This window comes from Populus nigra, chromosome 1, assembly GCF_951802175.1.
Source record: "Populus nigra chromosome 1, ddPopNigr1.1, whole genome shotgun sequence".
Lineage (NCBI taxonomy): Eukaryota > Viridiplantae > Streptophyta > Magnoliopsida > Malpighiales > Salicaceae > Populus > Populus nigra.
Window position 1 is genome coordinate 23,418,237 of NC_084852.1, and position 104,242 is coordinate 23,522,478.

Consider the following 104,242-nt stretch of genomic DNA (forward strand, 5'->3'; position numbering starts at 1 on the left):
AGTTAGACTTTCTTCATTTGCCTATGCTTCAGCCCCCCCCCCCCCCCCCCAAAAAAAAATAATAATAATAATAAATCTTGTGAGTTTTGTGCTTTACACTTCATTTGGATCAGGTGTGATTCTCTCTGTGATTTTGTTTAATGTATTAATGAAGGAAAAATGAGGTGCATTTTGTTTTGAACAGGTAAATGATACTGTGGGAACCTTAGCACTTGGACGTTATCATGATGCCGATACTGTTGCTGCTGTGATAATTGGAACAGGTACCAATGCCTGTTATTTAGAACGGGCAGATGCCATCATAAAGTGTCAAGGTCTGCTTACAACTTCTGGATACATGGTACCATTCTTTTGTCTCATTCAAGCATTTTCCTGCGATTAGCTTGAAAAATGATCCGTTATTAACCTTTCTCACTCGCATTATGCTGTTATCTTACTTAATTAGGTTGTTAACATGGAATGGGGGAATTTCTGGTCATCTCATTTGCCAAGAACTTCTTATGATATTGATTTGGATTCCGAAAGCCCTAACCCAAATGATCAGGTATACAGCAGTTGCTTAGGTTTTTGTTATTGATAACTATTAGGACCTGCTCACTGTTTTTTTTTGCAATTTGTTGCAGGGTTTTGAGAAAATGATATCAGGAATGTATCTCGGTGACATTGTTCGAAGAGTTATTCTCAGAATCTCGCTAGAGTCGGATATATTTGGACCTGTTTCCTCCAGATTATCAATCCCCTTTATTTTGCAGTAGGTTACAAATCTTTTGTGGACTAGGAGTTCCTTTAGCTGAACAAATGATTTAATCGTTGTATAAGTTTGTCCCTTGTCTTGATGTCGCATGCTTATTGTCATTTGAAGTTTCTAACCCGCTCATTTTCTTCTATTGCTTGTTAATCAGAACTCCTTTATTGGCTGCAATGCATGAGGATGACTCTCCTGAGCTGAAGAAAGTTGCTAAGATATTGAAAGAAACTTTGGAGGTAGATGGATCACATTTCCCCCCCATTCTTGTTGTATTAATTTAATGCTGCGATGGATTGACTAATTTGGTTCTTTTTTTCCCTCCAATGCATCTGTCAATTTCAGATTTCAGAGGTCTCTTTGAAAGTCCGAAAGCTTGTTGTAAGGATATGTGATGTCGTGACGTGTAGGGCTGCTCGATTGGCAGCTGCTGGCATTGTGGGAATCTTGAAGAAGATTGGACGGGATGGGAGCGGAGGCACTGGTGGAAGAAACAGGAGTGATGTTAAAATGAAAAGAACAGTTGTGGCGATTGAAGGGGGTTTATATACAAGTTATACAATGTTCAGAAAGTACTTGCATGAAGCACTGAATGAAATATTGGGAGATGTGGCCCAACATGTCATTCTCCAGGTTACAGAAGACGGATCAGGCATTGGCGGAGCTCTCCTTGCTGCCTCATATTCATCCTACAGTGTGGATGGCGTAAAGCTGCTATAAATATATATATTACTTATATATACATATAGCCCCCCCATTGTAAATGTAGAATTCTTTCAATATCTTTATATATATATATATATATATATATATATATATAAAGGGGTTTGTTGAGAAAGAAAAAAAAAGTCATCGTTAACGGTCCTCGTACCTCAATGTTCTTTGATTTTTTAACGTTTTTCTTCTCAAGTCGCCCGTGTATTGTTCATGGCGTTGTGAAAATTGTTCTTTGTTCATCACGAAATGAGAAAGTTGTCTTTACAGTGTTGAATTCTTAGTAATTTCGGGGCCAGCATCTCGAGGTTGTTTTTAAGATTTGGTGACCATTAGTCCCGCTGCTTTACTATCCAATATCGTTGACCAGAAACCCCGCCATTAACATTCCATCTGTCCTAGACATCTCCTGCGACTGTCACTATTTCCAGGCTTCACCACCATCACCGTTGACACATGGAACATAGACGTCAAAGTCCACAACTGCTGAGATTAGTGACGCACACTCCAAGTCTTTAGCAACCCTGTTCGTCCAGTTGTTATTCCCAGTTGACCTCGTATCCTCCACTATAAGTCTAAAAACAACAACGCCGCCTGCCCACTTGAACATCCACCAGATTTGTAGTCTCCTCCATAATGGTGACTCACGAGGCAAAAATATCTTATTATGGAGAAGTAAATGCAAGTATGTGGCCCTGTGTACTCGGCGCCTCTTCCTCCATAGTACGATGATGTAACACACGGCGATGTCATCATCGTGGGAAGATTTAGTGCCAAGATTCGAGAACCCCCCTCGTCAGCAAGGGTTGACAGGTTTCGTAACCATGATGTCATCCAATAAGATAATTTATTATTATTATTATTAATTTCTTTTGAATGGTCAGAAATGATTTTGCATCTCAACGAGGATCAACTAAACTGAGTTGCTGTGAAGGGACGCATGCTTGTACAGATATTGGACAGTCCTCCCACCTTGAGAAGTTTGGATGTGTGAGTGTGAGTGTGAGAAAGAAAGAGTTACATGAAGCTCTGTGTAGAACAGAATCATTGTACACATTTTTGTTAGATTGTGTTATGTCCCTTTTCATTTTTTTTTAAAAAAGTTGGAAGAAGTTAAATTAAGCTATGTTAATTCGTGTACTTTTGTGTGTATAAGTGAATAATATCTTGAAATAAATTAATATTTATTATAGCAATATATATCATACAATCCACTTTAATAAATCTGAACCAAGAGAACATCTCAAATTATTAACATATAAAATATAAAATATAAAACATAAAATATTATTTTATGTTATATTTATCTTAAAATCTTTATTAAAGTGAAAAGCCTAAGTGAACTACTTGATTATACTTAGTTTTTTTGGTTTGAATCTTTTTTTTTTTCAATCTAAAAATAACAAAAAAGATATTAGAAAGTCAAAGATTTGATTTATATTGGCCAAAATACTTTTAAAATATTTAAATTGTGACACATTGCATGAAATGTTTTATTTATTAAAAATACTAAGATAAAATAGCTTACTAAATTGATTCAGGCCATCTATGGTTACCGTGTGAAATCCACAACATGTGGTATCAGATTGTAATAAAACTATGTAACCCATAATAAAACAAAATAGAAAGCTCAATTATAATTAATTAAATATTAAAGGTCAAAAATGAAAAACAAATCTCAATTTAAAAAAAGACAAAAAGACTTACTCGAGTAAATCTATATCAGTAATTGGCGTAAAGTTGTGGTTTGGGAAAAATCTTTTTGGATTTAAGAAGAAAATTAGTTAAGGCAACATTTAGATCTTCAAAGAAGTAAAAAAAAATAATCCAAATTCAAGTTATTGAATCGATTAAGTTTAATAAGTTTGAAGTTTGGTTAGTATAATAATATAAAAAAGATAGCCTTAATTTAATAACATGAAAAATTAAACAAGCCGGCGAAGCCTCTTAAATTTCTTCCTTACCTAATGAGGCATCATGTGTACCACCATTTCTTTCCTCCCTTATTCTCTCTCTTTCTCTCTCCAACTAGATTTTCGCATCAAACTTTTAAAATTTAGGAACAACCCTTTAATTTGTTGGTTCTTTAAATTTGATCCCTTTTCTTTTTATTATGATTTTTTGAATCTTGAATAATATATAAAATTGGTGTGTCTTTTCAATTTCACCCCTCTTAAATTCTTATCTTTCAAATTTGATCCTCGTTTTTTTTATTGCTAATTTTTCATTTTGAGTCATTTTTTAAAATTAATTTTGTTTTTTGATTTTACCTACCTTAGTTTTTTTTTCCTATCAAATTTAATCCATGTTTCTTTTGATTATTAATTTCTTGGCCTTGACAAGTATTTATTTGGGATCATTTTTCAAATTGGTTTTGTTTTATGATTTCATCCTCCTTTGTTTTCTTCTTATCAAATTTAATTCTTGTTCTTTTGTTTGTCGATTTTTTTCCTTTAACAAGTTTTTAAAATTAAAAATTTTAAATTGTCTCATAATAAATTTCTTCACTAGGCCCAAATTCAAGGTTTCATGAGTTGCAAGCTTTTTAAGATTTGATCAGGTTAGCTTGGGTTTGTTTGTTTCTTACATATATTTTTTTAATTTCATTCCTATGATTTTTTTAATCTTTAAAAGCTGGTTCTTATTCTTTTAATTATTATTTATTTTATTTAGTATTTTTTTTTATTTTTTCATTAAATTGCATCTCCCTTAGGTTTTTTCTATTAAATTTTATCTACATTCTTTTTATTATTTTGCAGGTTTTTTTATTAATATATTTTTTACTGATCTCATCATTCAAAATTAAATTGGTTGATAATTATGCTTATTGATTGAATCCGGATCAAATATTTAACGGGATGCAACTTTTAGATATTAAACCAGGTTTAAAAGGTTTGCTGGTTTTACCCTGTTTTTTTTTTCCAAATTGAAATTTTTTAATTTTTTTTTGGTTTTATTTTATTCGGTTAGCCCTCAATAATTTTTTTCTATTTCACCCACTACCATTTTTAATCTATAAATAATCTATCATATTACAAATGATTTTAAATTTCACCCAATATGATTTTTTAATATGTCAAGTTTGGTCCTAATTCTTTTACTTGCAATTTGTTTTTGTTTGGGATAATTTTATTTTCAAATTTCATCATCCTTAGGTTTTTTCTTGTTAGATTTTATACCCTTTTTTTTGTTTCTTTTCTTTTACAAGTTTTTTTATTAATATTTTTTCAACAATTCCATCCTTCAAAATTAAATTGGATGACATTTAAGCTTCTTGATTGAATTTGGATAGATGATTTAACAAGTTGTAGGATTTTTAGATTAAACTAGGTTTAGGAGATTCGCTTGAGCTTGCTTGATTTTTTCCTCATTTTTTTAAGTCGATGTTTTGTGGGTTTTTTTTTTAAAGTTTACTTTTTTTTTTGGTGGTTTTCCTTCAATTAGATTAACATTGAGTTGTTTGATAATTCAAATAGATTCAGATGTATTTTTTTTTAATTTTTTTTTGTCAATTTATTTTTTAATGTTTTTTTCTTTCATATTATTTAAATAACCACTTGAACGAGTGGCTTGAGATTTGAATTGTTTTTTAGCCCATAACTTTTTTTACATTAAAAACAAAATTGTTTGGATTATAGCTACGCACAGGCAACATATCTAAGTAATAACTACAACAATAAAAAAGAGGCTGGGATAATAAAATCAAATCATTAAATAATTAATTCAATATAAATAATTGAAAGACTAAATTTATATCACCCGGCAACACGAAAACATACAACTAGCTATTTATTATTCAAGGGTTTCTCCTATACTCCTTCTATACATAGTTGAAGGCCAAGGCTGGCTTTCATGGCCCTTATTCCTGCGCCCCCGAGTATTAAATTGATAAGTCAATTTGGAATTTGATCACTTCGGATCTAATCTAAATAGAGTTTAAAAAGATTAAATGAAAATTAATCCAATTATGCTTGAATGATCCGACGAAAATCTAGTTTTTAATTAATCCTGTTAGCTCATCCATACCTCAAAGGCAGGCCTGGGTTTAATAATTCTTGTCCCCAAGTGAGGGCTTCAAATTCAAACCCGATCGAGTTTGGAAAACCAACGAAGCCCAGAATCTTCCATGAAGAAGCCTCGATTATTCAAGAGGAAGCCAGAAAGTTCCTCAATTAAAGCCATGGCGATTCTTCTTCTGCTTTCTATAAATTGCCAACCTCCCTGATGATCACCAATCAATCAAGAAAAATCAGCAATTCACAACGACAATTCTCAGCGTTCAACCAATCATATCAACAACATCACAATCCCCCTTTTAGATATATATAAAAAAAGAGAGAAGCTAGCCAAGCAAAGGAGAGCGTATATCATGGCAATGATTCCAAGCTTCTTCAACAACCGACGAGGCAGCAGCATCATCTTCGACCCATTCTCTTCTTTCGAGGCTTGGGATCCATTTAAGGACTTCCCTTTCCCCTCATCTTCCCTCATCCCTCGTGAAAACTCAGGTTTTGTTAGCACTCGCATTGACTGGAAAGAGACCCCAGAAGCCCATGTCTTTAAAGCTGATCTTCCGGGCCTAAAGAAGGAGGAAGTGAAAGTCGAGATCGAAGATGACAGGGTGCTTCAGATCAGTGGAGAGAGGAATATGGAGATGGAAGACAAGAATGATACCTGGCATCGTATTGAACGTAGTAATGGTAAGTTCTTGAGAAGGTTCAGGCTGCCTGAGAATGCCAAGATGGATCAAGTCAAGGCTTCTATGGAAAATGGGCTTCTTACTGTCACTGTGCCTAAGGAGGAAGTCAAGAAACGTGATGCCAAGGCTATTGAAATCTCCGGTTGAATGTGATGCCTGTTTTCTTTGGTTAGCATCTATCTACCTTTTCAGTCAGGAATTGTGTGTCTTCTCATGTTAATGATAGCTGAAAATCCTGGTGTCGTCCTTGTTTATATCCTATTTGCATACAAGTGTTTGTCTGTTTGATGCATGCTTGACAAGTTTTTAATGGTAAATAGTGTGTAATTTGGCTAATTACCATCTTCTGTATCCATCCTGCCTTGTTACTTCTAGCTTCCTTTCCTTTCCTTTTTTCTTAAAATTTCTTACATGGTTTTCTGGGCACAAAAGAAGACGAGGGATGCCATTAGTAGGTTAGATTACAAATCTTTTACGGATGACTGATTTATCATTAGAACCCAAGCCCTGCAGATTCTACATCCCTTGTCATCAAAGCTTGCAATTTGGCATGGTGTGTAAAAGCCTTTTGATTTTGATTGATGAGTCATGGTTTCTCAAATCAACCCCATCTAAGAAAAAACGTATAAAAGTTATAACTTGAGATATTGGGAACATGTTTTTCTCGGCACATAATTCTAAGTTCCCTAATTATTTTTTTTGCTGCAATCACAATCTATAACCATTTTTTCTTGGGCTATTAAGCCCGACAACCGTTAAATTGGATTTGGATGCGAAACTCAAAAGTGCCTCTATACTGAACCTTTCATATCTTAAGCCTAAATTAATAATTATATGTCTATTATGATTCGTATTAAATACGAGTAAACTATCCATATTTATATTAATTAGATGATACAAGCAGTAGAATAATACTATTTTACTATTATAAGATTACATCTTTACCTTTTTTATGTTGTATAAAGCATCCAAGAGGATTTTATATAGGCATTTGTTCTAGAAAAGTTGATAATAATCTCCTTTAAAAAAAGATTTGCCCAAGAAAAGCTTACGAGCTCATTGAATTCATATAAATGATGTAGGAGAATTTCTGGAAGTAATTCATCCCATAACATTCCCTGTAATCATCTTCTTTGTGGTCTTCAGAAAATCATTGCTAATTATCGTGTGCGGTATTTTACGACCGTAGCATCCTAATTCCTAAATATGGAAATATATTGTAATGGACTTGGTTGAGTTATGAAGAAAGGGCTGGGAATGATAAAACCCTGTAATAACACGCGCAATAATTGTGGGCCGAGGACCCTCTTCTACAACTCGACAGCAAAAGACTAAATTACAATTCTGACTTAATCAATCATGCCACTCTGATCCTAGACTAACGATTACACGAGGACCCGAATAATTTTCGGGCTACAGAGCGGCATGGTGGGTTTGGGCCTACTAACCATGAGAGACCTCGACTAAGTTCAAAGTCAAAGAAATCTTCTTAGTCCAGCATCGAAGAGGTCTGTTGTCTTCTAGTCTTGTCCGAGGTAATAGAGCTAGAAACCCTCGTCGAAGTACAGCTTAAACTCTTATACTGGAATAAACGAATAAATGGCAACTGAAAACAAGCCGAAGTCCAGTGCCAGTGTCACTACCAACAGCAAGAAGAGAAAGCAACGCTACCTCCCTCACAATGTATTCTTCTTTGTATTTCCTTTCTCTGTGTTTGTTGATCTGTATTAACATATGTTGTGTTTCTTTCTTTTGATTGTGCCTGTCACTGCAGAAGCCAGTGAAGAAGAAGGGTTCCTACCCATTACACCCAGGAGTTCAAGGCTTCTTTATCACTTGTGACGGGGGAAGGGAGCGCCAAGCCTCGCGTGAGGCCATTAACGTTATTGATTCTGTATGTTTCTATATCTTTTTTATCTTCTACGTTTCTTTCTTCTTCTTCTTTTTTTTTTACAAAATTCAACCAGGATAAATTGAAAATCGATTCGTGCGGTAACAAACACGGTGGGTGGCTATGGGAGAAAGATTTGGTTTTATGCTCCAAGGAGAATTCATTTGTGGCTGCCCCTTTAAACCAAGGTTTTGAGTTCTTATGCTAAGCAAGATTCGTTTATGGCGAGTCCTTAAGGACAGGGAGGGCTACTCTACAAACTTTGGACCGAAGAAAATATTTATAGCTTCTTAATAAATTCCTCATGCAAGAATTCTGCTAGTCATGGGTGCAATTTTTTTTCTTTTTTTTTTGCTGTTATCGTAATGACCGAGAAATGCATTCACTAGACTAATCAATTTAGAGTGTTTGTAGAAGTAGTGAATGCACCTTTCCCTTGATTTACAAGGTCAAATTGTGCCCTCTTCATTGAGCTGCTGGTATTTGCACTTTTTTCTTGCAGTTTTATGAAGAACTAGTTTTTGGGAAGGATACTAGTGTGAAGCTTGCAGAGTTGCCTAATAAACCTATAAATAAAAAGATTAAGTTCTCATATTCTGATGTTGAAGGAGACGATGACGAAGAAAAGGAGGAGGATGAGGAAGATGGGTTAGATGAGAACAAATCAGGTGCCCCCGAAGCCAATGATGCAAAGAATGAAAACCCAGCAGACGAAAAGTTAGGATCTCCTTGTCTAGAAAATGAGAACAGTGAATGTCAAAGAGAAGAAAAGACTAATCAAGAAGAGGGTTGTAAAAATAATAAAAAACAAGAAAGTGAGGCAGAGGAGCTACCAGCAAAGAAGAAATGCACAGAAACATGTGCCCCCAAGTCTGTTGGCCAAGAAAAAGTGGAGGAGAAATCCATTGATAAGCTTATTGAGGATGAACTCAAAGAACTTGGAGATAAGAACAAGGTGAGTAGCGTAGTTCCCCTCTTTCCATTTTTTTGTGTGAATTGACATTGGATGTTCCCTTAAGAAAGAAGTAATTTTTAAATGAGATGGTCTGAGAAATTGAATTTTTGGCTAGACTTCTCTAGATTTTGTATTTGTTTGGCTGAATTAATTTTTCCTTTTCTTTCCTGTGTTTGTCATTGGCTCTTCTCCCTCTCTTCCCCTATTTGCTTATAGATTATGCAAATTCCGACCAAGTACACCCAGCACCTGTAAGCATTTTAGATGTGCTGGTAGGTACTCAATAAGGTTTTCCGCTTGTACTGAAAGTACAATGATTTAGCTTGAAATGAAGATAAAGACATAATAGCAGTGCACTGTACCATCCAACAAAACTACCTCCCTCCCCTTCACCCTAGACAGGAAACACAAAATTATATTCTGATTCCACTTTCAGAAAGTATTCTGGGTGACACAATTGTAAGGTTTATCCCTCTTCTTTTCTTTTCTTTCTTTTATGTTATTTTTCCTCTTAAGCCTATCTTAGAGTGAACTGTGACTCTATGGACAAACATTATGGTAGAGAATGGTGCACATGGGTGCTCTTATGTTTGTAGTAGATAGTGTAGCTTTAATCCTTGTGATTCTTGGAGTGTTTTATCTCCTATATGCTACATTTCTTCTGTTTTGATAACTGTTCTCCTCCCTTGCTGAGTTGACTATATGTTGAATTCATTAATTCCTGCTGTCATGGTGAGCATGCTCACAAATGGTGGTCTCAATCATTTTTTTTGCTGCTATTTTTTACCATATCATCATATTCTTGCTCTGTTTTTGAATATTTGTCCTTTTTGAACAGAGACACTTTCTCAGCCTTGATTCTGGTTGTAATGGTGTTGTCTTTGTTCAAATGCGCAAGATAGATGGGGACCCTTGTCCCAAAGATATTGTGCAACATATGATGACATCTGCTGCATCAACAAGGAAACACATGTCCAGGTTCATGAATTGCTGACTTGTTATGTTAAATTTTATGAACACATAGCTTCTGGTAAGCGTTAGATAGTCTCCCTTTGTGTGCTGCGCTCTAGTTTTATGCACTGCTTATGGATTTCACTTGCAAAATGCATTGTTCAACCATGTGACATTGGTTCATAGAGTACCAAATTGGCTTTCTGAAGTTCTGCAAGAAGCCAAGAACATACGCAACATCTGAAAAGAAATGCCATATCATTTTAACATGCTAAAGTTATATACTGTTTGTTCATATACAGGTTCATTTTAAGAGTGTTACCAATTGAAGTTGCGTGCTATGCTTCAGAAGAGGAAATTTCAAGAGCAATCGCACCAGTTGTGGAGAAATATTTTCCCGTGGATACCCAGGACCCGCAGAAGGTACGTATATCTATCAATTCCGTTGATCCTTAGCTCAAAATGAACTGGCAATACTTCTCTGGTCTTCCGCAATTAAAGTCATAAAACAAATAGTAGATAAAGTGTTTGAGTAGCATATTGACAATTTAAGTTATTGCATCAACATGAATAAACTGCATCAGTTAATGCAGCAATGCTTTACAACTTGGGAATGCATCAGGCACGCTTTTGGAAAGAGTTGATTTTCAAATATTTTACCAATGTAGCATTAGTCTTGCTCCAACTTTATTTTATGGTTTGACTTTTAGTAGAGACTTGATTCAGAATTTAAATCAAGCCAAGATGTAGCATCATGTGAAGTTGGAACAGATATGAGCAAGTGATCCCAATCTGTTTTTGCATCCATGATCATAGTCATAATTCAGCATGGGTAAGGGATTGTGTGTAAAAGGAGGTTCAGAATTTATATTTATTCAAATATGACATTTATCACCAAAAGTACGTGGTCCTTTATGGTAGAATTCTATAAGGTGAGTTAAACGGGATAAAATTAAGCAGACAAGAAGTTCCTAACAGGTTTAAGGAAAAACAAATCTGGGTTGGTGAAGCATTTGGAAAAAATAGGGTTTTTGTATTTAGAGAAATTATTGTTTGTTTTGGAATTTGGAGTGGAACTGAAAGCAAAAGCACATAAAATTCAAGTTGTTTGGCCAATGTGAGTATTACAAAGAATGAGCTGGTCATACTTAAGGTGAGTACCTGGATAAAATTTTTGGCATACAATAAGTTCCTGATAAGATTTAGGATAGAATATGATGAAACGAATTTGGCTGGAGATAGGCACTTGGATTTGTTGTGTGGAGCTGATGAAGATGAATTACTTTGGGCTCCCTGTGGTGAGGAATCTGTTGTTTAGGGAGAAACTTGATATGTTTGTTCAGCCTTGACTTATTGAATAATTTGTCTTAAGCTGGTTCAGATTGAAAGCGAAAGAAAGAGCATGCCCAGGCTCTGCTTCTTAGTATGATACCCTGGTTTTGTCAACCTATACACAGGGAACATGCCTACTAGAGCTAGTACAGATAATCAAGTCTCAGAAGTGGATTTTGGCTTTCTTGAATATAAAGATTTCGCCCATAAGAGTCCAGTACCAGCTCCCAAGCCTAAGTTCTTTATCTTTAGCCACAAGTGCTTCCAAAGTTGTTAGCGTGTGTGGGATTCTAGTCATTTTTGGAAAATGGTTTGGAACCAAGATTTATAATAAAAAAACTTACATGGGACAGAATTTGGATTGTTAAAAAGAATTGGAAATTTTAGGGTTTTTATATTTAGAGAAACTAGAGTTTGTTTTGGAATTTGGAGAGAAATTGGAAGCAAAAGGCAAATAAAAATCAGCTGTTCTGCCTCTTTCAATACTAGCAAGGGGGAACAAGTCATTGAGGCTTTCTAGGAGTTTCAAATTTGAAAGAATAATTTCAACGGAGTCTCCCCATTAGAAGATTGCAAGCACACAACAAGATTTTATTCTAAAACTGCCACCATCTGTTGCATGCACAACAACATGAGACTTGCTTATATGGAGGTACAGTAAATGTGTAGCCTAGATATAGTATTTTTCTGATCCATATTGTTTTTTTACCTTCCTAAAGTTTTAGTGCTAAAACCTAAATAATAAACCAAGTCCTTCGAAAAACACTCATTTAACCGTTAGAACCTTTGATAGGACTTTTCAATGATCATCCTGCTAAATTTGCCAATAGCAAGAGCTGCTTTCTTCACCGAAATTGAATGAGTAGAAAGGATAAAAATCTTTTAGAAATACTGTGAAAAAGGAGATAGAAAAGAAAGCACAATTGAATTAAGGCCATGTTTGTTTCCCGGAATTCATTTTCCGGGAAATTACTTTCCAAACTTTCCTGTGTTTGTTTGCCATTAGAAAAGTTGGTCAACAGAAAACACTTTCCGGTCAACGGAAATACTTTTTGGTCAACGGAAAACACTTTTCAGTCAAAGAAAAATTTGGTTTGGTTTTTAGAAAAGTGTTTTTCCTTTTGGCTGTGTTTGTTTTTCGGCAAGTGGTTTCCGGGAAACCACTTTCCAAACTTTTCTGTGTTTGTTTGCTATTGGAAAAGTTGGTCAACGGAAAATACTTTCCAGTCAAAGGAAAATTTGGCTTGGTTTTCAGGAAAGTGTTTTCCTGAAAAATTTGGACGGAAAACACTTTCTGGAAGTTGTGAAAAATTTAGAAATGTCATTATTTGCTGATTATATCAAATTTGATCCTCAAACTTTTGATTGCTATATATAATTTGTTTTGAATATTTATTTTTCAATTTCATCTCTTAAAATTTAATTTTTATATTAATTTTGGTCCTTATTTTTATAATTGCTATTTGCTTTTTCCTTATCATTTTTTTATTGAAATTTTTTATCTATCAAATTTGGTCCTCATTCTTTTGATTTTTACTTATTTTATTTGAAATAATTTATGAAATGTTAATTATTATTATTTTAATTTCTTCACCTTTTATTTTTTTTAATTTTTTAGATTTGATCTCTATTATTTTGATTATTATTTATTTTATTTGAGATAATTTATGAAATTATATTTTTTTTTCAATTTCATTCACATTCAACTTTTTAATTTGTAAGATTTGTTCCTCATTATTTTAATAAATTTAAAAAATAAAACATTAATAAGTTATTTTCCAGCTTATTTTCCATAACATAACTAAACACTGGAAAGTGTTTTCCAATTTATTTTCCATTACACTACCAAACATCGGAAAATACTTTCCTGAAATTCACTTTACCCGGAATTCACTTTCCAAAAGGAAACTACTTTCCTGCAAACAAACGGGGCCTAAGAGGTAAAATTAAATCTGTATATATATTCATGAATTAGTGCCCCGCTTTGTCATTATTTCTTAGAATTTCAAATTAAGTACATTGATTCCATTTCACTTTTGTGTTAAGGAGCTAGCTCTAGCGGTACTTTTGAAGTGCATGGTGAACCTTAAATAAAATTTGATGGTTTCTGTGAAATTCCCAGGTCCTTCACATTTAGTTCAGGAGTTGCTGTTGAGGTAGCTCCGTCACATTTCAGAATTTGGATCCAAGGGCCACTGGGAATGGGACAATAGAGGGCATTGAATGCCATCACATTTAATTGAATAAAGATCCAAAATAATGTTTGTTTCTTCTATTAATCAAACATGAGACACTTCTACATTGCTAAAATCACCCCTGCAGTCATCCTAATTGTGATAGAATATAGGAAATCTTTGCAGATGAGAAATTGCGGAATTTAACTGAGTCAATAGGGATCCACTGCATGGCGCGGAAGGATCCATATAGCTGACCCAACTAGTTTGTTGATTGAGGCTTGGCTGTTGTTGTTGTAACAGGGACCAACCGAGTTGCATCACATGCAACAAGCTACAATTTGACCACTTGCTCATTCTGTGCAGTTTGCGGTAATGTATGAAGCCCGTGCAAACTCTGGTATTGACAGGATGAAAATTATAAATTCCGTTGCAAAATGTGTTCCTGGACCTCATAAAGTTGATCTTAGCAATCCTGACAAGACAATTGTAGTTGAAATTGTCAAGGTAAAAATCTGCTCTCTTCCCTGCTGTCTTGTCGTGTGCAGAGACTTATTCAAAACCATGTTTTACATTATTGGGGGCTGGAATCACATTTGTTCAGCCTTTTAAACTATGTATTCTTTATTGCAAAGCACGAGTTATTGGTTGTAAGATCAATGGTAACTGGAAAAGAAAAAAGTTGAGAGTTTTGCTGCCTAATCAGATGTTGCTCTATGGTGGTGTTAAATTGATTTTTGCCCCATTAACTTGGTTATTTTTTTTGTTATTTTTTCAGACTCTGTGCTTGATCGGGGTTATTGAAAAGTACAAGGAGTTGTCCAAGTACAACTTGAGGCAGCTCACATCTTCGAAGTAGCAGTAGCTTGTCACATCTCAAACTGAGAGCAAAGCAGCTTTAGAAATTTTGGTTCAACTGAACTCCATTTCATTCTTGAGCTGCCTCGTTATAAGAATTTTCATCGTTTTGTTCAGAATGTTCATCGTTCTGTTCTGACATTGTTACCAGAAGACAAAAAAATCTTTCTCGTGGTTTTCTTCCCTTCTTCCTTTTTGTTCTTTCCCCCTCATTTTTTCGCACTGCCTTGGTGCAAGACTAAGTTTTTTCCCCCAATTATCGCAGAGCGATAACCATTACTACCCCTACAAGTATACTCGATTTTCTTTCAGCTTGCAAAATAAATGGAAGAGGATGATAATCTGTTGATAATGGATAAATTATCAGCCGTACTTTTCTTAATTTGTTACTGTATAAGAATAATATAATTTTCAAGTGAACATTATAGGCGAAAATAGTCTTATTCTCTTATTTTAATAACACTAAGCGTACCGATGTGAGAACAATACCCAACAAAAACGGATCCATCACTTTTTGAGAACAAAATTCCCCTGTTCTTACTATCTCTCAAAATGCAAGGCAGAAGGAGTAGATGGCAAGAAAAATCTGATCCATCAATTCATTTTCCATTGAGTCAGTACAGTAAAAGCTATAGTTGTGGAAGAGGGAAATTCAAACCACATACTACTACTTTTGGACCCCTCTTCCATCTAAGCAGCAGCACTTGGAGGCTTGTACAACTTCTCGACCATTTTCCTATAGTCTGCAACAATTACAAGGTGCCCATTAAGTAATTAATTATTCAAACTCCAAGCAATGCACCATTTACGTAAATCATAACATCCAAAGTAACAACAACAAACCTTGTTGATTACTCCAAAGTTGTGCTGCTTGAGTGTTTAGAGGTGAACTGATGTTTGGTTCTACATCACACAAAAAGAGAAATGATCTTAGTATTAAAAAATTAAATCACCAACCGCCATAAACAGAAAATGGAAAAACAAGATTTACCTCCAAGCAGGCTTTGGATAGATAGCAATATTGTCCTCACATCATAGGCAGATGACCATTTATCCTAGGAACACACAACATAAAGCAAAGCATCAGAGTTGGATCAGCCAATTTGAATCTTAAAAATCACTTGTAATTAGTTAAATAAAAGCACATTTAGACAACAAAATTTTAACAACATTGAGATCACTAGAAGATTTAACTTTACCTGAAGAATGTCCAAGCAAATGTTGCCATAGATATCCACATTGGGATGGAAGCAGCTGGTTTCAAACTTGACTTTTGGAGGCTTGAAAGGATAGTCATTTGGGAATGAAAGGGATAGCTTGTATTCTGTTCCTTCAAAAACTGTATCTTTGCTGCCTTTGATTGTTCCTTTCCAGCAAAATATGTTGTCCCCTTCAGGGAAGGCAGATATCCCAGATTCTCCACTCATCTACAAAACAATATTAATCATTGATTTGTTGCTGAGAAAATAAGAGATACGACAACAAGACAGGTTTCAATATTCTTACCATCAATGCCATCAGTTCAGATTGCAACCTGGTTAAAAAAAGAAGCAGCAATTAGTCAAATTTAAATGAATAAATAAATAAACCCTAAAGATTCTCAAGCAAATTAAAAGACAACAAGTAACCAGATCCAATCGGGTTAAAAGCAACCAATTCTCAAGAATATATACATATATATTAAATTAAACCATGAAATACCGAAAGCAAATGAAAGAAAAAAGAGAGAGACCAGCTCAAGCTTATCAAACAACCAATTAGCTAATGAAAAGCAGACCCCCCAATTTAAGACAAACAATCAAACAGGGCTTAAGGAAACCCAATTAAGTCATTCAAAACTACGGTTAGATAAAGAATCAGTCACATGAAATCAATAGCTTAAATGACACGATCCAAATTCATTATAAACAAAAACATCATCTGATTTAATAACAAAGAAAAAAGTCACAAAATCACATTTACGAACGAGACAAGAAAACCCAAAAAATAAATCCAGTTATAACTCGTGATATATTACATGGTTTGACAAATGAAAAGAACAGATCAAATGCAAAAAGAAAAGAAAATTACCGTTTAAGCACGGATTGCGTATCGACAATCTTTGCTGCTGTGACAGTCTGTTTTGCTGGCGTAGTCCCCGCCGGAGCAGCCACCGGAGTATTCCCTTGATACCCATTAACAGTTGCCATTGTCTCTCTTCTTTCTTTCTTTGCTTAGAATTAAAAAGAAGGGTATCGAAAGCACCAACAGAAGAAAGAAAGATAACTCAAATCCAGAAACTGACTAGTGAAGTTTGGTTTGTTTTGAAAACAAAAGGAAGAGAGACTCAAGAGAGTGTCTCTTCTTCTTCTTTGTGTTTTTTAGAGAGAGAAAGAGAGCGTTTCAAGAGAGAGAGATGAGGGAGGCCATGCCATGGGTTTATAAGAATTTGAGAATGGCAATTACGATACCGTTTAGGAAAGTTTTGGGGTAGGGTTTGGTGTATTTTCGAACGTTAGAACGACGGTGGTTGACAATTGAATTGTCCGTTTTCTCCTCAATCTCCAACGGCTAGTTTCCCGGTTTGAAAAGTGCTACTGCGAATAAAGCACGCAAGGCTTGGTCAAATTTCTTTTTTCTTTTTCCTTTTTGAGCAATAATATAATGCCACGCGTCCTTTAATTTGTACAGAACAAGGCAACGAACGCACACGTGAATAAAAGAATTATTGAAAATAATTTCGTCCATTTTACCCTTTATTGTTACATTTGGTTAAAACGAATGCTCCTTCAAAACTTTATTTAAGAAAACACATTTTCACGAATTTTAAAAACTAATCAATAAAACTTGATGTAGGATCCATTAGAGAATCATGTGGTTCTTTATTATTATTATTATTAGTATTATTTTTAAAACAAATTAGATATAAAATTAAACACAAATTCTTTAAAAGAAAGCTAGTTTTCAACTATACTTTTTAGAAAATTAAACTGAAATTATTGGGTTTTTTTTTTATCTAAATTAATTGAAATTCAACATCTAAAATGATTTGTTCTTTAACCAATACCATTAATCTAAATATACCTACACATAGGTTTTTTTTTGTTATTTTTTTTTGAGAATTCATGTAATTATAAAAATATTTCAAATATGTAAATTTAAAAACCTTCTTCAACCAAATTATTTTTTTTCATATACTATCATGGTTGTTCTCTTAATGGGGAATGAATATATTGGGATCATTATCAAAAGCCTTGAAAAAAAACAATTCATTGTTGTAACAATCTAGTGCTTTACCAAATAGATAGAAATAGAGGTCCAATCATAGAGTATTATATTTCTCTATCAACAACAATGATAACAAGCTGAAGGCAAACTTGGACTTGATTAAGGAAGTTCAACTCAATGTAGGAATGAAGAACAAGGTATATTGACAAAAAAACTACTTAATACCACAATGCTAAGATAAAAAAAACAAAAAATTCAAGATAAGAGACATGGTATTAAGGGAGCTAGAGGCAATTGGTAACTTTGAAGGAAGAGGAAAATTGGTGCTAAACTAGGATGATCCATTTAAGGTTGTCAGAGTCATTAAGTATAAAACCTATCACTTACAGGATGAAAAGGAAAAAAAATACTTCTCCATGTGTGGCACTCAGACAATTTAAAAATGTATTTTTGTTGAATCATCTTGACATTGATGCAATCAAGTCAAATATTCAAAATTTCTACTGCTGTATGTGGTCTAGCACCATGTAATGAGGGGACCACCATATTAATTGGTAAGAGACAGCATGACTGCCTCTTTGAATTAAAAAAACACAAATGACTACTGTAGCAGTAGAAGTGAATTAAAAGAGCAAAAACAGAACAGAGAGCACGAGAGAAACAAAGGAAGAAGAGGCACCTGAACCGTCCATTTTCATTCTTTGATTTCTATCTCGTTAACCGTTAGATTAGGCTGAGATTTTGAAAACAGCTTCTAGACACGTTACTCTTCATTGTGAACGATTGGATTGAAGATTGGTGGTGTATAAGCTAACTGTTTTGTCAGAGAATAGGGTTGTCATTGTTGTGAGTTTTTCTTAAACACTTCTCTCTTTATCTTGTTGCATTTCAAGAGTAGATTGTTCTTGATGATATGTATGTTGTAGCCCATAATTAAATCTGAGGAAGAAAAATTGTGAACCCATTATTTATTGATAGTGAAAGTTTTTTAGGTGGACTACAGTCCCGTGGTTTTTCCCGCATTGGGTTTTCCACGTATAAAATCTTTACGTTGATTTATGTGTTTGATTGTATTATTTTGTTGATTGGATGATCCTATTTTTTATTGCACAAAGAGGGAAAAGATTGGGACTTGTGAATTGGCAAGATTGGCGTCCGGTTGTTCCTTGTTTTTCCCAATAAAATGGTATTAGAGCACTGGTTGTGTAGATTGAATTTCTTGTGCAGTTAAAATGGAAAAGAAAGATTCGGGCATGATAAAGCTCATTTCTTCCAATTATGTTTTATGGAAAACAATGATGGAGGATCATTTATATTGCAATGATTTGACTTTGTCACTTGAGTGTAAAGGAATAAAGCCTAATGAAATGGATGAGGTAAAATGAAATGAACTTAACAGAAAGGCGATTGCTAATGTTAGAAAATGAGTATCTTCTAAGTCTATTAATCATATTTCTCAAAAACATGACTGTTATACAATTTGAAAGATGTTGGAAGAAACCTTTGCTAAAGAGAGTGCACAAAACAAGGTTTTTATAATTAGAGATTTTGTGAATTTGAAGTACAAAGATGGTGAAGATGCTTCAGTGCACATAAATGAATTCCAAGGGTTCCTGAATCAACTGTCATTGATGAATCTTGAGTTAGCTGATAAGATGCAAACACTAATCTTATTGAGTTCATTGTCGGATAGTTGGGAGACTTTGATGGTGTCACTTAACAATTCCACTTCGAATAGAAAGATCATTTTGAAGAAAATGAAGGATATCATTCTCAATGAAGAGAAGAGGAGGAAATAGAAAAACACTTATGAGTCTCATGCACTTGTTATAGAAAGTCGAGGGAGAAGCCAAAGTAGGTTTTCTTACGGTAAGCAAGATAGAGAATCCGGTAATAGAAAAGGCAAATAGAAGCCAAGAGGGAGATCTCAGTCAAAGAAGGGAATTAAGTATTATTATTATGACAAGCCTGTGCATATTCAAAAAGATTGTAGAAAGTATAAAAGAGATAAAAGGGCAAAGACGAAGATAAGAATGAAGAAAATGGTACAACTACATTTATATTTAATGATGATGTTGCCATTGTTTTTTATGATGAATTTTTTAATCTTGCATGTCAGGATACCATTTGGGTTGCAAATTCAGCAGCTTTTTACCATGTTACGCCCCGACGTGATTTTTACACATCCTACACTGCTGGAGATTTTGGTCAAGTTAGGATGAGAAATCAAGGGATGGCTAGTGTTGTGGGTATTGGAGACATTTGGTTAGAAACCAATACTGGGTGTAAGTTTCTACTCAAAGAGGTTAGACATGTGCCTGATATTGATCTTTACAAGTACTCTTGATGAAGAAAGCTATTATAATTACTTTAAAGATGGTAAATGAAAGCTCTCTAAAAATTCTTTAACTGTTGCTAAAGGGAAGAAGATGGGTCTCTACATGTTACAAGCCAAGGTGATTAAAAGGAAGGTGAATGTAATTGAAGATTGCTCTACTGATTTAAGGCATAAGCGGCTTGGACATTTGAGTGAGAAAGGCCTTGACATCCTTGTCAAGAAGAACTACCTTTCATTAAAAGGTATGAACTTAAGCACATGTACTTATTATTTAGTTGGTAAACAACATAGAGTTGCATTTCAAAGATCACCTCCATATAGAAAATCACATGTTCTTGATTTAGTTCATACTGATGTTTGCTCTATGATTGATAAGTCTCTTGGAGGTGCATTGTACTTTCTTAGCATTATTGATGATCACTTCAGGAAAATTTAGGCCACTTGTTTAAAATCCAAAGATCAGGTGTTTGATGTCTTTAAAGATTTTCATGCTAGAGTTAAAAGAGAAACTGATAGAAAGATGAAATGTATTCGAGCTGAAAATGGTGGTGAATATAGGGGTCCTTTTGAGAAGTACTGCAAGGAACATGATATCAAGTTGGAGAAGACAGTTCTTAAGAATCCATAGCACAATGGAGTGGCTGAGAGAATGAACAGAATCATTGTTGAAAGAATTAAATGTATGCTCTCTCATGCAAAGCTGCCTAAGTCCTTTTAGGGTGAGACAATGAAGACTGCAATTGCCATGATCAACCTTTCTCCAGCAGTTCCTCTTAAATTTGATGTTCTAGATAGAGTTTGGAAAGGAAAGGATGTTTCTTATGCATACTTGAGAGTGTTTGGATGCAGAGTGTTTGTACATGTTTCCAGGGATAAAAGGTCTAAGCTTGACAACAAGACAAAACAATGTATTTTCTTAGGCTCTAAAAATGATGAGTTTGGTTAGGTTGCGGGATCCGAAGAAGAAGAAAATTATTAAAAGCAGAGATGTTATCTTCTTTGAAGATCAAACCATTGAAGATTTTGAGCAGAAGAAAAAAAACAGAGTCTACTATTTTTATTCCATCTAATTTGAATCCAAGACCTACTCTACAGTAATCTTTGATGCCTGTTAATCATGAGGGAGATTTGAAAAATGATGATAATGATGGTTTTCTTAGTGAGCCATTAGTTGGTGATCTTGAGTCAACCAATGGTGATATTGATGTTATTCCTGAACAAGTTTTCAAAAAGCTCTAGATGAGCCACAATTGAGGAGGTCAACTAGACTTCGCCAACCTTCCACCAAATATTCTCCTCATAAGTATGTATTGGTTGCTGATGGGGGAGAGCCAGAATGCTTTAATGAGGCTATGTCACATGAGAAGAAAAGTGAGTGGTTGAAAGCAATACAATAAGAGATGAAATCTTTGCATGAAAACCATACTTTTGAGTTAGTGAAGTTTCCTAAAGAAAAGAGAGCACTTAAGAATAAATGGGTGTTCATGTTGAAAATTGATGAACATTGCTTACAACCAAGGTACAAGGCAAGATTGGTTATGAAAGGTTTTGGTCAGAAGAAAGGTATTGATTTTGAAGAATTGTTTTCACTAGTGGTTAAGATGTCTTCAATCCGAGTTGTGTTTGGTTTAGCTACTATGAATCTTGAAGTTGAACAACTTGATGTGAAAACTGCATTTCTCTATGGTGATTTAGATGAGGAGATCTATATGGAGTAGCCTGAAGGGTTTGAAGCAAAAAAGCAAAGAGCAGTAGTTTGTAAGTTGAAAAAGGTTTATATGGGTTAAAACAAGCTCCAAAACAATGGTACAAAAAGTTTGATTCTTTCATGGTGGATCATTGTTATTATAAGACCACTTCTGATCATTGTGTATTTATGAAAAGGTTTTCGGATGGAAACTTTATTAATCTCTTATTGTATGTAGATGATATGCTGATTGTTGGCCATGATGCTAAGAAGATTCAGATTTTGAAAGAAGAGTTAAGCAAGTCTTTTGCAATGAAAGACTTAGGACCGACAAAACAGATTCTTAACATGAAGATCACATGTGACAGAAAGAAGGAGAAACTTTGGTTATTTTAGGAGAGATATGTTTAAAAGGTACTGGAGAGATTTAACATGAACAACTCCAAACCTGTTTGTTCTCCACTTGCAAGACATTTTAAACTAAGTTCTATACAATGTCCTTCAAGTGATAAGGAAGAAATGAGATGAAAAAGGTTCCTTATGCATCCGTAGTTGGTAGCTTGATGTATGTCATGGTTTGTACAAGGCCGAATATAGCTCATACAGTTAGTGTGGTTATTCAGTTCCTCTCCAATCCTAGTAAAGAACACTAGTCAGCAGTGAAATGGATACTCAAGTATTTTGAAGGTACTTCTAGTTTTAGCTTATGTTTTGGCAATAATAAACCTGTGTTAGATGGATACACAGATGCAGATGTGGTTGGTGATGTAGATTCTAAAAAGTCCACATCAAAATACTTGATGAAATTTACAAGGGGAGCAGTCTCATGGCAATCAAGGTTGCAAAAATGTGTTGCATTATCCACTACAGAGGCTGAATATATTGCTCTTATTAAAGGGGACAAAGAATTGTTATGGATGAAGAAGTTTTTACATGAACTTGACCTAGTTCAAGAGAACTTTATGTTGCACTGTGACAGTTAAAGTGCAATCCATCTTAGTAAACATCTTATTTTTCAGTCTCGATCAACGCACATTGAGGTTAGATATTCATGGATTCGAGATGCTATAGAGATGAAGTTATTTGTTGTTGAGAAGATTTATATTGATAATAATACGTCAGATATGATGACCAAACCTCTATCGAGAGAGAAGTTTGAGTTTTGTAGAAGGGAAGTAGGCTTGATAGAGCCTCATAAATTGAAGTTTACAAGTTGATTGCTGGTATGGTGAATTCCTCATATGGTGCGTGAGTGGAAGATTTGTTGTGTGTGGTCCCATACCATGTAATGAAGAGACCACTATATTAATTGGCAAGAGACAGCATGACTGCCTCTTTGAATTAAAAAAAACAAAAATGACTACTGTAGCGGCAGAAGTGAATTAAAAGAGCAAAAACATAACAGAAAGCACGAGAGAAACAAAGGAAGAAGAGGCAGTTGAACCGTATGTCTTCATTCTTTGATTTCCAGCTCGTTAACCGTTAGATTGAGCTAATATTTTGATAACAACTTCTAGACACGTTACTCTTCATTGTGAATGGTTGGATCGAAGATTGGTGGTGTATACGCTAATCGTTTTGTTAGAAAACAGGGCTGTCAGTGTTGTGAGTTTTTCTTAAACACTTCTCTCTTTAATCTTGTTGTATTCCAAGAGTAGATTGTTCTTGATGATATGCATGTTGTAGCCCTTAGTTAAATCTAAGGAAAAACACTTGTGAACCTTTTATTTGTTGATAGTGGAAGTTTTTTAGGTAGACTACGGTCCCGTGGTTTTTCTCACATCGGGTTTTCCACGTAAAAAATCTGTGTTGATTTATGTGTTTGATTGCATTATTTTATTGATTAGGTGATCCTATTTTTTATTGCACAAAAAAGGAAAAGGATTGGGACTTGTGAATTATGAATTGTGATTTAGCAAGATTGGTATTCAGTTGTTCCTTGTTTTTCCCAACACCTACATCTCTACTTAGCTTTGTGTATATAACTTGTATATCTCTAACAACTTTACATCTCCTGTATATCTCTAATAGGACTCCTATGTATATCTTCTGATATCTTTGGTTTCAAAAATAGAATTTTACCAATGAAGTTTTATTTCTCCAAGTTAATCTGTATATCTCCATATTATTTTCTTCAAGGTTCATTTCTTTTGGTCACTTTCTCCAAGATAATGTTTAGTTAATTCTCCATGTTAATCTTCATATCTCCATGTTATTTTCTCCTAGGTTTATTCTTCTGATTGCTTTCTCCAAGTTAATATTTGGTTATTTTCTCCTCGATAATATCCATATCTCCATGTTATTTTCTCAGAGGTTTATCTATCTTGATTATTTTCACCTGAAATTCCAAATTTTTCTCAGCCTAGATCAAACCAAGCTAAATAGTAGCTCGGTCAAACCAAGCTATACTTAATTCCTACCCAACTTAAAACATTTCTTCAAGTTGGATAATTTTTCTCCAATTTAAACCCATAATCAATTTCCCTTGAAATTATTAATCTCTAAATTACACTCAGTTATACTCCAAAAATAGATGGCCAAGTGATAAATTCTACTTTCTTTTATTCATTACCAAAACATACACACCACTATACTACATAGAAAATACAACATTACATAATAAAATACAACTCCAAACATATCAAACAAAATATAAGTAATGTTTGTGGTCTTTTATTCTTGTTTTAGTTCATTAGACAAATGACATTCAAAGGCTTCCTAGCTCTCCTAAGTTAAATCTCATTAAAAGAAAACACATTAACATGAAACAAGTGGGAGAAGCTGCATTAATGTTTTGAGAACTGTATTAGAAGTGAAGGTATTCCATCATGTCAACCAATCTATCTCCCACTACTGTTGTAAGTGTGAGACTATTGTTGTAAGCAGTTTTAAAGTCAGAAGGACTATCTCCTAGTGCTTGCAAATGTGAACATTCTCCTTGTAATCGAGTCACCTCACCTTATGTATAGACTAGTTCATTTTGCACACTAGCTAGTGCACTCTAAGCATCAGAAGATATCTTCCCAAGCTTCTTAATTTTATTCTTACAACTAGCCACTTCTCATTTAGACTTAATAATGACAACACGAAGAAATGTGAGCTCTGTAAAAGTATCTCTTTTGTGCGCAGGGAGTGATGGGTTGACTATCGTCCACGAAGACTCTACTCTGCATGAGCTTGTTTCTCCTTATAAGTTATAATTTCCTAATGATCTAGTATCAAAGATTTGATTATGTGCTTACGTTCTCCTTCCCATCTTCAGAGCGATCATGCCTGCATTTGAAAATCTTGAAGAAAAAAACTTTTATTAGTAATGGTAAAAATAATAATAAAGAGATCAAGTTGCTCCATACTCATATGGAAAGTTACGGACAGGTTGCTAGTCAATTGATGGGATAAATTACCTCCTCCAAATCATTGTACATCCAAGGAAAACTAAGATATTTTAGCAAAAATATCTAAATCTTGGCCATGACTATCTACTGTTAAAGGATTATCCCTAAATATAAAAGACATAAAATCTCTCATATCAATGTAGATTACCTTTCCAGGGGTTGAAACCCTACCAATAAAGGTTTCTCTGGATGGAGACCATAACCACTAGTAGTTAAATAGTTTACAAAGTTTCAATTGGATGGACAATGAAACCAAAGATGAGAAAAGGTGCTAAAAACAGTGCTACCATTCAAATTTTTATCGTCAGGAATGTTAATAGGACTTGTTGCAGTATGCACAGGACTTGGTGTGGCAAGGTTAGAGGTAACAACGTATGCAGAGCTTAGTAATGGACTTGGCATGGATGTCATTAATGTCATGGGAGAATTAGGTAGGAAAGGTTGTGAACTACGTCTTTTCTTACTCTTTTAGCACAGAGCATACCTGATCCCAACTGTATTCATATGAATATAGGCATCTGTCTCACCACCGAGCCCTACAGGCTACCACCCCAAACACAGAAAAGGACCTCTGCTTATTTTATTATATAACAATATCACTTCTTATAATCATTTAACCATGTCTTTAAACAGCAGTATCATATCTGTTCCCTCAATGAATATTCTCCTGCCCTTATGAACCTGTTTTTGATCTGACCAAGCGATATCAGTTGTAAGGGAGAAGGGGAGTTATGACCTGCACTTGACTTGAGTGTATTAAACCTGGAAACTCCTCACTTGACAGAGGGGAATAGCCTTTGGGTTACAGCCATTCATTCCCTAGGTTTTTATTTCGCAAAGACTCCTAAATTTTTTCGATTGGAGGGCCAATTCACATGACAAGTAATTGCTGCATGGTACCTGGGTCTTTGCATATTCAGTCTCTTCCTCGACCATTTTAAGAACTTGATTACTATGTTCCTGAAATTGTGTTGCAATTCCAACAGCGGCAACACGATCTTCAAGAATCATTGGAAGATCCGCGCTGCAGAGGAATTGTGTCGTTATTGAATGGGTAAGAATTAAACAAAGGACAAGGAACTCTCTCCACTGCTTAAATGGAGGCACGTACCTCAAATTAAATGGAGGCACGTACATGGTTATAGTCTTTCAACTTAATGACAAATTTCTCTTAATGATATCTTGCGACAAGTTCACCTCTTTTCCAGATTTCTCGAGCATTTGAAAGCAGTTCAGTGTAGATATCAGGTGCTAAAAAGTCATAACTGATAATATTCTAACGAAAGCTAAATGATTTGGAAAAATCAGATTAATAAATTTTTTATTATGAAATGCAATAATTTCACTTCTAATTTTTTATTTTATCTTTCATGAGATGTTTTTTTTTTTATTGTTTGCATCTATCTTCTGACAATTAAAATATATAATTATTATTTATTTGTTTGTTGTTTGATTGAGTCAGAAAAGAGTTGTTAAACCTAAGCTCATTAGATATATATAGATAACAGATTTAAGAATCTTGAAACTAGTATGATTATCAAATTCAAAATACTTAAAATATTTTCTATACTCTTAATATTTTTTTTATATTTTAAAAAAAATTATTATTAATCCATTACCGAACGTGCATCAATATCCTAGTGTACATCATCCTCCGACACTTTCTCCTAACTTGCTATCGGAACTTGTTAACACCCCTATAACCCCCAACTCAACACAATAACCACCACCTCACGCACAAAAAGAAGTAAAGCATTGTTTCGGTCACTTATCTACAGTAACACAAGTAATATATCCCTACAAGAACCAACCCATTTCAGTAAAACCACAACACAAACAAACAAACAAACAAACAAAATAATTTAAACCCAATTGACCCTTTTACAAGCAAAGGTAAATTTGGAGGTAAAAAGGAACAAAACTTTTTTTATCATCGATATTGAAGAGAGAGAGACCTGGCCAACAACGGCGGCTAAAGGGAAGTACTGTCTTCCATAGGAAGATGACTCCAGCTTCTCAGTGGTCGGAGTAGCAACAACAGCACCATTGCCAGACTCAAGAGTCACAGTAACGACAGTGAGAGTGTCTTTTCTTGGGGTTGGAAGCATAAGAAAATGAAGAGGTAGGAGAAAGCTGGGAGTGTAATTTGAGTCGAGAAAAAAGAGTGCAGAACAAGAAGATTGAAGATAAAGAGTGAAGAAGTAGATGTACGAGAGAATGTCATTGTTTAGTTTTCTTCAACTTGAAAGAACAAAAAGTTAAACGTCTTTCTTTTTGGTTTTGGTTGAGGTTTCTTAGCTGTTACATGATCTTTTGTAGATTGCTCTCTTCCCTTTGTTGATCATGTCCTGTAATCTTCTGCTCTCTGTCTCTCTATCTCTCTTGGCACTTATTGTGGTGTGTTATGGATGACTTTCATTCCTTTATTTACTTATTATTCTTTTATTTTCACAATAAAATGGCTCATCTGGGCTGGGTGGGTCAGGGCAGTTCATATAAAAATCAGAATGGCAGAATTGGGGTAGCTCCATCGCTTTTCACCGCTTGTTATATATTAGACTATTAGCATTTGATTTTCTTTTAATGTGCTAGTTACTGGAGTCTTTGTTATTGATGCATTTCAGTCACTGATTGCAATGCTTAGTTTGAGCATATGACTTCTCAGTTCTTTTGCTTCCATAGAGAAGAATGGCTGAGATGTTCCTTCAAGGTTTGTCTAACAAGTGGGAACTGCAATCGGTTAGGTAACTATAGATGTGGTCAGATAACATTAGCTCCAGGAAGGTTGAAAGGAACAAATTGCACACACAAACACAAAAAAAAGACCTGGTATGAGTACTAGCATCTTCTACTTTCTTCCAGCTTTGGGTGGGGACTGGGAAGGTTGAGAAGTTCACAACAACAGTGCCTTGGCCGTATTGCAACAAAACAATCACAAATGGCGAATGATATATCTGGGGCGGAACCAAGGGAATTACTTTGCAATTGTCGTTCTCGCAACCCCACAAGAGGAGGAAAAAGGCACGTGAACCACCGCACCACAATGCTGCATAACAAATGAAATTATCATACCAATTTTCTCCAACTGCACCTATGTGAGATACAGATAACTCAACACTCAACAAGACGAAATCCCAAGTGGCTGCTGAATATCTGAAATAAAAATTATTGCAACCTCCACGAAATTAACTGTTGCACTTTGTTGACAAGCAATCCACACACACACAACTATACATACACCTTGACATTCTACCATATTTACAACGTGTTCCATGCATGCCAAATTGTGCGCATATCCACATAAATACATGCAAGTTAGTGTTCCACTGTTCCATACAAATTGAATCCACTAGTTGATATGAATTGAAGGTGATCGAAACAAATATGCACACATGAATTCCATTTGACTATACTGATGTGATATTTACACAAGTTTCAATGGTTAACAACTACTTTTCAATAGAAAATCAATCTGACAAAAAAAGAAGAGGTTAAAAATCCAAATACTGAACTGCTACCACAACTCACTAGGTTATAGAACTCCCACAAAACCCGTTGCTAGCAATTCCAAGTCTCAAGCCCTCCTGATTAACCTAATCTTACTTGCTAGCTATGGGGACAGGAAAAAATCTTCATTAAAAAAGAAAAATGCCATCAGACCTGGTAAAAAGATGCTCCTACGCTTCCCAAGCACAAACTGATTGAATTCCATCCTGACATGGGGCAATCTTCATACAGATTGAATGCTGTTAGAGAAACTACCTCCTCGAATAAACTCCTTATTTTTAGTTTCAAAGAATCTTCTGGTTGTATTTTATAATCTTCTTCCATGAATTTCAACATTAGAAGATTTACAAGTAACTCTGAACCTGAAATAATTCTAGCCTCTACTGTTACTGTCTCACCAGTTAAATGATTGACTGTGGATCTAATCTACACTTGTTTCGCTGTCATCTTACAATTCAGTTGATGCCATGAATGATTGTGGTTGCATCTTGATGGAGTCTAAAAAGGATCCATCAATGGGTGATTCAGGGTGGGCGTTGTTAAGCTATCCTTTGCACCATCCGATCCTAATGAAGCCAACTCAGTTTCTATCAAATCCACTTCAACCTTGTAGGAAGAGAGCAGTGCCGCATCATGAGAAGTTACATTAGCATCATCTCCTGATTTAATCGTGTTCTATTTGACCATATGATTTTCATTAGATGATGTTATTAAATCTGGTTTCAAATTCTCATTAGAAGTTTGAAGTGCGTCAGAATTCTCCGTCACATTATCAAGTGCATGCCCATTTTCAGCTCCCAACTTAGACTCGGATGCAAAACTCTGATTCGAATCCAGACCAGTACCTAATTGCCCCTCCACATGAACAGACTCGTCAACAGGAAGTAAACCTGAATGATCCTCCTCTAGATGTAGGATACTATCCGTCCCTTCCTTGGGGAAATCAATCTCAACATCATTTTGTACCTCACCTATTTCAAACTCATGGCTTGTGGCTGCTGCATGCGGGCAGATGGGAGGAGTCTTCTCAAGGCACATATGGCACCTAAAACCAATAAGTTTATTTATGTTCTCCGCATCAAGTCCAAAAGCATCTCCATGAAACCATTCTGCATAACAAATGTTAGAATGAAAACATCACTATGAAAAATAAAAAAATAAAAACAAAAATAAAAAAGCAGAAGGAAACCTAATGTATCAGCATATATCATACTCTTCATTAGTTTTCAATAATTCAATTACCTAAATGGAAATGGGCATAAAGATAATAAACATAGTTACCTCCACACATCTCACAAGAAATATAATTCGAAATGGATGTAGATCCTGCTTCACAGCAAAGATGGCATTTGGGTTGATCATCAATAACACTATCTGATTGGGCAATATACCTTTTCTCCCTAAAATGTGCCACTCGTTCATCATCTGGCTTTCTAGACAACAGAAGACCATTAAGCCAGTAACTACAATAAGTATCTGTTCTCTTCCTATGCAATGAAGTACCCTTCTTCGGTTTCTTATTTGCCCCCTTTTTGGATTTGGCTGGTCTTCCTCTCTTGCATCCTAGAGCCTTCTTGTTCTGCAGTGCTTTCTGTTTAGCTTTCCTAGCCGAACGACGTAGTGGCACAACTGTAACCTTGTTGTTTCTTGATAGTATTGGTCGAGAACCCTTTAAGGCTTTTTTACTGTTCTTCAGTCGCACTGAATTTCTGTCTACAGTGGCCTTTTTTAATTTTCGCTCCTGAACTTTTGTGATCTTGCTATTTTTTCCTCTTTCATTGTCAATATTCACTGTTTTTGCATTTGTCTTCTTCACATTCTTTCCATAGTGGCACCGGTGGCATGTATATGTACATTTGGCCATGATGGCACCAGCAGACTTCCTCGCGTGCCTTTTGTGGAAAGATCCTGTAAATTGTATCATATTTGTAAGATACAAAATACAATGGAAAAGGAGTGAATGCCGATATCAGATTTTAATCATGTAATTATGGTGACAATAAGGAAGAACAGCTCACCCTTGCAAAGCTGACAGCACACAGCCTCCCTGTCAAGTGGTTAAACATCATAAAAAAGGAAATTAATATTTGCATGAAACAAATATTAAAAGGAACAAAAACAACCCACACACATCCACAAAGGAGTATAAAATTAGTTGCCATGCCATCAAATTTTAACAACGGACAACAAAAGAAAGAATTGAACATCTTAAGATTAAGTCACCTGATTAGAACATCTTTCTTACAATGCCCACACTGATGGTACTCCGATCTTTCTGCTCTTGCAAACAGATAAGAAAACCCTCTTTTCTTCAAGGGCTTATTCACTGCTGCACAAGCATCAGAGAGTTTCCCAGAACTTATCTTACTAGATCTGCGAGCAATTTTTTTCTCTTCAAAACTTTTCAAGAGATGCAAGGGGACATAAGATTCGTTTAGCCAATACTTCTTCCTTTCACTGGAGGATTCTTCAATCATAAACCCATTTTTTGAAACAACTTCAGGAATACATCTCCTCTTGCCAAAATCAAGAAGATACTTAGCACCTTCTTCTTCTACACACTTCCTGCGGATAATTACCTTCTTGAACAGCCTGAATGATTTTCTAAGTTCCTTGTCCAACATAGACAAAGGATGAGTGTTCTCAATTTCATCCCACCTAATATTCGAATCAAACTCTCTAACCTGGAAAGGTCATACAATTAAAATAAATAGATGGAACCAGTTAAAAGGAAGCTGAAAACAGACACTGTAATAAAAAAGCTGATTTTTGCAATTAAATGTCCTTGCCCCCACGTAGGTGAGATAAAGAGAACAACGCAGGAAAAAGAAAACCATGATCAAGAAAAGTGAAAGGAAATGAAAAATGAGCACCATACCTGCAAAGCAAGCTGTTCTGCAGTCGTTGATGACCCAACAGCAGCTTGCCAGGCAACATGTTTGCTTCTCTTTGCAAAATCTGAATTCTCAGGATATAATATGCCTGGTATCTTCATACAACCAGCTGCAGAATTTCAAACTTTGAACATATTCAGAATAATACTCAGTTGCCTAAAATGAAAAAACTACCACCCCCAAAAAATTGATAGAAGACATAGAAGAAGAAATTCAGACCTTGTCTAGCAGCCTTGGAAATCAAGGAGCAAGGTAAAACCTTCCAACTGAACAGCCGACGAGAAAGCCTACCACCCCTCCACCAAAACATACTCAATCCACTGGCAGAATTTGCACAGGGTTTTGACTCAAATTCTGTGGACCTAGCCCTTTTCCTGCCAATCCCATTCTTTGAAGATGCACGTGAAGAAGTAATCACAACATGAGAAGAAGATCCCATTGTGACACCAGAGTCCACGTATTTCACCCAGTCTGCTGAAAGTGCAAGACGCCGCACATTTGCCTCTAACTGCACAAAACCCATAACAAGATGAAGTTAAAGCAAATAGATCAAGGGATAACCATTGTAAATATTATTACAGCTTGCACCAACTTGGACCCTTCTGGACCAAGGAGACAAAGACTACCAACACAACTTGTAAGAAATCCTGGTTTCAAGACAACTGCCAAAAATCACTAGATAAATTCAATAAACAACTAAAAGAAATCAGGGTTTCAAGACAACATTGACTGTTCTAAATCAACTTATTGCACACAAGACCCCTAATAGGATGCTTCAGATTTGTTTGCAGCTGGGACTTCAGGTAATCCAACTGCACTAGATAAACAACTTATGCCAACAAAATTCATCAAAAATTATTGTAAAAACCCAGATGAACGTAAAATATAAGTTTGAATAACATTTTAAAATCAAGTGAGCATGGTTTAAAAGCTATCACACAAGATAGGCTCTAAATGTCAGTTTGAACCTTGAAATGAATCTGAGTTTGAATGAAAGAAATCTTGAAGAAATGAAAAGCAATAATAATTCTGCTCAGTGCTGACCAAGTTGAAAGAGGATCCTTACTTTTAGCAGTAAATGTTTAACAGACGCAATATCAGATGCCTTAAGAATGCTTTTACGCCAAAGCTTGGTATAATGCGGATTCAGCCATGGACCCAGTAGCAGCCCCTGAAGTCGATGTTCAATCAAGAGAATATGATATATTAAATCTATTAGATAGCCTTTCCTGATTCTTTTTGACTGAAGACCAATCGCCTCACTTTCAGAACCTTCCTGAATAGGACCCAAACTTGTATTAAACAAACAATCTGGCTCATCAGTGGTCGCTCTACAAGAGAAGCACCATCCACATTTTCCTTTCTGGACTTCAGCATTTAGACAGGGAATGCTTGACCAACGGAACTTGTTGGATTTCTTCAAAATGACCTTCATCTGAGCTAAAGCCATTTCCTCATCTGATTTTATGGAGTTTTCAGTGGTCTTCTCTGATGGTTTAGACAATAACACATCTGCAATTGAAGCAGATGTATGGCCAAAACAGTAATAGTTTATGTACTCAGTTCCAGGCTGCACCTGTAATGTGACCTCAGCTTTTGCATTTCCAGCAGATGAAGGACATCTGGTAGGAGGAGGACATGGATTCTTTTCTCGTTTAATATCCAAACTGTTGGAAGTCATAGAATTGTCTCCCATGAGAGGGGACTTTCCTGGAACATCGGATTCATTTGAGAAGCCAGAAAATCTGTTAGAGCAGTCAGGCCCTTCTTTCTGAAAATTCTGGTTCCCTGAACTAATTTGGATGGTTTCAGCTGATCCTTCAGAACTCATACATGTCAGGCTCGCAGACTTTGAAAACTCAACATCAAGATGACCACAGCATCCATTAACAAACTTTCCAAGGTTTTGTCCATCAGCAGCCTTGATTTTAGTTGCACATGTATCGAAAGATGCCGAGGGACATGGGGGTATGAACATGTCTAAGCTTGTTGTATGCTTTAGGGAACTCAAACTGCTACTTGCTCCATATAAATGCATGTCCCAGTGCTTGTGGATAGCCTCCAAAATGCCACCATAAATCATCTCTGAAGACTTTAGCACTTCGATAACAAGACTAAGATGGTCCCTTTGGTAGTAATTGAATGAGCATTCAGTGTCACACGAATCTGACCTGCAAGATCAACAATACATGAAAAAAATATGCAAGTACTAAAGCAAGCTCACAGGCAGATGGGTCATAAAAATAACTGCAGCTCAAATACTACGACCACAATCACAAGCTTGTATCCCTAGATAATGGAAGAAACCATATCAAGTAAATAGTTATAGCTATTGCTAATGACATGCTAGACAATAACATCAGCAAGTGAAAAGATGTCTTGTGGCTTCTACCACTTAACAGTCTCAGAAATTTGTTTCCTTGAGATATTGATGGTCTTAAATTTTAAAACCTATATAAGAAAATACCAACTAAGCAAAACTTCATAACATAATATTTCACTTGCTCTATATTATTTTTGTTAAATACTGTGGACTGTATTCTACATACCACACCCAGCTACTCGTAAACAATAATAATAGCAACATTAGGAAAAACTTACACCAACAAGTAACCACAGCTGCTAAAATATAGCCGGTTGTAAGGATCAACTCCCAATAGCTCTGCTCCTCGAAGCAACTTTCGAGGTTTCATCCAAGGTTTCTGCCAGTCAATCGCACACTCGGGACAATACCAGTCACCCTCAGGCAAATAGTTATTGGCAACACCCACACACTTTGCATGATATGCGGCAGGACAACCATCACAGCATATTAAATTTCCATCCATCTTACAAAGGCAGCACTCATCACTATTCCAGTCATTAGTGCCATCAGCAGCATCCTCCGTTAGGCATGAGTTACCTGAGACATCCATCGCAGTCTTCCTTTTCTTGTAACCCCCAAGATTCACATTTCGATCAAAGTCCATGTCAGGGTCAGTTCCAGAAGATCTCCTATTAAGCTCCGACCTGATGGTTTCCGCCTCAATCATGTCATCACAAAGACACTTTAATATCTCCACCTTCACAGATACAGGTTGTTTGTGGTAGTCACTTCTGAACAGCTTCAATCTACTAAGATCAAATCCAGGTTTCAACCCTGAACCATGGATCAAGAGGTACTCAACCATGAAAACAGGCCACGTAATCAAGTCCAACAAACCCCAATCAAGGCTCCTAAATTGATAGTCAATTAAAAATAGTAAATATCAATAAACCTAAGTTTCAAATGAAAAGAAAATCAACTTCAACAAAAATGAAAAGTAAGGAGCAAAAGGAATACCTCAGGCAATTAGAAGCAGATTCAGAACCTTCATTTGAAAGGTTCTCCAAATGCTTTCTTAGAGTTTGCAGAATTGAAACATGAATACAGTCAAATAGTGAACTTGGAGAGTTAACCTTCACTGCGGCCACAAATTCCTCCAACCCAAATGGACTTAAAAACAACAAAGTGCTAAATGATCTTAAACAGGCATAAACTGAGAATAGGTCAAGTACAGGAATGCCACTCAAATCTAAACTCTGCGAAGAAGGAGGTAGTTGCAACTTAGGAGGAAGAACCACAGGCTCTTCAGACCATTCATGATGTGATTTAACAAGTTTTTCCTCCATTAATGCACTAACCACAGGAGACATTGATATATCATTTGACATGTCGTTTTTAGTTGACCCTCTACGAGCACTTCTTCTCAAAACGGTTGTTTCTTGCGTAGAATTCCCATTACCCAAAGGTTTTTTCCTCTTTCTAGCACTACCACTGACCTCTTTACATGAACTTCCAACATCACCTAAGTTCCCATCAACTCCCATTGTAAAAACATCCCCACCTGCATTAGCATCTGAAAGAACTATTGTTTCTAGAGTAGAATTCAAATTATCTGCAAGCTTTCTCCTCCTCCCGCGCCTCCTACTACCACTCTCCACCAAACATTCATCCCTAACAGCATTAGTATCCAAGAGAACAGTCACATCTGGAATAGAATTCAAATTATCTGCAAACTTTCTTCTGCTCCTCCCCCTCCTCTGACTCACACTCTCCTCTTTATAACCATTTGTTAAATCAATCACCTCAGGACAATCCTCCTTGACATCCTTAACATCCATCACTCCAACAGAATCACAAGCCCTAAAATCTTCACCAGAAACCATATTCAACTCCTCAATCCTTCCACCCAACTCTACACACGAATCATTAATAACATGAACTTCTTCCAGCTTCCCATTAGGAATTGCACTTTCAATATGACTTTTCTCAACTTCCCCCATCCTTGGAATCTCAAAATTTGGAGCCTCTTCCACTTGCCCTTCAAAACCATCATCCATCCCATCCTTAATTTCCTCATCAATCCCTAAATTCAAATCAAACCCACATTCCCTCTTTTGGGTCTCCGCAGCTTGACACTCCAAATCAAACTCCTTAATATTCTCATCAACATCACCACTCACATCCAAATTCAAGTCGATGCACTCCCTCTTCTTCCCTTCAAAATCAACACTTAAATTATTATTATTACTATGATTATGATTATGAATATGAATATGGTTATTATTATTATTATTATTATTATTATTATTATTACCCTCCTCTCCCTCCTCGTTTAAATCAAAATTAAACCCAGCATTCAAATCAAAAACCCCCTCTATCAAATTCTCCACAATCCCACTTCCTTTTTCTAGGGTTTCATTCAAATCGACATTAATATCAACATTTTCCCTCAAATCCCCACTAAACCCATCATTCAGATCAACATTTCTATTCATATCCAAATTCCCATTAGCCGCAACAACCCTAGAATTACCTGACTCTCCTCCGCTCTCGGGCTTCTTAGGGTCAGCACGGCGACGCTTCTTGGGCTTCCGGCCCAAACGAGGCTTATGGTCAACAGGCCCGACAACAGCAGCGGCAGCAGCAGCAACGGCCGCTTCTTTATCCTCTCCTACCAAAGAAGCAACATCAGAGAAACCAAGCTTCTCGAAATCGCCGCCCTCGTACTTGACCTCGAAGAAACCAGACGACGGGTCGTAGGATTGGACTGTTCCTTTGAAAACACCAAACCCTTTAAATTTCTTCTTGACTGATTTACCAACAAATTCCATTCTTTTATTTTCTTGTTCCGTACTTCGATCTCTGTTTTGACAAAAACATTGAGAAACTCGAATTAAGAAAGAATGGGAAATGCTGGGTTTTCTCTCTCTCTTAAAAAAATAATCTTGGAGGATTTTTTTTTTTTTAAGAGAGTTACGAGAGAGAAAGAGGGAGGAGCTTTGCTTTGAGCTTCTCTCTCTAAAAGTGGTTTAAACGTTCATAGAGAGAGAGGGGGGGGGGGGGGGGAGGTGACTTTTCTCTTGCAGGAGAAACGGGTCAAAAGTGGGTAGTTTGGACTTTGAAAAGAATATGTATCTTCTTATTACTACTTTACTGGTACAGGTACTGTTAGGGTTTTTATTATTGTTAACGATGGATAATTGTAATCTAAGACAGCCAAAATGCAAGTTCCTCAGTGTTTGCTCACAAATATTGTAAATAACCGCCATGTCTGGAAAAAGATAAAATGATGTAGAGAATTCTCATAGATAAAGGTAACCATATCAGGAAATTAAAAAAAAAAAAAAAAGTCTAGTTGAATTACTGTAGTATGCGAGGAGAATTATTATAATGAATTTGCTTTCATTGCTATTAACAATTGTCTTGACACTAAGGATAAAATTATAAGCAAATGTTATTTGAGAATTGATCGAGGCAAAGTTGTTTTTTAAATTTATATAATATATAATAAAAATATTATTTTGGCCTTGAAATTTAAAATAAAAGGATTTTTTTGTTAAAGGTTTTTTTATTTTTTTTTAATTTGCATAGTAAAATAACACTTATATCTTTGAATACTCAGAAAAATAGCCTTGTAGGAAGGGGTTTATTTGTCTTTGTATAATTTTTGTACTGTAAACTTACATAGTTAATCTTTGACTTTTTGAATTTAAAGAATGACTTTTAAGGGTGTTTTTGTCTTTGCGTCACGATATTTTTTTTAAATAGTGGTATGCCCTTGGGCTATTTTTTGTAATTCATCTTATTAAAATATTAATAAATCAATAAAATATGTTGACGTGTGTCTTGCACGTGTTAGCACGTCAGAGTCCTCTACGTTATTCTGGAGGCAGGTATGGACAATTACGGTGGCAAAAAAACCTATCATCATCTCATCCGATGCGCAAGGATGTGGCGCAACTGCTGGAGTGGTGCGTTCACCAAGGCGGTAGCAATTCGGTGACAATGGGGTTTTTTCTCTTGCCCTTCGTTTCTCTCTCTTAGGCCTTGGTTTTCGTGCTGGACTTTTAAAATTTTAGTTTTGTTCTCCATTTTGTATTTGTTTTAGATTTATTCATCATTCTTTTGATTTCTATTTGCTTTGATTTTAATGTTTCTTAAAGTTTATTTTTTTCAATTTCATCCCTCTTCGCATTTAATTTAATTTGTTTTTATTTACAATCTGATTCTTATTCTTTTGATTGTTGTCTTTTCATCCTTTGCATTTATTTTATTTTTTTATAATCCTTTAGAATTTTAATTCATTTTTTTTTCAAATTCTGGTCCTTATTTTTTTCATTACTCTTTTTCTATCTTTTTTGTCATTTATTTTGTTTTCAATTTAGTCCCTAATTAGTTTCTTTCAATTATTTTTTGGTACAAGATTTGGTCCTCATTTTTTATTTTTTTTATATAATTGAGGATTTTGCTTTGTGATTATTTTTGCCTTTTACAGGGTCGTCTCATTCTCATGACTCGGTTCATTAGTTTCAATGATTTACCTTGTTTGAGTTTAGTATTTTTTTAGATCCTTTTTAAAATATCTTTTTTTATTTTTATCATTTGACATTGACTTATTGGGCTATGAGCTTTGTGATTTATTCAACTTTTCTTTTTATGGGATTATCCCCATTTCATATCTTGTGTCGCAGGTTAGTCGGGTTAACATGACTTGACTCAATTTTTTTTAGATTGAATTGATTTTTTATTCGATTTTATTCTTTGCCATTAAATTATTGACCCTTAAGTGTTTTTATTGTTTCCACTTTTCTTTGCACGAGGTTATCTCAGGTGCGGGATGGTCAAGCATCTCGGCATCCCCTCACGAATAAACAGCGCTTCTAGCTTGATGGTGGCCTGAGTGGCGCATGTAGCCTTTTGTTTTTTTTTTTTCATTCTCTCCTACTTTATTTTCACGTTGGCTTTAAAAAAATTGAATCAACCCCTATGGTTTGTTACACTTAATATTTCATCGTTATTCTCTTTTTTACAGTTTTAAAATTTAAGAAAAACAATTATGGAATTAGGGGGTTTTTTCAATTTCATTGTTATTTTCTTTACTAAATTAAGATTTTTTTTTAATTTCACCGTAATAGATATTTTCACCTATCAGATTTGGTTTCTGTTCTTTTTATTGCTATTTTTTTAGATGGTGTTTGCAAATTTTTTTTGGCAATTTCATCATTCTTTTTTTTTCTATCAAATCTAATCTTTTTTTTATTGTATTTTTTTACCTTGCAAGAATTTTTTAGATTGATTTTTTTTATTTCATCCTCTAACATTTAATTAGACTGGTGTTAAGCTTTTTATTTTAGTCCAGATCTAGAATTTAACGATTTAAAATTTTTAAAAATTAACTCTGATTTATGAAGTTAACACGGATACAGGTTTCCGTGTTTTTTTGCTTTTTTTCAAGCTTTTTTTCCTATCTTTTACCATTTTGTTATTGTTTTTATTCGCTTTCTATGAGATTTTTTTGGTCAATTTTAAAATAACATGGGTCGCCTTGCTTTTAGTTTTTTTTTTATCTTTGTTAAATTTAGATTTTCTAAATAAATTTTGTTTTTGAATTGAATTAATTGATTTCTTCATCCAACATTTAATTTTTTTAGGTGTTGAACTCTTAGGTTGAGTCCGGGTCAAGAATTTAATTGATTGCAAATTTGAGAGTTTAACCTAGGTTTACAAGGTTTGCATCGTTTTGATATTTTTTTCTCCAATGAAAAATATGGTTGGCCTTATTTTGGTTTTTTATTAAATTAAATTTATTGATTGCATCCTTGACATTTAATTTGAGGTAATACTTGAAGGAATTTTCTTTTCTGAAATTAGTATTCTTTGTTTATTTACCTTTTTTTTTCTATTGAGTTATCCTGGTATTGTGTCTTGAGTTATGGATTTAGCAGGTTCATCAGGTTTGGCTCAACCATTTTTTTCATTGCTTTTTAATATTTTTAGATCTCGAGTCAATGATCATAATCTTGGATTTTATTTTTTAAAAAAAAATATGCATCGTCTCAATATCTTTTCTGCGATAAAAATAAGATAGGTCTGCAATGTTGCAGCCACCTATTAAATAATGATTGTCTGCTTGGTTCTGTTCACAGTTTTTGACAACCTCACTTAGTTTTATTGGTACTTTATTTTTTAATATTTTTTTTCATTATTTTTTTATTTCATCCTTCTACATTTTTATTCTAGGGGATTGACGATCATTATTTTTTGAGCTCTCTTTCTATGGTGTCGAGTTATGGATTTTTTTTTCTATTATTTAAAATCCAATAATAGCGTTTGGACATCGTTTTTTTGCGTTGCAGAAAAAATTGGCTCGGCTATCTAATGGCTTCTATATATACGCACAAGCTCTATTTGATCCATTTTTCATTTAACATAGATTAGGTCATGTGGTTAATTTGATCGCATGTGATGAAGTTCGTTACCCCATGGACTTGAAGGTCAAGCTGAAGCTTGAAATAAGATTGTTAATCTCTTTATTCTAGCAATTTGATATATCCTTCCTTGGAGGAGTGGCTAGTAGATCATGTTTGTTACTTGTAAAAAATCTCTTTTTATGTATTTGGAGACTCTCCGATGATTAAATTAATGCTAGTTCAGGTAGAGATCAATCATAATTTTGAGAAATGGATTTTTAGGATAGATATGTCATTGTAAAAAGAAAAAGAAAAAATTGGACATGCTTGAAGGTTATCCTTTTCCTTTTTTATAGCCCCTAAGCTCCCTCCTTTCGTTCTAAGGAAAATGGTAGCGTATTCGCAAAAGATTTTCATCTTGTCAAGATAAAAAAAAAGTCTCTTACATGTCAAGATAAGATATCTATGTCTTGTTAGGATAAAAATATCTCTGACTCGTCAAGATAAAATATCTCTGACCCATGGTCCCATCGGGAAGCTTAAGATCATTTTGGAGTTAAAGGTAGAATAGGCTTAACGTTGGTAGGTCTGGTAGATTGTTTGACTCGTAGATGTTAGAAGATTATGGGTTTAACAACTCATCAAACTCATACACGTCTAGGATTAATGTTTGGTTGAGCCCATATGTATTTGGGTCATAACCCTCTCTTTGACCATAGTTCTGAAAGACAGTCCCATACAAGCAAAAAACAATAAATGTTAATCCATCAAAAGCTCCTCAAATCTTTGGGTATCATATGCAAAGACTTTGAAAAAACTCTATCAGCGGCAAATAAGACCCTTTTTATCTTCTCCATAATATTTTATATGCCTTTCATGATACTGTTAGGATCCTCAAGTCTGTGTCTTCTTTTTCATAGGGAGAATGTTTGCCTCGGGGAATGAAAAGACGGCTAGCTTTCAATGTAATATTTGGGTAGTCTTCTCGAGATATGTGGTGATATGAAAGGTTATTCATCCAACAGTGGAGATGAAGGAATTTTTTTTCTTTATAAACCTACTTGTTCTTGCTTTTACCTTTCTTTCAATTTTACTTCATGTGATTTATGAAAGAAATCATGTGATTTATGAAAGAAAAAATTTCTTTCACAAAAAAAACCCTAAGTCACCTTTTATTTAATATAAGAAAAACTCATATAGACATCCCCAAGACCTTTTTCTAAATCTTTCCTTTGAATCAGAACTAATGAAGCATAGAAACACTAGACCTATTTTAAAAATAGAAACGCTTCATCCTCCAATGAGGAGTTCAGATTTCAACCAAAACTTGAAAAAAGTAACATGGGACATGGTTCCTTCATATTAGGTCCCACAATAAGAGTGTGTGCCATATTGGTTGCCTTCTTTGGTGAGAAAGAAAAGACAAGATCCACTCATATGAGTCATCTTTTACCCATACTAGAGAATTTCTAAAGAGAGGGAAGTTGTCTTGAATTCCTAAGGACGACATCCCCAATAGTATATGTGTTGTGGATATGAAATTTGTGGCTCGTCACCAACTTGGCGAGAGTATATGGCCCAAATACCTTACCCTGATGAGCGCATCATCCAATTAACCTTAGACATCTCTTATGGTTATTTCAAAATCATTGCCCTCATCTGCATGTATGCGATGAGATACTCCTTTCCTCTCCAAATATTCATAAGGGACGTGTTTAGCTATTATTAACTGGGTCCAGGCCAACTGCATCTAAATGGGTGGACAATCATGTCCTCCTTCAAAAAATTCTGCAGAATGGTTGGGCTCGAGCCCATGGTAAATGTTTTAGAAGTTACTACCAAATGGTCATCAACACTAATGGTGGTAAAGATATATGGTGGTTCTTTACCTTTACTAACAGGAGCAATGACACTATGAAAAACATGTTGGCTAGGAAGCCAGCGCTTATTAAGATATGGAGGGGGAGATGACTGGTCATAAGATATATTAGGATAACCAATCATTGAGAAAGATTGTAGCCAATTTGAGGTTATTCCCATTATTGGAGTGTCCCTCCACAAATTAAATAGCAAACCTCATCTGAGCTTAGACAAAGAAAACAACCATACTAGGATGGATTCGACCAGCACTAACTATGAAGTTGAAAAAATAGCCAAAGGATATTACCAGGCCATTTTTGAAGGTATAAAACCATCCTGTCATTTTCCTTTTTTTTCACCTCGTTGTAAAATCTAACCTTCATTTGTCCATAAAAGGCTGATAGCTAAAAAAGAAGATGCATTATGGAAACTGTCACGGGGTAATTTTTCGCTTCGCGAAGAAACCCGTGCGGCAGCCTAGTCCCTCGCTAGACTCAGCCTTCCCTCGCCAATCCCACTCGTGTTTGCCTAGTAACTAAGTGTTTCCCTCACCCAAGTTAAAAGACAAGCGGAATACACAAGAAAATAGGATAATCAAAGTACATAACAAGCTTTATAGGAACTCTTTCCCAACCTTTATTGATCTCATAAACAAATGAAACTTTACACAAATCCGTATGTGTGCTATGCACAAAGATAGCACTAAGTTGTGCTCTCAGTGGGCAGTCCCTTGCAAAGTGCTTCCCCTCGCAAATAAAACAGCCCGAACTTGATTTCGAGACCTTTTCTTTGCCCTTGACTTCTGACTTCCCATTGCCATCAGCCTGTTTAGGTTCTCCTCCACCAAGTCCTTTCTTCTTCTTTTTCATTTCATACCTGTCCATCATTGAGTATGAATCAGAAGATGCTCTAGCATTCCCTTTGCTAGCGCCTGCTCCAAAATCTGCCAATCCATTGGCAGCCGAAATGGCCGAAGACAAGTCTGAAACTTTCTGCCTACGTAACTCCAACTGTGCCCACGGCTGAAGTCCTGACAGAAAATTGAACATTCTGTCCTCCTCGGACATATTATCAATATCCAGAATTAAAGAACTGAATTTCTTCATGTAATCCCTTACCGACCCATCTTACCGCAACTTTTTCAAGTCTTCCCTTGCAATCTAGGACGTGTTGTTGGGCAGAAATTACTCTTTCAACTCACGTTTCAGAATCTCCCATGTCTCCACTTTTGGCCTACCAGCATTAAGATCCTCCTTGGACCTTGTCACACTGCGATGTCCACTTGTTCACCCACCCGAATCTTTGCCACGCTGAAGTACTGCTCCATGTCCCATAAAAAGTTCTCCAACTCTTTGGAACTCCGCACTCCATCGAATGGTTTCGGCTCTAGAACCTTAGGCTTAGAAGAGCCTGCACCCCCTGATGCAGCTGCGACTGCTTGCTTCAAGACAGCCAATTCTGCGTCCACAGCTTGCAACTTTCGGCTCATCTCTGCCGCAAGTTCTACATACTGTTCAATAGCATTCTCCGCGATTTCCATAGCCAACTCAAGTCGATCTTGAACTGAACGATCTTTTTCCTCAGGAATTTCGCCCATCCAGCCCTCTAGACGAAGCAATCTTTCTCGAATAGTCTCCATACCCGCTGGCATAAAGCTTCAGATATCAACTTCGCAAACTATCCCAATGATAACTTCAACAAACCACTCCTTTGATCTGCTGTCCATGGAACAGTCTCGTCGTTCTGCCAAGAATGCAACCGCACTCTGATACCAATTGCTCTGATACCAATTGTCACGGGGTAATTTTTCGCTCCGCGAAGAAACCCGTACAGCAGCTAGTCCCTCGCTAGACTCAGCCTTCCCTCGCCAATCCCACTCATGTTTGCCTAGTAACTAAGTGTTTCCCTCACCCAAGTTAAAAGACAAGCGGAATACACAAGAAGATAGGATAATCAAAGTACACAACAAGCTTTATAGGAACTTTTTCCCAACCTTTATTGATCTCGTGAACAAAGGAAACTTTACACAAATCCGTATGTGTGCTATGCACAAAGATTGCGTGCTACACCAAGCTACTCTCTTTAATCTCGTACTCTACATGCATACATAACTAAGAGCTACAACCACTATTTATAAACAAGCATGTGAGCTGCAAGGCTCACCCATGATCTCCTATTTTTAAGGACATAGTGGGACACTTTCTCCCCCATGATCTCCATGATCTTAGTGGCCTATTTTCCAGCAAGTGATGGGGCATGATCCCACGATCTCAGCAACTTGGAGAGCTCAATTATGCTCCCACGTTCTGCCCCCATGATGCTGCCACTTCACCCATGTTCTGCCCCCATGAAGCTGCCACTTCACCCACGTTATGCCTGTCCACAAGGCAGTCCCAACTGCCTGTTTTGCTGCGTCAGCTGTTGAGTCATTTGTATGCCTTGGACAATCCTTTGTCCAAGTTTTAGATCGTGCCAAGTCGAGCCCCTGACTTGCACAAGCTGTTGTACGCTGCCGAATTCGCATCTGCGTGCAGGCTGTCAGTGTCTTCGCTGCCGAATTCCTCGACAGTCCCAGTTCTCGTCAGCCTATGCCCCTTGACGAGTTTTCCTGCCTGGCTTGGACATTCCATCGTCAAGCCATGTTCGTCAACAATCTGCTCTGCCGATTTTCCTTTGACAAACCTACAGCCGTATAAATCTGCGCTGCCGATTTCTCCCACTGTTGGCATGGCTGCCAACACCCTTAGGCCCTGTTTTGGTCAGCCTGTCGAAGCGTGTACCTCGTGCACATTTGACACTGTTACAGAAACCTTCTATAAAGAGTTTTCTTAGAGGGTCTTTGTCTTGTGCCACTAGTGGAGGAAGAGGTAAAACGAGGATGAAAGACTCCTCCACCTTTATCAGAGAACTTTCTGCTCTTAAGGGCCTTGCCTCCATAGAGACAATAATGAAAGTTATAGCCCCTATATAAGCTGGGGGTCATTATTACTTTAATTAACGACATAAAAGGAGATTTTAGATTTTCTTTCTTTAAATTTAAGGATTGAACATTCAATATTCTCAAATTGAAACTATTAGACTAGATGACTAACATATGTTAGGGAGTGACATTTTAATCCGAGCAATTAAATGGATATAGTACTAAGTTGTATACACACATGCAAGCATCTCTTTATGTATATATTTCATTTTCAGTTTTGATTGACAGGTACTATAATTGACAACACTTCAGTAGTATTTGGTATGCTGGACAATATTAATTAAACTGGATTGAATAGGACTGGATAAATAATTGTCTTGTCCTATATTTGGTGTGTTTTGAATTGAACTATACAATTTATCTTATTTTATGTTTAATAGATACTAGAAAAGCATCGGTTGACATGAGATTTAGACTAGTCTTGGTTTAAGAAAAAATAGAGGAATGATTAATCTAACTCAACCCGATCAAAAACTTAGGTCAACTTGCAACCCGATCAACCTGAGATAAAACATAAGTAAAAAAATCTATTATATATATATATATATATATATATATATATATATATATATATATATATATATTGGTCAAAATGAGGCTACTTTGATTTTTTTTTTAATTTGGGTTAATCTAGGCTGACCATCATGACCTATGACTTCGACTTTATCCTGGGTTGACCTTTTAGCTGAGATTTAAAATTATAATAATAATCATTTTTATTCTTATGTTGAATCGGGTTAATGGTCAACCCGAGTCTTGCCCTAGGTCGACCCCCAAATAAGGCTTTAGAATTATGATAATAATTATTTTTATCATTATGTTGACCCCAATCAATGGTCAACCAGGCACATGACCAAGGTCTGGCCCTAGGTAGACTCCCAAGTCGGGTTTTAAAACTATAATAATAACCATTTTTATCCTTATGTTGACTCGGGTTAATGGTCAACTTTACTCGTAATCTAGGTTTGGACCCGGGTTGATTTCCGAATTGAGTTTTAAAATTATGATAATAACCATTTTTATCTTAACGTTGACTCGGGTCAATGATCAACCCAACTCGTGACCCGAGACTGGCCTTAGGTCAACCCTTGAATAAAATTTTAAAACTATAATAATAATAATTTTTCTTTTTACATTGACTCGAGTCAATGGTCAACTCAACCCCTGAGTCGGGTTTTAAACTATAATAATAACCATTTTTATCGCTACATTAACTTGGGTCAATGATTAACCCGAGTCGTGACCCAAGTTTGGTCTCGGGTCGACCCCCGGATCGAGTTTTAAAACTATGATAATGATCTTTTTTATCCTTACATAGACCCAGTTCATTGATCAACTCGACCCGGGCCTAGTGTCGGGTCGACCTCAAATCAGATTTTAAAACTATGATAATAACCGTTTTTATTCTTATGTTGACCTAAGTTAATGATCAACCCAACCCATAACTCAAGTTTTGCCCCGAGGCAGGCTCCTAGTTGGGTTTTAAAATTATGAAAATAACTATTTTTATTCTTATATTGACCCGGATCAACTAGTTTAACTTTTACATAGAGAATTTGACAAACTTGTCCTACCTTTTATAATGGAAAAAAATTTCTATATTATATCAACCTTGAACAGGACAAAAATTGGTGGACTAAACAACTTCACAAAAAAATTATCATATATAATCTATCATTATCCAGCATAAAAATACTACCATCATGTGCATCTTTCTTCCCCACCTTCCTTTCCCTTTCCCTAGCATACAATGTTTTGCTGAGGCACCGCCTTCACATTTGGTCTCGACTCTCAAGTGCTTTCTTTGAATCAAACGCACAACGACATTTTCGACCCGAATTCGATCAAACGTTAGGTGATTTACCACTGTCTAAGTGTAATAGAATATAATCATTATTGGCCAACATTCAGCTTGAACGAAAGCAAGGCTGAGAAGCCAATTTTATTGTCCTCCGCATACAGCATGCGCGCAGCTCTCCCTGTTACTCGAAAGGATTTTGTAGTATTTTCCCCTTGCAACTATGCGACCTGATACTGTACATCTCAAGACAAGAAAGCGTAAAATCGTGATTGATTGTTTCACATTATTTGAAAACCTTTCATGCTTTCATTCAGTTGTAATGCACTAAAAAAAATAATGTGGATAAAAAGGCTCATCATGCTTTCTGATACTACCGCAGACCTGACACTCCACCCTTGACAACATGACAGAGGACACGTTAGTTAGGTAAAAGGTAGGTTCCAAGAATTTGTCGTCGCGGCAACTCATGATAAAATGACCCCTAATGAATATATAACGAGGAGACATGTGAAATCAAACACCGAAACTGGCCTCAATCACGAAACCAGGCTGACAGCAATAAATTACAAGCAGTTAAACGACGAAAAGGCAGACAAGACGGCATCAGCTGAAAGTGAGCATTTCACTACAGTTTCAACAGGGTAAATACAGTAGAATGGATAACTGACCACAACGAGAAGCGAGATGTTTGTTACCGGCGGAGATCGATTATCATAAGCATTAGAGTGCGAAAGGCCTTGGAGCAACCAACAATTGATAGATAGCATTCGCCGTACAATAAGTTCATTGCAACCTGAGGGAGAGCTGTGCCAAAAACACAATGAGGAAACAAGCAACATGAACGATAAGACGAGGTACGGATATAGGATGCAATTTCAGAACGATAAAATTTTGCAATTCGAATCAATTTTTGCTTATTAAAAGCATGAAAAGACTCATTTGAATTCATGCAATGCACTCCGTGTTTACCTCAATAAAATAATTATTAAACTCTTAAAGTTGCATATCAATTATGATATAGAATAACTCGGCTTAATAATAATATGCAAGTTTATTAATAGTATAGTATCACGCCTTAAATAACAAATATATTATTTATTTTTAGAATATCAATCCCATATCTTTTACAAAAGAAAAAACTCTCATCAACTAAAGATTCTTATCCTTCATCTCTCATCATTTAAATTCGTTTCTAAACTTTAATCAAATTCATCACATTTATAATATCTTGATTTTTTCTTTGCAATGTTTGAGATAATTCATTTGTGATTCCTAGTATATTTTTCATCAAATACAAATTGAAAAAAAAAAAATTATATCAAGTCAAAGTGCATAAACTTCGTTCATTTGCTCTAAATTTACATCTTTTTCAACAATAACTTTAAGCACATCAATAACAAAGGCAAATAATACAATTAGATTTACCAAAAATCCATAATATGAGTCTCAACATGTATCACCGGCTCTTTGAAGTATATTTCTTGATGTAAACCTTGACCATTTGAAATGTCACCATTATAAAATGCTTCAACTATTTTGCAATGTTGCTTCTCATGAAAAAGATTTTTTTTCTTGAATGAGACTCCCACAACATTTGTCAAACTAGAAACCACATTGAATAACAAAGCAATATGAGCATGGTTTTTTTGTCACACCAATAAGTATTAGTTGCAATTGATAGGCAAAACAATGAATATAATATGTAAATGGATCCTCCTTCATTGTCAAAGTTTTCAAGCCATTAAATTCACCTTGCATGTTACTAGCTCCATCATAACCTTTCTTTTCCACGCAAATGTGATATATTAAGCCCATGTAAGGTAAAAAAATGCCTCAATTGCCTCCTTAAGTGATAGAGCGATTGTGTTTTTAACATGCACAATATCAAGAAAGCATTCAATAAAACATCCCTTCGCATCTACATAGCATAGAATAACAATCATTTTCTTTTTAACTGATACATCACGAAGCTTATCAATTAAAATAATGAAGAACTCACGACCAAAATCATTCAAGATGATATTAGTGGTTTCTATTGCAACATGTACAATATCTTTTTGAATGCCATGAGCTATATTTTTTAGATTTTCATGAGATTTTTTTAAAACAACATCTTTGATTCCTTGATTATGAGCCATAAGAAACCATAGAAGTTCAAGAAAGTTTCTTTGATTCTTTGAATCCTTAGATTCAGGACAAGCATGAAAAGCTAGTCTTTAACACAAAAGAAAATGAATATAATCAACAGTTATAATCAATCGAATTTGAAAATCTTTTTAAGTTTGATTTGAAATTCTGACATAAGCAACTTTAATGTGTTGCTTTTGATTAATTAAATCTTGGCATTTCCTCTAATCTTGGTTGTGAGCATTATTAGGACCTCCAAAATGAATCTCAAATCTTTTTTTACCTTTCCAATTCTAAATCTGATGCCAACAATATAATCTCCACTTGCTTGATTTCTCATAGTGGCCTATAAAAATAACAACATAAACAAAATGTCAAATCATTATCTTTGTTATACTCTAACCGATAACCATGCTCTTTGCACCAAATTGGATCAAATCATGATATATATTCCTATCTTTCTTTCAGGAAAATTTATAATCATGAGGTTGACAGAGATCTTTTTTACAAACTTGCTCTTCAAGCTTTGTCTCTATAATTAAAGATGATATTTAAAAAATTTCATAACCTAAAATAAAAAAAAATCATCTAAATTGAGTTTCGTATAACTTGTTTTTGATGAATTGCCTCCACTATTGTATCCTCGACAATTTTTTTTAATAACAAACTTATTCATGATTAGACAAATAATCTAATTAGAAAAAAATAAAAAATACACATCAATACAAAAAGTAATTTAAACTATTAGATAATATTCATTTCCTAAAATATTTTTGATAAATCTCCATGTAAAAAAACAAATAGATTCACATAATATTCTTTTCCATTCAATAAAGGAAGAGAATTTGAAAAGTAATCGAAATATGTAAAGAGTAAATTCCAATTTTGAATTTTAAATAAAATAAATAAGAGATTATTAGAATATAAATTGAATTGACTCTTGATATTTTTATCCAATTTAAAATTCTACATCATTACCCAACAAGATACCAAATGAGAGGAAGAAAGGATGATCATATTAATGAATTATACGCCATTATTCAATTTTGAATTCTACATCAAATAAATAACGTAACTAGGGAAGAGAAATAAGAGATGAATTTGACATTAATTTAAGAAAGAAAATAAATAAATAGATTCACATAATTTTCATTTTCTTTGTTGCTCAATATCCATTAAATAAACCATCCATTGAGGAACAAAAGCACATCCAGCAAGTGCTCTTCTACAATCAAGCGATCGAATTGGCTGCATATCCTGTTATCCAAATAAACAGGGAAATGCAGCTTAAATTGTTTTTACAAGAACAAGCAAAACTAAATGTAGCACAAAATAGACTACAATATTCTGGTTTCAATACTTGCAGTCCCACTGTCAATTGTTATGTGATAATGGGAAAACCTCTGCTTGCATAACTCACACGAAATACAGGCAGGTTAACAACGAAACTCATACAGTCTCCTTCCTCTTTTATCTCCCATGTCCAAGACAGATTTGATGGAAAAGGTCAGGTGCAAAGTAAGGTACTGATGTAAAGCAGGGGTCAGATGCTAAAGGGAAACATTCAATTCCCGTCTGAAGGTCATCTTTATAATGCTTAAAAAAATCACAACAGTTATATATGCATCCCAGAAGAGAGTGTTTCTGTTGGTTGAGAGGAGGGGGGGGGGGGGTGATTACCAGCTCCAGAACCAAAGCAAAACCGTACAGGATATATAGAGATCAAAGAATGAAAATGTTGATATATCAAATACAAGCATCCACAATATGAATCATATGGTACCTCCGTTTTACTGGCAGGAAATATATTAAGCCTGCGTATCCTTTGAGGATACTTTAACTCTGCATCGTGCTTGTGCTTCTGTTTACCATAAAGTACCCCGGAAACTTCTGGAAGCGGCTCGGGTTGCTCTGGAGTGTTAATGGGACCAAACTAATAAGTCTTCCCAGCAAACAGCTGAGCTTCAAAGTTCAAACAAGAGATGAGGTCTGGGTACTGGAAAGTGTAATGTGGCAGGAGTTATAACCATGAAAAAAAATAAAGGAGCGTATAGACACCTTATGAATGCAGAATAAAAAATATTGCATTTAATGAAAGAAAATAACCACATAATATAATCACAAATTTTCACAATACATTAAGAAGACATCATAAATGAAATAGTCTTTCAATGTTATCAAGCTTTCAGTGAAGGCCATCAGTTAGGAATTACTCCAATTCATTAACTGGTGTGAGAGCACGAACCTGACAGTCATCCATTTTGAATAAAATTTTCTGTCTGCAATGAAATTTGTTATGAATAAAAATTCTCATAAATAAGCAAATTTCATAACAATAGGTTAAAACCAATTTCAACTGCATTGATCTTAATTGAAATTCTCTCAGGAGTTATTAAGCACCCTTTTTTCATATACAATGGCATAGAAAACGAGTAGAATTTAACCTCAACCACCCTCCCCTGGGTCCAGTAAAAAAGAACAAGATGGATAAAAAGGGTTCATTATTTTCTAGCTGAAGGCAAACACTGATATGATTTTATTAGACTAGAAAGATCTATTTGTAATTTTTTCTTCCAGGGAAGCCATATTTTCCTTCCTATCTCATCATTTATACAGTTAAATATTCACCACCATCATGATCTGAAGAACAGTTATCTGAGGACAATAATAGCATTAACACAATAAACAGAAAATATAGTTGCTGATATCAAAAATGACAAATGCAAGAAAAGTTTGAGACACGAAATAAACCCAAAGAATACTGATAGCTTACCACTGTCAACTTTCCATCCATTGCCACATAGTACTTGAATCCGACCCCATAAATCTTCCAAGAAATCCTGAAGAAAACATAAACAATCAGTGTTGAGATAGGAAAGAAACAAGCACAATTCAAAGAATTAGAAAGAATATTGCATTGAATACATTGAAGAACATAAAGATCGATTCCTGCTTTCAAAAAAAAAATATCTGTAGAAAGGAGCCAATTTTTTCCATAAATGCATCTGTTATTTCTAAATGGTTAAGATGCACCTGTTTTTACTTTTGCAAATATGTGATAACAACATAAGAGAATACTAATAATAGAGAAACAATACCTTCTCGACAACATCACTCCCAGATTCATCATCATCTTCAAAAAAAGACAAACCGGTGTCAGAATTATGCTTTTTGATGCTCAAATATGCTTCTATACCAATCATGACACTCTCAATCTCTTCAGGAACTTGCTGCATGTAGATGTGGTGTTAGCAATTGGGAGAGAGAGGGAAGTATCACATGTGATATTGAGTACCCTTAACCAAAGACTGGATGAGTATATACAAAATAGGGTAGGGAAATAAGTAAAATTACAACAGAGCACAGAGACATTCTGCAAACTAGTGCTGATATGCAGTGACACCAGAAAAAAAAATAACTCCCTCTTCATAATATTTTGTGATAGTATCAGGCAACTGAAACTCTTATTTGAAGAAAGAACTGCACATGATGGACATTGAACAATTAGTAAATGCATGCCAACAAACTTGCACAAACCCTAAAGAACATATAAGCATTTAGATCTGATCAGGTTACCAGGAGCACAACAAAATGAACTGGTATAATAACAGCCTGTTCAGGCCAGGTATGCTCACCTGAAAATTATCTTGAGTTGTCTCCACCATTTTCTTCACGAAGTCCTCATTCTCAGAGTTCAGTAAGCCAACCTGTGAGAGAGAGAGAGAGAGAGAGAACAGAATAAGCAGGTGGATTCACTGTATTTGCAATAAAGCTTCTCCTTATTAAGCATGTAAATCACAAGGGCACCCAATTCGACAAGGTACAAATCCAGACAGAATCAAAAGGAAATATGCAGAACAGAAAACAACGAGATCTATATTCTCTACAAGTAACATTGCATGTTGTGGATGTTCTTGACATTTATTGGGGCTTAGTGACCAAAGAGTCACCTGGCATAGAAAACTCAGAAGACAATGAGTTTTATGCTAAACATGATCACAATACACCAAAATATCATATAGAAATATTGAAATGAGATAAAAATAATATAAAAAATCAATTATGATAAAGCGATATTTCTTTCCCTTTACAATGAATTTGTGCATTCACGAGTTCAACCACTGAACTAGAAATCAATTATGAATTTGTGCATTCACGAGTTCAACCACTGATCTCGTGCATCAATTTATCCAAGAGAACATGTGGGGTAATCATGTTAATGCGATTCTTGGGAGTTGAGATTCATTAACCCAACAAAAATTTACAATTTAACTCAACAAAAACCTTATATTAGAAAGTCAAAAATTATATACAATTGATCATTTATATTCTATGTTTATAACAAGACGTGAATGAAAAATATAAATCACAATAAAGTTGATTAATTATTTAAAAAGTTCGTAAATTCAATTAAAAATTTAGTATAAGAATCACTATACCACACAAAGATAAACAAAGCACACAATATGCAGCAATTTTAAAGAAAATTTCATAAAATAAAAAATAAATTTAACAATCGGTTTACATAGTAGAAAGCTAACTCTAAATTGACTTAACAGACTTAAACTTGATAAATAGACCTTAACATATTAAAAGCTCAAAATTACTAAAATAATAAAATAAAACATAACTTGAATAAACCCTTAAAGGACAGGCCTTAAAATAAACTAAAATATATATAAATAATAACCCAACTAATTAAAACAAGATTAAATTTGAATTACATAATTTATTAGCAAAATAAGTTAGAAAATTTATCATATATCATTGAAAAGATATATATATTCATTTTTTAATATAACTAAAATCACATTAAAATTTATTTTATAGTTATTTCGTCTAGAGTAAAGTTGAATTCGGATGAGAATTATCGAATCAATAAGTTAGATATTAAGGTGGATATCAAATGCATGTTAGCAAGAAGGAACATGAACTGCATGTACAATGCCCACGGTATCCCATAAACCACAGTGAAGAAAGAGGGGTATTTTTGAAAAAAACATTTTTTTATTTAGAGTTACTATAGCAAATCATAAAGTTTTTTGTTTTTTTCTCATTTGTTATTATTATCATTTGAATTGTATTTAGAATTGAAATCAATATCCTCACAGAATTAATTTCCAAACAGATGAATGATTTAACATTTAGAATTGAACTTGCATTACTCATTGTCAGAGATCAGACGATGAACTTTTCAACTTGTGCTAATTCTTCTTCCGAGCTTTGGAAACAGAAATCAAAGTTCCTATACCATTCAGAGTATGGTCTGCTATATTTGTCGTCTGTGACCAAAATGTATTCTTGTGTTATATTAATTGATGTTCTTGATTGAGTCTTTCTTTGCTTGAAAATGATCATCCACAGCTATCTTTTTTTTTCTCCCTCTTTTACTTCGATCTGTTCATATGATGTCATTATTTACCCCGCAGCGGAGTGCGGGTAACTGACAAGCATCAACTAAAACCAAAACTAAGTATATATTCTCTCCAGACAATCTTAAGAATCTAAAGGTGTTCGAAATCATTTAATTAAATGTTAATTTCAATATTATAACTCAAAAAAAATAAGAAAGAAAGACAAACGCCCTTAATCATCTAATCTATCCTTAACATTTCTGGAACCAACTGTTAAAACTGAATAAATTTGTCGGTAAAGGTTTTATTGAAACCAAATGAAGCGCAGGGTAAACTCTACAGTTCGTCGGCAGGAGTTTCAATTATTCTGTGTCTATAGCTCAACGTAAAAGAAGTTCTTTAACGTGGTGGAGCCAGCAACATGGCATTTAACGAGGGCGTGAGAGCTACCTCCGTACTAAGCCTTTAAATGCAGTTCTGGATGATGATGATGATGATGATAAATAAAGAGCCCTAAAACAACAGTAGCAGAAGAGAAGAGAAAGGATGACATTGATGACGATGAGTTCTGCGAGAGCAGCATTTTGTGGTTCATATAACTTTCTCATGGCGGGTCCCAAAGAAGAACAGGGGGCATGTTATGGGCACATGCTTACCGGGCCTGTGGTGAGTGGTGACCTAGTTGCTTGCAAATGCACATGGAATACGGATACCTATGACCCCACAGTGGCAACTGTGACTGGCCCATCTGTCTACCGTAAAGTTCATATATATCCTCTGCCCGCAATTTTTTTTTTCTTCTTTTTTCCGAAGTTCGGTTGGTTGTACATTGATTTTATTTTTATTTTTTGGCATATTCTTGGATGAAATTCTCGGATAGTAAGATTAAATTTCTTTCCAATGAAGGTCTGTGTGACTGCTGTGTAAATTGCGAGGGCGGCAAGTGATGAAGATAAGCTTCACGGTGGCAGCAAGATAAAGGTCAGAGAAAAATAGAAGCCCAACCACAATCCAACGTATCGCTCAGTGAACGAGAAGGGCTGCGTTTCTTTTTTTATGAAGGGTACATCTGTCATTTGCTAATAAAGGAAAGAAAACCATAGCAATGCTATCTTGTGATTCTCTCCTCTTCTGTTCCCACACAAAAAAAATCCTGAACGAGTTTATATATCCACTGAGCAATAAATTCAGCCAGCCGACAGGCCCGGCAGGCAATTGCCTATAAATGCCATTGCTTTCCACCATAGCTCGACACCATCCCATCCCATCCCAACTCACTTGTTATACTGTTCATTTATCCCCGCCAAGAAAATGGGCAAATCAAGCATTGCCATTTTTTTATGCTCTCTGCTGGTGCTTGTTCTGCTAGGACAAAACCAGGTAAGGATCCACAACGCTGTCTCTTTTGTCTTTCAAGAAATTCTTGCTTCAATTTGCGTTAATGCTAATGATCATATTGAACTGGATTGTCCAGGCTCTTAAAACACCAATCTCAGCTTCACAGCCACAACGACAGGGTGCAATGGTGAGACTATATGTAGCACTTAAAAAGTGCCCTTCTTCAATCCATGAAGTGCATGATATTGTATTATTTCAAAGCTAACTCCTTTCTGGGTATTGCAGTATGGGGCCACTCAAGGCAGTCTTCGTCCTCAGGGTGAGCTGCCTTTTCTCTTCGTTGCTTTCCAATTTTCTTGAGTTTAACCCATGCGAGCTAGGTAGCTGGCAAAACTGCCGCTGATTCACGAATTGTTGTGGACAGAATGTGCACCAAGGTGCACCACCAGGTGCTCAGCCACAGCATACAAGAAGCCATGCTTGTTCTTCTGCCAAAAGTGCTGTGCAAAGTGCTTGTGTGTGCCTCCCGGCACGTATGGGAACAAACAGTCTTGCCCTTGCTACAACAACTGGAAGACCAAGAGAGGAGGGCCCAAATGCCCTTGAAAATTCATGTTTCGACTGGACCGTCCCCTTCCAGCTGCAGCTTACTCAATTTATTAGTAATCGCTATATATGTAACCAGTCAGCAAGTCATTTCCCTTCTTACCATATATATACCCTATTAACTTGCACCTCTTATTATATGTCATTAGAATTAAAAATGTAGCCTGGTTGGAAATTCTATGAGGCTGACATCGTTATATATATTTTTGTCCTTTTTTTTTAATCTATAGTAATTTATTGGGGTTTTTTTTTTTAAGATAACGAAATTAATTTCGTAAGAAAAAAAAATTATAGATTGCATGTTCCTTGTGTTTGCAAGCTTGTTACACCAGAAGTGGAAAGGTTAGTTTATTATTATATATTTAGGGTAAATAAATCATTCAGCTCTTAAATAATTAGTGAGTTCTTCGATATATCAACTACGTCTTAATTTGTATAATATCAAGATTTTCATGATTTTCCTTAATAAAAAGAATTTCGTCTAAATTCACAAAATTATATTTTCCACTTTCAGATCACCTTCCAGTTACATGAAGATAGAATTAGAGAAAATTCAAAATTGATTATAATATTTTAAGAAATAAAAAAAATACTATAAAATTATATTCTTCTATACTATATTAATCTCCCAAATTTCATTTTCCTTGAAAATTAATCTCTCTCTCGTGCTGAAAACTGACAATCTTGAAAATCAATTTCATTTCATTTGAGAAATTGAGTTGCCATTTTCTACAATAATTATTGCGTCCAAATAGAAAATACAGAACATAAAGCTTCTTTAAGCAGTTGTTCCCCCTTTTAACCTTACATCTTCGTCAATTTTACACTAAAAAAATTGGGAAATCACGGTACGGAAATCACTAATATTAGAATGTCGTTAACAAAATCACTAATAGTGTAAAAATGTTGCTAATCAGCCTTAATTAATACCATAATTTCTGATAGGTTCACACCAGAAGCAAGTCTTTGCAAGTTGATTGACTGTGAACATGAGCTTTGCAGGAGAGAGGGTTGCTTGTATTTGTTTTTAACAGAGAAGGGATGAGGGTGACATTGGTTTAGAAAATCAAAAGCCAAAGTCGCACCAACTCTCCAGTTTCCGGTGAAAGGCAAATGGGTTCAACTTCCAGTGCTTCAACAAGAACACTGGAATTTAATTGATGTTACGGTTTAGCATCATAATATCAAATAACATCAAATAATTATTGTAGTTCAAAAATATAATATAAATTACATATTGGTTTTTCAAACCGTGACATTATTCAAATGTTACGGTTTTTGTGATATCTAAAAATATGTTATTCAACCAGAATTTTTTTGATGCTATGTTAATTCATTATACATACACACACACACACACACTAATTGCCTAATTTATCCACGATTTTTCCAGAATGAGTAATGAAAGCAAAGATATATAAAAAAAAATAAACACCCTCAGGGATTTGGACAACTTTCTCTTTTAATATAGTTTGATGATGGGGAATTCGAATTCGCACAACGTAATGGTGAAATAAGTGGCTTCCTGTCTATTAACTTCACATGTTTTTATCAGTTTATGGGCTTCCCAGGAAAAAAAAAAAGCTGCTAGTCCTCTGTTACTGATAATGATGAAACCAATCTATTAGAGTTTAAAATTTATTTGGTTTGATTTCTTAGTTGGATTCTCAGGGCATTTCTTTAGGGTCAATCTCAAGGATCTCAGCTTTCAGGGGCAATTAAAATAGAACTTCCCAAATATACATAAACAGATGATTAGGGTTCTAAATGAAACTGCCCTTTGAGTTGCAATCCCCAGCAACGTTAACTTTAGTCCGAAGTATGTGTGGTAGCGAAATCAATTAGACTTATATATATATATATATATATATATATATATATCAAGTAAAAATGTAAAAGAGAGAGAATGAGAGGGAAGGTAGAAAAGACAATAGATTCCTGCTTTCAGGAAAGCCCCAATTAAATAATGCATTTTTCCTCAGGATTCCTATGAAAGGTACGAACCCCTCGCGCCTAAAAAACTTCCACCCCTCCCCCTCCAAGGTTAAATTTTAACCTCCTTAACCCCCCTACCAAAAGCATCCTGGGACTTAAATAGCAACTGACCTAAAACGTCCTAGCTGTAAGTTCTCAATCAGCTTTCAACTTTGATCACCTGACGTGACACCATGTGCATGCGTTAGTGAAGGAGGAGTCCGACTTTCCAATTTGCAAAGATGATTGGTTGCCACATGAGGCCAATTTCGAGAGCATGGGGTTCACTCAGCATCTCCTGCAAAAAAATCAGACATCAATTAAAATTATCACAACTGACAGCCAAACTAGGGTCTGGAATGCATCGCCAAGGGCCACCAAGTCAGATGGAGAAGGAAATGGTGCAAAATATTATCTATCTAGAGGAATCTGAGATTCCTATAAGTTCAGTAACGCATTGCAATCTTTTACTATGCCCCAGTCCTTGCCTCCAAAAGTTTTCAGCATTCTTTTTACTTGTAATCATTTCAAAATGGAACAGGTACTGTTGCCTATACCTATTGTTAGTCACTCTTTAGAGAATGTCTTGGCTAACAATCAGAATCAAGTAAAAGATTTGTGAATAGCAATTGAAGAAGAATCCCCAGTAGAAGAAGGTGCAGCTATTACAGACTCGGTTCTTAAAGAATAAGCTGTGGTTGAGCTAGTGGGATAGTATTCATCTTCCTCTATCAATGTCCATTTCTTTTTCATTTACATCTGGGATGAGAAGCCACTTCCTCAACAGTTAGCTTCTACCACTCACTCCTCTTTTTAGCTCTGCTACTTGAAGAACTAAATGGCAAAATGCAAGAAAAAAATGATAAAGGAAAGCACAAATAATAATGGCAACCTTACAGTCAAGCTGATCGAGAGAAAGACAAACAAGGTTATACAGACCCAGAAATGTTGGGTATTTCCTCTTTTTTTTGTACTTTTTACTAAGAAATCAACAAAACATCAAGATTACCTCTATTAGAATGTTCTTTTAGCTGAGCAAGGGCTACTGCAATCTTAGCACCAACAAGTGCATTATTCTTCACAAGAGCAATGTCTGAGCTTGAGTTAAGATCAACTTCACATTATCACAACAACAGTGAAATTATGAAAATGAGCAGAGCAAGATTATTTATATGTCAAGTTCGTGGCCGCAAAATAAAACTTCCAAAATTTGAATATCAGGTGTTAAGAACAAGAGAAAGGATACTAGATGCCAGTGAGGCTCCTCCAGTGAGTTCGTTCACTTTTGCAAGCAAGAATGGAGTTTCAGCATTGCCAGTTATATTCTTGTCCCTATGGATCCAATTCCATTAATGTAAAACTTAAAGCAAAATAGATAATAAATAGCAAAAAAAGTTGAAAACAAAATGGAGCCAAGAAGTTTCCAACCTAGCTTCTCTAAGGGCAATTTGTATAGAAGACTCGATTAAGCCTCCAGAAGCTGAGTGTTCCTTGGGGATTGGAACTGCAATTAGAATTCCAGATCCAAGCTTAAGTTTCAAGTTTGCATCTGCATTTAACAAAGAAAGGAAGCACAGTTACTCATGATTATTCTCATTCTTACATGGGTTGAGGGTGGAATAAAGGTAAATTGATCAAACTTTTTCACTTGCCTATTAGCCGAGCACAGTCATCTGGGGTGTCAACACGACAATGTACCTGTATTATTTGTCATAAATCAACAAGAAAAATTCATTAGATCATATGCGATTGCATGTTAAAAAGAAAACTTGCAGACACAATGTATTAATGCAGTGTAAAAGCAACATTTTTTATGGCCACAGGCTTTTTCACGAATGCAGTATTATTTTCAGATGCATGTGTCTTTTGTGTTTCTCTTGTATAAAGCCCATCACAAGATTTATCAATCTTTTTTGGGTTCATCTTGTGTATACCCCATGTCCTAGGTTCTGATCCTTGAAAATCTTGATAAAATTGGACTTAAGCAGACCAAAGTAGCCTAAAATATGGTAGACTAGACCCTGCTATTGTAACTGGTAGGTGCAGTGAGCACAACCAATATGGTTGATTTGGTCCACCTACACCAGTCTAGTACCCGTGTAAGCACACTTGAACCATTATTTGTATCTCAGATTGAAAGAAACAGTACAAATTCAAGGGACCATAACATGGTGGGGATTTTTTCCTCAGACAGATAATATTAGGGAAAGTCATCAGGTGGTGCAATCCTAGAAAGTGGGCATACATTGTAGCCAAACCTAACAGATTTAACGATACTTGCGTTTTGCAAATTGCAGCTTCAAAAGAAGTATCAATTCATGAGAATGGGTGTACCTTGCAGCCACTTCTCTCTGTGAAAAATGCCGGAAACTCATTGGTCTTATAAGCAGCAACACAAACGCCCTGAGTCTCCTGTATTTTTAAAACTGATATGAGCATCTGAAATTGAATTGCTTCCAAAGTTACATGGGGTGAAAAAGGTGGTGTACCAAATATTCTAGGGTTCTGGGAATATCTAATATAGATTTTACTCCAGCAGAGATTACTGCAACTGGAGTCCTGCCAAGCTCTGTAAGATCAGAAGATATATCCATTGCTGCCAAGAAAACATGAGAAAAATGTATGTCAATTCCAGCAATCAAATAAGGTTTCATGAAAATCACCCCTGTTCTTCCAGACCAGAAAGAAGTTCGCCTGTATGGTCAGCAATGGATTAGTAGTGGATGTGTGTTCTAAACATCCCATGATCACAATGAACAAGTCATGAGCATTGGGTGCTCCCACTACACGACACTGCTACTAATGCTAGGCCAACCACATCACCAAGATATAGATGGAAGCTGAATTATGGAACTTACTTTGTTCACCATGTCTATGTACTCCCCCAATTCCCCCAGTTACGAAAACATGGATACCAACCTGTATGGGTTAACAAGTAAAACCCACATTAGGAACACATTTGAACCATACAACAAAGCTGTTTATTTGCAGCAAAAAGTATAAGAATTTGAAACAGAGAGATCACCATGGAAGCAAAAAACATGGTTGCGGAAACAGTAGTAGCACCATTCCCTCTGTTAGCCACCTAAAAAAAGTAAAAACAAGCATGTAAAGTTAGCTGCAACACTGAACAAGCAATCAAATATTACAGCGCTGGTTTAAGGATTCCATATGTCAAACATGTAAGGAGTAACAGAGCAATGAGCACAGGAATTACCCAGGTTCCAAAATAATATTACTCCTACATGTGCTTAAAATCTCCATAGGCAGTTGCTCCGAGATACATCTTTTTAGCTAACAAACTTATTACTTAACTAATTCTTAGCAATCAAAATTTACTGTATAAAAATCAATGAGAAATTAATTTACACAACTGGTTGACTTCTTTGTCATGAGATCTACCTTGATCAACAAACAAGGTGCAACCAAAAGTTGCTTGCAGCATTATTGACCTAGCACATTGATACCAGATCAAAACATTCCCTCAAGTGCACAATAACAAAAAGGAGAGAAACTACTCAAAGCTACATTGCAGTTCTTTTATAAACTCGTATTACAAGAGAAAAAATGCATTCACAAAAGTGAGTCATATTCAAAGCTACTCACAACATGTGCAATGTCTCTCCGAGCAGTCTTTTGTGCTTTAGTTCCAAGAGTAGCAACTCTCTCTAGCTCTCCCATACTCAAACCTAAAAACATAATGAGCTTAGAAACAAGAGAAAATCACATTAAAACATGAGTAATTATCTTATGGGCAAAGCAACTTCATATCTTCCACAATTGCAGCAGAAAGGCCAGTGGAGAGAAGAGCAAAAGGCATATCCAACCCCCTTCAATCCCATCCCCAACCAATGCAAGCATAGCTAGGAGTCTAATACTGCTAGAAAGAGTTCATTATATGTCCTTGTAAGTTAAACTAAATGAAGTGAATAAGCATGACGTGCAGTATTTAAAACATAGAGCAAGAAAGCATCAACATAACCACCAATTATCCTTTTCTTATTAATCCAGAAATTGAGAGTTCTTATTGATTCTGTGACAACAGTCTATTCATTTAAAGTCCAACCCTCTAAACTTGCAAAGCCATTCTCTTATTTTACAGAATTGGTTAATATGCGCAGGCTCTAATTCCTAAAAGGTCTTAAATTTATTTAACATTTATCTTTAACAACTGGTCTGTAAGGATGTCTTCCTCAGGATCTAGCTAACATAATTGGCATGACAAATACGCAGAAAAAATTCCACTGGATTAATATAATTCCTAAATTATCTTCAGTCAATTTAATGATTTTACGTATTTGCTGTATTGAATGAACATGTGGCAAGTTTGCCAAAGTATTAAAAAATATCAGGAGAGATCTCTCCATCAACCAATTCATATGCTGCGATCCATTTTACTTTTACCAAATCAAGATCACTGCAGCACAGTGATGAAGGGAGCCTTCTCGTTACCATGCACAGAAAATGAAAATAGAGAATTTAGCATGAAAATACCTATGCAGGGTACACCATCCAAAATGGCAACGGTGGCAGGAACTGCTCCATTCTCCCTCACAATTGCCTCCACCTCCTTCGCTGTTTTCAAGTTTTTAGGATAAGGCATACCTGTCCATAACTTAAAACCATCAGAAGCCATAGCATGCAATAGCAATACCCAGAACGTATTTTACAAAATATATGCGAAAAATTGAAAGAACGCTGAGCACTTCTATATCTCATCTCACGCAATACTACTGCACTGTAAAACCATGGACTTGATACAGGAAAACGGGAAATCAAATGAAAATAAATTGCACACCCAGAATTAGAAAAAAGGTTTAAAATTTAACAAAAATAATAAGTTGAGGAATATGAAAAGGGATACCATGAGAAATAATGGTGGATTCTAAAGCAACAACAGGATGCCCAGATGAAAGAGCTTCAGCAACCTCTGGAGATAGCTTCAGCAACCCCTCTTGAATCTAATAATAATACCATTAAGTATATAAAACCAACTGATAAAAATAAAAAAGATGGTGAATATCTTGCCTTGGAGTTTGATTGTGGAGGGTGAAGGTGCCTATGTAAATTCGATAATCTTGACAGAGCTGATGACGAAGACTCCATTTTTTTATTTTTATTTTTTGTCCAAGAAAGTGAGCAGAAGGAAAGAAGAGGAGTTTGGTGTTGGTTGCGTCTACTGAAGGTCGGTCAAGAAAATCCAAATGGCCAGATAGATAGGTCCTCTTTGTGTTTGTTTTTTTCTTCTTTGGTCCTTTTTACCTCTCCATGTCCATGAATAAATAATTTTAATGTTTAGCTTTGTCTACTTTCAATTTTTTTTTCTTTTTGAAATATTTTTATTCTTCCTTTTTCTTTAATCTTATTTTATTTTTTAAATATTTCTATTCTATAAATTATAAAGGGAGTTTTTCTTTTTAATCGGAATCAAAGGAAGTGTTTTTTAATTTATTCTATCAAACATTTTTTTTTATTATATTCTATCAAGCAATATAAAACAGTTACTAACTAGATTAGAGCTCATGCTATGGTGGAGTCTGTATTATTTTTAAGTTAAATATTTAGATGTTGTTGGTATATTTTATTTAATTTAATAACTCGAATTATAGTTCTAACCAATTAAATAAGCTAACTATATTTTAATTATACGAGAAAGAAACAAAAAGACAATAATAGCAAATAAAAAAACATATATGTAAAAAATAACAAATCAATAAAAACAAAAATAAATAAAAAAAATAGCATGCTATCAACTTGGATTGAATAATAAAATTAAAAACAATAAAATTTTTATAAAAAAGTTAAAGGAAAAAAGTAAAAAAACATCATAAGAATAAGGATCAAATTAAAAACATTAATATATGATCATAAAAAATTGAACATGTAGATTTTTTTCAACTCTTTTTTTACATAAAAATCATAAATGTAATTTGAAGAATGTATGCACGAATACAATTAATAAATCACAAATCATTGTGTAAATAAATAAATAAAATAATAATTAATGATAAATAAAAACATAATTAGAAAAATTAAGAGACCAATATAAATCAAGATATTTAATATCATAATACAAGTCATTTATCTAGTTGTGCTTAATGAATTTATTTATAAAAATAAATTTATAATAAAGATTGACACACACATAAAATTTATTGAATAAAATAAAAGGAAAAAAAAACATTATGCAAGGTTGCATATATTAAAAAAATTATAAAAAATATTTAATTTATATAAAATATATATAAAAAAATTACAAATAAATCATAATAACCTATAAAAAAATTAACCTCATCCAATATAATTAAAAAATAATTGTTATTCAACAAAGGCTAAAAAACCCAAAAATATCATAGAGAAGAGATATTAATTAAAAAATTATTTAAAAAAACACATATAAAAAGCCATTAATATAAAAAATAATAAAAATTTTGAAAATAAAACAGCAATAAGGTTATGCGTTACTAGGCATAGTAGGTCAAGCGTAGTATGTGGTCTAATTAAGAAAAGACTCATGCGGCTTTTATTTTTTTTAGTTTAATGGGACCGACAACATGTTATCTAACATCCTAGAATCTGACCACTTGTATGCCTAGAAAAACAAGGTTTTTTTTACTCGAAAACACATTTTTAGTCCATTTTTTTACTTAAAACACCTAAGAAATATCTTAAAAACCTCGTTAAACTAATTCATTATCTCCAAAAATAGAAAAAAAAAACATCCTGAAACATGAAATCAACTCGAAACCAAAATCTTCCCAGACTCAGATATATTATGTTTTAAGTGTTTTGAATTAAAAAAAAACTTAATATCAACCCCCTTATCATCTGAAATATTTTGATACAAAAATCGACTGTTTTGGTAGTTAAATTTTTTCTCAATGACAACTTTTTTTCTCTAAGCCGGAATTCAACGATCTCTTCTCTCTCCTCCATTCAAAATAGAAAAATAAAATTTGGTGCCAAAATGTATTTCTTAAAAAATATAGGGATTGATTAACAAAATAGCTTAAAAATAGAGAATTAAAATGAACTTTTTAAATAAATTATAAATTTACCATCTATTTTACCTGTTTTTATCACTTGAGTTGTATGTTTTTCAATTCAACACTCTTCCTCATAAAATATGCAACATAAAATATACAATTTGGTTTTAATTCGAGTTTAAAATAGCTTAATTAATTGTAAAAAAACAAATTGAGATAAAATTGAGATTTTTTTACGTGGTTGTTGTAATTCTTTAGGCTTACTCTCTTCTTCTGTTTTTTCTTCTCACAATTGCTAAATTTTAGATATAAAAAGTTTCTTCTTCTTTTTTCTCATTAAAATCTAAAGAACATTAAGAAGAAAATTGAATAAATATTTTGAAGGACTCAATTTATTGTTATCCAGACACCTCCAAGTGGCCTTTTGAGGTTTACAAGGAGCTTTTGTATTTCGGCCATTCAATAGTTTTTATAGTGAAGAAAAAGAAAAAGCTTTTTTTATTGACATTTTAAACAACACAGAACACCGGAGGACATTCTTGTAAATGAAGCCTCTGCTGGAAACACAGCCATCACAAAATCCAACCGTTTTCAGTTTTCCTGCGAGCTCTGCCACTTCTTTCTTCATGGCTTCCAACCTCTCCTTCACCGCCATCACTGACTTTCCACTTACACTTGGAAAATTCCCAAACCACCCTCAAAGAATCCATCCCTTTCCTCTTCTACCTCTCAATACCTCTTCCGAGTATGGCTCTTTTAAGTGCTTTGCTAGCTCTAGAAGAAGGGTGACGTCACCATTAGTTGCTCATGCGGTGAAAGAAGAAGTGATTGATCAGTCACCAAATTCAGAGGCTACCCTTGGCTCTGAAACCACCCCTCCTTCTTCCTCCAAGCTTGTTCTCGTCGTTGGTGGCTCTGGTGGCGTTGGTACGCACTTATAATACCCTGCAACTGATAATGATGCGTTCACGTGCAGACAATTTGTGGTCTAATGGTACTGTTATTTATGAATTAACAATTTGTGGTATTGTCTTTAGATCGTGGGGTGTGAGTAAACCTAGCTGTTATAGTACACTAAAAATGATGTTCTAAATTCTCAATAATGAAGATATTTGTTGTTGATTAATTACACGTTCATGTGAATTTTAATCATATTTCATGTCATTTTTTTCTTCTCTAAAGCTTGGAAAGCATATGATTAATGATAGAAAGCTAAAAACCTGCAAAAACAGTTTTTTTTTTTAGATTTAGAGACTTTCAGATAATAAAATTAATCGTATCTTTAGATACTGGGGTGTGAGTAAACCTAGTTGCTATAGTACACTAATAATGATGTTCTAAAATCTCAATAATAAAGATATTTGATATTGATTAATCACATGTTAATGTCAATTTTAATCACATTTTCATTTCAATTTTTTCTTTACTAAAGCTTGGGAAGCAGATGATGATTGGTGATAGAAAGATCAAAAACCTGCAAAACAGTTCCTTTTTTAGATTTAAAAACTCTTAAATAATAAAATTAATGAATTTTTAGTAAGAAATTACAATAAATGAGAGAATAAGCTTTAAATTTTTTTTTTAAAAAAATTGACTTATGTTACAAATTTTGAAGCAAGATTTTGCATTTCTGTATGTTGATTTCCTCCCGCAAGTGAGAGGAAACTTTTGGTGACACAAAAGGAAATCTGGAACCTGACCTACTCCCATTTTCCTCCACCTCCTCCTTTCCCCTCCTCATTTTATCTCCCAAACTAAAAATTAAACTTCCTTTATTTTATATCCTATACTTTCCTTCCACTTGCGTCGATAAAAAAATCATGTTTTCCATGAAGGGTATCTGTTGTCTGCAGGACACTATTTTAACATGCAAGTTTTAGCACAGGTATTGATTTTGTGAGGGATTTTGTTGTGCATTTTTCGGAGGAATTTAACCTACTAGTTAATTGGTGCTATTGCAAATGCATGGTTGTGGCCAAGCCTTCGAACATTATATGATGAAATAAACGGGTAAAACATGCGTGACATTTGGAACTTATGAAGGTACATTGCGGGGCGTAAGTAACTATAAAGCTGGGGGAGGGGGAATGGCAGGATTTCAAGTCCCCTTTCTACTTTAAGAACAGGGAACAACATAACTGTTACGCATTTCCCTATCTTTTACCATGGCAGGATCATCTTAGTTCCTGTTAAACTCCGAATTATCAATAATGCAGTTCTTGTGACCGATTCTTTGTTTACATTTTACTGTTAGATAGTTTATTAAGTTAGTGTTTGGTTACTGTTTCAGAACAGAATAGACAGAGATAATGAGACATGTTTCATGTACTTCATGTTTTGAAAATATATAAATTTACTAAAAAATTATCCGAGAGACATATTATGTTTCTGTCTCTTCTGTGTTTGTTTTTTAATGACCCACAGTAACTAAATGCTACCTAAAGTTTTCTCTACTACATTAAATATTAGCATTTTGCTCCCTTTTCAGGGCAGCTTGTAGTGGCAGCATTGCTACACCGGAATATTAAATCACGTTTGTTACTGCGAGATCCGGAGAAAGCAGTAGCACTGTTTGGCAAGCAAGATGAGGAGAAAATGCAGGTGCCTATTTTATTTGCTGATTGATCCTTCTTTCCTGATCATTATCACCTTATACCATTTTCGTTAGCATTCTGGTGCATACAAATTCCTCGCTTCAAACTTGTTTTCTTTCCTCAGGATGTAAAACTTGATCATAAAGAGCTGTTAAAACTTTCTAGGTATATAAAGGAGACACTCGGAACCCAGAGGATCTAGATCCATCTTTGTTTGAGGTTTGTGTTCATCTGCCTATATATTTTTTCTCATATTTCTGGAGGATGCCAAAAATACTTGGCTAGTTTACAATCTAGTTATTAAAGTTTTGTAAATTTATATTGCAGGGAGTCACACATGTGATCTGCTGCACTGGGACAACAGCTTTTCCTTCAAGGCGATGGGATGGAGATAATACACCAGAAAGAACAGGTCAGAAGTTTACCAGCTGCATATTATGTTGAAAGTGTTTAACTTTCTTATCTCTTCAACTCATGAAAATACATACACAAACACACTCCACCTGACAGAAGTTTATGCCTACATTGACTGTGTTGTTTTTTTCTGAAGATTGGGAGGGTGTCAGGAATCTTGTTTCTGCATTGCCCTCAACACTTAAAAGAATTGTTCTTGTTTCATCAGTTGGCGTAACCAAATTCAACGAACTACCATGGAGGTGAGAATGAGTTGTATTTGCAGCGGGCCTATAGCTTGACTGTGTTTGAAATCAGTAAATCAAAGAGTTGATTACATTAATCAACAAATGAAGTAGTAACGTCCTTTCTGATTATCCATCTAGAAATACTTAGTTGTAGCAGGAACAGTTTAACAATCTTTTCAAGGTATTTGGCTAATTGAAGCTTACTCCATATAAAGTCAAACCTATCTGGGTGGTTGGGTTGGCACACGTTCATTAGAGTGAGAGATTTTGCACTTTAATTTGGCTTCCAGACTTTTACTTGACTAAACGCAGCCCTTTGTTTCTAACCTTGCAATGTCTTGGGTGCCTGTATAGGCTAGCATATTTGAATAAATGTAAGGATTCATCTATTCTTTAGTCTCTGGAAATATTTGAAATCCTGCTTAAAGTGGATATCAATCCCTGAGCTTCTTTTTTCTAACAGAACAAATGAAACATCTGCTACCATGTTTTGTCTTGGATTAGATTCATTTGTTTCATATGGTCTCCTTGCAGCATTATGAATCTTTTTGGCGTTCTCAAGTATAAGAAAATGGGGGAAGATTTTGTTCTCAAATCTGGTCTTCCATTTACTATAATCAGGTTTGGAAATACTTTACCCCCGCTTGATGTTGGAAACTTCGATATTTATTTTAGGAACTGCAGAAGAGTTTTAATTTTCAGCGCACGCCTGTATGTTCTTACATGTATGTTTTCAGACCTGGTAGATTAACAGATGGGCCTTACACATCATATGATCTAAATACCTTGCTCAAAGCTACTGCTGGGAAAAGGCGTGCAGTTGTCATTGGTCAAGGTACACATTCTTGTTGTATTTTTAAGATGGTGATTCTATAATCCATTGGTCATTGATGCACATGTTTTACTTTCTGGTGAATAAGGTACTATCAGGAGGGGGATTGTGGTGTTCAGTGTTATTGCTATCTTGAGATTTTCCTTTCATTTTTCATTTGGGATCTGAAGTGTGCAGCTTGGAATTTAATACTACATCTTTTTGCGACAACGACTCTATCATGAACCTAAATTCCTTAGGGTCAACTGAACATAATAAAATAATTTTTTATACGAGTTTAATGCATGATAATGATACTGGCTGATATGCATCAAAACTATCTTGTTGGGTTATTTCTCTAGTGTTTTTTCTTGACCATTGCCCAATGATAAAATCCATTCTTTTCTCATCATACCATTTTGGTACTTTTTGAAAAAGGCTGGTGCCTTGGTTTTCTCAAGCTTCATCATTATTAGATAATAACAGAATCCTTTTCTAATAAGGAATCCTTTTGTAATAAGATCTTTAGGGATACAATTATGTCAATCTTTCCATTGTTGTAAGTGGCAACACTTCTTATGTTTTGTATGCCTTGTTTGCATCCAACAGTTCTGATACCCCCTCTCTTTCACATGATTCTTCTTTTTATTGAATTTTTATCTGGGTTTGCAGGAGATAAGCTTGTTGGAGAAGTTAGCAGAATTGTGGTGGCTGAAGCTTGCATTCAGGCATTGGACATAGAATTTACCGAAGATGAAATTTATGAAATCAACTCAGTTGAGGTATGTTTGTAATGAAAATTACTCCTTCACTTCTATGGAACAATAGAGTAATAGGTTGAAAAAAGTTTCAGTCCAAATTGTTTTCCCTTTTAGGTTCCCATAGAACCTGCTGTCGATTTATGATGTTGATAAGATGCATACCGGGTTGTTTTATTGCTACACGTTATGGCTTCAAGGACCTATTTTTTTATATTTTTTCTCCTACCATTTGGCAAGTGATGTGACCTTACCCCTGTGTGGTGAATGTATGAAGGTACATTCACCACCTTTGACAACTAAATCACTTAGTCTGTGATATCATTCAATCACTAAATTTTGACAAGGTATAATTTGTTTTCGCTCCATTTGTGTGTATTCCTGCAGTCCTTTCCAAATCATCCGTGTTGCCATATTGTTGTCTGGTTATCTTTAGAACCATCTCTTGTGGACATATGATTTGTGGAATTGCTTCATTATTGAACCGAAGTTATTACTTGTGCAGGGAGAAGGTCCTGGATGTGATCCGCAAAAGTGGAAAGAGCTATTCAAAAATCCTCAATCACAATGATGTCCTTCGATGAGAAATGTGGAGAGAAGTATACAAACTATATACACTGTCCAGTTGAATCTGATGACTTTCAGAGCTTGTATAGTATTCTTCTTTGTTTTAACAATTAAAGACAGGCATATGCACAATCCTGTGAACACAGAAGATTGCATCACTACTTTGTTGTTAATGTAAATGAAAAGCTAAAAGGGGGGGGGGTCATTTTTTTTTTCAACTGGGGAAATATCTATGGTTTCGTTATGCAAGAGTCATGGTCTCAGAAAGAGGAATCTCTATGGATACAAGAGACAAGTTCGAGAGGTCTCTTCTTTTCTTCCTTTCTCTGGTGTGGTTCTTTTTGAGTGTTGGATTTCGATTCAAAAGTAATGGAAACAACCGTTCCTTGGATATTAGTCATAGGAATATTCAATTTTAAAAATAACTTGATTCCACCAAAAAAATAAACAGAGAGAGGAAATGCTTGGCAAAAAAAGTACTGCCAGGATTTAATGTATATTTATCCATAGAAATGCCTAACCAAAGAGAAACATTATCTACAGAAATGTAATGTAAAGGAAAATTAAACAATGAACTTGAAAAGGAGAAGTTTTCCCCGAATCTGGAGATTTGTTCTAATTTCGTTGTCCCTTCTCTCCATCCAGTCCATCATCATTAGTGCCATCCCCTACTATTTTCTTCCAGAACCAATGGTTCTGGAAGAGAAGATATATCTCTTCTATTGGAACTTGCTTTGTTTCTGGAAGGAGAAAGAAGATGAAGCTGCCCATGAAAGCGACCAAGCCAGCAAATATCAAAAAAATCCCATAACGAATATGGCAGAGAGACACGAGAAAGCATTGTGCTATCAAAGCTGTGAAGATCATGTTGACACAGACAACAATGCTTTGGCCAGCTGACCTTGTCTCCAGTGGAAAGAGCTCGCTTGGAACTAACCACCCTAGAGGACCCCAAGACCTTCCATAAGCAAAGCAAAACAAGCAAATGATAATGACTAGGAATACGCTGATTGCTTTCGGGAGAGTTACTCCTTGTCCAAACTTCAGGGCCAAAGTTATAGCCAAAGCCACCTGCAGATCAAACAATTGAGTTAGTATTCAAGCCGTACAGAAATGCTAAAGAATTGATTGAGGCTTGGCTTGTTCGGTTACTCTAATTACCATGTAGCAGAACATTTCAATACTAGCTTCAATAAAGAAAGTTCTTCTGCCAAATTTGTCTACTAATGCCATTGACGTGAGGGCGCCGACAACAAGTGCACCACTAGTAATGACAGATGAATAAAGAGAAGTTCCTGACCCAAAACCCAAGCTTTGGAAGAAGACAGGAGCATAGAAGAGTATAGAATTCATTCCAGTGAGCTGCTGAAACATTGGGATTCCCAGAGCGCCTATTATCAATTGTGGGCGATTCTTCCGTGTAAGAAGATTCCTGAAAGGGTGCTTTATGGCTTTTGCTTCGTTACTTGCATCAATAAGATCAGCAAACTCAGCATCGACGTTAGTTGTACCTCTAACTTTCTCCAAAACTTTTCTGCCTTCTTCTAATTTTCCTTGTTCTACAAGGCTGTTGGGGGTCTCAGGAAGGAAAAGAGCACCTACACCCATTAAAATTGCAGGGATTATAGCTGAACCAAGAGATAGCCTCCAACCCCATGGATGGATTTTTTCAGTTCCGTAATTTACAAGGTTTGCCACAAGGATCCCCAAGCAGGTTGTTAATTGAAACAGCTGATTATATCTGCCACGGGTTTTTGCAGGAGCCATTTCTGACAGATACAAGGGAACTGCCTGTACCAATAGAACAAAAATGCCGTAAGAAAATTAAGAGGCATGCTATATTACTTTTTTGGCTTAGGGAGCATTAAGCATACCTGGTTGCTGAATCCAATGCCTACCCCAAGAAGCAATCGTCCTATTATCAGCATTGCAATATTCATTGCAAATGCATTCATAATAGCTCCAAAAAAGAAGCTTAATGCTCCACAAATTATGCTTGCTTTCCGGCCTTTACTTCTGGTCAAATGGGATGCTGCAAATGTGAAAATAAGGGCCCCAAAGTACAATGAAGATGTAAATAGTGTAAGTATCTGGTTGTCATATTTGCAGTAATCGGTCTCATGGAGATGCTGCTGCTTCCTTCTATACACTTGTGGAAAGAATTTCTTTAAGAAATCATCCATGGAAGTCACTCCACCTGAAACAACCATTTTCATGTTAAGCTATCGTCTTCTTTTGCAACGAGTGTAAAGTGGGATTTGCTTGAACATGAACCGATGTGCAATGCAAACATTCTATATCAGCATATTAAATCTACTTTGAACTGTGAACGGTTTGTTAAAAGTTACCTACAAAAGAAACCTGTTCTTAGTTTTTTTTATACAACAAAACAGAGTGAAGCTGGGGTCCTACCTATATTCTGATCTGTAGATATTAATTTCTATGATCTTGAGAGAGGATATCGTGCAAATATTCTAATCAAAATGAAAAATACATGTACTAATAACATCAATAAAGTTTCTGTTTCATCAGTCTGCATGCACAATTTCGTTTAACCAGAAAAGTCTCAACACCATACATGTAAATGTATGTATAATCTGCCATAACAGTTTTCTCCGGAAAACATTTTGCCTATTTCAATTCCCTTGCAATTATCAGATTGAAAAGAGAAGCAAAGAAAAGAAAGATCAAATGATGGGGCTCATTTTTGGTGCTCTTCACAAAAGTCGCAAGTGATTGGCACTGGTAAGCGATGTAGAGTGTGCCGTGCCTATAAGCCAACTTGTCTCCAAATTGTTTAACTTTTTGGTTCTCCATTGCTCTTACTAATTACTATACAGATGATGATAAATCCATAAGCCAAGACCACTACCAATTTCGTTATATTCTATAGTGAAGTTGCTCATGTTTTAATAAGAGAAAGGCATCTAATTAACTAATGTTTGGACAGAAACTTGATGACCTGACAAGTGAAGACAGATATTTTGTACCCACGATCCATATACATAAAAGAGAAGGCTAAAGCTTTAAAGACTGATCAAGAAACACAAGAAGTGAAAGAGATACTAACCGGATACACCAAGATCATACCCAAAAAGGGATCCTCCCATTGCTGCAACAAGGCAAGAAAAGATAAAATAACCAGTGGTTTTATACTCGTAGAGATGAGCCCTCTTTAGGGTTGCTCCATCAGCAAACGCCCCTCCTGCCATCGCGTTCTCTCTACTGTTCTCCCTCTCCCTCTCTTCAAAAGTTTGCTATCAGAACATGAGAGGACACTAACTGGAATTGGAAGGAGAGTAGAGTTATAAAGAGAAAATCTGTTGTCTGTTTTTGAAAGTCAACCGCTGAGGTGCTTGCATTAATATTCAATATTCTATAAATAATCAAATTCAAATATGTCTAATAAGCTTTGTTTAATTCTTAAAAAAAAAATCTTTGGTTTTTTACGTCAATGGAAAAAGGACAAAAACTTTCATGAACTGTTGATAACTTAGATTATTATTTTATTATTATTGATATGCACATCTAACAACGTATATATACATATACCAAGAGGGGATGTATTTTTTAATATAATTCTGTTGCTGAGATTGTAAAGTTTTCCCAGACGATTGCAAAAGATTAAAGATGAGAGGAGTGGAATAGAACTTTAAACCATGGGAACTCCCTAGGCATGGACAAGGAGGGATTGCCAATTTGTTCCTTAGATGACGGGATTTTCTTTTTCTGGGGCAAGGGATTCATAGCTTTTTCTTTTCTTTTCTTTGACTAGGATTACTGGTTCTTGAAGTCATCACATCAATCTTATCCATGTTATTCTAGTGGTTTATAATTGAGTTTTCTCACCTGTCATGTCGGAGTTTGTAGCAGATTTAAATTATACAGCATCCACTTGCAAATATATTTTGCTAAGTTGTTGTTTATTACAATATAGAGTCCATTTTTCTTCACAGATGCCAACTTTGTCTAGCTGCATTTTCCATGTCCGTATTCGCTATTTGATGGCGATAATGACAGGCAGGGTGGGCAGTAGTTGTGGTGGCCAGGGAACAGTGGAGCAGGCCAGATAAAACAATTCCGAGTATGAGTCCATCACTCCTTAACAAAAGCTTATCGTGGATTGAAAAATGCGGCAGATGTAGATGCGGACTCTATTTATTTGTACAGTATAACGATGTTTTTGTCTTCCTCGTGGAAAAAAAAACCAACTTGAAACCAGTTATTATCAAATTGGTTGGGAGTGAGTATATTTATTTCTGTTTTAAAATTATACAGAATAGACTGAAATACTTATAAAAGCAAAAAATTCAATACCGGATTTTTTTAGGGCAATTTGGTATTTTCAAAATGAATTTTTTTGTTATGTGTAAAACAATGAGTAATTTTATATTTGACTAAATATAAAACATAATAAAAAATATTATGAAATAACTAAAATATCATTGAAAGTTAATAAATTAAAACTTGCCTTTAATGGTTTTTTTATCTTTTCACAAATATTTTTATATTATTATCAAGTCAGTTCATGGATAATTTGGTATTTAGAAAAATAAAAAAAAATGACGCAAGAGGCTCATGGAAGGTGGCCACACTATTTTATTATTTATATTAATTTTGATTTTTATTCTTTAATTTTTAGGATCTTTCTACTATTTTTTTTTCTTTTCAATTTTACCTTTTAGTCAAATATAAATTTTATTTTGTATTTCGGTTTTGATTCTTGTTTTTTTAATTATAGTTTTTATAATCCTTCTGTGTATATAATTAAATTTTTTTTTTTAATATTTGATTGATTGAGAATTGGACTTTATAATTATTTCAATTATAGTGTTTCGAGTCTAATAATTCAAATTACAAGTTTGAAAATCTAACAAGGTTTTTTAAAAAAAACAAAGAGCCTTATAATAATACTTTTTATTTTTTATCGGATTATTCCAATCTTGAAAAATGAGTCATGGGTTGACAGGATATCCGCGGTTGGCTCAACCCTAATTACCAAGATTACAGGTTTATCATGCCAACTCTAATTGACTATAATTAGTTTTTTATGTCCCTTTTTTTTATCTAGTTTTATTTTTTTGTATTTAACAAGTTGTGGATTATTTATATTCTTTTGAAAAAAATATTTTTCCTCATGTTATTTTTATTTAATTAAAATAAAACTAACTTATTTCATCCATCCATGAGTCTATAATATGATGAAAGTCATATATTTTTATCTTTACTTAATCAGGTATTTAAACATTATTTTTTATATAAAAAGTAATCCCACCCCACGGGAAATTGCGTGAGTGCTGAGGCTAGTCTTTATCCAAAAAAAAACTAGTGACGAGGAAAGGATTCAAAGATGTCAGCCAAGTCAAACTTCTGGATATTTTAACCATGCAGTTCGTTGAAATGCAAGCTTTCAGCTGTAATCTTGGCCTTCTTAGTTCAAATTTTCAACACAGGATCATGTTGACTGGACTGGAGCTTATCTAGTGAATATGAAAATAAGATAATTTAGACTATTCCTAAAGAGGCCCCCTGCTAGTCAGCTTACAACTTGGAGGGGGCCATTATTTTCGCAGCAGCAAAGTTGAAGGGCGATGTTATTTCGACCGTCGGCAAAGCAGGAAACCTGCCATGGCCCCGATCTAACAGTCTCAAATTGAAGTGCGAAACTTTCCAGGACAATAACAGCTAGTAATCAAGCCTTGATCTAAGGAGAGGCAGCAAGAAATAAGCCCTCTGAAAGCAGGACATCAAGCAATGTTTAAACAATGGTGCTGGCTGAGAATGGTTCTTAATTGGAACTAACATTATGTAAAGCGATTGGACAGACTGAAAGGAAGAGTGGCGGCGGGGACCTGAGATATTGTTTATGTGCTTTCATAGATAATAGAAGGCCGTTGAAACTGTTGAGAGATTGAATTTTAAAATACATTTTAGTTTAATTCATATGAATTTTTAGTTATGATTTATTAATTAGATTTTTTTTATTGAATTTAATTTAATTATTGTGCAGTATTTTATTTAGTTGGTCATAAACTCAATCGATTGTTCTAGTTAATGGTTTAGAATTTATATCCTATTTTTTAAAATTTTAAAGGATTTTTAATGAATTAAATAAAAATTACAAAAGATACATATTTTTCCAATCCCTATTCTTCTCTTTTTTATAACTTTTTTCTTTACTTTTAATTCTTAACTTCTTTCTCTAAAAGTTTTTTTTCCTGCCTTAATTTTTTGGATTCATTATTCCGTATCAAGAGGATTTCTGAAATCAGACAAAAAGACAAGAACATCCAGTAATATATCCACTTAACTGAGATCGGTGGAATCCAGATTAGGAATCAAATACCTTCCTAAGCATGAACAGAAAAATCTGCACAGCAGTTGGTTTATGTTGTGGTTGGATAATCATCTTTACCAGCAGTCCTCCAGGTCCAACGCATCAATGATTGTATGTTTATCATGAAAGGGTTCTAAATATAATGAAAGGTGTGTTCTTCCCTTCTTCTCTCAATTCTAACAATTTCTTTTATGCCTGTTTACCACCTGACATGGCTTGGCTGAGCAACAGCTGCAACAGGAGATGAACATAGATACTAAAATATTCCTACCAAGGTCTAACAGCCAGAGTTTGGATCTGGTGAAGAGATCAAGGCCAATCCTGACGCTGTTTGAACCAAAGTTATTAAATATAACCTGCTGACTCTGCTCAAAACCCGAGTCATGAATTGAACGGTTAAATTTATGTTAATCTAAAATAATATCGCTTCAATATCTAAAAACCATAAAATGATATAGTTTTGAAAAACTTTTTTATTTTCAAGAGTAAAAGTGGATTTTAACTGGTTCATTAGAGTTATATGTTGACTAATTAGATCGATAAGATCAAATCAGGTTTGATTTTTAAAAACCCGATCCAATCAATGCAACGTTGACATATCATTGAATTAATTTGTCAATCCAAGCTAATTTTATTAACAATGATCTGAACCCTGAAATGCAAACCTACTTTCTCAAGAATTTACATGGAGAGTTTTCACACACAATAAATTTGAAAATAATTTCAAGGATAAAAGGTGTTTTTTTCTAAAATTTAAAATTTAAAATTCAATAAACAAAAATAATTGTATGATTTTATATGGATAGTTTTAATATAGTTCTTAAAATGTTTGAACATATAGTTACTAAAACTAATATGATTTTTAGATTGGGCATTACACATTCGACCATGTAATCATTTTGGAAACCATATGATTAATTGATATGATTTTATAAGGACCCTGACAAGATCTGGAAGCATTCCAACTAATGTTATATTTATTGCAATTTTGTGAATTTTTAATGTTCAAATAAAAAATAATTCCTAATTTTTAAATATTTAAAAATTATTTTTGAAAATATATTTAGATTTTTTAATTAAAAATATCAAAAGAACTTGTTAGATAAAATGAAGACTCCAAAAGAGGAAACCAAAAAAAGATAGAGTAAAGAATGTATTATTGAATTTTGTAGTACAAGTCTCAATGCAGCAATATTTTTTAGTTTTATTTTTCAATATCTTTAATATTAAAGTGATTAGAAATTAAGTTTTGTTATTTATTTCGGTTTGTTTTCTGCAAAGTTATTATATTCTCATTATTTGGGTTACAGGTTTTGCAAATTATTCCAAGTAGGCTCAGATTGTTTTATTGTGTTTTGTTTTTAAATTAATTTTTTTTCAATTGATTTATTTTTTATAGGGTTATCTCAGTCACATGCTTGACATGTTAATTTGGGTTGACTCGGATCATTTTTTGGTTTACTTTCTATGAGATTATCTCAGTCTCATGACTTGGTTCATGAGTTTGGTAGGTTAACTTGAATTGAATTCGGTCATTTTTTATGTTTGTTTTTAAAGTGAATATTTTTTTTTCAATTTCATCATTTAACATTTAATCGATTAAAAATTAAACTTTATAATTTATTTCAATTTACTTTATATAGAATTATTATAGTCTCATAATCTATATTGTGAATTTATAAGATTAACCCGAGTTAACTTGAGTCAATCCAATAAATTATTATCTTAATATTTAGTTTAAAACATATTGTCTTGAATGATTTTTTTAATTAAATTATATATTTTTTAATTTTTTATGTTGCTTTTTATTTTTATTTTTTTAAAATCATTAAAGTAACTGTATTAAATTTTCATACTATTTAGTTTTTTATTAAAAAAATATTAATTTAACCAAAATGTTTTTTTTTACATTACCGGCCAACGAACTAGTCATGCCTATTTAATTCTGAACCTGGTAGATAGATTTGAAAAATATGGCCACACATAAGAGAATGGAACCATCGATTTCAATGCCTGAAAAATGTGCAGGAAGAAAGGTAGTAAAGTACTTGAACGGACATGTCATGTAAGAATAAAAGAAACAGGCAGATATCAAGTACTTTTTTTTTTTTTTAGAAAACGGTGAGGTAATGTTGAGAGTTTCAGTGAAAGCTTCACTTCAATGGACTTGTGTTCTTCTTTACTAAGCTCTCGCTTATCTTCTTCACTAATAAAACCTCAGTTACTAACCAGCAGCTTAATCACAAACAGCATCATCCCTAATTGCACAAGCAAGAAGTGTAAATCTCGTCATGTCTTGAAAGCCTCTGCAGGTCCCTTTTCTTACCAGAAGTTCATTCATTTCGCCATCGACGAAACCAAACGGCGAACCCTTTTGGTCCCTTCTCCTCTCCAGGTATTATTTTATTTCTCGCTTCCCTTTTTTCTTGTATTGTTTGTGGGAAGCAGAAATGGGTTGGTTTTGTTTGAATCGAGCTCTTCTCTTCAGTTTGTATTGAGATTCTTTATTGAGTTTTGTTTTTAGAAGGTTGGAAATGAAGTTGGGCTTTGGTGTTTGAATTATAAAGGAGTTTACGGTGGCTTTTTTGGTCTGTAACCTGGGAAATTGAGGGGATAATACCATAGAAATATTTCTGTGATTTGTCATACTTCGGCCATTGATTATTAAAATTTTAGAAGTCTGGCTTAATCTCTCATATATTTTATCGGCCATTGATTACAGAGAAACTGCATTTTCGTTGTTGTTTCATTTGTTTGGTTTCCAAGGGCTTAGACGCTTTTCTCCTTTTCCTTTTAAACTTAATTTCTTTCATGTTTTACGCATCTTCCAATTTTGTTTAAGAAATGCGAGTAAAGAGTTGAGCAAGGGATGAGATGCCTTTCTTTAGCTGCTTGTAACAGAGTGGGTGCTTAGTATCTAAGCCAAAAGATTCCGTTTTGATTTGCTTGCATGTTTTGGCTCTAGTAATTGTACTCAACGTTGGTCATTGCACAAATATGGACCTTGATGGTCATACAGTTGAAGATAGTTTCTCATTCCCTCCCCAATTTACTAACATGGATTACACAGCATTAGGACACTAGTATCAGACACAATGACCTCTAGAGTCTACAATTCTCAGTTCTTTCAGCACTCTGTTTCAGATGGCTGTGCCTTCTGGTTTCTGCAGAAGGAAAAACTTGTGGTTAGTCAGTTTATTGATTTCTCGCTACGTAATCAGCCAAATTCAAAGAAATTCTTTTACTGATTGCTGCACACTGAATTTCAATAAATAAACAAACAAAACTCTTTGGCAGCTGAAAACAATCGATTATTTTAGTTGTATATTATGATTACATATATCACAAGAAGAACTTTTTTGAGACCAGGAGAAATATAGTTCCATGACTGCAATGGATGGAACAACAGAACTTCAATTGCTTTCATTCCAAGCCCCCAAGATGAGACTCCTACGTAGTTTGAGCATTGAAAATGAAGCAATCCAGGTATGATTCTGTAGCGAGCTCGTTTCTTTTTATGTGTTCTTGCACCCTCGGGTGTTTGAGGGGGGAAAAATCATGAGTGCGTAATGTTAATTTGAGTTTTTTCTTATGATAATTACATTTTACAGCTAAGTTACTCATTTTCGTTATCGGGCTTTGTGTGCGTTCATTTACCTGCCAGCGTAAAATGTATCTCTTGTACTTGGCCTTAATTATCACTGGCATATGTGTTATAATTATAACATAACCTTCTAAAGGAAATAATTAAACTTCTTCAGAATTCCATTCATACTTATTTAGGTTTTTTCATCACAAGGCTCATGGCAGCGCTTGTGCTACATGCTCATGTTAAATTATTTTTCTCATTCCCTCCATTTTAGTTTCTCCCAACTTTCCCTATGACTTATGATCTCGTCAAAAAGGAATTTGTGCTTCCAGGTTTGCAAACACAGTTACAGGCACATTTTCTAGCACCACAAAAATTCTTTGGCTGCATGGAGACATTGAGCATTTTTTTTTTATCTGTAATAACTAACCTCTGAAAATTTGTTCAGATTTTGGATTTTGCTGTTTTTTCCAGACCTGAATTTGATGTACCCATATTTTGTGCCAACTTTTTCACCACTGCTACCATGAACATCATTGTGTTGTAAGCTCTCTTGTCTTCCTTTCTCTGTGTTCTTTTCTAATCCTGTTTTAATATTCTATATATATATATATATATATATATATATATATATGGAAGCTTTTTCTGCTTCTGTTTGGGTTTTTAGTTTCTTGTTCAGCTTCGTATTTTCATTCTATTGCTCAGAGTTTCTCTTGATAATTTATTTATGCAAATCTGATGTGGAGCAAGGAAAAGAAATGAAGCTCATCATTTTGAGATTCAGTTCTCTCTACTGTTTCACTGGCACCATAGGATGTTCCCACTTTCTGTTTTGATTTGCATGCATGCCTTTTTTTGCTGCTTGTTTCAGCTATCAACCACCATCCCCCCCACCATCCCAGCTCGTTTTGTGGCATCCAACATAAAATCTTATTTCTTTAAGCTGGAACTTATTACCAAAGCACTAAGGTTTCCGGAACTGCTACCATTGTAGGGACCTCAACCCCTTGCACAATGTCATTGACCAAAGACACTACAAGGAAAAGTACTTTAAGAGATTAATTCCTTTAGGTCTCAGGTATAGCGAGGTAACTTAAATGCTTTCTCATGGAACATCAAATAGACATGACTTGTTTGTTTCTTGATCCATTCTAAAATCAATGGTATAGTGACTGAACACAGATTTCATGCAGCTTTTTCCTTGGGGAGGAAAGCTCACAAGCGAGTCCTTGAAGTTTTTCTCACCGATCGTGATATGGACCAAGTTTCCTCCGAGTCAGGATAGATATGAATGTTTATATTCTGCTTTCAAAGAGTACTACAAGGTTGCTTAGTGGTTTTAGCTGCTTGTTCATGTTACATTTAAGCTAATATGCTAATGGTGAGATATAAACTGGAGTTGGAATGAGAATCGGCATGGATTTGGTAGTTCATATTTGAAATAAAATGTAAAACTCCAATTTGAGCTGGTCAATTATTATTATCCTGTTCTCTTTTAGGCATGGCTTGAATTGATTGCCCAAGCACCAGAGGAGATAGATGCATCTTATATTAAATGCAATCGTGAAGCGCAGCATAAGTATCTAACATGGAGAGCAGAAAAGGTGATTATTTGATGTCTTTTCCCCCTCTTGATCTCCTCTTACCTTATTTCATGTGAACCATCATATCTGTCAGTCTCTCATGATCGGCTATTGGACTTCTAAAAGCTCAGATGCTTGAAGTGATCATAGCATGTCTTCATTTCTCTACTTTTCTTCCTTTGAAATGTTTCAAGTATGTTGTGTAACTATAATTTGAGTGCCAATCAACTGGGCAGTAATAAGTTTTTGAAGCCCTTGAATTGAACTTCAGAGATTAGAAATGATCATTTGATGCTAGAAAATAAAAGGGTAGAAATTGAGCCAAATTGCCTTTTAGATTAACTATATAAGAAATTTGGTTCCTTGAGGTGAAAGAAAGAAAGAAAAATACTTGTTTTCTATGTTATAGCCTCGTGATTCATTTGGAATAAAATGAATAAAAAATGAATAGATGCTCTCAACTGCAAAAAGTTGTTTGAACAAGTAGCATCTTGAACAGGGAGTTTAGATTTCAGGAAGGATAAACTTCTGGTTACCCAGTTTTCGAAAATAAAAGGGCTGAAAAGAATCAACTTGGTAGCTAGAATTGCTATCATTAGGGTCCTATCCAAACTCATACTTTGTCTTGGACTCTCACCTGACAAGGCATATTGGTGCCTTCAGGTGGATATCTATAGTGAAATTCTTTAATTACAGTATCATTTATGCAGTGCAATTGCATAATTACAATGTTTGAGCAGATAAATATTTGGCACCTTTCCAAACTTCTCTCATTTCTGGCCCAGCATATTTGGCTAATGTAAATTCTGGAAGCAGGATCCCGGCCATGGAATTCTTAAAAGGTTGATTGGAGAAAGGCATGCACAGGTATCACTCTCAACTTACTGGATCTGTTATCCATTATTTGCAACTAATTGCTGACGCAGTTCTTAATTCACATCTGCTCTATAGGACTTGGTTAGAGACTTCCTCTTCAATGGACTTGATGAACTAGGAAGTAAAGGGTTTTTGGATTACTTTCCAGAATATCGCTGTGAAGATGGGTCTGTAAATGAGAAGCGCAGCATCCTTGGAAAGTCTTTTGAAAATCGTCCTTGGGATGCAAGAGGAGAATTCATTGGTGATGATATTAAAATTTAGGTTACTATACCGTCTTCCCGATGAGTTCTCTGGTTTTTCTCATCCTGTGTCTTTATGATTCACCTTTTCTCTAAATTTAGGGAATTTTGCTTGTCTGTAATCTCCCCAAGAAGAATAGAGACATCCCCTTGCATCATATACTGAATTTGTGTAGTGAATTTACCAAGTTTGATACTGTATTTGTGTATTTACCAAGTTTACATTTTGTCAGGAATATATATCATTAGGAACACCCCTATATCACATTTTGTACTCAATTTACTGCATTTGTGTATTTAATTACGAAGTTTGCCTTTTGTCAGAAATAGATCACAGGGCAATTTGCCTGCTGATATGTGTTTCGGGGTGCATTGAGAAATAAGGAATCTGGAGCGTAGAAAACATTTGAAGATACATGGATTATTCTACCTTTTCTGCGTTCATGTTTTCCCTATTTGATCATTTATAACAAGCTAAAATATGCCCTGTTGTTGCCTCCTGTCCTCCGATCATCCTCATGACCACGCCGGCATGTTCAGAACGCTCACTTTTAAGTCAAACAAGGGCATAACCGCATAAGACTTGTGCATGAAGATGATAACAGATCTTCTAGCACGAGGGCTTTTTCACTGTCCTTTAAATTTTCAGAAATCATTATGAAACTAGTTGAAACAAGTTCAAATTTTTGGGCCCAAAGTTCTTTGATTTCGACGAGTATAGTTGTAGGAACATTCGACTGATGGAAGCCATTCGTTAAGAAAGCCAGACCACTTTCCAAGAACAATCAAACTACACCTAACTAGGAGACACTGACTCGGAGGACTTGCTCATAGGTCATTGCCGACCCAAGAAACATTAATAGATTATACTTTTCCGTACAGGAGCTTTTTTACTGCAAAGTGTCGATAACATGCTTGAGAATTGACCGTGAATAAAACAGAGCCGCCATTGTCACAATTCTTTTGGGCAGTCGCTTGCTCGATACATATAAGGTCTCGAGCAATCCGGAGGTAGATGGCGTCCATAACTTTCAGTCACTGCTTCTCAGTCTTGGCAGATTGCATTTGACCATGTTCACAGGCCAGGAAAGATGCCTTAGTCCCCCATTAGTGATTAAACCAACATATATTGGGCGAAGAAGTCGTGCATAGATCGCAGGCAAATTTTAAGTGTCCAATGCAATATTCTCAACAACATTTCTGCTATAACGGTGAATTACGTAATTTTTGTACTTAATGACGTAAAACCAACTTTTTTTTTCACAGCTTCATGACCTAAAACCCTTTTTTTTCACATTTTTTGGTGCCCAAAGAAAAAAGATAAATCCAGTTATTGCTACAAGACGGCCTCTGTAGTCTGTACCAGCAGGGGGGGGGGGGATCTGGGAATTGAATCAAATGCATTGATCCTTTAAGAACAAGTATCCACAAAGTTTTGTTGAAGCATCGACTTGCATATATTAAACACTCCACGCAGCTTACCATCCTCCTGACAGACATAGGTTATTGTCATGGGAATTCATTTCATTTAGTTGTTGGCAATCACACGTTTACTTGTCCCCGCCTCCAAACATGCCCATCATGTCTTTTGCTGATCCCATTTGCTTCATTAAGTTTTGCAAGCCACCCATGCCACCAATCTGCTTCAGCATCTGTGGAGGGAGGACTTTGCTCATGTGCTGTGCATTCATGTTTCTAGACAGGGAACTCATCTCACCCTTCTTAGGAATCTTAAGCCCCTTCATTTTGCTCCAGACTTTAGCAAGTCGCTTGTACTCTTCCAACATTTCCATTACATCTCTAATTGGACGGCCAGCACCCCGTGCTATCCTCATCATACGTGAGTCATTCATGAGCTTTGGATTTGAACTATCCAACTCTGCATCACAAATAGATATCAGCAAAAGTACCAAATAACTTCATTCAAGAAAGTATGTTTTGTATATCCATGAGGCAATGCAATGCTCTAAATGTAAATTTGTCAAGTAGCACTCACTCACCTTCATTAGTCATTGAATCCATCATGGTCATGTATCGCTTAATCTTAGCCTGGCTTTCCTTTTCATGACCTTTTGGCATTAATTCAGCACTAAACCCAGGAAGCATTGAAAATACCTACAGAAGGTGACCCGATAGTATTAAAGTGAAAGTCACAACCCAAAATAGGGAAGGGGGAGAAAGGTGATGGGACAATAAATAAATAAAAAATTCAGTCAAGATGGAAACAGTGAAATCAATACTCTTGAGATTTCATTACCTAAGTCGAGGCCATAGTCTACTACTTCCTTTGCCAAATTCATAACATTTCAGTAAATAGAAAATTCACAAAAAATCTATAAATGTTAATCGGTGACAGATTGTAAGCTATCTTAGTCTACCATACTTTCTCAGTTATCTTTTCCGTGTCTGCCATACTTCCTCACTCATCTTCTCCTTTCTCTCTCATAGGCATTATTGTCCTCCCTCATAATTTCTGTCATTTTTCATCTTGTTCACTTTCCAAGGTATTCTTGACAAAAGGTATTCTTGTAGGTATTCTTGTTAAACAAGATGTTAAAATATGCTGACAACAAATTAATTGGACCTGTATCTAAGCTAGGCAAAATATTTGAAATGACCATATGAATCGCTATGATGTTAAAATATGTGTTAGATTCTGGTACAACTCGTATCATCTTGAGAACCATCTGTTATGAAATACGAGGGTGTTGATGTGCATCATGGTGACCAGAGACAAACGAAGGGAAAAGCTCGCTTATTAATGGTGGGTTCATCTTATTGACTTCTGATAGATCTCTTTTCAGTCTACTCCAATTCTCATATTCTAAATGCAGGAGATTGTAACGCAAAAAAGTCAAAAATGATAAAAGTATCTGATCACAATCCATATTTTACAGTTGCATTAACCTTTTATTAAAAGTGCCTTCCAATTTTTATTTAAGTTAAATTGACAAAGGTGGGACTCAAACTTGAGACCTCACCCTACCTGCTTGTGCAGGAATACCACTAAGCTACAAGCTCACAGGTTAACCTTTTATTTTATTTCATTTATTCTTATAAGTAATTAGTGATCCACAAAATTTGAATTTTCCGGTGCAATGAATTAGGTGACCAGGTAACCCTTAGGACCATCCTAGGCAAGGAAATATTCATGTCACTTTCGCTTTTCATTTGAAATTTAAGAGCCAATTAACAGCCAATACTATTGACTATGAGTTTCTCTAACAGCACCAGTTCCTTCAAAATTAAATGAATTAAGCATCCATAATTATTCCTGTTGAAATTGTTGTGTGAGGTAAAATCCTAACAAGCTCTGATAAGCAATCACGAGTATCCAACTTACAAATTCCTTAGATTAATACATATATAAATTCAGAAGGTATTTGCAGATTCACTCAGGAGCGACTTCAAGGTTTAATTTGACATAGGAAAAATGATCCATATTCCCAGGAAACTTATCATCTCTCTTCCTCATTTGAATGGTAAGCAGATGAAATTAGGGAGGTTAAACAGTTTTTCCACCTAAGCCTATCACTAAATAAACAAATTATATGCCTTGTACTTCCATTCTGTATCAACTGCCAATGCCATCAATTCCTCATCAAGAGGAAAGAAAAAAAACTCATGTTTTACTAAAGCTTTGCATGATAATTAGCAACTATCTGCATGCTGAAACAACAAAAAGCTAAGAAGAAGAAGATAGAAAATCCATGTTTAGGAATTAATAAAAGATCACGGAAACTCTCTCCAAAGATGTTGATTTTCTCTAAACATATGCAGTGCCAATAGGTATGCAACTGTCTATAAACTAGCACACTTATTATCAGTCACAAGGAAGTTCTGATCAAAATTATTATTTTTTTCCCTACCATACACACACATTTGAGATGAATACTTGAAGTAGAACACTCTCTAACAGAGATTCAATAAACAAAATAGTGAGTAGAGAACCTGGCCAATGGGACCCATTTTTAGTAGATTCTGGAATTGCTCATACATAATCCTTAAGGTAAAGTTCCCTTCTGACAGCTTTTGTAGAAGCTCGGGCTGCTGATCCATGGGAACAACCTCATGAATTTTGTCCATGAATCCAGACCAGTCACCCATGCCTAATTGGAAGATCATAATAATGTGAACACTACGGGCGTCAAAAACAATCATACAAATTTCAGAGGTAAGTAGAACATCAAAGCAAAGGTGTCAAACTGAAAGAAGTGGATACCTAAAAGGCGACTAACAAAAGGTTTAACATCAAAGACTTCGAACTCATCCATATGCTCTCCAGTACCAATAAAAATGACAGGACTCTTAGTTGCGGCAACTCTGCACATGGTTTGTAAACCAGAAATCAATATAAATGCCTTAAGCAAGAGGAAGTTTTGGTACACTAGAACAACTGCCAGATTACTCACGCACTAAGCGCACCACCACCCTTTGCATGACCATCCATTTTAGTAATAATCACAGCTCCAACTGCAACCATTTGCTTAAAAGCTTGAGCTTGATCAAATGCAGCTTGACCAATACTGCTATCCATAACAAATATAATAAGATCCGGTTTCTGGAAGGCAGGGAATGAAACGGGATCAAATTTCAGTGCAATAACAATCAATAACATGCAAAACAACTAATAAGAGAATAACAGACAGTTGCTTCTGAAACTTGACGCATTTCTTCAAAAAGTGCAGCTTCCTGTTTATGCCGTCCACTTGTATCAACAATTATAAGATCACAATTTTCCTTCTTAAATGTTTCTACACCTTCCTCAGCTATTTTTACAGGATCCGATTCCGTATAGCTGTATCAACAACAAGAAGTCAATGATTGATCGCATTACAGAAAACCCATTTTTTTATTCTCCTCCATTTAAAAATCACTTACCTTCCATAAAATGGAATTTTAGCTTTAGTTGCATTCTGCTTTAACTGATCAAATGCACCAGCTCTAAACGTATCAGCGCAAACGAGGGCAGGTTTCCATCCTTTTTTCTGATGATAATAAGCGTATTTTGTACATGTAGTCGTTTTTCCAGACCCTAAACAATTAAATTCCATTAGATGTTTTCTCTAAATAAATATCATAAATCCAAGAGCACAGAAATTGAAATGAAAGTTTTATTATTATCTAAAATAAATTACCTTGTAAACCTACAAACATAACAACACTAGTTTTCCCCTTCTTTGGGGTAAATGAGGGCTTCCCTGGGTCCAAAATCTTGCAGAGCTCATTAAATATCGCCTAAAAATATTGAACTCGTTAAATTTAAAGTAAAATAAAATTGTGTTTATTTTTTGAAAAATAATAAAATAAAAGATAATTACTTGTTGGATGATTCTGCGCTTGTTGTGACCGGCAGCGAGATCGTCGAGATTGACGATTTTCTTGATATTAGTTTGCATGTCACGAACAAGCTTGAATTGGACATCGGATTGAAGAAGCGCGCGAGTGATCTCGTTCAAGCAGTCGTTTAATGCTTTCTCGTCGATGATTGTTGCATTGCTCATTTGCTGGATTGCTCGGGATATGCTCCCTCCTAACTGCGCCAACACCATTTTTGCTTTCTTTTTTCAGTTCCACAGGTTCAATTTTTTTTATTGGAGGAGACGGATGGGATGATTTTGGAGATTAGGGTTTCTCTTTGGTGAATTTCAGAGAAAGCAAGAGGGATGGATGGAAAGAGTGAATTTGTTTGGGTTTTTTTTTCTGTCTTAATGAAAAGACGAGGTTGTACAGTAATATATTAATGAATTGATTTGAAGAAAAAACAAAATGAAAAATACGGTATCACCGTGAAGTCGTGAACAGTGAACACTTCAACTTACTTTTCATTTTCTTATTTTTTTAAATTATTTTAATTTGTTAATATTAAAAATAAATTTTAAAAAATAAAAAAATATATTATTTTAATATATTTTCAAATAAAAAATATTTTAAAAAATAATTTATATCACACTCTCAAATATCCTAGATCTAATTCGAGCAATACAATAACTCATAACCCACTTAAAATTTTAAAAAAATTGATATTATTTTAAATTTATTTGAATTAATCTATTTACAGTGTATTTGTTTTTTATTTAAAAATTATTTTTATGATTTTTTATTATATTAATGTAAAAAATAATTTTTTAAAAATAAAAATTTTATATGATTTAATATATTTTTAAATAAAAATATATATTAAAAAATAATTACTACTATAATCTATAATCTAGAATATAGCTTGATATTTTGTAGCTGACAAGGTCTTGAGGAGTAATGCATAGACTCAGTTTTTATAGCAATATAAAGTTTTGTTCCACGGTGTAAATTATGTTTTTTAAAATTTTAAAATAAGTTTTGTTAAAAAATTATTTTTTATATATATTTTTAAATTATTTTGATGTATTAATTTTAAAAAATAAAAAAATATTATTTTAATATATTTATAAATTAAAAATATATTAAACCATAATCGATATTACAAACCCAAACAAATTATCTTCATCTGACTTTCCTATAGGAAGATCGACGAAGTGTTTATTGAATCGGACGGTGACTGGCATTTGGGATTGAAAAATGAGTGCGCTCGCGTCAAGACTCCTCGGGGATTTGCTCAAAAATCAGTGTTTGTATCCATGCTAGAAATTTTCTATCAAAAAGTTTGTATTATCAGTATACGGGCATTTGAGTGCCTCTCTTCGGTGGTTTTCTTGTATTTTGTAATAAAAGAAGGAAATATATTTTGTGCGTAAATGATTTAAAAATTGTTAGGGAATGTAATGAAAATTGTATTTTAAAAAAATTAATTTTTTTATTAAAATTTAATATAATTTATATATTTTGGATCATTTTAATGTGCTGATGTTAAAAATAATTTTTAAAATATAAAAAAAAATCATTAATATGCATTTCGACACAAAAAATTATTTAAAAAGTAATCTATTTTTTATCTAATCATAAGAATCTCCTATATTTCTCTACATTTTTAATTGTTTCCATGATATTCTTTTGTGAGACCCATTTCCCTAATATATTTCTGTTTCTATGATATTCTTTTGTGAGACCCATTTCCCTAATATATTTCTCTTCAAGTTGTTATATCCATGTTAATATGATTAGATTTTTCATTCTACATAATTCAATCTAATTTTTTCACAAAAACAAAAAAAGTAAATCCAGATTCTTAGAAATTTCAATTGTTGAGTAATTTTTTACAAGTGTTTTTATTAAGGATGATTATTTTCGGTTCGATTCAGGTTTTATAAAAAAAAATCAAATAGAATTTTTTTAAAAAAAACCCTAAACCAGTTTTGCTTGGTTTTTTCAGTTTGGCTTGGTTTTTTTATTTGGCTCAGTTTTGGCTTATTTTTTGGTTTGGGTTCGGTTCGGTTCGATTCTTTCGGTTTCAAGCTTATAAAACTGAAACCAAACCGAATCGGTCGGTTTTTAAAAAATTTTAATTGGTTTAATTGATTTTTTTTATAATTTAATTTTTTTAATTATTTTTTTCTGATTTTCTTAATTTAATCATTTTTTTCAGTATTTTTACTCGTTCCTACCCCTAGTTTTCATCGACAAAAAGTGTTACCGTGCTCGAACCATGGAGTGATAATGTAATTTGCCCAAATAATAACAAAAGCTGGCTTGTTAAAATGAAAAAAAGGTACAAAAACTCATGTAAGCTCAGTTTTGTCCACTTTATTGCAAGCCAGACAAATCGGCACCTCTAATTTAAAAAGGTGAGAAAATAATTATTTTTACAAAATTGATAATTTTAAATACAAAAAAGCTGGATTTTTTTTGTATAGTTTTATAGATGTGTACCGATTTCTCAATAAAATCTTTTATCTCATTTGTCAAAAAAATCCATACAAGAATTCATAGCAATCTATTTCGAAACCTTTTTTTTTTCATCTTCTTTTCATGCATTTTTTTAATATTATTTTCATTTCATGTTATTAATTTTACCAAACTTGGTCAAATACGACCTACATGGGATTACAAATTGGATACTTGTTAGCTTTCAAAATTAAAAGCACTATTGATAAACATTTGAAAACATAAACACTTGAATAGAAAGGATGGAGGTACGTATATCTAAATAGAAAAAAAAAACTAGATAATTGGCCTGTGAGTTCGGTCAAATTTTTTTTAAATATGAAAATTATATTAAAGTATTACTACTATTTTTTTAGTTGAAAAAAAATTAGATCATGTGAGGTTGACATGATGTAACCTAATTGATTTTATAAATTCAAAAGCAACCCAAATAACTTGTAAAAACATAGTTTGACTCCAAAAAAAATTAAATATGATATCTTTTTTTTAAAATTAAAATAACAATATATTGGATTGACTTTGATCAACCCGGGTTAACATGTTAAATTCATGACCCGGGTTATGAGACTATAAAAAAAAACCATAGAAAACAAGTCAAAATAAATTATAAAACCTAATTTCAAATCAGCCAAATATTAAAGAATAAAATTAAAAAAAAAAATCTAAAAAATTGGTCTGAGTTAGCATATCAAACTTATAACTCATGTTATAAGACCAGGATAACCCCGTAGAAAGAAAATCAAAACAAATTATGAATTTCAATTCTCAATCAGCTCGGTGTTGGAGGACGAGGCTGAAAAAATCAATTAAAAAAAATATATAAAAAAAACCTCAGTCAATCTGCTAGATCCATGACCCGGGTCATGAAACTGAGATAATCTCATAAAAAAATAATTTGATTTAACTCGAAATAACTTGCCAAATATGTGACTTTAATTATGACACTGAGATAACCTTATAAAGCGTAAATCAAAATAAATTATGAAGTTCAATTCCCGATTGATCTTGTCGGACCAATGTTGAACTATGAAATTTGTAGAAATTTTAATTAAAAAATGACATGAAAAATTAGCCAAGTTAATATGGGTTAACTTGTTAAGCATTATTCTTGGATCATGAGATCGGGATAAACTTATAAAAATCAAATTGAAATAAATCATGAAGCCTATTTCTCAATCAAACATAATATTAAATGATGAAAATAGGAAAAAATTAATTAAAAAAATTGAGTCAACTGGATTAACCTGTCAAACCTACAACTCAAGTTATGAGATAGGAACAACCCAATGAAAAGCAAATCAAATGTTAAAGGACATAAAACCAAGATAACCTCCTAGAAAAAAAATGTTTAATTTTACTAGGGTTAAAATACCAAAGCTTGCGACCCTGATTACAAACCAAGATATCCCTAGAAAAAACAAATAAAAACATATTATAAAACTTAATTCACAATCGACTTAATATTAAATGATAAAATTGGAGGAAAAAACAATTAAAAAAACACAAAAAAAAAACTAAGTCAACTATGGTTAGCTCATTAAGCACTATTTTATGGGCCATGAAACTAAAATAACCTAATAAAAAACAAATAAAATAAATCATGAAACCTAATTTCCAACTAACTCAATATTAAATGATGAAATTGAAAAAAAAAGTTAAATAAAAAGAAAGAACCTAGCCAAACCATTATAAGTGTCATAAGAGTGGGATAACCAAATAAAATACAAATCTAATATTAAAAGATAAAATTTTAATAAATAATAATTAAAAAAATCAAAGAAGAAAAAAAAGGTGGATGTTTTATTAAAGCCATAACAAAACACATGGAGGAAGTACTTTCCCTAAATGTTTTCGTGTATTATTAATAACTAGATAGCTAGTCCGCCTTATACTGCGGGTCGGACCAAATTTTTTCCAAAGTTAAAATAGGATATTCAAGCGACGATAATCCGAGACAACCCAAGTTAAATCTACTAAAACGCGGCCCGAGATATGAGATCGAAACAACCTATATAGAGGAAAGCAGAAAGAAATTGTAAAACTCAAAGCCTAATAATCTAATGTCAAAGATGAAAACAAAAGAAAAAAAACAAAAAAAACATAACATTGGGTAAGAAAACTTGAGTAAACTCCGGTTAACATGACAAACCCAATACTCACGAAATGGGATCAGGACAAAAAAAAACAAGAATTTCAAAACAAGGACCTAATACAAAGACCAAAGTTCAATAAAAAAACATATAAAAAAACCCAAGCTAACCCGGGTTAAATTTACTAACCCGCCCTCAAAACAACAAAACGAAACGAAAAGTGAAATAATGACAAAGCTCAATGGTAAATAATATAATGCAAAATGATGAAATTGAAAAAAATATCCTAGAAAAATCAAGGAAAATTTTTTTGATTCGATCTGGGTTAACTCGACTAACTCGCCACTCGCGACATGGGATCGAGATAAAAAAAAATTACATTTTCAACAAAAGGACCTAACAAAAAAAACCAAAGTCAAATAAAAAGACATTGAGAAAAAAATACAAGCTAACCCCTGGGTTAACCTAACCAACCCGCTCTCAGAATAACCAAACATAAAAAAAAGTGGAAAAATGACAAAGCTTAATGACAAATAATTTAATGCAAAATGATGAAATTGAAAAAAAATCCTAGAAAAATCAAGGAATTTTTTTATTCAACCTGGGTTAATTCAACTAACTCACCACTCGTGACATGAGATCATAATTAAAAAAATTAGACTTACAAAAGAAGAACCTAGCAAAAAAAAAAACTAAAGTCAAATAAAAAAATATTAAGAAAGAAAATGCAAGTTAATCCCCGAGTTAACCTAATCAACCCGCCATCTGAATAACCAAACATAAAGAAAAGTGAAAAAATGATAAATCTTAAGAACAAATAACTTAATGCAAAATGATGGAATAGAAAAAAAAATCTTAAAAAAATTAAGGAAATTTTTTTTTATTAAACTTGGATTAATTCGACTAACCTACCACTTACGACATGGGATTGAGATAAAAAGAAATTAGACTTCCAAAAAAAAAACCTAGCAAAAAAAAAACCAAAATCAAATAAAAAAACATCGAGAAAGAAAATGCAAGCTAACCCCTGGGTTAACCTAACTAACTCACCCTCGGAATAACCAAACATAAAGAAAAGTGAAAAAAATAACAAAACTCAAGGATAAATAATTTATTGCAAAATGATAAAATTGAAAAAAAATGTCATAAAAAAACTAAGAAAAAAAATCAAAGTTAAATAAAAAACATTGAGAAATAAAATGTAAATTAACTCGGGCTAACTTGACCAACTCACGTTCGAGATAACAAAAAACAAAGCAAAAAATCACATAGCTCAGGGGTCAATAATTTAATGCTAGATGATGAAATTGTTTAAAAAATAAATTTCATAAAAAAAACATCAAGGAGAGAGAATCTGAATCAACCATGGTTAACTTAACTAATCTATAAACGGGATATCAAATCGAGATAACTCAACAAAAAGAAAAATTAAACAAAGAATGAAGGTAAGAGCCTAATAACCAAAAGTCAAATGATGAATTTGAAAAGAAAATCAATCTTCAATAAAGGACCTTAAAAAAAGCGAACTTATATCGGACCTGATCACGAGGCTAGGATTGCCCTGTTGGAAGGCGATCATTAAAAAATAACAAAGTAAAATATCCACCCCAAAAACAATTTAAAACCTAAACAATTGAGACCATATATGGTATAAAAATGAAATGAAAGGAAATAATTAGGGGTTAAATTAAAAAACAAAATAAACTAAAAAAAGATTAAAAAATAATTGAAAAAATAAGAACCAAAATTGAATAAAAAACCTATGAAATTCAATGATATGGGACAAAATCAAGAATAAGATAAGAATATAACAATCAAAAGAATAAGGACCAAAATTGAAATAAAAAAAATACAATAAAATGGTAGGGGATAAAATTGCTAAAACATAATAATCAAGCAAATATATAAAACACATAAATAAAGCAATCAAAAGCAGAGAGACCAAATTAGATTAAAAAAAACTCAGATGGAATAAAATGTCAAGGGACAAAATTGAAAAAAAAAAACTAAACTTCAAAAATCATCAAAAGCAAAATAAATATTAATCAAAAGAAAGATGGCCAAAATCGATAAAATTATAAACCAGAGGACACTATTGCTTTCTGGAAAGGTAGCATAAATTTTAAAAGTATGAGACAGAAAAGAGAGAGGAGAGAAAAACTTCATTGCAGCTCAGCCGAACCTCCTCTGTGAGCACACGTTATGGTGCTAAAAAGAGGATGACTCCTCACTCTCAACACCGCCAGGGATGAAGGATTTTGATAATCAGACAGCCCCGCACGCACTGGCTGAATGACATAGGGGTTGTCACGTGCTAAAGCCTGAGCAACTTTTTTTAATAATATTTATTACTAAAAATTACCGAACAACCCCTAACCTTATTTTTTTTCGAATTCTAAGGGTAATTTCACCATTTAATTTTTTAAAATAATTAAAAAGACCAAGAAGCCCCTTTGTGCATGTTCACTTTTATTTTCTCCTAAACATATGACCGTAACTTAATGTGCATTTTTTTCAAAGACCAAAGAGAAATTTTTTTCTTTTAATAAAAAAGGTGTCCCAACCAATTTATCCCTAGTTAATTTTACAATGACCAATGTATCATCTGAAAAAAATAATTCTACCTTCAATTGCAAGTTTCATCGATTTTTTTTTGTTAAAGGTAAAAACATAATTTCGTTATTCCAGTAAACGATGAGATGTATCTATGGCTACAGTATTTTACTAATGCCTTTTAGTTTTTTTTTTGTAATAATAAAACCATACACCGTCAATTAAAATAAGATGAAATATTGTTACACACTTGACACTCATGTTATCATGTGTTTTAATTTAACAACCATCTCATCATGCACTTGGTGAAACACAATACAAACATTAAACTGGAGAAAAAAAATAAAAGCTTACACACTCTAACAGGAAAAAAATAAAATAAAATACATTTAAATAGAATAAAATAAAAAAATTTTACATGCCAAATGTATAATAATCTCAAAATAAAATTCCAATGGATAAAAAAAAAGTTTTGTTGTCTAACAAATAAAAATTGTGAGGCTAATGCATAAAGTTTATTTTTGTTTTGCAAAAACTATTTTTTTGAAAAATAAGTTATTTTTGTGTTTATAAAATTAAAAAAAAACATTTCACTTAAGCAAATTTGATGTTCCATTAGTGGTTTTTGGATGATTATAATAAAATGAGAAATTGTTGTGACATTCATGATAAAGGTGATGGTGATGGCGATGGTTATGGTGGTAGCTTTAATGATGGTTATGGCGGTGTTATTTATAATAGTGATTATTGTTGCAGCGTGCGCGGCATCGAACGACGACTCTGCCTCCTGAGAGTGTTGAAAAGGAGATTTGAGTATAATCATAAAATTATGATTATGAGTTTAGAAATCGCCACGTAGTAGTATAATTGCTAAAAAACCTACGGTATGCGAGACTCTGGATAAGAGACTAATTGTGAATGGAAAAGATGCATCACCTTCAGTGCACTCTATCTAAGGTAAGCTGCATTATTCTTTGATTATTTTTCTAGACCGTGTTTTTATCCGTTGGTCTTTTTCTAAGGTTCGAGGTAGATTTTTATTCGTAAAGAAGTGTCTACCTTATTGAGTTAAATCTTGATCTTTCTAATGTCCAGATTTTAGCATCATGTTTCTTGCCTAAACATAACTAATTCTTAATGTTTCAAACAAAATAATTGCTATGAGTTTTTTGTATATTGGTCATACCCTAATGGATAATCATAAACTGATTATGATATCAATTTTGCATTTTTAAAATAATATAAGAATGACTTTGTCTCTCTTTAGAAAATATACATGAAAAAACTTTTAGGATTTGGCCATATGCATGAAAATAAAAATATTTTTCATGTGTTTTTTGACATACATTTTGATTTTTAAAAATTTTTTTTTGAAGAAAATAAGTTATTTTTAATACCAGGTTTGTATCTTACAGTGTAAGTTTATAGCCCGATATTATGTAAAATTGTTATAAAAACATGTAGGGAACCTACAAATATTTTTAAAATGCCCTTTGAAAATTTTGTAGTTTTTTTATAAATATTTTAATAATATTTTATTATTAAATATATTGGGCTAGACTTGGCTCACCATTCGGGTTGGGCTAGAATGGGTCCAGCCCGACTCAGTCGAGTTGGGCCAACTAGTAACCCAACATCCTTTCTATCTCTTTTTATAGGGCTGAACTCAGCCCAGCCATTTAGGCGGGGTTAGGACGGGTCCAGCCCAACTTAGTCGGGATGGGCTGACTGTTGGCCCAACATATCTTTCCTTTTTTTTTGTTTTTTTAGGTAGGCTAATACAGGTTCACCCGGCTCACATGGTCGTTGGCCTAACCTAGCAACCTTGTGAATTAATTATGCTGCATGCAGTATGAATTATCGTTGTGCATGTAACAACCGTGATTGTTGTGGGGAAGATGGAAGAGGAGAGAAGAAGACTACCTAGTGTGAAGGGTGTGGCTGTCATCACTAGTCTAGCGTGATGATGGTGGAGGCATTGGTGGCTCACAGTAAGGCTGGAGTTGCTACCGATGAAGAGGGCTAGTTTTTCTTGTTGGAAGAAGAAACTTGTGGCAAAGATAGAGAAGCTCACTATGGCTGCTTTTTTTGCCAATGAGAAGATAAATTGGTGGAGGAGGTTAGGTTGTTATTGTTCATGGTAGTGCTGAGGTGGTAATGATTAATAAAGTGACAAAGAGAGAGAAGGAAGAGATTGGCGAAGAGAAGAAGAAGAAGAAACTTGGGAAAAAACTTATTTTTTTCAAAGTGTGGCCTTTTATTTCTTGATCATCAATGCATGGAATATATCCTTATTTATAGGAGGTAGACGAGGGACATTTTATCTTTATTAGGGACAAATTTTGACCCTTGATTTAGTCCAGTAAGATCTCAACCGTTGGTTCAAAGTGGCTATCATGAATTGTCAAATTTTGACAGTTAAAAATTGTCTAAGTTGGCTTCTTTAGGGTAGCGTCGCATCGACTGTGCTGTTAATCAGCCAAAAAGAATCACATCGGGTGTAGTTAAATGTCATGCCATTATGGTGATTTATGTTTTGTCAAATTTGGTGAAGAGAAAAAACATTAAATGCACCTAAAAAGGAGCCACCTAAGCAACATTTTCGAACAAAATGAAAAGGATGATGAACAATAAGTAGACAATATGTCGTCTAGTCCCTTTTGTTTTCAAAACAACATTGTATTTGGCTTTAATGTTTTGGTCCTCTAGCTTTTGAATCCTTTCAATTGTACCTCTGATTGCCCTGAAACTTTTAATTTGATGCATTTTTATCCTTGCTGAACTTCAACACCAGCCCCGAACTTTAACATACTAAATTAGAATTTACTAGATTATTGGCTCGCATTGAACTTCATGTCATGTCAGGTTTTTTAACTGTTTAAGCATTGCGAAAATGTTTTATAATAATAAAAATAAAAAAAATCAAAATATGTTGCATGTTGGACGTTATTTTTTTAAAATATTAATACAACAACATAGTGGATGATATTTGTTTTTAGATACTAAGATAATATATTTGATCAACCCAAGTTAACATGTCATATATTTGACCTCGGTTATGATATTGTGATAACTTTATAAAAAACAAATCAAAATATAATTATAAAGGTTAATTCCTAATCAACCTAATGTTAAATGATGAAATAAAAAAAGGATATTAAATTATAAAAAGGTCAAAAAAGCCTACATGAGACATGGAATTAAGATAATCATATGGAAAGCAAATAAAGAAAATATTACGAAGCCCAATTTCCAACCAACCAATGTTGAAGGATAAAATAAAAAAAATAAAAAAACTCAAGTCAACACGGGCTAGCATGTTAAACCCGAAATCTGGGTCTTAAGACCAAGATAACTTTATAAAAAACATATATAAAAAGTTATGATGCTCCATTTTTAACATATGTAGCGTTGAAAGTTTAAATCAAGGAAAAAAAAATAAATCTACGAGATTGCGATAACTCCACGTAAAGAAAATTTCAAAAAACTACAAAGCCTAATTCCCAAACAATCTAATATTGAAGAATAAGATTAAAAAAAACATATAAAATAATAATTGAGTTGTTAGAGGGTAAAATTAAAAAAAAAATCAATAAAAAAATGATCCAAAAAAATAATTCTAGTCAACCTGGTTTTATATGCCAACCTCGCGACTTAGGTTATGAGATCAAGATAAATCCATGTAACATAAATAAAAAAAAAATTGTGAACCTACTAAAAAAAAATTTTAATTTAAAAAATAAACAGGGTTTATCTGTTAAACTTGCGATCATGGTCATGATATCATGATAACCCCATTAAACAAAAAACTATAAAACTAATTTTCCAACCAATCTAATATTGAATGATAAAATTTAAAAAAATCAATTAGAAATAGTGACAAATAAAAAATATTTATGTCAACCCAAGTTAACATGTGAAATATCACTTCCAATAGATTTAATATTAAAAGTTGAAATCAATAAAAAAAAAACTCATGAGATTAGTACATGACCCAACATAAATTAAAAAAAAAAGGTTATAAAGCACAATTCCCAAAACAACCTAATATTAGATAATAAAATTAAAAAAAATTAAGTTGATGAGGGATGAAATTAAAAAAATACAAAACACTATTTCAATAAATAATATTTTATAGTTGTGGCCATCATGATTTAACCACGTCTTTTAGTGTTTTGTTAGTTGATGAAGGGAAGATTGGAAAATATTTTCTATTAACTAATCTTGTAATGATTGTTTTAGACTAGAAATGAGATGAATATTTTATTAGAAAATGTTTTCCTCATAAGAAACATGTTTTGAATTGAAGTAGTGGTAGTGTGTTGGCCAATGAAATAATGATTTTTCCAAGGAGCATGAATCATGTTTCTTTGTTTTATTTTTTTCCTTACAAAGGTAGCACCCCCTCGAATAAGTGGTTTTGGATTTATGATAACTTGGATGGTGTCATGGAAGATTTTTCTCGGCCTTTTAATAAGTTAGGTGTAAACTTGTTTGTCTATTTTATTAAAACAAATTAATCAAAACTTATGGTAGGAATAACAATTTAATAACCCTTCCCAATTCTATTAATTTTTATGATAATACTTACAATATTTATTCACAAGACCTTTTATCTTAAAAACAAGAAAAATCATTTCTTTATTTCCACCTTTTTTTTAATTCAATTTCATTAAAAAATCTATACATAACAAAGATGCTAGGATGAAATCAAGGAATCTATGATTTCAATAGAGTAAAATTATTTTTTCATCTCTGGGTTTTCAAAGCGTTGACTTGATTTAGAAGAAAAAAATCACACGAGACTTGTGATTGGTACCCATATCTTAAAAATTATGCATTTTATTACAAAATGTATGTTTTAAACCATTAAACTTTCAATTATTCCCAAGTTAAATAAGTTGGAATTCCTTTGGAGGGTTGCGACTTGCAAGTTGCTTTTGACACTCATGCAAAAGATGAAACATGTATAATCTCTTTCTCAACATTTTGGAAAGTTCCATCTCTATATCAAATTAGAATGAACATTGATGGCAGTTTTATTGTTTTTTCAGAGAAAGCTAAAGTAGGTGGCTTACTTGAGGACCATAATGGCAAATGACTATTTGGATCATATGATTATTGTCCATGCTTGATATGAACCAAGTTAAGTTTAAATTTTGTCTTAAAATGCCTATTAACTAGTTTTACAAGATCGAGTATATTTCTCAAACCGTACATCAGATCGGTTTGAAATTTTACAAGGAGATTTTAAACACATGGAACTATATTACGGTGAAGGAAATTCTAGCAATCAAAACAAATTTCTTGGTTGAATTCCTACACTAAAAAGTTTTGGACAAAATACCACTCGAGAGAGCTTAGAGATTTCGACTACATGTAAAAATTATAGCATGAAGACTTTGTTTTAATTATCCTATTTTATTTATTTGACGTTGAACAATTATTTTTAATTTTGGTTTTTTTTCTTGTTAAACATTGTTTAGAAGTTTATTTTATTATTAGATTTTTGTTAGTTGATTTTTAATTTGGGTCTTTTGGCTTACAATCCAAAAAGGATCCACTAATGGTTATCTAGAGGAGCTTATATAATGTTTTTAGAACTTTAAATTTTAGCAGCATGGTGATAATAAACATGAGTTTCTTTATTTTTATTGTTTAGGGGGTAAAATATTGTTTTTTTTATAAGGACAAAGATCATACATTTGATTTATCAAAGATTAACTAACTTTGTGATGTCATTATCATACTTCATGTTCTTAGGTACAAGGTCTTCTATGGATCCAAGTTTATTTCAATACCTTTGATTCTTTTGTACAATATTATTTATGGGTTAATGTTCTATAAAACCTGATTTTTGGCTTCCTGAGTTGTATTTTAATTTTGTTAGGGGTTGCTTGACCATGTGATTAAAAGGTCATCATCAATGGTATCAAAGTTAGGCTCTGAAATCAGGTTATATTCCTTTATTTTCCTTTTTTTTTCCAATTCTTCATAGAATTTGAGTTTTTTTTTTTTTCGTTGTTGGTTTTCATAGCATTTAGTACTAAGGTTTGTGTTAATTAGGATTTCTTGATAAAAAAATACCTATTGTTCATAAATTTTTTGTTGTTGCATCGGGATTGAACAAATACTAAAGTCAGTTTGGTTCAAACAAGTTTAGGTAGTTTTAAATTTTTCCTACTTGTTTCTAGTTTTGTTCGTATTATTTTTTTAAGCATAATTTTTGTGTTAATTTTGATTTCCCATGTTGTTAATTTATTTTATTGTGTCTTCGTCTTGTCATAAAATATCTTACAAATCATTATAAATCTTAAGTGAAACATGAGAGGAGTGTAAACCTAATTTCTTCTCAACTAACCAATTTTTTAGATTGATTCATAGTTTGGGCTCATTGGCTTGCAACCCAAAAGGGATCCATTAGGTTTGTTTAGAGAAGATTATATAATATTTTAAAGCTATAAGTTTTAGTATCGTGGTGATAATAAACATGAGTTTTTTCCTTTTGATCCTTTACTTGTAGGGACAAGGATTACATTACACCTGTCGAAGATTAAGTGGCTTCATGATGTCATTCATATATTTTGATTTTTCAGGTACATGGTTATCTTTGAGTGCAAGTTTATTTCAATATCTCTAATATGGGACCTAGGTTTTAGAATTATGATGCTTGAAACTAATTATTTAGAAGTGTCCATGAGTTGTATGTTAATAGCTTGTTCATGACAATGCTACCTTACATGAAGGAAATAAAAGTGTTGACTTTTTAGGAAGTGTTTGGTTACTATCCCATGACAGGAGAGACAAACACAAAAGAGACAAAGCAAAAAAAGAGACGGGGACATGATTGTGTTAAGTAGTGGTGTATAAGAATAAGTGATTGTCTTTGTATTATGCTTGGTTATGGTGGGTGAAATGAAATAAAATAAAATATGAAAAAATCTAGTTTACCTTTAGTATGTATTGTTGTCAAGCTCACATATTAAAAGAAAATTAGATTTTTTTTTACTTTAGTTTATATTGAGTGTTGAAATTAATAATATTATACTAACCCTAGATGCAAAGCCAAGACAAGCATGACGGGGTCAACCCGGGCCTTGAACTGATTTGAGTTTATGAAAAAATAGAGGAATGATTGACTCAGCCTGATTCGATTAAAAACTCGGGTCAAAAACCAATTAACTTTTTTTAAAAAAATAAATTTGGCTCAAAACAAGATTGTTTTTATTTTTTTTAAAAAAATTAAGTCAATTTGTTTGACCTTCTCAATTTGTAACCTGAATCTTGTTTCAGTTGACTCTTAAGTTGAGTTTTTAAATTATGATAATAATCATTTTTATTCATTCATTGACTCAGGTCAATTAATGTTGACCCTCCTAACACGTGACATAGGCTTGACCCTAGTTAACTTCTGAGTTGAGTTTTAAAACTACGATAATAATAATTTTTATCCTTACATTGATTTGAGTTGACCCTCATGATCTATGACCTAAGTCTTACTCAGGTTGATCCTTGAATCAAATTTAAAAATTATAATAATAACTATTTTTATTCTTATGTTGACACAGGCTTTGCCTTAGGTCATCCCCTAAGTCGAGTTTTAAAATTATGATAATAACTATTTTTATTCTTAAATGGAGCTGGGCTAACAATCAACTTTACACGTAACCTGGGCCTTGTCCTAAGTCAATCCTCGAATTGAATTTTAAAACTATAATAATAACTATTTTTATTATAACGCTGCTTTTCCCTGGATTGGCCCTCGAGTTGGGTTTTAAAATTATTATAATAACCATTTTTACCATTACATGTCTATGTTAGATAATTTTAAAATTGAGAGTTTTTTATAAAGATATTTTAGGAATAAAGAATAATGAATATTATATTTGGAAATATATCCACTCTGAACCTTTTATTTTGGAAGTATAGAAACTCACTAAAAAATTATCTTAAGGACAAATTTATTTTTATGTCTTTATCATTGTTTTTTTAACCAAACATATTTTTATTTCCATTGTGTTCGTCCCTTCTATCTCAAGACAATAACCAAATGCCACTTTAGTTCTTAACAAAGTTCAGAGTTAATACTCCAACTTCATATTGGCAATGCACTTAAAAAAAAAACTTTCAAATTCATTTGGGTTTGGGCCTAACTAATACTCCATATACTATTCGGGTCTTGACCTAAACGGTGACCCAAACATTAAAGCAACAAATCTGCATAAAAATATCTTGGTGAATGAGAAGTACATCTCAGGACAACACACAAGTATAGTTATACGTTTCTTAAAATATAGTGTTAATGTTTATTGGTAAGATGCAACACATGTTAAATAAATTTTTTATTGGCTCACACATCGGGCACTGCCTTACGCACACAAACTTATGTTTTATTGACAAGTCCTCTTAATGAGTACAAACTTTCATGCAACAAGTAAGAGTCTTATTGTAAGTTCTATCTAGAAGCATAAACACAATCATAAAAGCCTATTTATTCGTCAATACTTCTCCCTAACACGACGCTTTCATTCATCAACCTTCTTGCCAATAACAAGGTCACTTAATGAGCATCAACATTTCTATTAATGAGTTGCAACATCAAAACCTATAAATATTTGTTCACCAAGTAAAAAAGAGAGGAATATTTTTTTTAACTTGCATTTTCTATCAATTATCTTACAAGTTGTTTTTC

At 34.0% G+C, this 104,242-nt stretch overlaps 12 protein-coding genes and 1 long non-coding RNA gene across 27 annotated transcripts in view; 6 read left to right on the forward strand and 7 right to left on the reverse strand.

Annotated features, from left to right (window-relative positions):
- Window positions 1-1,736, forward strand: part of LOC133688397 (hexokinase-3-like) — a 6,510-nt gene extending 4,774 nt beyond the window's left edge. The window contains exons 5-9 of the mRNA XM_062107875.1: window positions 185-340; window positions 446-544; window positions 624-751; window positions 903-984; window positions 1,091-1,736. Coding sequence (XP_061963859.1) covers window positions 185-340; window positions 446-544; window positions 624-751; window positions 903-984; window positions 1,091-1,465 — 840 coding nt within the window. The 3' untranslated portion in view covers window positions 1,466-1,736. The remainder of the gene's footprint in view (window positions 1-184; window positions 341-445; window positions 545-623; window positions 752-902; window positions 985-1,090) is intronic.
- Window positions 1,737-5,649: 3,913 nt separating this feature from the next.
- On the forward strand, window positions 5,650-6,494 carry LOC133688405 (18.1 kDa class I heat shock protein-like). The gene has a single exon (XM_062107886.1). The coding sequence runs from the start codon at window positions 5,829-5,831 to the stop codon at window positions 6,303-6,305; it is 477 nt and encodes a 158-aa protein (XP_061963870.1). The 5' UTR covers window positions 5,650-5,828; the 3' UTR covers window positions 6,306-6,494.
- A 1,158-nt stretch (window positions 6,495-7,652) lies between these two features.
- On the forward strand, window positions 7,653-14,507 carry LOC133675553 (uncharacterized). 2 transcript variants are annotated; one of them, XM_062096975.1, is made up of 7 exons: window positions 7,656-7,841; window positions 7,933-8,052; window positions 8,552-9,004; window positions 9,843-9,982; window positions 10,258-10,378; window positions 13,828-13,968; window positions 14,240-14,507. In XM_062096975.1, the coding sequence occupies exons 1-7, from the start codon at window positions 7,758-7,760 to the stop codon at window positions 14,318-14,320; spliced, it is 1,140 nt and encodes a 379-aa protein (XP_061952959.1). In that variant the 5' UTR covers window positions 7,656-7,757; the 3' UTR covers window positions 14,321-14,507. The 2 variants fall into 2 exon arrangements, with proteins under 2 accessions (XP_061952966.1, XP_061952959.1); XM_062096982.1 differs by lacking the exon at window positions 14,240-14,507 and having other exon boundaries at window positions 7,653-7,841; window positions 13,765-13,886.
- A 323-nt stretch (window positions 14,508-14,830) lies between these two features.
- LOC133675568 (ubiquitin-conjugating enzyme E2 20-like) lies at window positions 14,831-16,745 on the reverse strand. The gene is made up of 6 exons (XM_062096992.1): window positions 16,390-16,745; window positions 15,826-15,853; window positions 15,519-15,746; window positions 15,311-15,374; window positions 15,163-15,222; window positions 14,831-15,062 (listed from the first exon to the last, which is right to left on the reverse strand). Exons 1-6 carry the CDS (start codon window positions 16,506-16,508, stop codon window positions 15,010-15,012), a joined length of 552 nt encoding a protein of 183 aa, XP_061952976.1. The 5' UTR covers window positions 16,509-16,745; the 3' UTR covers window positions 14,831-15,009.
- Window positions 16,746-28,321: 11,576 nt separating this feature from the next.
- On the reverse strand, window positions 28,322-36,760 carry LOC133705170 (DDT domain-containing protein PTM-like). Its single transcript, XM_062130300.1, has 9 exons — window positions 34,670-36,760; window positions 33,949-34,563; window positions 32,414-33,518; window positions 31,567-31,855; window positions 31,332-31,456; window positions 30,677-31,137; window positions 30,472-30,500; window positions 29,735-30,361; window positions 28,322-29,562 (listed from the first exon to the last, which is right to left on the reverse strand). Exons 1-9 carry the CDS (start codon window positions 36,481-36,483, stop codon window positions 29,129-29,131), a joined length of 5,499 nt encoding a protein of 1,832 aa, XP_061986284.1. The 5' UTR covers window positions 36,484-36,760; the 3' UTR covers window positions 28,322-29,128.
- A 9,787-nt stretch (window positions 36,761-46,547) lies between these two features.
- On the reverse strand, window positions 46,548-49,554 carry LOC133704679 (uncharacterized). 2 transcript variants are annotated; one of them, XR_009844111.1, is made up of 3 exons: window positions 49,114-49,554; window positions 48,455-48,621; window positions 46,548-47,507 (listed from the first exon to the last, which is right to left on the reverse strand). It is a non-coding gene; the product is annotated as an uncharacterized LOC133704679 (long non-coding RNA). The 2 variants fall into 2 exon arrangements; XR_009844109.1 differs by having other exon boundaries at window positions 48,455-49,554.
- A 270-nt stretch (window positions 49,555-49,824) lies between these two features.
- LOC133697372 (nuclear cap-binding protein subunit 1-like) lies at window positions 49,825-53,115 on the reverse strand. 13 transcript variants are annotated; one of them, XR_009842859.1, is made up of 7 exons: window positions 52,922-53,087; window positions 52,466-52,537; window positions 51,929-52,060; window positions 51,604-51,670; window positions 51,076-51,109; window positions 50,614-50,826; window positions 49,956-50,087 (listed from the first exon to the last, which is right to left on the reverse strand). XR_009842859.1 is itself a non-coding variant. In XM_062119897.1 (6 exons), the coding sequence occupies exons 1-6, from the start codon at window positions 52,934-52,936 to the stop codon at window positions 50,802-50,804; spliced, it is 345 nt and encodes a 114-aa protein (XP_061975881.1). In that variant the 5' UTR covers window positions 52,937-53,087; the 3' UTR covers window positions 49,956-50,801. The 13 variants fall into 13 exon arrangements, 6 of the variants coding, with proteins under 6 accessions (XP_061975905.1, XP_061975881.1, XP_061975860.1 ...); XR_009842864.1 differs by lacking the exon at window positions 51,076-51,109 and having other exon boundaries at window positions 49,825-50,087; window positions 50,614-50,792; window positions 51,929-51,963; window positions 52,922-53,114; XR_009842867.1 differs by lacking the exons at window positions 51,076-51,109; window positions 52,922-53,087 and adding an exon at window positions 52,718-52,915 and having other exon boundaries at window positions 49,825-50,087; window positions 50,614-50,792; window positions 51,929-51,963.
- Window positions 53,116-55,367: 2,252 nt separating this feature from the next.
- LOC133700200 (protein GAST1-like) lies at window positions 55,368-56,351 on the forward strand. The gene is made up of 4 exons (XM_062123745.1): window positions 55,368-55,564; window positions 55,659-55,709; window positions 55,808-55,841; window positions 55,947-56,351. The coding sequence occupies exons 1-4, from the start codon at window positions 55,496-55,498 to the stop codon at window positions 56,126-56,128; spliced, it is 336 nt and encodes a 111-aa protein (XP_061979729.1). The 5' UTR covers window positions 55,368-55,495; the 3' UTR covers window positions 56,129-56,351.
- A 1,696-nt stretch (window positions 56,352-58,047) lies between these two features.
- On the reverse strand, window positions 58,048-63,306 carry LOC133691967 (pseudouridine-5'-phosphate glycosidase). Its single transcript, XM_062112602.1, has 13 exons — window positions 63,131-63,306; window positions 62,967-63,063; window positions 62,597-62,707; window positions 61,709-61,791; window positions 61,128-61,187; window positions 60,961-61,021; window positions 60,592-60,698; window positions 60,437-60,514; window positions 59,755-59,800; window positions 59,531-59,651; window positions 59,349-59,434; window positions 59,112-59,195; window positions 58,048-58,400 (listed from the first exon to the last, which is right to left on the reverse strand). The coding sequence occupies exons 1-13, from the start codon at window positions 63,206-63,208 to the stop codon at window positions 58,387-58,389; spliced, it is 1,026 nt and encodes a 341-aa protein (XP_061968586.1). The 5' UTR covers window positions 63,209-63,306; the 3' UTR covers window positions 58,048-58,386.
- Window positions 63,307-65,562: 2,256 nt separating this feature from the next.
- LOC133705773 (sanguinarine reductase) lies at window positions 65,563-70,677 on the forward strand. The gene is made up of 9 exons (XM_062131161.1): window positions 65,563-66,015; window positions 67,577-67,689; window positions 67,848-67,901; window positions 68,010-68,094; window positions 68,233-68,338; window positions 68,858-68,944; window positions 69,061-69,158; window positions 69,807-69,916; window positions 70,398-70,677. The coding sequence occupies exons 1-9, from the start codon at window positions 65,634-65,636 to the stop codon at window positions 70,461-70,463; spliced, it is 1,101 nt and encodes a 366-aa protein (XP_061987145.1). The 5' UTR covers window positions 65,563-65,633; the 3' UTR covers window positions 70,464-70,677.
- A 188-nt stretch (window positions 70,678-70,865) lies between these two features.
- Window positions 70,866-74,187, reverse strand: LOC133705764 (sugar transport protein 14-like). Its single transcript, XM_062131154.1, has 4 exons — window positions 73,530-74,187; window positions 72,334-72,656; window positions 71,621-72,250; window positions 70,866-71,530 (listed from the first exon to the last, which is right to left on the reverse strand). Exons 1-4 carry the CDS (start codon window positions 73,669-73,671, stop codon window positions 71,075-71,077), a joined length of 1,551 nt encoding a protein of 516 aa, XP_061987138.1. The 5' UTR covers window positions 73,672-74,187; the 3' UTR covers window positions 70,866-71,074.
- Window positions 74,188-78,757: 4,570 nt separating this feature from the next.
- LOC133689008 (phytochromobilin:ferredoxin oxidoreductase, chloroplastic-like) lies at window positions 78,758-83,365 on the forward strand. Its single transcript, XM_062108709.1, has 8 exons — window positions 78,758-79,191; window positions 80,166-80,282; window positions 80,834-80,928; window positions 81,380-81,473; window positions 81,579-81,710; window positions 81,885-81,989; window positions 82,785-82,835; window positions 82,920-83,365. Exons 1-8 carry the CDS (start codon window positions 78,958-78,960, stop codon window positions 83,106-83,108), a joined length of 1,017 nt encoding a protein of 338 aa, XP_061964693.1. The 5' UTR covers window positions 78,758-78,957; the 3' UTR covers window positions 83,109-83,365.
- Window positions 83,366-84,467: 1,102 nt separating this feature from the next.
- On the reverse strand, window positions 84,468-88,811 carry LOC133669609 (signal recognition particle subunit SRP54 2-like). Its single transcript, XM_062089813.1, has 9 exons — window positions 88,408-88,811; window positions 88,225-88,324; window positions 87,968-88,121; window positions 87,734-87,884; window positions 87,499-87,647; window positions 87,309-87,409; window positions 87,038-87,195; window positions 85,087-85,201; window positions 84,468-84,965 (listed from the first exon to the last, which is right to left on the reverse strand). The coding sequence occupies exons 1-9, from the start codon at window positions 88,636-88,638 to the stop codon at window positions 84,637-84,639; spliced, it is 1,488 nt and encodes a 495-aa protein (XP_061945797.1). The 5' UTR covers window positions 88,639-88,811; the 3' UTR covers window positions 84,468-84,636.
- Window positions 88,812-104,242: the final 15,431 nt, after the last annotated feature.

What these genes read in the sequence shown, in the direction of transcription:
- LOC133688405 (XM_062107886.1), top strand. Translation starts at nt 5,829, where the DNA reads ATGGCAATGATTCCAAGCTTCTTCAACAACCGACGAGGCAGCAGCATC.
- LOC133675553 (XM_062096975.1), top strand. Translation starts at nt 7,758, where the DNA reads ATGGCAACTGAAAACAAGCCGAAGTCCAGTGCCAGTGTCACTACCAAC. An exon ending in CCATTAACGTTATTGATTCT is followed by an intron (nt 8,053 to 8,551) that starts GTATGTTTCTAT and finishes TTTTTCTTGCAG; the next exon opens with TTTTATGAAGAACTAGTTTT. An exon ending in ATACCCAGGACCCGCAGAAG is followed by an intron (nt 10,379 to 13,827) that starts GTACGTATATCT and finishes CATTCTGTGCAG; the next exon opens with TTTGCGGTAATGTATGAAGC.
- LOC133675568 (XM_062096992.1), bottom strand. Translation starts at nt 16,508, where the DNA reads ATGGCAACTGTTAATGGGTATCAAGGGAATACTCCGGTGGCTGCTCCG. An exon ending in TATCCAAAGCCTGCTTGGAG is followed by an intron (nt 15,223 to 15,310) that starts GTAAATCTTGTT and finishes TGTGTGATGTAG; the next exon opens with AACCAAACATCAGTTCACCT. An exon ending in ACTTTGGAGTAATCAACAAG is followed by an intron (nt 15,063 to 15,162) that starts GTTTGTTGTTGT and finishes TAATTGTTGCAG; the next exon opens with ACTATAGGAAAATGGTCGAG.
- LOC133705170 (XM_062130300.1), bottom strand. Translation starts at nt 36,483, where the DNA reads ATGGAATTTGTTGGTAAATCAGTCAAGAAGAAATTTAAAGGGTTTGGT. An exon ending in TTAAACATTTACTGCTAAAA is followed by an intron (nt 31,856 to 32,413) that starts GTAAGGATCCTC and finishes GGTTTTGTGCAG; the next exon opens with TTAGAGGCAAATGTGCGGCG. An exon ending in AAGAAAGATGTTCTAATCAG is followed by an intron (nt 30,501 to 30,676) that starts GTGACTTAATCT and finishes ACCACTTGACAG; the next exon opens with GGAGGCTGTGTGCTGTCAGC.
- LOC133697372 (XM_062119858.1), bottom strand. An exon ending in CAACTCAAGATAATTTTCAG is followed by an intron (nt 52,061 to 52,465) that starts GTGAGCATACCT and finishes ATCTACATGCAG; the next exon opens with CAAGTTCCTGAAGAGATTGA. An exon ending in GGAGTGATGTTGTCGAGAAG is followed by an intron (nt 51,671 to 51,928) that starts GTATTGTTTCTC and finishes TGTTTTCTTCAG; the next exon opens with GATTTCTTGGAAGATTTATG.
- LOC133700200 (XM_062123745.1), top strand. Translation starts at nt 55,496, where the DNA reads ATGGGCAAATCAAGCATTGCCATTTTTTTATGCTCTCTGCTGGTGCTT. An exon ending in TTCTGCTAGGACAAAACCAG is followed by an intron (nt 55,565 to 55,658) that starts GTAAGGATCCAC and finishes TGGATTGTCCAG; the next exon opens with GCTCTTAAAACACCAATCTC. An exon ending in CACAACGACAGGGTGCAATG is followed by an intron (nt 55,710 to 55,807) that starts GTGAGACTATAT and finishes TGGGTATTGCAG; the next exon opens with TATGGGGCCACTCAAGGCAG.
- LOC133691967 (XM_062112602.1), bottom strand. Translation starts at nt 63,208, where the DNA reads ATGGAGTCTTCGTCATCAGCTCTGTCAAGATTATCGAATTTACATAGG. An exon ending in GGATGGTGTACCCTGCATAG is followed by an intron (nt 61,792 to 62,596) that starts GTATTTTCATGC and finishes TTATGTTTTTAG; the next exon opens with GTTTGAGTATGGGAGAGCTA. An exon ending in CCAGAACCCTAGAATATTTG is followed by an intron (nt 60,515 to 60,591) that starts GTACACCACCTT and finishes TTAAAAATACAG; the next exon opens with GAGACTCAGGGCGTTTGTGT.
- LOC133705773 (XM_062131161.1), top strand. Translation starts at nt 65,634, where the DNA reads ATGAAGCCTCTGCTGGAAACACAGCCATCACAAAATCCAACCGTTTTC. An exon ending in TGGTGGCTCTGGTGGCGTTG is followed by an intron (nt 66,016 to 67,576) that starts GTACGCACTTAT and finishes CTCCCTTTTCAG; the next exon opens with GGCAGCTTGTAGTGGCAGCA. An exon ending in ATGAAATCAACTCAGTTGAG is followed by an intron (nt 69,917 to 70,397) that starts GTATGTTTGTAA and finishes TTACTTGTGCAG; the next exon opens with GGAGAAGGTCCTGGATGTGA.
- LOC133705764 (XM_062131154.1), bottom strand. Translation starts at nt 73,671, where the DNA reads ATGGCAGGAGGGGCGTTTGCTGATGGAGCAACCCTAAAGAGGGCTCAT. An exon ending in GCATTGGATTCAGCAACCAG is followed by an intron (nt 72,251 to 72,333) that starts GTATGCTTAATG and finishes CTATTGGTACAG; the next exon opens with GCAGTTCCCTTGTATCTGTC. An exon ending in TTGAAATGTTCTGCTACATG is followed by an intron (nt 71,531 to 71,620) that starts GTAATTAGAGTA and finishes TTTGATCTGCAG; the next exon opens with GTGGCTTTGGCTATAACTTT.
- LOC133689008 (XM_062108709.1), top strand. Translation starts at nt 78,958, where the DNA reads ATGGACTTGTGTTCTTCTTTACTAAGCTCTCGCTTATCTTCTTCACTA. An exon ending in ACCATGAACATCATTGTGTT is followed by an intron (nt 80,929 to 81,379) that starts GTAAGCTCTCTT and finishes CTACCATTGTAG; the next exon opens with GGACCTCAACCCCTTGCACA. An exon ending in TAGGTCTCAGGTATAGCGAG is followed by an intron (nt 81,474 to 81,578) that starts GTAACTTAAATG and finishes GATTTCATGCAG; the next exon opens with CTTTTTCCTTGGGGAGGAAA.
- LOC133669609 (XM_062089813.1), bottom strand. Translation starts at nt 88,638, where the DNA reads ATGGTGTTGGCGCAGTTAGGAGGGAGCATATCCCGAGCAATCCAGCAA. An exon ending in GTCAAGTTTCAGAAGCAACT is followed by an intron (nt 87,648 to 87,733) that starts GTCTGTTATTCT and finishes CCTGCCTTCCAG; the next exon opens with AAACCGGATCTTATTATATT. An exon ending in TTTTGTTAGTCGCCTTTTAG is followed by an intron (nt 87,196 to 87,308) that starts GTATCCACTTCT and finishes TCTTCCAATTAG; the next exon opens with GCATGGGTGACTGGTCTGGA.